Here is a 144,179-nt window from a genome sequence, read left to right as displayed (position 1 = left end):
GAAGTTGGCCCACCAGCGGTCGCCACATGAGTTCTACTCAATAAGCCCCTTCTTTGGCATTTGTGGGAGAAAACACTATCCAATGATGAAAATGTTTCACCAATGATAGCCCAAGATTTTTATCGAATAATCCAACTTCTCCCGGCCGCGAGGGGTAACCGAGCGGTTTGGGGCCCCTTGTCACGGCCCGCGCGGCTGACCCCGTCGGAGGTTCGAGTCCTCCCTCGGGCATGACTGTGTGTGTTGTCCTTAGCGTAAGTTAGTTTATGCAGTTTGGTCTCATAAGACCTTACCACAAATTTACAATTTTCCAACTTCTCCAGCACAAGAGCGGGAAAACTCCCCTTTATAAGAGAAAGCGACACTGATCTCTGATAATGCTCAGTCTACGCTGGACACCACAAAATCTAGCAGACCAGTTGAAACGTCGATTGTCTGAAGAAATATGACGCAACGTAACAACAACTTCAGTGACAAGGGCCACCAAAACCTGCAGAATTATATAAAAGGACACAGTGTTAACATACCACCCTGCCCACCATTTACTGTTTCCCAGATGTTAGAGACGTTACTCCTCAAATAAGTAGCTACTCAATTGGTGGCAGGAGGCAGAGTACATCCCGTACCATTCCTTCAAGGAAGGAGCTCTGGCAGTACAGGTAACTGAACCCGGGTTCACCAGTCAATCACGTTGATCATTTTGATACAGAGATGGAAGGGTTCCCTCTGGAAACGTATTCCTAAATTTCTCTGAATATTTTTTGTACTTCGTACTTTCATCTATCAGTTGAAGTATTTCTTCTGTTACCCACGATTCTTTCGCAGTTACCTGCTCTTTGTCTGTCTTTCCAGTTTCCCCTTGGACTGAACTGCATACTGAGCTATTTCTTACTGCAGTAACTATAGCGCTGGAGAACGTCAGTCGTATCTCTTCCTTCCTTGATACTGGCGTATCCCATTTCTATGTGCGTTGATTATTCCTGAGTAGCGTGCTAAACTTCAGTCTACTCCTGTGATCAGAGTCTGTATCTGTTCTTGGGTACGCCTTGCAATCTCATGTCCAGTTTCGGAATCTCTGCCTGACCTTGACGAAACATTTCTCGAATCTTCCGACCTTTTCTACGTATACTCCATCATCTTGTGATTCCTGAACAGGGTAGCCGCTATTACTAGCTGAAATTTATTGCAGAACTCAAATAGTCTTTCTCCTCTCTCATTCCTAGTACCAATCCCAAGTGACTTACGTCACAGCATAAACTGATACCGTATCAATTACTTTAGTTGAAATCATATTATGAGAAAAAATATCGTATTGTGAAATCATGAGCGAACTCGGGTAGTGATGTAGCAGCATATAAAAAAAGTTGATACTGAGCTAGTTGTACAACCTACTTTACGGATGTATTGCGGTTCTGGCGTTATCATAAAGCAAGTGTCTCTAGTGAGAGCGTATCTGGAGTGGAGATACATGCACATTCGCACATCCTAAGTACAGAAAATGTAGTGTGAGGTTTACTTCCTTCGATGGCTGGCCATTATCTGTTAATCCACGTCCCGACAATCTAAGTAAGGCTGGATTCTTCTTCATTGGTTGTGGAGGTCAATCAGTTTTCTTCCACTGTAGGGGGTCGATTAAGATTTTGGGTAGGAACGCATGATTCATGGGTCGAACATGCTATATGGTTTTCGAAGTGTCTATGCATAATTGCTGTAAAGGGCAAAGATTTTGCTGACTTATTTTTTATTTATTCGTATGGCTAGGGCCCCCCTTCGGGCAGACCGTTCGTCGGGTGCCGGTATTTCAGTGAGACCTGCAGTCGATGAGGATGATAGGACGATGATGATGACAATACAACACTCAGTCCCTGGGCGGAGAAAATTCCCCGACACGGGCCTGTAATTGAACCCGGGCCCAGAGGATTGACAATCCGTCACGCTGACCATTCGGCTACCGGGGGCGGACAATGGAAGCTATTTGTTGGAACAAAGATTCAAAATTTACTAAGGCATGCGGTTAATATTAAACCTCATGCGGTTACTATTTTCCTTCTGAAAGCAGCTTCAGTAGGTCTGCCTTTGTGAGAGTTTCCAGTACTACTCAAAATGTTCATCCCGTGTAGGCATAACCTCGTTTGTGTTCAATGTGGATTTACGCTTTCCTCGTATATTTTATGCCAGAGACCTGTCTCAGCTACAGTAAGACCATATTTGTAGGAATTACCATTATTTTATTATACGCATTGTGAAGAAATCTGCATTAGTTCGCACGAAAACATAATAATAAACGCATTAATGTTAGGTGACACGCTGTAAATTGCAGTCGGTCAACTACAAAATTCTCATGGGTTTATATGTATACCTGTAGACTCTTTCTCCACGAATGTTTTCTGTATATGAAATCAAATTTTAAAAAATTAATGTGAGCCTTGGCTCCGCATTACTACTGCAGAGTGTGTGCCTACCCCCTACCCCTACTATACGCACACTACATTAAACGTTTGATACGAAGATGAGTGATTCTTTTTCTTTTTTTTCATCACACTAAAAGCTCCTGCGCATCTCATACGTACATCGGTGACCAATGCGTAGCTAAAGAGTTGGTATATCACCTTGCATTTTGGCTTGTGTTAGTATCTATTGGTCACTAGTCCAACTAATGTCGTGTATTATCACGTATTTGTCTTCTAGCATTAAAACCCAGTAGTCTGTTTTTTCCTTCTTCAAAATGGCTATGTATTATATCGTGTTATAAGTAGCATGCGTGGATCGATTGCGACAGCAGCAGCAGCAACAACAACGACTGCAAGCAGGGACCTTTTTTCTGTCCATCTTACCCTGCAAGGTTATAGAGGTATTCAAACCAACTCTCATCTATTGCTGGGTGTCGAGTAAATATAATAAAAATAATCAGAGACAGTTGGGTGACTATTTACCGACAGGTATTGCAACACGCTGGCCAGATCCTCTCTTTCCCTCTAGGTTCGTGTGATTGATGTATATGAAATCATTGTGGATAAGAGCCTCACATGCAAAGGGTGGTCCACAATGTTTTCTCGATTTGAAATCTGAGTAACGCGCGTTAAAAACAAGATACGACAGTGGTGCCGTTTGTTACCAGTGCGGAGTGTCAAAGTTTCTTGTCATACACACGTCAGTAATGATGTCGTACTGGTCGAAGAAACATCGTGCGTTTGTGTTGGAGTACTATTTTCGCTAGGAGAATATGTCGTGCGCGTCCAACTTGTCTTTCGTCGGCATTTCAAGACTCGAACACGGTATTCAGTTCGTGCTCATGGAACAGTATTGGATTGGGTAATTGGTTTACAACAGTAAAAAATCTCATTCACAATGAAACTTCCAGAATTTTCTAAGCAGTTGCGAAAGATTTGTTCAAAAACTGGGTGAAACGGCTTGAGTACTGTGTAGACGCGAGTGATCGTCATTTGTCCGATGTAGAATTTCTTATGTTAACTTGAATAAATGTGGCACCTAGTGTAAAATGTCAATTTTCCTTCGCTATTAGTTTTTGTGTTACTGAAATGTGAAAATAGTCAAAACATCGTGAAACACCCTGTACATCTCTCCGTTCTCAGTTACTTTTTGCGTCGTGGGAGAGGAAGCGTCGGTGGCTATCTATCGAAGGATATACAATTCCAAACAAACGCAGCCCGTTGTCACGGGATGCCGCTTCAGGTAACACGCCTTCAAGCCATTCTGGTGTGTTGCAGTTATTTGCTAAACAAGATTCCTACTATGGGATTCTTCAGTTTCTCCCGGCGTATTTCTTACTCAAACAGTCCACCCGGTGTACTGCACGTCCATAGTGTCCAACGGGCACATCATTTCGGCGATCAGACATGTCACCATCGTAAAAAGTGCGCTGACGATGGCGACTTGTCTGATCGCCGAAATGTTGTGCCCGTTGGACACTATGGACCGGCAGTACACCGGTAGACTGTTCGAGCAAGATTCCTGCTGATTGTTGAGCAATCCGAACAAACCGTCATGCACTCTCGCATTATCATGTCTTTCCAGTCTTGATGTAAACGGCTGCCAATACGGTCTTCTGATGGATGCTAGCATGAAACACACTCGCTGAAGTCTTCCTATTAGACCCAAGTGCCTCGTCAATTGATCAAAAGAGATCTGGACTTGGGTACAAACAGGGAACGAATCATGGAATTATCTTCAGTGTTGTATATATTGCACTGCTTAAAGATAAGAAAAGCAATTATTGTCAGTAAAAGGGGGCTTACTGATGGCAGTACGAATATCGGGAAGAAGGCAATGCTTAGCACCCTGTCTTGCCAACAGCGCGTGCTCTAGGATTCAGTCTACGCATCGTTGCTACTTCTACATCTACATCTACATGGATGCAAATCACACATAACAGCCTGGCAGAGGGTTCATCAAACCACCTTCACGATAATTCTCTATTGTTCCACTCTCGAACAGTAAAAGGGAAAAACGAGCACCTATATTTTTCCGCGCGAGTTCTGATTTCCTTTATTTTATTACGACGATCATTTCTCCCTATATAGGTCAGCACCTACCAAGTATTTTCTCATTCGGAGGAGAAAGTTGGTGATTGATATTTCTCAGAAGATTCCGCCTCAACGGAAAACGCCTTTAACTCTGTCCACCCCAAACCCTGTACAATGTCGGAGATACACTCTTCCCTATTTCTCGATAATACAAAACGGGTTGCTCTTCTAAGAAATTTCTCGATGTACTTCGTTAATCCTACCTGGTAAGCATCCCAGATTGCCCAACAGTACTCCAAAAGAGGTTGGATAAGCGTAGTGTAGGTAGTCTCTTTAGTAAATCTGTTGCATCTTCTAAGTGTTCTGCCAATAAAACGCAGTCTATGGTTAGCCTTACCCACGCCATTTTCTGTGCGATCTATCCTTGCTCTTAATTGTAATTCCTACATAGTGAGTTGAACTTACGGCCTTTAGATTTCACTGATTATCTTGTACTCAAAGATTCCTTTTAGCAGTCATGTGGATGACATCACACTTTTCATTATTTAGGGTCAATTGCAGATTTTTTCAGCCTACAGATATCTTTTCTAAATCGTTTGCTAAATATTTTAATCTCCGCCAGTAGAATTCCTGTAGAATTTTTTTCAGCGTGATGTAGAACAGTGTGTCGCTTTCGTTTCTTTTCCTTTATTTCTTTTTCTTTTTTTAGATAAAAGAGATTACGACTGCATTCCCATCGCAGTGGTAGTGTGACAGTTTATTTCCATTTATTCTGCTCTGGCTGCCTGCGATGCTGCTGACGTAAGCTAGTAATTTACTGACTGAATGACCACATGTCGGCGGCGCGTGTTTGTCCTAATCGAGGCCATCGCCGACGTGGTGCAAAATACGCTTCGCTGGTGTCAATATCTCAACTGAAAAAACTGCTCATCACGTTCCACCACCTTAACCTGGATCCTGGGAACCCCTAACTCGCGAGAGGCGCGTCGAGCGGATTTGGAAGGACGGCTCACTCTTTATTAATACTCGATTCAGCATATTACCTGCCTGTTTAAACTTCATGTGGCATACCATACTGTTCTGGCATTGTCTCGTGATAGTACAGAACACACACTACAGCATTTTACAACAATAACGGTCTAATAGCACAGGACACATAATAAACAGCACTCGTTGTGTGAAAGCATTATACACTCCTGGAAATTGAAATAAGAACACCGTGAATTCATTGTCCCAGGAAGGGGAAACTTTATTGACACATTCCTGGGGTCAGATACATCACATGATCACACTGACAGAACCACAGGCACATAGACACAGGCAACAGAGCATGCACAATGTCGACACTAGTACAGTGTATATCCACCTTTCGCAGCAATGCAGGCTGCTATTCTCCCATGGAGACGATCGTAGAGATGCTGGATGTAGTCCTGTGGAACGGCTTGCCATGCCATTTCCACCTGGCGCCTCAGTTGGACCAGCGTTCGTGCTGGACGTGCAGACTGCGTGAGACGACGCTTCATCCAGTCCCAAACATGCTCAATGGGGGACAGATCCGGAGATCTTGCTGGCCAGGGCAGTTGACTTACACCTTCTAGAGCACGTTGGGTGGCACAGGATACATACGGACGTGCATTGTCCTGTTGGAACAGCAAGTTACCTTGCCGGTCTAGGAATGGTAGAACGATGGGTTCGATGACGGTTTGGATGTACCGTGCACTGTTCAGTGTCCCCTCGACGATCACCAGAGGTGTACGGCCAGTGTAAGAGATCGCTCCCCACACCATGATGCCGGGTGTTGGCCCTGTGTGCCCCGGTCGTATGCAGTCCTGATTGTGGCGCTCACCTGCACGGCGCCAAACACCCATACGACCATCAATGGCACCAAGGCAGAAGCTACTCTCATCGCTGAAGACGACACGTCTCCATTCGTCCCTCCAGTCACGCCTGTCGCTACACCACTGGAGACGGGCTGCACGATGTTGGGGCGTGAGCGGAAGACGGCCTAACGGTGTGCAGGACCGTAGCCCAGCTTCATGGAGACGGTTGCGAATGGTCCTCGCCGATACCCCAGGAGCAACAGTGTCCCTAATTTGCTGGGAAGTGGCGGTGCGGTCCCCTACGGCACTGCATAGGATCCTATGGTCTTGGCGTGCATCCGTGCGTCGCTGCGGTCCGGTCCCAGGTCGACGGGCACGTGCACCTTCCGCCGACCACTGGCGACAACATCGATGTACTGTGGAGACCTCACGCCCCACGTGTTGAGCAATTCGGCGGTACGTCCACCCGGCCTCCCGCATGCCCACTATACGCCCTCGCTCCAAGTCCGTCAACTGCACATACGGTTCACGTCCACGCTGTCGCGGCATGCTGCCAGTGTTAAAGACTGCGATGGAGCTCCGTATGCCACGGCAAACTGGCTGACACTGACGGCGGCTTTGCACAAATGCTGCGCAGCTAGCGCCATTCGACGGCCAACACCGCGGTTCCTGGTGTGTCCGCTGTGCCGTGCGTGTGATCATTGCTTGTACAGCCCTCTCGCAGTGTCCGGAGCAAGTATGGTGTGTCTGACACACCGGTGTCAATGTGTTCTTTTTTCCATTTCCAGGAGTGTATTTTCTGTCGTCACCACATCACTTAGAAGGCCTAACAATCTAAATACTTTATATAATTTGAAAAAACTGCTGGAGATAGACGTTGACCGTGGATATTGTATCACAGACACAGTCCCTTTGACTGTTCAGAGGTGTCACTAAATGCACCCAAAGATGTAAACAAGCATGCCTGAGCAACGCCTATTGGACGGAGGGGGTCCGACAGCCGATCATTTCCTGTCATTCCACCAGGAAGTACACGGCTCGTGTTGTCTCTAATACAACCATGCCTACACGGTCAAGAGCGCTGTCAGATAGCGGTCACATTGTTATTTTGGGCCAGGAAGGGAAGTGTCCAGGCGTCTCGGAGTGAACCAAAACGATGTTGTTCGGACATGGAGGAGATACAGAGAGACAGGAACTGTCGATGACATGCCTCGTTCAGGCCGCCCAAGGGCTACTACTGCAGTGGATGACCGCTGCTTACGGATTATGGCTCCGAGGAACTCTGACACCAACGCCACCATGTTGAATAATGCTTTTCGTGCAGCCACAGGACGTCGTGTTCAGACAAACTGTACGCAATAGGCTGCATGATGAGCAACTTCACTCCCCACGTCCATGGCGAGGTCCATCTTTGCAATCACGACACCATGCAGCGCGGTACAGATTGGCCCAACAACATGTCGAATGAACCGCGCAGGATTGGGATCACGTTCTCTTCACCGATGAGTGTCGCATATGCCTTCAACCAGAGAATTGGCAGAGACGTGCTTGGAGGCAACCCGGTCAGGCCAACGCCTTAGACGCACTGTCCAGCGAGTGCAGCAAGGTGGAGGTTCCGTGTTGTTTTGGGGTGACATTATGTGGGGCCGACGTACGCCGCTGGTGGTCATGGAAGGCGCCGTAAATGCTGTACGATACGCGAATGCTATCCTCCGACCGATAGTGCAACCATATTGTCAGCATATTGGCGAGACACTCGTCTTCATGGATGACAATTCGCGCCTCTATCCTACACGTCTTGTGAATGACTTCCTTCAGGATAACGACAGCTAGAGTAGCCAGCATCTTCTCCAGACATGAACCCTATCGAACATGCCTGGAATAGATTGAAACCACAATTTCCAACTAAAATACGAATTATTAACGGTTATCCATAAATCAACTACCCAGTCGCGTGAGAACTATCAAAAGCTAACCATATCATTGCATATAATGTGTGTTACAATCTGTTACAACTTAAACAAGGGCGCCCGCAAAAATCACTGGCTCGGAGATGGTGTCGGATTCAATGGTTGTATTCGAAAATCCGCGGCATAGTTTCGTTTAAGTTATGTTGTCCTAACCGAGTGGAATCACCTATGTAGTGGTCTCAATGCAGATTGGTACTTCATTCCATGGAAACAATTTCTCCCCCTCATTGATATTAGGTGGCCATACTATCACAGTCGGGGACGTCTCACAGACAGTTAAACTGTTTAACAAAAGACAGCACACCCACGTAAAGGAACACATGTTTAAGATGGTAACGTATTCCGGTCCTGTAACATGCTCTAATTGACAAAGCTCTACGATTCATGCTGTACATCGATGAAAGAAGAACTAAATGTAGGCTTGCCTTTTTATTTAAATACCTTCATATTTCCGGCTGCATCTAGGAGTTTATAAACAAAATAAGTGTAGCTGTAAAAGCCCCCAACCATCCTCCTGCATCCTGACGTAATTGCATAGTCGTCGTCGTCATGGCTGAGTGCATGAAGAAACCCCATCACTACAGCCTTGTAGTAACCGGCTGGTCGTGCAAAGATAGTGGAAACGGAGAGAAGATGTAGAATGGTTCACTACTCCCCAGTAATACACACATCAAAGGAAGTTTTGCACCACCTCGGTTCCGAGAGTTCCGGCACCTGTACAGAAATTTGGAATGGAAATCTACATAAACATCATTTCCGCCCTTTTTATTTCTCATGAAAACCACACATTGCATGTTGTACCACCATACAGTGAGACCTTCAGAGGCGGTGTTGATTGCTGTACACACCGATACCTCTAACACGCAGCAGCCCGCCCTCTTGCATTGAGGCATGCCTGTATTCGTCGTGGCATACTACCCACAAGTTCAGCAAGGCACTGTTGGTCCAGATTGTCCCACTCCTCATTCACGATTCGGCGTAGATCCCTCAGAGTGGTTGATGGCCTCTCTGTGTCGCCTGGCCACCAAGAGCTGTTGCAGGACGAATTGATTCACGGATCCAGTTACATGGCTCCGTCCGTGTACAGCGATTTTACGACTATGACGAGTGGGGACTGAAGATGGCATCAATATAGTGCCGAAACTGGTAGCACATAGAAGTTCATAAAATAAAACAAATTTCTTCAATACATGCGGCTGTTGGTAAAATATTGCATCAAGAAATTCATGCCAGCCGTCGTCCCACGATCCGTAATGGATCAACGAAGATTTTGGCTGCGCGCTTATCTGACCAGTCGTCAACAGGACGTATTCAGAGCTCGTCTTTCTGTAATGGTCGGTTTCGCAACGCTATCGATTTTCAGTAACTTTTGAGATGAATCCCTGCAGACTATCTAATTGTAAGCCTTTTACAGCGTTGACTAATAACTGCATTGTAATGTCATCGCGGGACTTATTTAAGGGAACAGGTGTACTACCTTTTGGTTCAAAAATCGATTTTTATTGCATTTTTGGATCCATAAAAGTGTTTATAATCCACCCTTGAAACGGTTTTTCCGAATACGGAACGGAAATGTTTGTTCTTATTCGCAGTTGAACAAAAAAATGCACCTGCCTGAAATCGGCCTTTTTCACGAGCCAGTGTTTTTTTCTTTCGGAGGACGAATTATTGTACCGGTGCTTGGGCGGAAACACACAAAATTCAAAAGAAAGTATGATCGCGTGTGTTTGGAAGTTAGCCCCCAAGCATTTGCATTCTGGTGCGAAGACTGTGGAGACTGCGACTTTCCTGGCAGTGAGCAGCTTCAGCTAAGGGTATTCAGCAATTCTGAAGACCATGACAACGATGGACGTCACCCTGGGACTCTATTCGACGTTCGCCAAGCATTCGCACGACCACAGGACTCAAGCGGCCGAAAACCGCTTGTCACCGGCCGTACGAGCGGCTCTGGAGCAGCGCAGGATGGCCCAGATCGAACAGGACGCCCTCTATGAGGGAGAGGAAGGACTAGTTTATGGACCCGGAATAGCAGATTGAATGTACGTTGCATAATATTGCACTTATACGTAGTCAAAACTTCAAACGCGTTTATCTCGAAATGACGCTTTTTTTTTATCGCGAGGTATGGTAACTTCAAATCTACTGAACCGATTGCCATGATTATTTGTTTCCGATGAAGCTAACTAAATTGTCTAAAAGCTGTACCACTTTTATTCCGACCCATCAACTATAAAAATTTTTATTTCCCCGATGAAGTCGAAAAATCAATGAAAAACCCCTATTTTTCTTCAAATGGCCGCCATTTTGTTTCCTATGGTCCAAATAACTCTAAACACATAAAGAAACTCATATACTTCGCTAACGTTGACTCAGTTTCGATTTCAGACGAGCCGGCTTACCTGTGACATACCGCGCTTTGAGGTTTAAAAATAATTCTGAGCACTATGGTCAAAAATGGTTCAAATGGCCCTGAGCACTAAGGGACTCAACTTCTGAGGTCATTAGTCCCCTAGAACTTACAGCTAGTTAAACCTAACTAACCTAAGGACATGACACACATCCATGCCCGCGGCAGGATTCGAACCTGCGACCGTAGCAGTCGCGTGGTTCCAGACTGAAGCGCCTAGAAGCTCTCGGCAAATTTGACATTGATATCTGTAACGCATTCCGAGAAAAAAATTCTCAAAGAACATGCTTTTTTTCGGGCCAAAAATAGTAAACCTCCCCTTAAGAAAATCAGCTAACTGCGCTTGCACTTATAATCCCAGTCGGCTGGTTGCATCTGCTAAAGACTCCAATGCACTGCAAGAACTGCTGATAGGGACAATATCGAGAGATTCACAGAAAACGTGGAGGGGAAGTCCCACACACCTATTCACTAAGATAATCCAGGAAAGGATTAACTTAACTAACGCAGTCTCGGGCGGGAAGACTCGGTATGTTACGTCACCTACACCATTTCTTACGTTCTCGTGACTAAACTAAGCAAGTTTTGCCGAGGTTTGGTTCCCCGAAGAGGTCTCACATATGGCATCTCTTGTGTCGGTAAGAACTACTTTAAAAACGATAATTAATTGAGACCCTCAGCTGACGACAGGTGTTGTTGATATACCTCGATGGGGGAGGCTGAAAATGTGTGCCCCGACCGGGACTCGAACCCGAGATCTCCTGCTTACATGAAAGACGTTCTATCCATCTGAGTCACCGAGGACACAGATGAACAGCACGACTGCAGGGACTTACCCCTTGCACGCTTCCCGTGAGACCCACATTCACAACTGTCCATAATCTACACTACTGACCTTTAAAATTGCTACACCACGAAGATGACGTGCTACAGACGCGAAATTTAACCGACAGGAAGAAGATGCTGTGATATGCAAATGATTAGCTTTTCAAAGCAATCACTCAATGTGGGCGCCGGTGGCGACACCTACAATGTGCTGACATGACGAAAGTTTCCAACCGATTTCTCACACAGAAACAGTAGTTGACCGGCGTTGCCTGGCGAAACGTTGTTGTGATGCCTCGTGTAAGAAGGAGAAATGCGTACCATCACGCTTCCGACTTCGATAAAGGTCGGATTGTAGCCTATCGTTATTGCGGTTTATCGTATCGCTACATTGCTGCTCCCGTTGGTCGAGATCCAACGACTCTTAGCAGAATATGGAACCAGTGGGTTCAGGAGGGTAATACGGAAGGCCGTGCTGGATCCCAACGGCTTCGTATCACTAGCAGTCGAGATGACAGCCATCTTATCCGCATGGCTGTAACGGATCGTGCAGCCACGCCTCGATCCCTGAGTCAACAGATGGGTACGTTTGCAAGACAACAAACATCTGCACGAACAGTTCGACGACTTTTGCAGCAGCATGGACTATCAGCTCGGAAACCACGGCTGGGGTGGGGTTACTCTTGACGCTGCATCACAGACAAGAGCGCCTGCGATGTGTACTCAATGACGAACCTGGGTGCACGAATGGTAAAACGTCATTTTTTCGGATGAACCCAAGTTCTGTTTACAGCATCATGATGGTCGCATTCGTGTTTGGCGACATCGCGGTGAACGCACATTGGAAGCGTGTATTTGTCATGGCCATACTGGCGTATCACCCGGCGTGATGGTACGGGCTGCCATTGATACACATCTCGGTCACCTCTTGTTCACATTGACGGCATTTTTAACAGTGGGCGTTACATTTCAGATGTGTTACGACCCGTGGCTCTACCCTTCATTCGATCCCTGCGAAACCCTACATTTCATCAGGATAATGCACGACCGCATGTTGCAGGTCCTGTATGGGCCTTTCTGGCTACAGAAAATGCTCGACTGCTGCCCTGGCCAGCACCTTCTCCAGATCTCTCACCAACTGAAAACGTCTGGTCAATGGTGGGCGAGCAACTGGCTCGTCACAATACGCCAGTCACTTCTCTTGATGAACTGTGGTACCGTGCTGAAGCTGCATGGGCAGCTGTAGATGTACACGCCATCCAAGCTCTGTTTGACTCAACGAGCAGGCGTATCGAGGCCGTTGTTACGGCCAGAGGAGGTTGTTCTGGGTACTGATTTCTCAGGATCTATGCACTCAAATAGCGTGAAAATGTAATCACATGTCAATTCTAATATAATATATTTGTCCAATGGAGACCCGTTTATAATCTGCATTTGTTCTCGGTGTAGCAATTTTAATGGCCAGTAGTGTACATACTAATGTACCTAATCGACTCTTCACTCGCGCACACTAAGGTGACGATTCTCGTAAGAGTTCGGGCAACCTGTGAGCATTCGCACAGACGAAGGTCAATGATTGGGTAGTCTTTAACTATATATATGAAGATAGTAACTGTTCTCGAAAGAACAGCTTCTCTAGAATAAATGATAATTAATTGAAACCCTGAGCTGCCGACAGGTGTTGTTAATATACCTCGATGGGGAAAGCTGAAAATGTGTGCCCCGACTATCTTCATATTTAAAGAATTACTTTGTTGAAAAATCTGTGATAAAGAATAGGAAATGTAATTAGAAATCAAGTGCCTCGGGAAGAGAAGCAGGAAGCGAGCAGCACATCTGTGGTTTGCGTTTAGCATCGTCGTCGACTTGGGAATGTGCGTGTCGTGGAGTGCAAGAAGTGTGCCGTGAAACGTAATAAGCTCCTGTCACGGAAAGTTTACATAGCGTCCAAGGATTACTAACATTTCGCAAGTGAAGCAGAACAATTATCAAGAAGAGATTGCTAGGGAGAGGAAAGACGACAACGGCAGCAGACGTGACGAGGATAGTCACATGTCCAGAGAAAGCATCGCCGACTGCTCGGAGCGTGTGTGAAGCAGTCCATCACACTAGCAACGAAGGGGTGAGCTGGGAGCGCACACACAGGGTTGCGGAGATCGAGGCAGGGGCACACTCCAAGAACAGATGCGTCGACTGGTGAACACAGAAAATTACACAAAGTAAGTTGACATCCACCTTAGGTAATAGTCTATAGCTAATGAGCCACTGTCGTGTAGGTTCCTTCGAGTTCAATTAAAATGATGACAGGCAAGATGAAAAGATGAAATGTTGTGTGGCGAGTGTCCCACGGCTGGTAGACCTGATGGCCTGATGCAAGTCTTTTGAGGTGACGCCACTTCGACGACTTGCGTGTCGATGAGGATGAAATGATGATGAAGACGATACAAACCCCGAGTCCCTGAGCGGAGAAAATCTCCAACCCAGCCGGATTCCCCGGACCGCCGGCATGACAAGCCGGCGAGCTGACCATTCTTTTTGTTTTTTTTTTGTTTTTTTTTTTTTTAAAGGGGATAGTGGAGCGGTGGGGACAAAGTGGGGAGAGTTCTAAACCCCTAGGCCTGGCAACAGTGTCGCCCTCACCACAACCGAGCCTGTGGAGCACAGGTAAGTGGGAGGAATCAACAGAAGTGGAAGACTTTGTTGTTTATTTATTTGCATTTTGTTTCTGTAATATTCACTATTATTATGAAATTATGTGGAACATGTAACAGCGACAGAGCAGAAAAAAATATAAATTCTGGGTAAAGAAAAGAAAAAGGAAAAGAAAAAAGAAATAAAATCCGCGCAATCTACGGCGCGCTCTCCCATCCGCGGAGGTCGGAGGTAGTATCGATCATAGGCGGCTTAAAACTCAGGCAGCTGGGCTACGGTGGCGGACAAGACGAGTAGTTAAAATGGAGGAGCAAAAAACGGATCAAGTAAATGTGGGCGCAGCAAATTATGCAACTGGTGCTAGTACTCAGTCAGTTACTAATAAGGATGTAAAGATAACAAAATGGCCAGGTGCGTTAGGACTCGCTTACTGAGGATTCCTACAAACTCAATTTTGTTTACGTAGACCGTTCATCCATTTCCGGGACCGATGACCTCGACGATTTTTGCCTCTTATCGACATTGATACTTGCAAAATATCGGTCCAAGGGGGTCCAAGACTTTCGAAAATGTTCCAATTTCAACTCTGAAGTCGGATGAAAAACGGCAAAACAATTATTTTCGCTTGACATAATTACAAATGAACACTTTTATGATTCTTTTCCGTTATTTGTACCGTAAAACCTTTCTCCTTGCCAAATTTTATGATACTACGTCAAGGGGCGTAGGTTTTAATGAGTGAGTCTGCCAGTGTCAAAGTATGTGACATAAACGACCACATCTTTCCACTGCGTTGACTTGTAAGCTAACGTTTATTATTCCGCCAAGGGACCGTAGGCTTTAGTATATAACATAAATTTCAACTTCATAAATCTGTTCCTGAGAAAAAGGAGTCCTGAGAGATGGTCGTACAGACAACCAGTCTCATACCAAATGGCACAAATTTTTTTCGTGTGCTATACTTGCATATTAACTATTTTTGGATATTTTTCCCTCGAGAGTACAGTGAAACCTCGCTTCTTCCAAAATTTCGTAATAGTAGGTCAACGCGAAATCTCATATATAAAAGAATCAAGTCATTTTATTGAGAAACTTCAAGGACTAATTCTGGCTCCTCAAGATATTCTTGCAAGTTTTGACATAGTGTCCTTACCCACTTTAGACATTGCCTTACTTCGAGGTAGTTCCAGTGGGACGATGAATTTTATGGGTAACTTGATGGTGTAACAATGGGTAACCCCTTAGGTTTCTATAAGGAGAAATTCAAACAATCGCCTCTGGACAAAGCAAATAAGAAACCATTTCGGTTGTATCGGTTTGTAGATGACACATTTATGGTTTGGTCCCATGGTAGAAAGGCTTTGGACGAATTCTTTGATCATCTAAATAAAATTAATCCAAAAATCCAGTTTACCATGGTAATGGAAAATGATAACAGAATATCTTTCTTGGATGTTTTAGTTATGAGACGGTCCGATGGAAGTTTGGAACGTAAAGTTTTTCGGAAAGTAACAAATAAGGACAGATATTTGCATAAAAACTCCAATCACCATCCGCAACATTACATCTGAAGCAGGCCATCGAGAAAAATGGCTACTCAGGGAATGAGGTAAAGAGAATTTGGCTCCAAGGAACAGAAGATCGAAAGACAAGGATGAACTACAAAGATCGAAAAACACAGTTTATCTCCCTTTTATTAAAAAAGTAACGGATCAGATCGGTAGGATTTTACAGAAACATGACATCAGACGCGTCGTTAGACCAACAACGAAAGTAAGTCAAGTACTACGATCTGTGAAGGAGAAACGACCTCTTCTGTCGATCTGTGGTGTATACTAAATTCCGTGTACATGTGGTAAAGTTTTATTGGAACTACCAAGAGGAGCTTAAAAACACGGCTAAAAGAGCACAAAAGTCTTCGTCGACTAAGAAAAACAGAGAAATCAGGTGTAGCAGAACATGCTCTTCAGTCAGTGAAGTTTTCTGAAAGAGAAATTTTATTTACAACGTTAAATTATTATCCACGACTACGTAGAGAAGCCATTGAAATCTATAAGCGTCAGGATAATTTTAATAGGAGGGAGGAGGGAATGGAAGTTAGCGACATATGGACAGTAGCTCTGCAGAATCGCTAGACAATTTTGTCTTTGCTCATCACGTGTAACTTCGACCAGGCCTCCTTTTCTACAGTATGTATGTCGCTCTCGGACCTCCGATTGGTCAGTCCGCAAGACTCTGCAGAGGACCGCCTCTGAAGATGTCCAGCGCAGTCCTGGACGAAACGTCAGGAACAGAAGAGTTTCTTGGACCACCACCTCACATTCCGAAAGGTTTACCAGCAGCAACGAGATATAACCAGTAGGTTTTGAAGAGTGAGTTTGCCACTATGAAAAATAGTGACATAAACGGCCGTATCGTTGTTGACTGAGCTGACTTAGATTCGTGTTTACCGATTGGGGTACGTAACCCTAAACACGAAATTAAGAAAAGTAAAAATGCCGACTTAAGTATGCAGAAAAAGATACTAGCTATGGTGGTTGAATTAGAAGAAATTAACAAGAAAATAGACGAATCTAGGGAAATCTTGCAAAAGTGAACAACAAAATATACGCGACCAATAACAAAATATTAGAAAATAATAATAAAACAGGAAAATCTTCTTGGGATACTAACGAAAAGTTTGAGTAGCCAATGAAAGCCATATGAGAAGGTCACAAAGAGACTATGAAAGTGATAAAACCAGTCCAACACTTGTGATGAAATACATTGTTGTTCGAAATGCAGCTCTTAGCACTGTTCAATAGGAACTCTTTCTCATACCATTGTTCAAAGACAAATTTCACAAAAATATGCAAGGACTCGCAAATTAACCTCAGGGGTCTAATAGATTGTCCCAAACCCTATTGTCGCTAGACACAGTACTTTTTTCGGTGCTTGCTGTGGATTAGGCGTTGACTGGGCTGTAGCCTGACATAGTATTGCCTTCGTCTCCATGTGTTGGTCTGTTTCAAGGAGGGCTACTGACAGTGGCGTGGAGAACTTCTCTTGGCATCTTTTGCTACTTCTGTCTCATTGGTGTGGTCAGCGATGGTGTGACAGCAAGGAGCTTCTTTGTGGTGTCGATAGAAAAAAAAAATGCTTCAAATGGCTCTGAGCACTATGCGACTTAACATCTGAGGTCATCAGTCGCCTAGAACTTAGAACTAATCACACCTAACTAACCTAAGGACATCACACACATCCATGCCCGAGGCAGGATTCGAACCTGCCTCCGCAGCGGTCGAGCGGTTCCAGACTGTAGCGCCTAGAACCGCACGGCCACTCCGGCCGCCGGTGTCGATAGCAAACATCGGCACTTCACCCATCGACTGCACCAAAATATCTAGCCATTTTTATAATCCCCAAAGATGAAAACGCATCTGCATATGGTTTTTTACCATTCTATTCAAACATTTCATGATAGTTGCTTTCTGGTAGAAGAATGGCGGGTAGTGGTGTATACCATACCGCTGTATCACCATATTGAAATACCTGTTTAAAACACCATGATCGACTGGAAGATTTTCTAGGAAATGGCACATCTACATCGGCAGCAGTTGTTCAAACATACACTATGTGAACAAAACTATCCGGACACCTGGCTGAAAACAACTTACAAGTTCGTGGCGCCCTCCGTCGGTAATGCTGGAATTGAATACGGTGTTGGCCCGCCCTTTGCCTAAATGACAGCTTCCACTCTTGCACCATACATTCAACCAGGTGCTGGAACGTTTCTTGGGGAATGGCAGCCAATTCTTCACGGAGTGCTCCACAGAGGAGAGGTATCGATGTCGGTCAGTGAGACTTGGCACGAAGTCGGTGTTCCAAAACATCCCAAAGTTGTTCTGTAGGATTCAGGCCAGGACTCTGTGCAGGCCAGCCATTACAGGAATGTTATTGTCGTGTAACCACTCAGTCACAGGCAATTGCATTCCCGAATTGTTCTTCAACATTGGGAAGCAAGAATGTGCTTAAAACATCAATGTAGGCCTGTGCTGTGATAGTGCCACGCAAAACAAGGGGTGCAAGAACGACCACACCATAACACCACCGCCTCCGAATTTTGCTGTAAGCAATACACGTGACGTTCACCAGGCATTCGCCATACCCACACGCTGCCATCGGATCGACACATTGTGTACCGTGATTCGTCACTCCACACAACGTTCTCCACTGCTCAGTCGTCCAATGTTTACCCACCTTACACCAAGCGAGGCGTCGTTTGGCATTTACTGGCGTGGCGTGTGGCTTACGAGCAGTCGCTAAACCATGAAATCCAAGTTTTCTCACCTCCCACCTAACTGTCACAGTACTTGCAGTGGATCCTAATGCAGTTTCGAATTCCTGTGTGATGGTATGGATATATGTCTGCCTATTATACATTACGACCCTCTTCAACTGTCGAAACTGTCGACGGTCTCTATCAGTCGACAGACGAGGTCGGCGTGTAAGCTTTTGTGCATTATGTGTCCCTTCACCTTTCCACTTCACCATCACATCAGAAACAATGCACCTATGGATGTTTTAGGAGTGTGGAAATCGCGCCTATAGACTTATTACACAAGTGACATCCAACCACCTCAACACGTTCGAAGTCTGTGAGTTCCGCGGAGAGCCCCATTCTGCTCTTTCACGATGTCTAATGACTAGTGAGGTCGCTGATATGGAGTACATAGTAGTAGGTGCCAGCACAATGCACCTAATATGAAAAACGTATGTTTTTTTTGGGGGGGGATTGCGGATACTTTTGATCATGGTAATGTTCAAGCACATCTGGTTTAACATTTTTATAATGATTAAAGTATATTTTCTCGTTAATATTGCCTATACCTACAATATATGTTTGCCATAAGTCGTTCAAGCCTTGTATAACAACACATCAATGCAGGAATGCCAGTTTGTAGAGATCTCGACTGCTGTATCCATAATTACACTCCTGGAAATTGAAGTAAGAACACTGAATTCATTGTCCCAGGAAGGGGAAACTTTATTGACACATTCCTGGGGTCACATACATCACATGATCACACTGACAGAACCACAGGCACACAGACACAGGCAACAGAGCATGCACAATGTCGGCACTAGTACAGTGTATATCCACCTTTCACAGCAATGCAGGCTGCTATTCTCCCATGGAGACGATCGTAGAGATGCTGGATGTAGTCCTGTGGAACAGCTTGCCATGCCATTTCCACCTGGCGCCTCAGTTGGACCAGCCTTCGTGCTGGACGTGCAGACCGCGTGAGACGACGCTTCATCCAGTCCCAAACATGCTCAATGGGGGACAGATCCGGAGATCTTGCTGGCCAGGGTAGTTGACTTACACCTTCTAGAGCACGTTGGGTGGCACGGGATACATGCGGACGTGCATTGTCCTGTTGGAACAGCAAGTTCCCTTGCCGGTCTAGGAATGGTAGAACGATGGGTTCGATGACGGTTTGGATGTACCGTGCACTATTCAGTGTCCCCTCGACGATCACCAGAGGTGTACGGCCAGTGTACGAGATCGCTCCCCACACCATAATGCCGGGTGTTGGCCATGTGTGCCTCGGTCGTATCCAGTGCTGATGGTGGCGCTCACCTGCACGGCGCCAAACACGCATACGACCATCATTGGCACCAAGGCAGAAGCGACTCTCATCGCTGAAGACGACACGTCTCCATTCGTCCCTCCATTCACGCCTGTCGCGACACCACTGGAGGCGGGCTGCACAATGTTGGGGCGTGAGCGGAAGACGGCCTAACGGCGTGCGGGACCGTAGCCCAGCTTCATGGAGACGGTTGCGAATGGTCCTCGCCTATACCCCAGGAGCAACAGTGTCCCTAATTTGCTGGGAAGTGGCGGTGCGGTCCCCTACGGCACTGAGTAGGATCCTACGGTCTTGGCGTGCATCCGTGCGTCACTGCGGTCCGGTCCCAGGTCGACGGGCACGTGCACCTTCCGCCGACCACTGGCGACAACATCGATGAACTGTGGAGACCTCACGCCCCACGTGTTGAGCAATTTGGCGTTACGTCCACCCGGCCTCCCGCATGCCCACTATACGCCCTCGCTCAAAGTCCGTCAACTGCACATACGGTTCACGTCCACGCTGTCGCGGCATGCTACCAGTGTTAAATACTGCGATGGAGCTCCTTATGCCACGGCAAACTGGCTGACACTGACGGCGGTGGTGCACAAATGCTGCGCAGCTAGCGCCATTCGACGGCCAACACCGCGGTTCCTGGTGTGTCCGCTGTGCCGTGCGTGTGATCATTGCTTGTCCAGCCCTCTCGCAGTGTCCGGAGCAAGTATGGTGGGTCTGACACACCGGTGTCAATGTGTTCTTTTTTACATTTCCAGGAGTGTATTTGATGAGGCATCTTTCTCTAATCTCAGAAATCACCGATACATTTTCATTTGTATCATCTGCGTTTCCTGCAATGGCCAATACGGTGAACACTCTTAATTGTTCTGCTAATTCATTGGTGTCATCATAACAGATTTAAACTGCAGAGACTGATTGTTCTTTATTTTAGGCTGAATGTCCATATCTGTCTTTATTTTAGGCTGAATGTCCATATCTGTATTAGTGCTAAGTCTATCATCTAATGATGATTTAGTTATGTTTTGTATTTGACACTGCTTGCTATTTTTGGTCCTCCATTGGGTTTCTTATGAAGAGCAGTCAGATATAATATTTCACCACAACCACAGATGTGTAAATCTTTCTGTAAATAGTGCTCATATTTTGAGGCTTTTAAGGCTATTTGATGCAGTAAAGTCCTCTCAAATTCTCTACACCAACCTATAACGTGTGCTCAGTTAAAGTTTTAGGTTGTGCATTCAGCGTGTACAATTTACTACTGCTAATTCCCTACATTTAACATCACTGTGACAATTAATTAAATTGGCAATATCAATAGAATTCTTCTGGGCTTTTGACCGCATTGTCAATATATAAAATTACCCAACAGTTTGGTCACTATTGGAAGTGGCCTTCCTCAGGGCTACCCTGAGACAATGGCAATGTGCTCAACAGCCCAGAAGAATTTTATTAGTAGTGTTTATGGCCTACGCTTACATTTACATTGGCAGTTGCGTCTTCTTATTTTCACCTTTGAGAGTCATTCAAGAGATTCAGTTGTGGTTTAAAAGTCTTTCTGAGGGATTGATCTCATACAAAATGCCATAAACTAAGCAATCATAATTTCTGTTGAATGGCTTTACATACCTTGATGTCTTTACATTTTATCGACATTCTACTGCCTATTAAACTGACTTCGAGACTGCATGCAGCTTATAATGATACACTCACTGATTAAAAGTGAAAATGAGTTTTTTTTAACTGTTGCATCTGAGGTTCATGTCGATTGATTCTTTCATTTAATTGACTCATATGACTAGAGATTTTTCCAATTTTGTTTTAAATATATAGATTAACCTCAAAATGTTTCTCATATCCTTAACATTTGCAGGAGTTTTTTCCATATCTTTTCACATTTGTTCAGTTAGCACGGCCCTTGCAACTTATATATTGAATACGTTTCCCGTTCTCAAGTCTTGTGGTTGGCAGCTATCCAGACTTCTCATAATGCGTATGAATCTGCTGACTAGTCATCAGAAACTTTCTCTCGACTACTCTAGTCAAGCTTTCCTTGATGGTTTCGGATTTCATTGTAAAATTTTCAAGGTTTTCAACACTTTTTCAATTTCCCCACTATGATGTTTAAGATCGCTGTTTATTGTTAGATATTTTGCATCCAGATATGGACAAATCTTTATTTATGCATCCCTGTCCTCTCAAGCTGCATGCCTGACATATGTGCAAGTATGTCCATAGTGTAATGAATACTGATGTACTTACCTCATTCTTTACTGCATATACATATTAAGTTAAAAGAAACTCCTGGAAGTTTCATCTGTATCGTCTATTATTCAATTTTCTTGATTAGTCAATAACCTGAAACCCTGCTGCGTGTGATTCCAGCAACATCACTGCTTCCGTTGAATTTAGAGTATGTTGCTCTGTCGACGCTACGTAATATCTCTTAAAATAGCCGGTATATAGGCTGAAATAATGCTTTTGAAAATATGCGTACATGTTCGAAGTGGATTCCATCTATATGTGTTAACAACGTTGGTAACATTTGTCTTGCTGCAGTTGTATAGGCCAATAATTATTGTTTGTATACCTCATTATTGGGAAGGAGTGTTCCATTCTCCTTCTGCTTCTTTTTCTTCTTCTGGTCTTAAGTAATACTGCAGAGCTAGTAGGCTACTATGAAGTCGTTAAGACGAGGATGTTTCTCCCACACGGCGACGGTGACGATTGTACACTAACATTAGCAAGTAAGGGGTTCCATAGATAAACAAAAACACAAGTAATACTGTCGTTTATTTATAAATTCTTACAGATTGTTGGTATATGTACTTGTTTGCTCTGTGCCTACAACTGGAATGGCTGGTTGATACATACTTATATTTGCATGTAGTGATGCACGGCGGCGATTTCTTCTGATGAATGTAGTACTTGGCTACTAACTCCACCATATTTGTCTATATTTTCTCATAGAATCTGTATACGTACGGCTTCTAGGTTATATGTTAGCCTGTTGGATCATGTCACTGACATATATTTAGTTGAAACTTCCTGGCAGATTAAAACTGTGTGCCGGACTGAGACTCGAACTCGGGACCTTTGCCTTTCGCGGGCAAGTGCTCTACCAACTGAGCTACCCAAGCACGACTCACGCCCCGTCCTCACAGCTTTACTTCCGCCAGTACCTCGTCTCCTACCTTCCAAACTTTACAGAAGCTCTCCTGCGAACCTTGCAGAACTAGCACACCGTTTTAATCTGGCAGGAAGTTTCATATCAGCGCCCTCTCTGCCACAGAGTGAAAATCTCGTTCTGGAAACATCCCCCAGGCTGTGGCTAAGCCATTTCTTCGCAATATCCTTTCTTTCAGGAGTGCTAGTTCTGCAAGGTTCGAGGAGAGCTTCTGTAAAGTTTGGAAGGCAGGAGACGAGGTACTGGCGGAAGTAAAGCTGTGAGGACGGGGTGTGAGTCGTGCTTGGGTATCTCAGTTGGTAGAGCACTTGCCCGCGAAATGCAAGGGTCCCGAGTTCGAGTCTCGGTCCGGCACACAGTTTTAATATGCCAGGAAGTTTCCTATCAGCGCACACTCCACTGCAGAGTGAAAATCTCATTCATATATTTAGTTTTTAAATGTATGCTCCTGTGCAAGAGTGAACTTTCTCTTGTTAAAATGTTTAACTGTTCATCGGAAGTCCCATGACTTGTAATGAATTGTAAATGGTTGCGAAAACACACTTGACCTCTTGGCCACAAACAATCCAGAGCTGATAGAGAGCATCATGACTGATACAGGGATTAGTGATCACAAGGTCATTGTAGCTAGGCTCAATACCATTTCTTCCAAACCCATCAGAAACAAACGCAAAATAATTTTATTTAAAAAAGCGGATAAAGTGCCACTAGAAGCCTTCCTAAAAGACAATTTCCATTCCTTCCGAACTGACTATGCGAATGTAGACGAGATGTGGCTCAAATTCAAAGATATAGTAGCAGCAGCAATTGAGAGATTCATACCTCATAAATTGGTAAGAGATGGAACGGATCCCCCGTGGTACACAAAAAAGGTCCGAACGCTGTTGCAGAGGCAACGGAAAAAGCATGCGAAGTTCAGAAGAACGCGAAATCCCGAAGATGGGCTAAAATTTACAGACGCGCGAAATTTGGCACGTACTTCGATGCGAGATGCCTTTAATAGGTTCCACAACGAAACATTGTCTCGAAATTTGGTAGAAAATCCGAAGAAATTCTGGTCGTATGTAAAGTACACAAGCGGCAAGACGCAGTCAATACCTTCGCTGCGCAGTGCCGATGGTACTGTTATCGACGACTGTGCCGCTAAAGCGGAGTTATTGAACGCAGTTTTCCGAAATTCCTTCACCAAGGAAGACGAATGGAATATTCCAGAATTTGAAACACGAACATCTGCTAACATGAGTTTCTTAGAAGTAGATACCTTAGGGGTTGCGAAGCAACTCAAATCGCTTAATACGGGCAAGTCTTCAGGTCCAGATTGTATACCGATTAGGTTCCTTTCAGAATACGCTGATACTATAGCTCCCTACTTAGCACTCATATACAACCGCTCGCTCACCGATAGATCTGTACCTACAGATTGGAAAATTGCGCAGCTCGCACCAGTGTTTAAGAAGGGTAGTAGGAGTAATCCATTTAACTACAGACCTATATCATTGACGTCGGTTTGCAGTAGGGTTTTGGAGCATATACTGTATTCAAACATTATGAACCACCTCGAAGGGAACGATCTATTGACACGTAATCAGCATGGCTTCAGAAAACATCGCTCTTGTGCAACGCAGCTAGCTCTTTATTCGCACGAAGTAATGGCCGCTATCGACAGGGGATCTCAAGTTGATTCCGTATTTCTAGATTTCCGGAAAGCTTTTGACACCGTTCCTCACAAGCGACTTCTAATCAAGCCGCGGAGCTATGGGGTATCGTCTCAGTTGTGCGACTGGATTCGTGATTTCCTGTCAGGAAGGTCGCAGTTCGTAGTAATAGACGGCAAATCATCGAGTAAAACTGAAGTGATATCAGGCGTTCCCCAGGGAAGCGTCCTAGGACCTCTACTGTTCGTGATCTATATAAATGACCTGGGTGACAATCTGAGCAGTTCTCTTAGACTGTTCGCAGATGATGCTGTAATTTACCGTCTAGTAAGGTCATCCGAAGACCAGTATCAGCTGCAAAGCGATTTAGAAAAGATTGCTGTATGGTGTGTCAGGTGGCAGTTGACGCTAAATAACGAAAAGTGTGAGATGATCCACATGAGTTCCAAAAAGAAATCCTTTGGAATTCGATTACTCGATAAATAGCACAATTCTCAAGGCTGTCAATTCAACTAAGTACCTGGGTGTTAAAATTACGAACAACTTCAGTTGGAAGGACCACATAGATAATATTGTCGGGAAGGCGAGCCAAAGGTAGCGTTTCATTGGCAGGACACTTAGCAGATGCAACAAGTCCACTAAAGAGACAGCTTACACTACACTCGTTCGTCCTCTGTTAGAATATTGCTGCGCGGTGTGGGATCCTTACCAGGTGGGATTGACGGAGGACATCGAAAGGGTGCAAAAAAGGGCAGCTCGTTTTGTATTATCGCGTTATAGGGGAGAGAGTGTGGCAGATATGGTAAGCGAGTTGGGATGGAAGTCATTACAGCATAGACGTTTTTCGTCGCGCCGAGACCTTCTTACGAAATTTCAGTCACCAACTTTCTCTTCCGAATGGGAAAATATTTTGTTGAGCCCAACCTACATAAGTAGGAATGATCATCAAAATAAAATAAGTGAAAGCAGAGCTCGAACAGAAAGGTTTAGGTGTTCGTTTTTCCCGCTCGCTGTTCGGGAGTGGAATAGTAGAGAGATAGTATGATTGTGGTTCGATGAACCCTCTGCCAAGCACTTAAATGTGAATTGCAGAGTAGTCATGTAGATGTAGATGTAGATGAGGAGATCATATGATCGTCTGATATCACTGAGCACTGCCACATAACAAGGCGGGAACTTTCGTCGAAGGATCACACAGACAAATTCATTCATTCAGGGATAATATGACATATCACTATATGCAAGATATTGAACTTGGAATCCAATATCATTTCTACACTGATGCATTTATCGTCGCTACTACTTAAACTATGTATTGAATTAAAGAGCATTATCATCACTCGGAATGGGTTTGCTCCACTTGCACGAAAAAGAAAGAGAATATGTTACAAACACATCTTGATGGCTACACTCTTCTACTATAATCATCGTTGTCACTAATACCTACATGATGGCTGTATTGTTGCTGATACTGGTAATAAATATCACTGCCCACAGTGCATGCAACATTAGAACAAAAAAAGCTATGTAGTTATGTGGTATATCATCTCTTCTTTCAGGTGCAAAAGAAAAACTATGCAGGGCTCTGCCGCCAGTTCGTTGCTGTTATTTGTTCCATCACATATATTGTTGACAATGAATAAGGTTGTAATACTTGAACCTAAATCTGATAAATGCAGGGCGTTAGTGCTAGTTGTTAGCTTAAGTGACGCAATGAGTGTGTACTGCATACTGGGTCGGCCCAGCAGTGGATTCCAAGGAATAGACGGCTACTGAGAGAGAGATGATGATGATGATGATGATGATGTTTGGTTTGTGGGGCGCACAACTGCGCGGTTATCAGCACCCGTACAATTCCCAACCTTTGCTCATTCCAAAGTGACAACGTTCAGGAATTATGACGAAATGATGAGGACAACACAAACACCCGGTCATCTCGAGGCAGGTGAAAATCCCTGACCCCGCCGGGAATCGAACCCAGGACCCCGTGCTCGGGAAGCGAGAACGCGACCACGAGACCACGAGCTGCGGACTGCTGAGAGAGAGAGAGAGCAAAATAATGAGGAGCACATGTAATATGTTCTAAACTCTGCTTTACTTAACTTCAGCACAGAAAGTCCAACTGTACTTGAACAGTTCCTTGACACAAGTAAGTTCGTCGTAGATAATAACACAGAGAGGTGAGGCTAACCAGTACTTTGTGAATGCACATAATGAAATCCGCTGTCGGACTGAGCTAGCATCACTGTGGCATCTTCTTATGTCGGCTCAGTGGTGCGCACCTTGCATGTGCAGTACAGAGTGTCTCTTTGAACTGTCCACAACTGGTAGGGCAGTCACATGACTTACTGCCATCCTCTGGACGTTGACTGCCTGGAATGGTGTCAATAGTGCACGACGCAGCACCCCATCCCCCCCCCCCCCACCCCCACCGCAAGAAAACGAAAAAAGAAACCCTTACAATCGTCGTGAACTGGTAATGTCAGAAACGACAGCATGAGAGGTATGGGCACAGGTGCCACTGAGGAGGCAGGAGCCCAAACTTCGGCTGATGACAAGTTCCTGCCTGTAACCCCTACATTTGTCTTGTGAATGGCTGAAAACGTTGATAGAAGAACCAGCTTAGAACGCACACTCATGACCAGGGATGGAACATCTTCCACTGGCGACGTTGAAATGGCAGCTAGATGGTCCAAGATGGCCCACTGGAAGGCGATAGGGAGAAGGGCATCTTCGCCTTGCAACTGAGGCTGCTACCGCTGTGATGACGGTACGGCTCTGAATCGACGACCACTGACTCCCCCTCCATCGCCTGTGGAGTGGGACCCGAGGTAGGCGTAGACAATGCTAGTGTAACCCAGTCAGGCATAAAAAGAACGGCCCAAAACTTTGGTGGAAACTTCTCGTTCCCAGCGCCTACGTCTGCTAAAAACTCAGAAAAAGACCAAATCCTTTACGTCAAACTTAGGGCTATGGGGAGAATGGGCCGACTGTTGCAGGCCATTAAAATTGCTACACCACGAAAATGACGTGCTGCAGACGCGAAATTTAACCGACAGTAAGAAGATGCTGTGATATGCAAATGATAAGCTTTTCACAGCATTCACACAAGGTTGGTGCCGGTGGCGACACCTACAACGTGCTGACATGAGGAAAGTTTCCAAGCGATTTATCATACACAAACAGCAATTGACCGGCATTGCATGGTGAAACGTTGTTGTGATGCCTCGTGTAACGAGTAGAAATGCGTACCATCACGTTTCCGACTTTGATAAAGGTCGGATTGTAGCCTATCGCGATTGCGGTTTATCGTATCGCGACATTGGTGCTCGCGTTGGTCGAGATCCAATGACTGTTAGCAGAATATGGAATCGGTGGGTTCAGGAGTGTAATACGGAAAACCGTGCTGGATCCCAACGGCTTTGTTTCACTAGCAGTCGAGATGACAGGCATCTTATCCGCATGGCTGTAACGGATCGTGCAGCCACGTCTCAATCTCTGAGTCAACAGGATGAGACGTTTCCAAGACAACAATCAGCTACACAAACAGTTCGACGACGTTTGGAGCAGCATGGACTCTCAGCTCGGAGACCATGGCTGCGGTTACACTTGACGTTGCACCACGCACAGGACAACGACGAACCTGGGTATACGAATAGCAAAACGTCACTTTTATCGGATGAATCCAGGTTCGGTTTACAGCATCATGATGATCGCATCCATGTATGGCGACATCGCGGTGAACGCACATTGGAAGCGTGTATTTGTCATCGCCATACTGGCGTATCACCCGGCGTGAAGGTTTGGAGTGCCATTGGTTACACGTCTCGGTCACCTCTTGTTCGCATTGACGGCACTTTGAACAGTGGATATTAAAAAAAAAAAGAAAAAAAGTTGGTAGAGCACTTCTCGTGATAGGCAAAGGTTCCGAGTTCGAGTCTCGGCCGGGCACACAGTTTTAATCTGCCAGGAAGTTTCATATCAGCGCACACTCCGCTACACAGTGAAAATCTCATTCTAGATCAAAAGAGTCCACGTGAAAAATGTTTTTACTGTAACGTCAACACAAAACTATGAATGACACTGTCTTAGCAATGGTCAGAAAAGTGCCAGCCAGACAGTAAATACCTGGAACGGGTATCTCACGTCCACTGTAACCAGAGAGAGTAGCTAGTGACTTAGGTAGTTTGGGCTTGCCTAACAGTTTGTAAGTGCTTCTGTTCAACAAAGTCACTGGCACTCCAGTGTTTGCAGAGTGACAAACAACTTACTTGCGTGATGCTCAATGGAAGAAGTGTGTGACTTCTTCGCTGTTGCACTTAACTTGCACATTATAACAATAGAATCACTACTTATCTGGGAAAAAACTGTAAGTAGGCTGTTAAGGTTTTTATGTTGGTAACGCCACGTAGCGCTCTATGTGAAAATCACTGACTGTGCTGTATGAAGTCTGTGGATGGTTGACATTGTTGGAATAGTCGCTATTGTGGTGGGGGGCAGTTGGCTGTTAACAGCGCGTAGCGTTGCGCAGTTGAAGGTAGCCGCCAGCAGTGATGGATGTGGGGAGTGAGATGACGGAGTTTTGAGAGCGGATAATCTGGACGTGTGTCCATCAGAAACAGTACATTTGTAAGACTGGATGTCATGAACTGATATATATATTTAATGATTTTTGAACACTATTAATGTAAATACATTGTTTGTTCTCCATCAAAATGTTTTATTTGCTAACTGTGCCTTTCAGTAGTTAGTTCCTTCAGTAGATAGAATCTTTTATATAGCTGGCAGTATTGGCGCATGCTGTATTGCAGTAGTTTGAGTAACGAAGATTTTTGTGAGGTAAGTGATTCATGAAAGGTATAGGTTATTGTTAGTCAGGGCCATTCTTTTGTTGGGATTATTGAAAGTCAGATTGCGTTGCGCTAAAAATATTGAGTGTCAGTTTAGTGATGATCAGAATAAGTAAAGAGAGAAATGTCTGAGTACGTTCAGTTTCTTCTCAGCTGTTTGAAAATCAAATAACGTAATTGGTTTACCAGAACAGTAATTCACTAATTTTTCTAAGGGGAGGTTTCAAAGCTACATTGACATTCATCAACTAAGACCCGGAAGAACATGCAAAGTGCGTGCTACACTTCAGTTTCTGCAGACAGCTTGGACGTTACCTTGCCTGCCACAATGGTAGCACTTAACGTGACGACATGAGCACGCCTGCCACTTTGGAGGCACGAAACGCCGACGACTTGATTAAACATCACGTCGGCTGTCTAACACATTGTTTCTATTTATGTCACTGCCCAGACTGAAAATCTGCGTGCGGCAGTGCTCGAACTGCAGGCACAACCTGTTTACCGCTACTCTGCTTGGCATACAAAAATGAAATGAGCTTATTGCATCGTTGGCCGGGAGGCCCCATCCGGGGAAGTTCGGCCGCCAGGTGCAAATCTTATTGCTGCTTGCGCGCCGGTGATGCTGAAGTGATGATGAGGACAACACAGCACGCAGTCCCCGAGGGGAGAAAAACTCCGATCCGGTCGGGAATCGAATCCGGGCCCTCTTGCATGGGAGGCGAGCACGTTACCACCCAGCTAAGCAGGTGGACCATAAACAGGCATAAATAGGAGCTGAATCAAAGTCAATCACTGAACTGCCATACGAATCTTGACGCTCCACCAATTCCAAAACCGGTTGCAAACTACACTACTGGCCATTAAAATTGCTACACCAAGAAGAAATGCAGATTATAAACGGGTATTAATTGGAGAAATATATTATACTAGCACTGAATGTGATTCCATTTTCAAGCAATTTCGGTGCATAGATCATGAGAAATCAGTACCCAGAACAACGACCTCTGGCCGTAATAACGGTCTTTATACGCCTCGGCATTGAGTCAAACAGACCTTGGATGGCGTGTACAGGTACAGCTGCCCATGCAGCTTCAACACGATACCACAGTTCGTCAAAAGTAGTGACTGGCGTATTGTGGCGAGCCACTTGCTCAGTCACCGTTGGCCAGACGTTTTCAGTTAAGGATCTGGAGAATGTGCTGGCCAGGGCAGCAGTCGAACATTTTCTGTATTCAGAAAGGCTCGTCCAGAACCTGCAAAGTGTGGTCGTGCATTATCCTGCTGAAATGTAGGGTTTCGCAGGGATAGAATGAAGGGTAGAACCACGGGTCGTAACACATTCGAAATGTAACGTCCACTGTTCAAAGTGCCGTCAATGCGAACAAGAGGTGACCGAGACGTGTAATCAATGGCACCCCAAACGTTCACGCCGGGTGATAAACCAGTATGGCGATGACGAATACACGCTTCCAATGTGCGTTCGCCGCGATGTCGCCAAACATGGATGCGATAATCATGATGCTGTAAACAGAACCTGGATTCATCCGAAAAAATGACGTTTTGCCATTCGTGCACCCAGGTTCGTTGTCGAGTACACCATCGCAGGCGCTCCTGTCTGTGATGCAGCGTCAAGGGTAACCGCAGCCATTGTCTCCGAGCTGATAGTCCATGCTGCTGCAAACGTCGTCGAACTGTTCGTGCAGATGGTTGTTGTCTTCCAAACGTCCTCATCTGTTGCCTCACGGATCGAGACGTGGCTGCACGTTACAGCCATGCGGATAAGATGCCTGTCATCTCTACTGCTAGTGATTCGAGGCCATTGGGATCCAGCACGGCGTTGCGTATTACCCTCCTGAACCCATCGATTGCATATCCTGTTAACAGTCATTGGATCTCGACCAACGCGAGCAGCAATGTCGCAATACGATAAACCGCAATCGCGATCGGCTACAATCTGACCTTTATCAAAGTCGGAAACGGTACGCATTTCTCCTCCTTACACGAGGCATCACAACAACGTTTCACCAGGCAATGCCGGTCAACTGCTGTTTGTGTATGAGAAATCGCTTGGAAACTTTCCGCATGCCAGCACGTTGTAGGTGTCGCCACCGGCGCCAACCTTGTGTGAATGCTCTGAAAAGTTAATCATTTGCATCTTCTTCCTGTCGGTTAAATTTCGCGTCTGTAGCACGTCATCTTCGTGGTGTAGCAATTTCAATGGCAAGTAGTGTAGAAAGAGGACACTTAAAAATCTGTTCGGTTACGCGAGGATCTGGCACATTTCAAGTAATGGCCTGCCTGATCATGGCGTCACTATAATAACTCCCACACACACACACTTAAATTTGAAAAATGTTGAGTAAGGTCTTGTATGTCTGCTATCCACTACTTAAAGAGTCTGATAAGGGTGCCTATACAAATGAAAGAATTTGTACTGTGCAGCTTCTGCATTAATCTGTTCATCAAAGTATTTGTCTAGCGCAGCAATTAATTATTCATAAAGAACACTTTCAGGGTGAGTGGTGGGGAAAAGATACCAGGCGAGACTGTACGCTGACAGAGTGACCGTTGTAAGGGAATGAGGTTGCCTGTCCTTACCTTCAATATGACGCACCGTGAATTGTAGCTCGGACTGTGCTCAGTACTCGAATCATTCCTCACGTATGGAGTCGAATGCACAGAATAGTGTGGCGGGTACAGGCGCTGCTGGCTGTGGGAGTTGTGGGCGGCAGTGGGGTGCCGTGTCAGGTTGCAGCCGTGTGTTCGTGTTCATGGGCTGCTGCGTCTGCTTCGCCTGAAACTGAAGAATTTGTGTTACTGGCAGCTCTCGCGGAGGACTAGCTGTGATCAGTACAGGCACTGAGAATTACAAAACAAGAAGAACACTATATGATCAAAAGTATCCGGACCCCCCCCCCCCCCCCCCCCCCGTCCCCCAGCCGGCCGCTGTGGCTGGGCGGTACTAGGCGCTACAGTCTGGAACCGCGCGACCGCTATCGTCGCAGGTTCGAATCCTGCTTCGGGCATGAATGTGTGTGATGTCTTTAGGTTAGTTAGGTTTAAGTAGTAGGGGACTGATGATCTCAGATGTTAAGTTCAATAGTACTCAGAGCCATTTGAACATCCCCCCCCTCCCCAACCAAAAAAAAAAAAAAAAAATACAAAACCAAAATACGTTTTTCATACTGGGTGCACTGTGCTGCCACCTACTGCTAGTTACTCCATATCAGCGACCTCAGTAGTCATTAGACATCGTGAGAGAGCAGAATGGGGCGCTCCGAGGAACTCACGGACTTCGGACATGGTCATGTGATTGGGTGTTACTTGTGTCATACGTCTGTACGCGAGGTTTCTACACTCCTAAACATCCATAGGTCCACTGTTTCCGATGTGATAGTGAAGTGGAAATGTGAAGGGACACGTGCAGCACAAAAGCCTACAGGCCGACCTCGTCTGTTGACTAACAGAGACCGTCGACAGTTGAAGAGGGTCAATAGGCAGACATCTATCCAGACAGGATCCACTGCAATTACTATGACAGTTAGACGGGAGGTGAGAAAACTTGGATTTCATGGTCGAGCGACTGCTCGAAAGCCACACATCACGCCAGTAAATGCCAAACGACGTCTCTCTTGATGTAAGAAGCGTAAACACTGGACGATTGAACAGTGAAAAGACGTTGTGTGGAGTGACGAATCACGGTGCACTATGTGGCGATCCGATGGTAGGGTGTGGGTATGGCGAACACCCAGTGTACGTCACCTGCCAGCATGTGTAATGTCAACAGTAAAATTCGGAGGCGATGGTGTTGTGGTGTGGTCGTTTTCTTCATGGAGGCGCTTTCACCCCTTGTTGTTTTACGTTGCACTATCACAGCACAGGCCTACATTGATGTTTTAAGCACGTTCTTGCTTCCCAATGTTGAAGAGCAATTCGGGGATGGCAATCGCATCTTTCAACAAGATCGAGCACCTGTTCATAATACACGGCCTGTGGTGGAGTGGTTACAAGGCAGTAACACCCCTGTAATGGACTGGCCTGCACAGAGTTCTGACTTGAATCCTATAGAGTACCTCTAGGATGTTCTGGAACGTCGACCTCGTGCCAGGCTTCATAGCCGACTACGATACCTCTCTTCAGTGCAGCCCTCCGTGGAGAATGGGCTGCTATTCCCCAAGAAACTTTCCAGCATTTGATTGAACGTATGTCTGCGAAAGTGGAAGCTTTCATCAAGGCTGAAGGTGGCCCAATACCATACTGAATTCTAGCATTACCGATGGAGAGCGTCACGGACTTGTAAGTCATTTTCAGCTAGGTGTCCGGATACTTTTGATCATTTAGTGTAGTACACGCAAGCATGAATGTTAACCTCAACATACACAAATAAAAGCAACCAATTGCACGCCATGTTCTGAAAGACAAAAGTACAGTAAGCCAAGTTGGCTAGAAACAAAAGTTCTGCAAAGAAAACTATAAAATTATTACAGTTTTTCTTGTCATTAAACATATATTTTTTAGTTTAATCATCTAGCAGGATTTCTTCCATCCCTCATTCTGTTTGTCATAGTGCTGCACGCCCCCCACCCCACCCCGCCCCCTCCCTTGACCGCTACGACGTTGCAACGTCGCAATAACGAAAGCAACCAGGCAACTGGCGAGTAAGTTACTTATTCCTCGACCTTCAGACGATAAACAGCGGTGCGGGACTGTTGACACACACGCCGTGACCGCCAGTCTTCGATCTCAGTAAAGGTAAGATTAAAGGTTATTTCGCTATCGCACTTAATTTTATACCTACTCAGAAAACGCATGACAAAGGCTGTCTGCTCGTCTCTGATATAGCATCCAGAAAGATGGTATAAGGCATGAGATTTGTATCTTTGTCGGTCCTCGTGAACTACGTTTTTAACGAAACAGCGTGTGGCAAATAGGGTTATGATTCGTTACACAAGTGCTAAATTGGTTTCCTTTAGTTTTCTTGACGACGCATAGTGGGCCAACTCGCTTCAAAACCTGGGCATAAGCAAAAATGGATACAAAATCCTAAAAATCTGTGTCTTTTTGGATTATTTGGATCCTTGAGAAGTAATTCGATGTCGGATTTACAAAATTCAACATGGCGGATCCAATTTGGTGGATCAAAGATTATAAATTAAGCGGATTCATGTAAAACTTCGGGTATAATGTATTGTGAGGTCACCAGTAACGAATGGTAAGTCGAAATTGCCATATTGGAGTGTTTTATTAAATACTTTTCAATTTATCGATCGAAATCATAGTCAGACTTGACGCTAGTGTCGTTGCCAGTTTCAGAGGGATCCATGTCGGGTTGCCCGCTGAGAAAAAGTTCGAAAAGCACATCTTTTACATCACGTGGCATCTGTTTGTCGACTTTAATAGTCATCCCCTGGACTCTCGAAATGAAAAGATAGGAGGGGGCAAGAAGCCGATGCAAAACGGCATGCATATTTATCTGCGGGAATATTTGCGTGCAAAATCTTTTCGGTAACGCTGGCTATTCTTACTCCGAGCTTGCTGCTCATTGTCGGTAGCGGGCCATAGCAGACCAACTGGCAACGGAGCATCTTCGATTATGGAACAACCGTGAATCAAAACTGTGTGAGCTGATGTCGGGATAGGGCATTATTGCAGAATGTGCTGAGTATGGTTTTCATGAAATATAGCTTTCCTTCAGAATTATTGATAAGTCTTAGTTGAAAAGTTCTCTGTAAAAAAACTGGAAAACTTATGCAGTAATTCGCGAAAAGAAAAAAGCAGTATCGCTCGGGGAAATATCAATCTTACAAAAATTATTTACCAGTCTTTGAAATAAAAATCCACAAAAAACGATGTTGAGATTTATTTGGGCAGATAATAGATTCTGAGATGAAACTTCCTGGCAGATTAAAACTGTGTGCCGGACCGAGACTCGAACTCTGGACCTTTTCCTTTCGCGGGCAGGTTTCGCTGGACAGTTTCTGTAAAGTTTGGAAGGCAGGAGACGAGGCACTGGCAGAAGTAAAGCTGCGAAGACGGGGCGTGAGTCGTGCTTGGGTAGCTCAGATAGTAGAGCACTTGCCCGCGAAAGGCAAAGGTCCCGAGTTCGAGTTTCGTTCCTGCACACAGTTTTAACCTGCCAGGAAGTTTCATATCAGCGCACACTCCGCTGCAGAGTGAAAATCTCATTCTAGTTTCTGAGATAATTGCAATAATGAGGGAGGCAGTCGGCGAAGCAGCAAATGCTTCTGCTCGCTGGCTGTCGTCGTCTAATTCGAGGATGATCGCATGGTAACGGATGGTTTACTGTAGCCATTGTTCGTGGAGGTTCTGGAGTACCAAATGTACCTGGACTCGAAAGTTTCGTTGACAGAGACATTATTGCATTTCGCACCTACCATATGGCCGAACTTGCTAATAAAGACTTTGGTAAATCTGCTTATATGACGCCTTCTGCTTTGTCTTTGTATACTCGTAACAGGAGGAAAATATCTGTAAATGAGTCTGTATTCATATGGGTAAAAGGTAAAGGAGTATGTGAATATGTAAAGTTTGTTGGTGACTGTACTGTATATTTTCATAAATAAATTGGTTATTTGCAAACTGATCTGTAGCGTAGCTGAGAACCGGACAAGGGTACATCTAGAACCGGGGGCTCAAGGATGCAACAGCATGTTTCGCCTACAAAGGCGGCCAACGCAACCCGCCGAACAGCTTACGCAATCTTGGCAGCGCGTCAGCGGTGTACTTAGCACCCTTTCTACCGCCACAGACGTGCGTGTAACACCTGTTGTAGGTTACACTACATAAGTAACATACTCTCGATGTTTCTGACGGACAACTAACGTAGGTTAACCAGGGTACAGTCTAGAAGGCTGAAGTGTCTTAAGTTACTTAAAATTCACAAGTTTTTATTTATTACTAAATACAGTTCACTGGCGGTATCTTCCAAACAGTTACATGCCGTCTTAATTAGTGCTCGAGCTCGCAAAGCGATACTGAACACGCTATAAATTTTAATAAAAGTTGTTGAATGCTGAACAACATCGATTGATATTTAGCAAATCGACCAGTTCGCTAAAACACGCATTAAACCTAATGTCCCGACTATTCTGCCTCTCTCTCTCTCTCTCTCACTTTTTCTTTTTTTTTTTAGTCAGCAGTCTTCTCACTGGTTTTATGTGCCACGCCACGAGTTCCTCTCCTGTGCCAACCTCTTAATCTCAGATTAGCACTTGTAACCTTTGTAACCTACGTCCTGAAGTTATCTGCTGGATGTGTTCCAATCTCTGTCTTCCTCTAAATTTTTTGCCCTCTACAGATCCCTCTAGTACCACGGCAGTCATTCCCTCATGTCATAACAGATGTCCTATCAACATGTCCCTTCTCGTTGTCAGTGAGCCGGCCGCGGTGGTCTCGCGGTTCTAGGCGCACAGTCCGGAACCGGGCGACTGCTACGGTCGCAGGTTCGAATCCTGCCTCGGGCATGGATGTGTGTGATATCCTTAGGTTAGTTAGGTTTAAGTAGTTCTGAGTTCTAGGGGACTACTGACTACAGCCGTTGAGTCCCATAGCGCTCAGAGCCATTTTGAACCTTGTCAGTGTTTTCCACATATTCCTTTCCTCCCCGATTATGCACAGAATCTCCTCATTCCTCACCTTACCAGTCACCCTAATTTTCAACATTCGTCTGTATCACCACATCTCAAATGCTTCGATTCTCTTCTGTTCCAGTTTTTCCACAGTCAGTGTTTCACTACCGTACAATGCTGTGCTCCAAACGTTCATTCTCAGAAATTTCTTCCTCAAAGTAAGGCCAATGTTTGATACTATAGACTTCTATTGGCCAGGAATGCGGTTTTTTTTGCCAGTGCTAGTCGGTTTTTGCTGTCCTCTTTGCTCCGTCCATCATTGTTTATTTCGCTACCTGGGTAGCAGAATTCCTTAACATCATGTACTTGGTTACTATCAATCCCGATGTTAAGTTTCTCGCTGTTCTCGTTTCAGCTACTTCTCATTACTTTCGACTTACTTCGATTTAGCCTCTATCCATATTCTGTACCCATTAGATTGTTGATTCCATTCAGCATATCATGTAATTCTCCTTCACTTTCACTCAGGATAGTAATGTCATAAGCGAATCGTATCATTTTTGTCCTTCCACCTTGAATTTTAATTCCACTCCAGAACTTTTGTTTCCATCATTACTTTTTCAATTTACGGACTGAATAGCAGGGGCGGAAGATTAAATCCCAGTCTTACACTCAGTTTAGTTCCAGCACTTCGTTCTTTGTAGTCCACTCTTATTATTCCCTCTTGGCTCTTGTACATGCTGTATACTACCCTTCTCTCCCTATAGCTTACTCTTATTTTTTTCAGAATTTCGAACATCTTGCATCATTTTACATTGTCGAACGCTATTTCCACTCAACAAATCCTATGAACGTGTCTTGTTATTTCTTTAAGCTTTCTTCCATTATCAACTGAAACGTAAGAAATGCCTCTCTGGTGTCTTTATCTTTGATAAAGCGAAACGGATCAACATCTGACACATTCTCAATTTTCTTTTCCATTCTTCTGTATATTATTCTTGTCAGGAACTTGGATGCATGAACTGTTAAGCTGATTGCCCGATAATTCTCACATTTTTAAGCTCTTGCAGTCTTCGGAATTGTGTGGATGATATTTTCCAGAAAGTGAGATGGTATGTCGCCATACCCATATGTTCTACTCATCAATGTGCACATTGTTTAGTTGCCACTTCCACCAATGATTTTGGAAATTCTGATGGAATGTTGTCTATGCATTCTGCCTTATTTGGCCTTAAGTCCTTCAAAGGTCTTTTAAATTCAGTTTCTAATATTGCATCCCCCATCTCTTCTAAATCGACTCCCGTTTATTTATTTGCTTATTTTGATCGCATCAGACGTATCTTCTCCCTAATTGAGGCCTTCAATGTACTCATTCCATTTATCCGCTCTCTCCTCTGCATTTAACAGTGGAATTCCGTTACACTCTTAATCTGACCACTCTTCCTTTTAACTTCACCGAAGCTTATTTTGACTTTCCTATACGCTGAATCAGTTCTACCGACAATCATTTCTTTTTCGATTTCTTCATATTTTTCATACAGCCATTCCGTCTTTGGTTCATTCCTCATCGATTTGCATTTCTGTATCCCTGAATTTCCCTGATTATTGATGTACTTCCTTCTTCCATCGATCTACTGAAGTATTTTTTCTGTTACCTATGGTTTCTTCGCAGTTACATTCTTTGCACCTATGTTTTTCTTTCCAACTTCTGTGATTGTCCTTTTTAGAGATGCCCATTCCTCATCAACTGTACTGTCACTGAGCTATTCCTTATTGTTGTACTTATAGCCTTAGAGAACTTCAAGCGTATGTCACAATTCCTTATTACTTCCGTACCCCCCTTCTCTGTGTACTGATTCTTCCTGACTAATCTCTGAAGGTTCAGCCTACTCTTCTTTACGACTATATTGTGATCTATGTCTGCTCCTGGCCACGCCTTACTATCCAAGATCTGATTTCTCTGTCTGACCATGATGTAATCTAACCGAAATCTTCTCTTGTGATTCTTGAACAGAGTAGTCGCTAGTATTGGCTCAAATTTATTACAGAATTAGTCCTTCTCCTTTCTCATTCCTCGTCCCAAGCCCGTATTCTCCCGCAACCTTTTCTTCTTGTCCAACCTCTATAACTGTGTTCCAGTCCCCCATAACCGTTGACCTCGCTGTTTGGTTCCCTATCCCAAATCAACCAACCAGTCTCCCATGGCTATTTTTTTTTCTCGCTTTACGTACTGTATTACCTTTTAGTATCCTAATATATTTCCACTATATCTTCATCTTCAGCTTGCGACGACGGCAAGTGTCCCTGAACTGTAGTTATTGGTGTTGGTTTGCTGTCGATTAGATTCTGATGAGAACAATCCTATCACTGAACTCTTCGCAGTAATACACTCTCTGCCCTACCTTCCTATTCGTAACGAATCCTACTCCAGTTATACCATTTTATGCAGCTGTTGATACTACCGTATAACGCAGTGTCGTTCATTGAGATTAATTCCAATAGCCTAGCACTGAATTACAGCTAGAATTAAAAAGATAACGGATCGTGTGGCCACAGATCCAGTTCCCCCATTGAATTTTGGTGGTGGGGTAAAAAGTCCCCTCTGGGAATAAAAGTGTGTGGATGTCGATCTGAGAGGGTGTTTGGCGCTTAAGAAACGCCAAAATACGCCGCGCAAGTGTCCAGATATCAGACGCTGGACCACAGCGGAACCAGTGGTCGTCTGAGTCTTCCACTACACAGCAGGTGCAGCGGGGCGAGTCGGCTAGATGGATGCGATGCAGCCGATATGGGTTAAGTGTTTGCCATTCACTGTGATATACCACGCTGACTGGACGTCGGATTCGAGAAAGAGGGCGTGGACCGTTTCAAATGCGTGCCGCCGGGCATAAGGGGGATAATTTCAATGGGGTTGGGTGGACGGCACCTGGTAAACAGTTTCACTCTGAAAAAGACGTCTGTAGGGCCGGACACGGCGGAGGTTCGAGTCCACCCTCGGGCATGGGAGTGTGTGTTTGTTCTTAGGATAATTCAGGTTAAGTAGTGTGTAAGCTTAGGGACTGATGACCTTAGCGGTTAAGTCTCATAAGATTTCACACACATTCGAACATTTTGAAAAAGCCGTGTATGTGCTAATGGCTGGTTGATATGATAAAATGGGGATGGGACGCTCGAGACCAAAACTGGGGCAAACAAAGATACCGGCGCAAAGTCTTGGAATAGGAGTCCAGTGAGGCTCTGTGGGCAACGATGCCAGAGTTTGAGTAGGGAGCTTATGTACGGCGCTGTGAGTCTGGTCGGCACATGTGTTGGTCCCACCCCACCACGGTCACGAGGGAGTGCAAGCGACTCATACTGATTACATTAGATTAGATTTACTTTCCTTCCAATTGATCCGTAGTGAGGTGGGGTGGTCCTCCAGGTTGTAGAACATGTCAGAAAAACAATACTACATGACAAATATTTACAACTGAAGCAAATAAGCTAATGTACCTTCCACAGATCCCAAGTGGAATGATCGTCATTTTTTTAATGAACGTTATATGGAAGAATCATTTTCTGAACACTAGTGCACTGAATTTAAAACAAATTAGTTTTTATTTATTAATGAGGCAGTAAACCACATGTAATAGAACTACTAAATTACTTATTTACAATTAACGCATTACTTCACTGAAATGGTGCAGAAGTTAGATTGTACTCTTTCTCTCTCTCTCTCTCTCTCTCTCTCTCTCTCTCTCTCTCTCTCTCTCTCTCTCTCACACACACACACACACACACACTTATTTACAGTGAACACTTTACTGCACTGAATTGGTGCAAAAGGTATATATATATATATATATATATATATATATATATATATATCAATTGGTTCTACTGACAAATACATCAATGGAGTAGAAGGAGTTGGCCACCAATAAATCTTTTAGGCTTCTCTTAAACTGAATTTCATTGGTTGTTAAGCTTTTTATGGCTGCTGGCAAGTTATTGAAAATGTGTGTTCCTCAATAACCCACACCATTTTGTACAAGAGTAAGTGACTTTAAATCCTTGTGAAGATTATTCTTATTTCTAGTATTGATTCCATGAATTGAGCTGTTGGTTTGAAAAAGTGATATATTTTTAATGACAAATTTCATTAGCTATTAAATGTATTGGGAAGCAGTAGTTAGTATCCATAGTTCCCTAAACAGGCTTCTGCAGGATGTTCTTCAGTTCACACCACATATAACGCTTGCTGTACGTTTTTGTGCCTGGAAAACTTTAGCTTGGTTTGATGAATTATTCCAAAAAATAATCCCATATGACATTATGGGATGAAACTAAGCATAGTATGCCAGCTTTTTCATTTTTATATCCCCTATCTCTGACATAATTCACATTGCAAATAGAGATTTGTTAAGACGCTTCAGCAGTTCTGTGGTGTGCTCTTTCCAGTTGAATTTATTATCAAGCTGTAATCCCAAGAATTTAACACTGTCCACTTCTTCTATCTGCTTGTCATCATATGTTAGGCATACACTTGTGGGACACTCCTTACAAGTTCTAAATTCCATTTAGTGTGTTTTTTCAAAGTTTAGTGACAAAGAATTGGCTAGGAACCAGTGATTAATGTCCACAAATATTTTATCAGCCGATCTTTCGAAGACTACACTTGATTTGCTATTTATTGCAATTTTGTATCATCGGCAAACAAAACGATTTTGGTACCTGGTAATGTTACTAATGAAAGGTCATTGATATACACAAGAAAAAGCAAGTACCCTAAAATGGAACATTGTGGGACCCCACATGTAATTAGTTCCCAGTTGAATGATGCTTGATAGCTTAATACATGTCTCTTTCCTAATAACATCACTTGTTTCCTGCCAGAGATATAAGATTTGAGCCATTTTGCAGCATTTCTTGTTACACCATAATATTCTAATTTACATAAAAGGATATTGGGATTTATACAGTCAAATGCCTTTGACAGATCACAAAATATACCAGTTGCCTGCAATTTTTGTCTAATGAATTAAGCACATTTTCACTGTAAGTGTAGATAGCCTTCTCAATGTCAGAATCCTTTAGAAATCCGAATTGCACCTTTGAAAGTATGTTATTTGACATAAGGTGGATATACAGCCGATTGTACATTACGTTTTCTAAAGTTTTTTAGAATGCCGGCAAAAGTGAAATTGGACAGAAGTTTGATGCTATTTCTTTATCCCCCTTCTTAAACAGAGGATTAACTTCAGCATATTCCACTGATAAATGACTGGTTACACAGATAGCTTAATATGTTCCATAACTCAGAATCGCATTCCTTCATTAACTTTGTTGATGTTTCATCATACCCACTAGATGTTTTTGATTTTAAAGATTTTATGATGGACATTATTTCTGCTGGGGTAGTAAGGGTCAAATTCATATTATGGAAGTTACTTGAAATGTCTGGTCTGGGGTATTCCATAGCAGCATCTACAGAACCTGACAACCCCATCTTTTCAGTAACAGTTATAAAATGTTTGTCAGAAAGGTCTGCAACACTATGCACATCTGTCACCAATGTATCATTTACTCTTAATGCTATTTGTCCCTCTTCATGTCTGGTTCTACCAGTCTCCTCCTTCACTCTATCCCGTATTGTCTTTATTTTGTTATCTTATATGACTATCTGTTCCTTGTAATATATTTGCTTTGATGTTCGTATTACAGTCTTTGATATTTTGCAGTATTTCGTGTAATGTGCTATAGCATCAACATCATAACTGTTTGTGATTGACAGATACAGTTTTCTTTTTGTTTTACAAGATACCCCTATTTCTTGAGTAATCCATGGCTTCTTTGTAGACTTTGCTCTAACCTTGGTTAGTTTTGGGTGAAAACAGTGTTCAAATAAGGTAAGCACTTTATTAGCAAAAGTGTTATACTTTTAATTCATCCATGAGCACTGCAAACATCAGTCGAGTTAATGCCTCTGCAGAGTGTCCTAAAATAGTCAATGTTTGCCTTATTGATTACCCTCTTGAGCTCTGATTTAACAGATTGTATATCCTGTTCAGTATTAACCTTTAACAGAAGGAACTGCATGCAATGGTCTAGGAGGACATTGACTATTGGTTTGGTAATATAATTTTGTTCATTGGACTTTTCTATAAAGATATTGTCAGTGGATGTTTGTGAACAACTGGCTGCCCTTGCGGGGAACTTTAAAGTGGGAATTAAGTTGAATGATAGTGTTACTAACTCAGATAAGTTCTTATTGGGACAGTCTTTAAGGAAATCTACTCTGAAAGCACCAGCAACCGCTATTTCTTTATTTTTGGTTGTTAAATTGGCCCGTACAGCTTCAAGGTGGTTTATGAACAGATTAAAGTTACCTGCAAGTGCTCAATATACACTCAATATTATGAAGGATTTTTTGTGAAATTCTACTTTTGTTGCACATGCTTCCATATGCTGTTCTAAGCAAAATTTATGAATCTCTATGTTCTTAAATTTATGACAGTTCCTGATGAATGTAGTAACTCCTCCTTTCTCCATTTCTCCTCTACAAAACTGAGATGCTAATCTAAACCCTGTAACACTTAAAGTTTCCATACGAGTCGTTACATGATATTCAGATAGGCAGATTATGACAGCTGGGTTTGAAGACTCTAATTCATCTATTTAGATAATTAATTCATTGATTTTATTTCTCAGTCCTTGAATATTTTGCTGCAATAAAGATAGCTGACATTTCACATTGACTGAGTTAAAATTGTTGAAATTTCGTAACCAATAGCTGTTTATGGTGATGTAATAAGCGTGAATTATGTTTTTTGGTTTCTTTCTCAAACTGAAGGTTTGTCTCAGCCCTAAACTCTCTTAAAATTTTGTTTCTTTCTGCCCTCCCTACCCTACAAAGGGTCTTTTTTGAACCCTATAACCACTGGTATTGTATCACTCATGACAGTGCCTCCCCCCTTTAACTTTCCTGCTATTTTTCCAGCCAGTTTACCCTTCCCTTTCCTGTTGGGGCGAAGGCCATGCCTAGTATAATCCCACCTATTGAGAGAATCAACAGTAACCACACCAGTGTGTGACCCTGCACCCGACATAAGCAGCTGTTCCAACCCCAAATTAACTCTCTTGACAGAAGAGTTCAAATGAGGTCGGTCATGACGCCCAAGAACAGATACAAACTCAACACTAGTATGCTTCGATGCTGATGCAATCTTCGCCAGGTCATACTCTATACTGTACCCAGGATGTCTGTCAATACTTTTACCTGCCCCACCCACTATAACCACGGTGTCTTCCTTAGTGAAATCTTTGCAAAGTGATCCTAAATCCTCTGTCACCTGCTCTAGGCCAGCACTAGGTTTAAAAAGTTGATGACCTGGTATTCTGATCCTAGATCATCCTACAAAAGTTGGCCAACTGCTCTTCTATGGGATTACCTTACAACAACACTTTCTTTCTCTTTATTGATTTCCCTACTTTCTTGCTTTTCAATTTGCTGCTGAAACTTTGTTGTGCCCTGTCTACACTTGCAACTGCTTGAGGCTCACCAGCTTCTAACTGAAGCAACAGGCCAAATTTATTTTCCACATTCTCCACGAAGCTGTCAGACAAAGTTCTAGGCCTGTTCCTCCTGTTGCCTGTTGCCACTTCCCACCTCTCTTTACACTTCTCCCTCCTTAGCCTGTCAAGATCTCCCCTGGGCTTGTCTAACTCAGCCTGAAGGGCGGCAATTTTCCCCTCCTGTTCTAGTATCTTCCTATCTCTACTACATATCCAACAAAACCACTGATGAGTCTTATTTACTTCCTCTATTCCCACGCCATTACAGTCACCCATATGGAAAAAAAACTGCAGCATCCATCACACCAAAGTCCCGTCCTAACAATTCTATGGCAATGAAGCACTTTACACTCATGATAAATGTAAGAAACTGCAACTCCATCAACAGACGTCGGACCAGGAGAGTTGGGACCGGTAATACCTGAGTCACAGGTGATATATGGGAGGTATGGTAGATGTTCACGTATTGGGTGCGTTGGATAATGTCAACGGCTCGTAGCTGGTGATCTGCAAGGCTAGATCTGATGGTCTGTAGCAAACGCCTACCGTTAATAGCTGTTGATAGACGGAGATTGGCTGTGAATTGAATGCCAAGACATCGAACCATGGCGGTCACGCTAAGTGGGCGATGCTTCTCTCTGGTAGGCCCTCACCAATGAACAAGACCTTGAATTTTGACACGTTGAGGCAGCTGCCCCATGCTTCGCAGTAAGTCGCCACCCACATCAGGGCTAGTTGAACTTCATCCCCACTGCACAGATGAAGAACAAGGTCGTCTGCATAAGCTATGCAACAGAAACGGTGTCCACGCAACGTCACGCCTTCTAAACGTTGGCGCAGTCCCTGGAGCAGGGGTTCCAAAACGAAAGCATATAAAATTGTGGAAAGGGAGCAGTTTACCGTATCGTGCTATGATCAGGGGCAGCGTGAGGCGGCCATTTTACATGAGTCTGGAGGTCGCACCGCACAAAATGTGCAAATTTACCGTAATAAAACTGCTGGGAAACTCAAATGTTGAGAACTGCCTGGAAACAGTAGTCTACACGATAGAAGGCGTAGCTTAAGTCCACATACAAAACCAGGGAGACATTGGTGATGAGGATATGCTATCATGTCTCGATAATGGCAAAGAGCCATATGGATATTGTTCTCGCCTCCTAGGGAAGTCTGGTGACTGAAGATAACGTAACGTGCAATCTTCTAGAGTCGCGATACCAGGAGCTGTGTAAATATTTTCATATCGGTGATCTGCAAGGTGATTGGTTGATAATCATCGATGCTAGGTAGCCTGTGCAGTTCGTCAACAGGTATAATTATGTCCTCTAGAAAGGTGTTTGGAAGCTAACAAAGAGTTAAAACTTTTGTAAAATTCGATGGGGATATCATCAGAGTATTGGAGCAAGGCGGATATGTCTCCATTTTCCATTGTTGCCAGATGTATCCAATATGGCGGCGATGACGTTATCCAAGATGGCGGTGGGTATACTTGGCAACAGCACATGACATCATTCAAGATGGCGGCTGTGATGTCATCCAAGAGGCGGATTTTGGCGGGAAGTTTGAAATTTGGCGAGAAAGTGCCACGCCCCCTCCCCTGCCCTCCCCTCTGCCAGAAAACTGGCCTGAAGTTCAAATTCCAACAGGATAATGCTTCACACCTCTACTAACCTAAGAAAAATGGTGGGAAGATAGGTCACTTGGGCTACCTCCACTAACATAATTCATCTGACTGCCACATCATATAGTAATTTTGATATTAAAAAAATGCATTAATCACATCCGTAATTCCTATAATAGGAAAAATCTAAACAAATTTACTCGTAAAGCATTATTATACTGTCAAACTTGTCAACGACCTAAATATACCGTCAGGGAAGGGAGAGTTCCAATTTATCCCATTGTTCCAAAGGCAGTAAATGAAATTACAGCGATAGATGTGTTTGGACCATTACCACGTGGAGTGTTACATATGTAATTGTGATTCTAGGTGTATGGTCCAAGTTCGTAAAATTATACCCTGTCAAGAAGGCAAACAGTAGGACTATAATTAGATTATTTGTGAACAACTATTTTAAGATGGTTGGTAAACCGAGAAGGTTAATATCTGATAATGGAGTACAATTTGTATCCAAAACCTTTACTACATTCCTAAAAGATAACAACATTTACCCATCAATTAATCGCATATTTTCGGCCGCAAGCAAATCCTAGTGAGAGAATAATGAAGGAGTTAAGATGTTTAGCCAGAACTTATTGTTCACAAAAACGTACTTTGTGGCTGATGTTTTTAAAAGATTTTGAGATAGTAATTAATAATTTACCTCATAGTAGTACAGGATTTGCTCCTAGTGAATTGGTAGAAGGTACGATAGTAGGAGAGAAAGTATTGAACAAAATACAATGGCCTCCTAATAAAGTGTATCAGGAAAATATTAAGGTATTAGTGAAAGATAATCTAAGAGATAATGCTTTTAAGAGACTGAAGAGGCTTCCTCTGGCTGCAAAAGTGATAAAAAGATAAAGAAATTTTTTTATTTATATGATGGCCAAATAAAATTATAGACATACCCCATATAACGACAGTTGTATTACAAAAAGGGATATCAGGAAATGGCGTAAGCTATGTTCGAATTGATGATGAAGGAGGTGAAGAATACTTCAACCCTCAATTATTTGGCGATTAGAGTAATGCTAGAACAGATGGTTAATGATGTGATATTATTTGTGAAAAGGAGTAATCTTAAAAATAATAGTGTTTATATAGTGAAGTACAAGTGTTATGAGGAAAAAAGATAAAATGCGAAAATATCAAGAAGAAGGTAGAAAGCCTAGAACTTATCAGAAAGAGAAGAATTTTCTGTGGGTTAATGAAACTTAGTTAATTAATGCCACAAGGCATGCTCTGGATAATATGTGTCAAGATATTTTTCTTTGCTTTTGTAACTAGTTAAGTTTATTGTGGGGATAGAATTTATATGATTTGGTAAAAGTAATGTTACTGGTGGGGTTTATAGGAGTTTTCTACAGGGTGGTTAGCTTAGGTTGTTTTACCCATACACAAACATTTGGAAGTGGCAAACTGCTGATTTAATTAATTGTAAAGAAGTATTAATTAAGAGGAGGATATTATTCTTTTTTTGGTAAAAGAAAAATTTGTGTCTTTTATACAGTTTGTCATTTCTAATATTAAGATCATGTTGAATAAAATATGTAAGTAAGGATTAATAAAAGGTTGTAACAATCAATATTATTGATGATGTAACCATTTACTTTGATAGGGGCTCTGTGCTGCCTCTGAGTAAAATTCGCTCATATTTTATTAGCAGAAGATGTACGTAGCCTCAAAATATGTAAAGTGGTTGGATAATAAATATGTAAATTTTATTTGTTAAAAGGAATTCTGTTATATGTTATAGAGCACACGATAAAGTGGTGGCTTGGCTGCCGACAGCGGTACAATAGCGACCTGGCGTCTAAAGAAAAAAGAATACAGAAGGCCAAAGAATGACGTAAAAGAATAAGTATTTTAGTAGTATGTCCGAAGAAGATCTGAAGTAGACACAGAGTTCGTCGTTTGTTCATGGTTAGGACACCAATTCGTCGTTTGAAGCTTAATGAATATTATATCTTGCAGTAGGAGAATTTATGATCTAACTTACGTATTTACATCGATACATAAAGAAAGGAAAATTAGCAAGATAATATTGGATTATATTCTGATTGGAAAGTTTGAAATTTGTCATCACTTACCTAAGACTCATGTTTTCTTTTAATTCTGAAGAAGATAAGTCTGTTTTCACTTAAGGTGAGTGAACAACTATATAAAGTTCGTTGTAAAGAAGGGAATAAATCTCGGTCGGGGATTGTTCTTATGTTGATTGAAATGGGAAGTTTTGAAGCTAGATGCTTCCAAATGGTCTATAAAGGAAGGACAGAGCTGTCCGAGAAACCTGAACAGAGGTTCAGAGTAGTATCTGAAGTTAATTTCAGAATAAATTTTGTTTGGGTTGAAAAGGGACACAGGTGATTTTGGTTGAATTTTCATTGTCTTCGGTGTAGTACTTCTATATTGTAAAATACGCGAACCTATCAATTGATGAGAAAGTGACGACAAACGTAAGTGAAGCCTCTGTCATATATTGATGTATTTTGATGATAGGTGTCGGTATATGTCTGGTATATTTGTTGGTGCTTGTGACCCCTGTGGAGAGTGTAAACGATTGTGTGATTAAATCCTGGTCATTGTACCTACAGAATTTATACTATTGTAATAGTTGTTCTTCCCATTTCATATTGAAATAAGGAATAACTGTGAGCACTTAGGGTGTTGACATTACTATTGGATAGTATGTAAAGTGAACAATTATCAAACATAATAAAAAAAGTTTTATTCTACATTGCTGGAAAAAGATATTTTAAAAAGGGCTAGTAACCGCGAATGTCCAATGCCTGAAAAGGTTGAGTCTTGTACGTTATTTTATACAGGGACAAAAGTGGCGGTGGAGCTTAGTGATCTGTTTTTCTTTATTTTTGATTTATTATTCATTGCCTAAAATAGGGATTTAAAAAAATATTTTCCAGCAAAAGATTATATAACAACTGAAATTGTTGAAACATAGAAACTGAAATATTGTGTAACGTTCCTCAAGCACAATAAATTAACGTTCATCGTTAAATAAAAATCAAAGTTCCACTGGTGTCCGAACTTATTGTGTAGTTAGTTAATACTACTTATATTCTTCTGTCAATGTCTCTGAGCATTTTAAATGCAGAAATACTAATACAAATACTTCTGAAGAGAAATATTTAGTAACGTTCTTTTCTAAAGTGAAAAGAAAAGCATAAAATGGAATTTTGACAGTTACGATATAAAGTTTAAGCTGACAGAGAGGTTAACTGCCTCTGGTAGAAAAGATCTATTTTATTACATCGAAACAATACGCAAACAGTAGTCATTTGTCTATCAGATCAACTGATTGCAAATAGACGTTTTTGTGTCGTTAATTTTCTTTAACGTTGATTTAACAATCTGATGGAAATAACGATTTCTTTTATTATCTAAAGAAAAATTACTTTTTATATTAATTCTCTTCAAATACAGGGCACAGACATAGGATTGTTTTATCGTAAGCAAACATGACTTACAGATTGCAACACTCGGGTACATAATATTTTATGCACCTATGCACTGAGAGTTCCACTAGTATCTATATTGGCATGTATTTGAGCGGAAGTTATATGTAGGGCAGTAATTTGTGAATTTGTGATTTGCCGACTTTGAATTACAACGTTGTAAGCTTTTATTTGGGTGTTGAATTGAGGCTGAGCTGGACATCTTGTGAAAGGAAAAAAAACTATTTATCCAATGTGTAGGTGTCAGATTAATTTTGTTGCATATAACGTATGCATACAGGTTGCCTACTCTTTTCAACACTAACGGCTTAAATAAAACTGTGGTGCTACATTACTGAAGGAAGTTGTTGTTAGCAAAGTATAGGCCCAACGAACATACAACAGTTTAGAGAATCCATCTCTAACGATTATCTGTATGTACTCAGATGTTTTCTTATAAATTGTGGATTGATTTACGATATTGATCTTGAGAGATCACAACTGTCCATCAATATATTTTAACACCGCTAATCGTTTCTACTAATTTCACAACTAAGAAGGTAGATTGTAATATGTTGTGATTGCCTATTGACACTATTCTTTGAAAATCTGTTTGATACGCTAGTCAGGTAGTGTCGTCAATTTATGCTATTATACCCTGTCAGTATCTTCTCTTGATATCTTCATCGTAGTCTTCATATACGTCAGTCAGGCAACCACAGCTCAGAAGTGGTGTACTGTTTTCCTCAGAATTGATGTTGTACTATAAAGTGATTATCTATTGTCATCCTCTTTGGGATTTTCTGTTGCACACTGGATAGTTATAACGTTTCTTCAGGGGTAGCAGTCCAGAAGTGTGCCAAGATATTTTCCTTCTTTTTTGTAACTAGTTAAGTGTATTGTGAGGATAGAATTTATATGATTTGGTAAAAGTAATGTTACTGGTGGGTTTTATAGGAGTTTTATACAGGGTGGTTAGCTTAGGTTGTTTTACCCATACACAAACATTTGGAAGTGGCATACTGCTGATTTAATGGATTGTAAAGATGAATTAATTAAAAGAAAGATATGATTCTTTTCGTAAAAGAAAAATTTGTATGTTTTATACAGTTTGTCATTTCTATTATTAAGATCATGTTGAATAATGTACATAAGTAACGATTAATAAAGGGTTGTAACAATCAATATTATTGATTTATGTGACCATTTACTTTAGCAGTTTGAGAGTAGGGGGAGGCTCTGCTGATAAAATATGAGCGAATTTTTACTCAGGGGCAGCACACTGGTTGGGTTCCATGGAGCTTTGTCCAGGTGCCAATGAGTCGCAGGCTATCGATGACCATCAAGATAGCCACACAAGGTGAATACTGTGGGAGTCGATCAGCAGGCCCTTATGTCGAGCAGCAAATCGTCTTGTGAGCCTGTGAACTACGGTGTGACCTTCTCAGCAAGGAATGTATGTCGGTCATGACTGCGGCCAGAGCCAAGGGTGTGTAGATGTTAATGATACGCACACCAAATAGGGTGAGGTCCATACCATGTGGAGTGGGGAGGTGTGTGACATCCTCTGCAGGGAGCCATCGTTTAGGAGAATGGTGACACGACTACCAGTGTCGGAGACGTGAGAAATGTAAGCAGTGTACCCAGTGGGCATTTGGAAGTCAGCAACAAACATGTCCTGTAGGGGTGCAATATCAACATCCGCAGAGTAGCTCGGATGGTGGCAAGATTCATTGTGTCGACACGTAATTGCAATGTACAGTCCCTTGCAGCTGATGCAGATTGGAACTATCCTGCATGTGTGGACCAGATGAGTCTGACACAGTATTCATGATTAGTGACAGGGCGCCGGCTCAGGCGCCTCCATGGGACGCTCTCGCTCAGACAAGCTGGTGGTCTCATCCGCTCCTTGAACATCATTTGCCCAGAATGCTGACGTCGAAGACAGTCGTTTACTGTCGGAGTGGAGGAAGTAGGCGCTGCGACAATAGCTGCTGGTGTTGTGTCGTCCTCTTGTACTGTCAACATTGAGTTCGAGTTCTGGATTGAAAGAGGATTCGTCACACGAGGGTCGTGCGATGTGAGTGGACGCAATATGGAAGGTCATCTCGAGAGGCCATCTGAAGGAGAGTGTCATCAGAGGGTGTTAGTCGGCGTTTCTTGCGCTTGCTTGATGACCGCTGTTTCTTGTTAATGTGTTTTTCCAAATCAGAATGTGGTCGCCCATCACCCAACGGTCTGAATAAAGACATCTGTCGCCACGACATCTAGTTAGACGTTACTGGTTCGGGTAGGGTCGACCGCCACGCTCTCGAGAGTGAATGTTCCCAGTGCAAGCACTGGAGGTGACGCTATGCTGGTCTCATCGTCGTGTTGTGGCGCGGTTGGGTGGCGCTGACGAGGCTTCAGATGTATCTTGAAGTCTGTATCAAACGTCGGCGTAAACATTCTGACAGGACACGTCCTTCTGGCCACATCCAGAGCATGTTCGTGGCTGGCCATCATACATGACGATGGCCTGCAAACCGCCAATCATCAGGTACGATGGAACGTGTTTCGTCAGCTCAGTTTTGGTCGGATGGATGCCATTTAACAATGGGTAGGTCGTAAATGTTTGCCACTTCTCCGCCAGATGACCCAAGACGTTTCCATATGGCAGGAAAGCGGCAATGACCGCTTCTTGAGGCACCTCGAATGGGAACTCAAACACCCACAAAGTTCGGAGACCGAATTCCGCATGGGCGGCATGGTGCCGCATGTCCATCAGATTGTTTTAATCTGACGGCGTGTGTTGCACAACTTCAACGCATAACACCTCAGTCGACATCTTGATGTATACAACTCTTCCCGCGATGGAAAAATGTATTCCTATCACGTACAGGGGGCTTCAAACGCAGATCCTCTCGTATGAACTGTCCAACTTCAAAATCTCTTGGTCGTGGATATCCGGTCTGAAACGTTACTTTGATCGTCGCACGGAGACAAGAGTGCGCCATGAGGTACGGTAGAATTGGACTCTATAGACACCAGTACTGGTACGCGGAGATAAACAACACCGAGAGCTGAGCGATGGCTAGACCATGGGACAGTTCCGCACGCTATCACGGCTGAGAGCCGACTGAACTCCTAGAGGACAGGTGTGGATCGTTTACACATATTTAAAGCCGAGCAGAACTATTTCAGAATCAGTCACCTAAATATGGTGAAAATAATTGAGCATCCAGCCTGACCGTATCAGAAACAAAGCATCATTGGTATCCCAAAATACAATTGGGAATGCTCAAAATAAACGGAGTCCCACAGTAGCGCTTCAACTGTCAGGTTTAGTGGCATGGAAACAGTCCCACAGCTACGATTTTGCAGCAAAGTCCCATTTGTTTCGATAAGAAATCACCAAAAGACACAATGCATGATAAACACAAGTCCCTACTGCGTTTTCGTAGATCTTTATGCTATTCACGAGTATGCTGCCGGATACTATCCCCACCCCTTTTTTCCCCTCATCTGTCCAGGTTACCCCCCCCCCCCCCCCTCCGGGCCCATTTCTTTTCGGTTTCTTCATACTTTTTCTGCAAGTATTTCACCTTGACTTTTCTGCGCTTCTTATTTATTTCGCTCCTAGGTTTCTTATATTATTGTTTACTCTTTTTCCTTAAATACACACCTGGAGAAAATTACTACACTAGAAAGACGATGTCAGTTTTGATCTGTGAGATAGTTGATGTGCTGGTAAAGATTTAAAAATTGTCCACCAAGAGCCAGCTTAGTGGTATAGCTACCAGAGCGCCGTCTGTGTTTACTCCTTGACAGGGAATCCTCATAGCCAGAAGACTCGGTGGAGTGAAAACGTATAAAGCAAGCAGGCAACCATGCAACAGATGTGCATTCATGCTTCCTACAGCCAACTGAGAAAGTTCGAAAGAGGTCAAATTGTCACCTTCCGAGTGACAGGATGGTCCTTTAGGAGAACTGTCACACCTTGGACGTGCTGCGTCAGTTGTGTAATGATGTTATTACAGTGGTCTTATGAACATTTTTACACTTTAGGCTGTGGTGTGTTATTTTCGTCTCTAATCTCTGGTGTATTCATTTGGTAGCTCCCACAGACTGGTTTCACTCAAAACAATGAATGAGTATTCCAACCGACTAAATCTACTGTTTTCATAGGGTTGCTCCCACAGAATAGTTTCACTCAAAGGAATGAATGGATATTCAACTCATACATGTAACTACAACTGAATGAATCGATTCCAGAATGAAATTTTCGCTCTTCAGCGTAGTGTGCGCTGATATGAAACTTCCTGGCAGATTAAAAACTGTGTGTCGGACCGAGACTCGAAATAGGGACCTTTGCCTTTCTCGAGCAAGTGCCAAAGGCCTTGACAAAGAGGGAGGAAGAGAAGACAGAGGTTCGGGGCACGATCTTGTCCTAGAGGTGTGAAACTGCTCTGAAACGCGGAACAATCAGCAATGATCAACGGCATGAGGATGATGCAGAAGGCAATGGAAACCACTGCCAGCCGCTGTGACCAAGCGGTTCTAGGCGCTTCAGTTCGGAACCGTGGTGGTGCTACTGTTGCAGGTTCGAATACTGCCTCGGGCATGGATGTGTGTGATGTCCTTAGGTTGGTTAGGTTTAAGTAGTTCTAAGTTCTAGGGGACTGATGACCTCAGATGTTAAGTCCCATAGTGCTCAGAGCCATGTTTGAATTACAACTGAATGAACCTAATTTTCCTGCCAATTTTTGAGTATTTCTAGTTTCAGTCAGAGGCTGTCTGCATGAATTGTGTACATTAAAATTTGCTTTCTGGTTGCCTCTTTTATCAAGGTGAATGTCATCTTCAGCCCGTCTCTGAACATCTTTTGTTTCTGGCCTCCCTTACAAGTTGTGTGCTGGAGGCCCTATTAAGCAGTCAGCCTGGCAATAAATACGCAGCTGATCTACCTAATGAAAGGTGATGTTATTTGCTATTGGGCTGCACTAACAAGAAATACAATTCATCTTCGTGTTGATACAGTGCTTCACAGTAGTCTATCCTGTGTAGGCCTCTTCATGTGTAGGTAACTACTGCATCCTACATTCATTTTAATTCGCTTAGCGTTGGTAAGGCTTGATCTCTCTCTGCAATTTAGCCTCCGTTACCAAACTGACGATTCCTTGACGCATCATAATATCTCCTGTCAACTAACCCCTCTTTTAGACAAGTTGTGCCATAATTTCTTATTCCTCCTCTGTTTAATTGAGTACCTCTTCTTTAGTTATACGATATTCGTATCTAATGTTCAGCATTCTTTTTTATCACCAAGTTTTGAAAGCGTCCATTATCTTCTTGACAGAGCTGTTCAACGTCCACTTTTCACTTACATACAAGGCTACACTCCACACAAACAGCTTTATAAAATATTAAGCAACCATTAAAATTTATATTCGATGTGAAAAAACAAATTTTCAGAAACTCTTTTCTTGGTATTGACAGTCTCCTCTTACTTGTGCCTTATCAATTATTGCTTCTTTTTTCAAGTCATTGAAGTCTTAGAACTGCAGTTTGGTTTCTGTGCAAGTTGTAGATAATCTTGTGTCCCTGTGTTCTATCGGTGATAGCTCCAGAGCATCAAACACTGTCTTTCAGTTAAGATTGTCATAATCTTTATCTAAATATGCAGATACTGGTTTGCATTTGTTCAATCTGTCTATTTATGGAAGTTGTAGGATTAGTGCTGTCTTGCGTGATCAGACATTTCACAGGAATCTAACATTCTGTTCATGTTAGTTTGTATAGCTCCTCTCCCTCTCTACATATTCCTACCACCTTCTGCACTACTGACCATTAAAATTGTTACACCAAGAAGAAATGCAGATGATAAACGGGTATTCATTGGACAAATATTTTATACTAGAACTGACATGTGATTACATTTTCACGCAGTTTGGGTGCATAGATCCTCAGAAATCAGTAGCCAGAACAATCACCTCTGGCGTGTACAGATACAGCTGCTCACGCAGCTTCAACACGATACCACAGTTCATCAAGAGCTGTGACTGGCGTATTGTGACGAGATAGTTACTCGGCCACCATTGACCAGACGTATTCAGTTGGTGAGAGATCTGGAGAATGTGTTGGCCAGGGCAGCAGTCGAACTTTTCCTGTATCCAGAAAGGCTCGTTCAGGATCTGATCGAATCAAGGGTAGAGCCTAGGATCGTAACACATCTGAAACTAACGTCCAATGTTCAAAGTGCCGTCAATGCGAACAAGAGGTGACCGAGACGTGTAACCAATGGCACCCCATACCATCACGCCGGGTGATACGCCAGTATGGCGATGACGAATACACGCTCACAATGTACGTTCACTGCGATGTCGCCAAACACGGATGCGACCATCATAATTCTGTAATCAGAAGCTGGATTCATCGGAAAAAATTACGTTTTGTCATTCGTGCATCCAGGTTCGTCGTTGAGTACACCATCGCAGGCGCTCCTGTCTTTGATGCAGCGTCAATGGTAACCGTAGCCATGGTCTTCGAGCTGATGGTCCATGCTGCTGCAAACGTCGTCGAACTGTTCGTGCAGATGGTTGTTGTCTTGGATACGTCCCCATCTGTTGACTCAGGGATCGAGACGTGGCTGCACGATCCGTTACAGCCATGCGGATAAGATGCCTATCATCTCGACTGCTAGCGATACGAGGCCATTGGGATCCAGCACGGCGTTCCGTATTACCATCCTGAACCCACCAATTCCATATTTCGCTAACAGTCATTGGATCTCAACCAACGCGAGCAGAAATGTCGCGATACGATAAACCGCAATCGTCATAGGCTCCCATCCGACCTGTATCAAAGTCGGAAACGTGATGGTACGCATTTCCCCTCCTTACACGAGGCATAACAACAACGTTTCACCAGGCAACGCTGGCCAACTACTGTTTGTGTATGAGAAATCGGCTGGAAACTTTCCTCATGTCAGCACGTTGTAGGTGTCGCCACCGGCGCCATCCTCGGGTGAATGCTCTGGAAAGATAATCATTTGCATATCACAGTATCTTCTTCCTGTGGGTTAATTTAGCGTTTGTAGAATGTCTTCTTCGTGGTGTAGCAATTTTAATGACCAGCAGTGTAGCTTTTTCTTATTTGCTTAGTTCCAGCCTGCCAAATTAGCTCTTGACCGTCGCTTCTCCTTTGAGCAAAGTTTTCTTTATTCTTTCTTATTTAATGTCGGCACATATGTTTAACAAGTGCACAATCGCTATTGCGACTTCGGACTCCATGTCAACGTCAGGTTTAGACATCTCTATTACACATGGCCTACTTTATATTTTCTCTGTTGTTAATTAAATTCAATATATATGATGTTTTATCCAAGGATTTCTACTGTATCTTTTTCCCATTTACATCCTCTGCTACATTCACCACTTCTTCTCTCAAAGATAGCTATTCGTACTGTCGTGGACCCCTTCCTCTGTTTCAGTCAGTCGTTGCTTTATGATACTGTTAAGATTATCAAAAAACTCTAAGTCTTAACTTATTCAGGTTCCATATCCTTAATTTGCTACCGTTTACTGTGTCTTTAGTTGTAAATTGCTGTTTGTAACAAATAAATTATCGTCGGTCTGAGTAAGCACCGGGAACGTCTTACAATTTAAAATGTGATTTCGAAAAGTCTGTTAAAAATATGTATTATTCTTTCATGATTCTGAAGCAAAGTGTTGGCGATGATTACATTATGCTCTGTGCAAAATTCTATGAGGTGCCTTCCTTTTCACCCCTCCCCCCAAGCCTCTGTTTTCTTACTGTGTTCTCTTTCTATACCTGCTACCGCATTCCAGTCTCTGATTACATTTTAAATTTTTGTCTCGCTTAACTACCTGAATAATCTCTTTTATCGTACATTATTTCAACCTGTGGTGTAGGTATGCATGTAAATTTGTATCACCGTCGTGTCAGTGTTAGAGTTCGTCTATCTTGGCACTGATAATGTTAATGGTAGTTTAGAGATGGAGCTGAGTGTTGTGATACTACTTCATTGGTAGTTTCAATAGCTTACACTCACAGCGAGGTTAAAATACATGTCTTAACATAGGAAATATTGAGGGTGAACTGTCAGATACTTTCAGTTATAAATAAATGACTGTCAGATAACAGGTAATGTACCATCATTATAGTAAAGCGCGTTGTGTACTGGAATACTAAAAGCTTTTATGAAAGTAACAAAAAGTTTTTGTTCTGGGGCGATCAGTTTTCTACATGAGGTAGTGAACAATCATGAACGGTAGTCTTGAAATACAGGGTGATTAAAAAACAATACCACAACTTTAAAAATGTGTATTTAATGAAAGAAACATAATATAACCTTCTGTTATACATCATTACAAAGAGTATTTAAAAAGGTTTTTTTTCACTCAAAAACAAGTTCAGAGATGTTCAATATGGCCCCTCCAGACACTCGAGCAATATCAACCCGATACTCCAACTCGTTCCACACTCTCTGTAGCATATCAGGCATAACAGTTTGGATAGCTGCTGTTATTTCTCGTTTCAAATCATCGATGGTGGCTGGGAGAGGTGGCCGAAACACCATATCCTTAACATACCCCCATAAGAAAAAATCGCAGAGGGTAAGATCAGGGCTTTTTGGAGGCCAGTGATGAAGTGCTCTGTCACGGGCTGCCTGGCGGCCGATCCATCGCCTCGGGTATTTGACGTTCAGGTAGTTACGGACAGATAAGTGCCAATGTGGTGGCGCTCCATCCTGCTGAAATATGAATTGTTGAGCTGAGGGAATAGCCAATTCTCTAACATCTCCAGATACTGTAGTCCAGATACAGTAGCACCTTCGAAGAAAAAGGGACCAAAAACTTTATTGGCTGAAATGGCACAGAAAACGTTCACCTTAGGCGAGTCACGTTCATACTGAGTTGTTTCCCGCGGATTCTCAGTGCCCCATATACAGAGATAGTGACGGTTGACTTTCCCGTTAATGTGGAAAGTTGCTTCTTCACTAAACACAATCTTTGAAACGAAAGATTCATCTGTTTCCATTTGAGCAAGGATAAAATCACAGAAATCGATTATTTTAATCTTATCAGCTGCAGACAGTGCTTGAACCAATTTCATACGATAACGTTTCATAACTAACCTTTTTCGTAGGACTCTCCATACAGTTGATTGTGGAATTTGCAGCTCTCTGCTAGCTCTGAGAGTCGATTTTCCTGGGCTGCGAACAAATGATTGCTGGATGCGTGCTACATTTTCATCACTCGTTCTCGGCCGTCCAGAGCTTTTCCCTTTGCACAAACACCCATTCTCTGTAAACTGTTTATATCAACGTTTAATACACCACCTATCAGGAGGTTTAACACCATACTTCGTTCGAAATGCACTCTGAACAACTGTCGTCGATTCACTTCTGCCGTATTCAATAACACAAAAAGCTTTCTGTTGAGCGGTCGCCATCTTAGCATCAACTGACGCTGATGCCTAGTCAACAGCGCCTCAAGCGTACAAATGTACAACTAAATGAAACTTTATAGCTCCCTTAATTCGCCGACAGATAGTGCTTAGCTCTGCCTTTTGTCGTTGCAGAGTTTTAAATTCCTAAAGTTGTGGTATTCTTTTTGAATCACCCTGTACACTATTGGCATTTAAAATTGCTACACCACGAAGATGACGTGCTACAGACTTGAAATTTAACCTGCAGGAAGAAGATGCTGTGATATGCAAATGATTAGCTTTTCAGAGCATTCACACAAGGTTGGCGCAGGTGGCGACACCTACAACGTGCTGACATGAGGAAAGTTTCCCATACACAAACAGCAGTTGACCGACGTTGCCTGGTGAAACGTTGTTGTGATGCGTAACATCATGTTTCCGACTTTGATAAAGGTCGGATGGTAGCCTATCGCGATTGTGGTTTATCGTATCGCGACATTGCTGCTCGCATTGGTCGAGATCCAATGACTGTTAGCAGAAAATGGATCGGTGGGTTCAGGAGGGTAATTTGGAACGCCGTACTGGATCCCAACGGCCTCGTATCACTAGCAGTCGAGATGACAGGCATCTTATCCACATGGCTGTAACGGATCGTGCAGCCACGTCTCGATCCCTGAGTCAACAGATGGAGACGTATCCAAGACAACAACCATCTGCACGAACAGTTCGACGACGTTTGCAGCAGCATGGACTATCAGCTCGGAGACCATTTCTGCGGTTGCCCTTCACGGACAGGAGCGCCTGCGATGGTGTACTCAACGACGACCCTGGGTGCACCAATGGCAAAACGTAATTTTTTCGTATGAATCCAGGTTGTGTTTACATCATCATGATGGTCGCATCCGTGTTTGGCGACATCGTGGTGAACGCACATTGGAAGCCTGTATTCGTCATCGCCATACTGGGATATCAATCGGTATGATGGTATGGGGTGCCCTTGTTACAAGTATCGGTCACCTCTTGTTCGCATTAACGGCACTTTGAACAGTGGACGTTACATTTCAGATGTGTTACGACCTGTGGCTCTCCCATCATTCGATTCCTGCGAAACCCTACATTTCAGCAGGATAATGCACGACCGCATGTTGCAGGTCCTGTACGGGCCTTTCTGGATACAGAAAATGTTGGACTGCACATTCTCTAGATCTCTCACCAACTGAAAACGTCTCGTCAATGGAGACCGAGCAACTGGCTCGTCACAATAAGCCAGTCACTACTCTTGGTGAATTGTGGTATCGTGTTGAAGCTGCATGGGCAGCTGGTACCTGTACACGCGATCCTAGCTGTGTTTGACTCAATGCCCAGGCGTATCAAGGCCGTTATTACAGCCAGAGGTGGTTGTTCCAGGTATTGATTTCTCAGGATCTATGCACCCAAATTGCGTGAAAATGTAATCAGATGTCAGTTCTAGTATAATATATTTGTCCAATGAATACCCGTTTATGAATCGCATTTCTTCACGGTGGAGCCATTTTTGATGGCCACTAGTGTATGTTTGTGGCGAAATAAGAAAAATCAATAATGAAATATGTGAAAGAGTAGATCGTAAAGAAGATAAAAAAACTGGTATGTATTCACCCAGCTTCGTCTATCTTCCATATAGATTCGCAGTATAGTTAACCATACGCACCTGGCGTTTCAGTGGGTCCCGCCCAATACGTCGGTGGCTCTCCTTCATTTGCTACCGCTAGTGTCTTCCGTTTCCGGATGGGAAAGCCGATTCCTTGAGCTGACGCGTCACAACGGAAAACTCTTCGGCGCGTCGCGCAGTAGTGGGGCCGTTCTCAAAACGGCCGGCGGCATCAGCTCAGCCCACTTGCACTCGGAGCAACTTCGTCACGTGACACTACAGAGGCGGCTCCTAGTCACGGCCCCAACACCACAGTTCCTACTTAACACAACGAGATTCTGCCTCGTTGACAATGATGAGCTAGGCGTTATTTCTTGTTGCATCACCTGTAATGAGTCCTTATATGTTTGGAGAACTACAAGTTAAAAAAAAAAAAGATCTTCTGTTCGTTGTGTTAACTTGTTCGCCAATCATTTCTGCTCCTGTCCAGCTTTCCTACGACGGGAGCCCACCTCTCCTTACCACTGTGTGAGAAGTCGTACACTACACAATGTATGTCGCTTCCTTGAAACAAGATAAAAAAATATTCAAATCTGTACAGACGAATGGAAAAACTGGTAGAATCCGACCTCGGGGAAGATCAGTTGGGATTCTGTAGAATGTTGAAACACGTGAAGCAGTACTGAGCGTATATAATAATTCCAATCCCAAAGAAAGCAGCTGTTGACAGATGTGAAAATTACCGAACTATCAGTTCAATAAGTCACGGCTGCAAAATACTAACACGAATTCTTTACAGACGAATGGAAAACTGGTAGAACCTGACCTTGGGGAAGATCAGTTTGGATTCTGTAGAAATGTTGGAACACGTGAGGCTATATTGACCTTACCACTTATCTTAGAAGATAGATTAAGGAAAGGCAAACTTACGTTTCTAGCATTTACAGACTTAGAGAAAGCTTCTGACAATGTTGACAGGAACACTCTCTTTCAAATTCTGAAGGTGGCAGGGGTAAAATACAGGGAACGAAAGTCTATTTAGAATTTGTACGGAAACTGCCAGTAAGAGCCGAGGGGCACTATAGGGAAGAACTGGTTGAGAAGGGAGTGAGACAGAGTTGTAGCCTACCTCCAATGTTATTCAAAAATGTTCAAATGTGTATGAAATCTTATGGGACTTAACTGCTAAGGTCATCAATCCCTAAGCTTACACACTACTTAACCTAAAGTATCCTAAGGACAAACACACACGCCCATGCCCGAGGGAGGACTCGAACCTTCGCTGGAACAAGCCGCACAGTTCTTGACTGCAGCGTCAAGACCGCTCGGCTAATCCCGCGCGGCCGATATTATTCAAACTATACATTGAGCGAGTAGTAAAGGAAAGAAAAGAAAAATTTGGAGAAGGAATTAAAATCCACAGATAACAAATAAAAACGTTTAGATCTGCCGACGACATTGTAATTCTGTCAGTTGAACGGGATGGACAGTGTCTTGAAAGGAGGCTGTAAGATGAACATCAACAAAAGCAAAACGAGGATAATAGAATACAGGCGAATGAATCAGGTGATATTGAGGGAATTAGATTTGGAAATGAGACACTTAAAGTAGTTGATGAGTTTTGCTATTTAGGATCGAAATAAATGATGATGATCGAAGTAGAGAGAAAACAAAATGTATACTTGCAATGGGAAGGAAAGCGTTTCTGAAGAAGAGAAATTTGTTAACATCGAGCATAGATTTAATTGTCAGGAAGTCTTTTCTGAAAATATTTGTATAGAGTGTAGCCATGTGTGGGAGTGGAACGTGGACGATAAATAGTTTAGACAAGAAGAGATTAGAAGCTTTCGAAATATGGTACTACAGAAGAATACTGAAGATCAGATGGGTAGATCGCGTAATTAATGAGAATGTACAGAAAGAATTGGGCAGAAGAGGTATTTGTGGCACAACTCGACTAGAAAAATGTGTGTGGGAAATCCTATGGGACTTAACTGCTAAGGTCATCAGTCCCTCAGCTTACCCACTACTTAACCTAAATCGTCCTAAGGACAAACACACACACCCATGCCGAGAGAGGACTCGAACCTCCGCCGGGACCAACTTGACCATAAGAAAGTATCGGTTGGTAGGACACTTTCTGACGCATCAAGGGATCAACAATTTAGTATTGCAGGGAAACACGGAAGGCAAAAATCGTAGAGTGAGATCAAGGCATGAATACACTAAACAGATTCAGAAGGATGTAGGTTGCCGTAGAAGGGAGAACCGATAGAGGTACTCAGGGTACCCTCCGCCACACACCGTCAGGTGACTTGCGGAGTATGGATGTAGATGTAGTTACGCGTAGATGAAGAAGCTTGCACAGGATAGAGTAGCATGGAGAGCTGCATCAAGCCACTCTCTGGACTGAAGATCACAACAACTTCTTAAAGACGATGGAGGTCTGCGAAAACCAGATGTATATCGCATTCCATCTGAAAGTGCCTTACGTTCGCCAGACTTATTAGAAAAGTCAAGGAGAAATGGAAGGAACCTCGGCGACACACTTGACTAAAGCAAACAAGCAAATCAACCGTCCCCCAGCACTGCACCGAATGTAGTCAGGAAATGAAATACGATGAGACCATTATCGTAATGCTAACGCCAAGTTTCATGAGCAGCGTAATTAAGAAAACTATCGAAAAAAAGATGTCAGAACACCTAACGATCAGGGATCATGATTTAAAATTAAATAAAACACCTGTGGTTTGGCGCATCCTTCTGAGTTGGAAAACGCTGACGGGAATTTGCGTTTCACGGACTGTCAGTGCGTGCCCTGTAAAACAATAGAGCATCAAAGGGCGGAGTGGGTGTTGGGGATTGAATTCGGCTACACGAGGTGTGTGAGAAAACTAGTGAGTTATCTTTTATTTACCAAAGTTTTTATTTTTCTCCAGACAACAATACTTTCTCTATGACAGTAAACCGGTGGACTCGTCGCAGTTCTGATAGCATGAGTGAAACGCTGTAATTGGTAGCGCCTTTAACATGTCTGTTAATTCCTTTGAATGTTCTTCCGAGTTCAGAAAATGACGTTCTTTGAAGACACTTTTCAAATTTGGAAAATGAAGAAAGTCAGCAGGCTGGAGTGGCCGAGAGGTTCTAGGCGCTACAGTCTGCAACTGCGCACCGCTACGGTCGCAGGTTCGAATCCTGCCTCGGGCATGGATGTTTGTGATGTCCTTAGGTTAGTTAGGTTTAAGTAGTTCCAAGTTCTAGGGGACTGATGACCTCAGATGTTAAGTCCCATAGTGCTCAGAGCCATTTGAACCATTTTTGAAGAAAGTCACAAGGACCCAGATCAGGTTAACAGGGGAACTGCGGAACAACAGGAATGTCTTTTGAGGTCAAATATTCCGTGATGGAAGTGGTCGTGTGAGGAGGCGTTATCACGTTCCAGAACGCACTTGTTTGCAAACTCAATTCACACTTTTCCTGAGTCTTTGAGCACTTGTTTGTAAAACGCTTGCTTGACAGTCTTTCGTGGAGGAACAATCTCACAAGAGCACGTGCATCTTCTGCGTTTTGCTCGATTTTTGAAGGTGAAGGAAATTGTTTTGGAAATTTGTGGTAAGGTCTTATTGGACCAAACTGCTGAGGTCATCGGTCCCTAAGCCTGTACACTACATAATCTAACCTAACCTAACTTACGCTATGGATAACACACACACTCCCGTGCCCGAGGGAGGACTCGAACCTCCGACAGGAGCACCCGCACGGATTGTGACAAGGAGCCTTAGACCGCACGACTACCCCACGCGGTGAAGGTGAAGGTCTCCCTTGGCTAGCTTTATCTTCAAAGTGATCTTGGCCTCCCAAAAATGATTTTTGGCAGTGAAAAACTTGTACCCTTGATAAAGAATGACCCCCAATGGCCTATTTCACCTTTTCAAAGATGAAACTCATGGATTCCCAAAGTTTAACACTAAACTTGATGGCATAATGTTGCTCTTTATTCCGCTGTACTGTTTTCGTAACTCACAACAAAAACACAGATACACTCATATTATTCTAAAAAATCACGTGATGGCTGTACGAAGCTGAAACTGGGGAGTGAGCGTCTGGAAGGCATGAACTCATTGGCCAACACAAGTCCCGTGGTTTGGAACTTTAAGAGTGGCAACTATTTATTTACAATTATAACAAAATAGATACGTGTTTCAAAGTTTTACTGACCTTCAGAGCAGTCACCAGCATTGTTTATAATCCGTTGCCAGCGAGCCGGCCGCGGTGGTCTCGCGGTTCTAGGCGCGCTGTCCGGAACAGTGCGACTGCTACGGTCGCAGGTTCGAATCCTGCCTCGGGCATGGATGTGTGTGATGTCCTTAGGTTATTTAGGTTTAAGTAGTTCTAAGTTCTAGGGGACTAATGACCGACCACAGCAGTTGAGTCCCATAGTGATCAGAGCCATTTTTTCGTTGCCAGCGATGTGAAACTCGCAGGATACTCTTAGCAGGCCAGTTACGTTGACAGATCGAGCGGCGCGCCCTATTGACTGACGAATCTGTGGTAAGTCTGAAGCGAATGCTGTGAAGTGTTTCCTTCAGTTTAGAAATCCAGTTCATCTTACGAGGGCTTAAGACGGGGGAGCGCAGTAGGTGGTATAGCACTTAGCAGCCCCATCAGTCAAACAAATCAGTAACAGCTTGCACTGTACGTGCTTGAGCATTGTCCTGCAAAATGATTTTCAGATCCTGCAAAAAGTGTCATCTCACCTGTGTCTCTATACTGTTCACTTTTGGAACGCAAGCTACGACCAGCTTAGAGACAGAAGTGATGACACTTTCTGCAGAACCTGACCATAATTTTGCAGGACAATGCTCAAGCAGTGCAAGCTGTTACTGATTTGTATGACTGATGGGGCTGCTAAGTGCTATACCACCTACCGCATTCCCCTGACTTAAGTCCTCATGAGGTCAACTCTATCTCTAAACTGAAGGAAACACTTCACGGCATTCGCTTCAGAATTGCTACAAATTCGTGGCTCAATAGACCGCGCCGCTCGATCTGTCAACACAACTGGCACTGCTAAGAGTATCCTACGACTTACACACCGCTGGAAACGGGTTATACGCAATGGTGGTGACTACTCTGAAGGTCAGTAAAACTTTGAAACACGTATCTATTTTGTACGAGCTGTAAATAAATAGTTGCTACTATTAAAGTTCCAACCCTCGTAGAACAAAACAAAAATGGTTCAAATGGCTCTGAGCACTATGCGACTTAAATTCTGAGATCATCAGTCGCCTAGAACTTAGAACTAATTAAACCTAACTAACTAAGAACATCACACACATCCATACCCTAGGCAGGATTCGAACCTGCGAGCGTAGCGGTCGCTCGGATCCAGACTGTAGCGCCTAGAAACGCACGGCCACTCCGGCCGGCAGGACAACACATTGTTGTCAGTCTCATCACTTTTCTCACATACCACATTAACAATGGTGTGAGACCAACATTCGCTCACTGTTTGGTTGGAGTCGAGGCAGCACGTGCACACCATAGCGAACCCCATAGCACCTGAAGACACGGCTGAGTGCAGAAAATGGATACAACAACTTGGCTGGACACCCGTATGCTCACCTTGAGACAACTGTTGTGCCACCCCAGTCGGCTACACAAGTCGTTTTGTCGATTAACACATTCCCTTTAGCGTTATTCTTGCTTTGTTCAGTGCAGCAGATGGTGCCGACGACCGTGTCAGCACGTTTTTCCTGTTTCAGCAGGAAGAGGCGGAGGTATGTTGTCAGCACTGGCGGCGGTGTGCCAGTGGGTTGGCGTCGCAGTGCTGGCGTCGCTGCTGGCCTGGATCGCCAGTGTCGCCCTGGACAAGCTGAGGCCGCTGCGACTGCTGGACCGCGTCCCGTCTCGCGCCGTTCTCATCACAGGTCAGCCCTCACTGGCTAACCAGCCCACACAACAGAGTTCTCCATTTACATGGTGATTTTATATACGTTTGATGTTACTCGTGAGACCTCTGCAACGTGGGTATAACGTCTTTCAATTGAGATAATAGCTGACAGTTAGTTATCATTCCATGCACGAAGGGACTGGTCTGCATGCTGGTAAAGTAACGTAGTTATGTCACTGTAAGGTGTATTTTAGAGCTGCACCATTCTGTAACCTGACATAGTTCGACTTTCAGAGAGTAGAGAGTATAAAGGATGGCAAAGAAACCTTAGGTAACAAAAGAAATACATACATCAACAAAGAAGGGTCTATGGGGTATCGTCTCAGTTGTGCGACTGGAATCGTGATTTCCTGTCAGGAAGGTCGCAGTTCGTAGTAATAGACGGCAAATCATCGAGTAAAATTGAAGTGATATTAGGTGTTCCCCAGGGAAGCGTCCTGAGACCTCTGCTGCTCCTGATCTATATAAATGACCTGGGTGACAATCTGAGCAGTTCTCGTAGGTTGTTCGCAGATGATGCTGTAATTTACCGTCTAGTAAGGTCATCCGAAGACCAGTATCAGTTGCAAAGCGATTTAGAAAAGATTGCTGTATGGTGTGGCAGGTGGCAGTTGACGCTAAATAACGAAAAGTGTGAGGTGATCCACATGAGTTCCAAAAGAAATCTGTTGGTATTCGATTACTCAATAAATAGTACAATTCTCAAGGCTGTCAGTTCAACTAGGTACCTGGGGGTTAAAATTACGAACAACTTCAGTTGGAAAGACCACACAGATAATATTCTGGGGAAGGCGAGCCTAAGGTTGCGTTTCATTGACAGGACACTTAGAAGATGCAACAAGTACACTAAAGAGACACCGTACACTACACTCGTTCGTCCTCTGCGCGGTGTGGGATCGTTACCAGGTGGGATTGACGGAAGACATCGAAAGGATGCAAAAAAGGGCAGCTCGTTTTGTATTATCACGTAATAGGGGAGTGATTGTCGCAGATATGATACGCGAGTTGGGATGGAAGTCATTAAAGCAAAGACGTTTTTCATCGTGGCGAGATCTATTTACGACAATTCAGTCACCTACTTTCTCTTCCGAATGCGAAAATACTTTGCTGAGCCCAACCTACATAGGTAGGAATGATCATCAAGATAAAATAGGAGAAATCAGAGCTCGAACAGAAAGGTTTAGGTGTTCGTTTTTCTCGCGCGCTGTTCGGGAGTGGAATGGTAGAGAGATAGTATGATTCTGGTTCGATGAACCCTCTGCCAAGCACTTAAATGTGAATTGCACAGTAATCATGTAGATGTAGATGTAGAAGGAAGTACAAATAAATTACCAGAAAAAAAATTAGTATACCCTTTTAGAGGTTTTCAATTCACTCAAGATTTATTTATGCAACAGTGCGTATGGAGTACATGAAATGATTACATTTACACATCTATAGAACAAGTGGTTCTGAGGTACCAGGTATCGACCTATGCTGTATGTGGTGTAGCCCCATCGGGCGGCAGTGCACTGGCATCAAGCCGATCGTACAGATGGCGAACACTGTCCTGGGATACGGCATTCCATGCCTACTCGACCCTGTTCACGTAGTACTGTAAGAGTTGTTGGCTGTCGAGTTGTACAACTACCTTATCGCCCCATCATATCCCACACATGCTCGACTAGAGATAAGTCCAGAGATTATGCTGGCCAGGGAAGTTGCTGCACGTCTTACAGAGTACATATAGTTTCACGGGCAATGTGTGGATGAGTAGTATCCTGTTAGAAGAATATATCGCCTCTCTAATGCATGAGCGGCAAAAGAACAGGTCTAACAGCATTCTATACTTATCAAGCATTGGTTCTTCCAGAAACACCAAATGTGAACGGGAGATATAGCTTATCACACCTCAGACCATAAGAGTTGGACTAATGCGCTCTATGAGACAATGCACCATATATACGTCGTATCTGCAAACGACCATCAGCTGCATGCAGGTAGAATCTGCTTTCATCTCTGAAAATCACGTCGCAGCATTCCATCTTCCAAGGGATGCTCTGACGGCACCAGTCGAATCGTGCACGTCAATGCTGAGGCGCGACTGGAAAACAGGGTAGGTGTATTGGTGCCCATAGTCACACTGCTAAAAACAGGTGCACAGCAGTTCGTGTTGACATATCTCGGCTCACAAGCCTTCACCTATGTTGTGGTATCTGTACGATCTGCCACTGCTGCCTTGCAACACGACGATTCTGGAGGCCTCCGTGCTGCGTGGACATTGAGGACCTCTTATACTGGCGTGAGACTGTTCATAAGACCACTGACCTCTTCTCCTGGTGTGACAATGTTCATAAGACCACTGACCTCTTCTACTGGGTGAGAATGTTCATAAGCCCACTGACCTACTGTTGTGAGAATAAGACCACTGACCTACTGGTGTGAGATTATTCATAAGACTATTGACCTCTTCTACTGGTGTGAGAATGTTCATAAGACCACTGACCTCTTCTACTGGTGTGAGAATGTTCATAAGACCACTGACCTACTGTTGTGAGAATAAGACCACCAACCTCTTCTACTGGTGTGAGAATGTTCATAAGACCACTGACCTCTTCTACTGGTATGAAATGTTCATAAGACCACTGACCTCTTCTGATGGCTCGAGAATGTTCTTAAGACCACTGATCTCTTCTACTACTTTGAGAATGTTCATAAGACCTCACACCTCTTTTACTGGTGTGAGAACATTCATAAGACCACTGATATTAACATCATTACACAACTGATGCAGCTCGTCCAAGGTGTGACAGTTCTCCGAAAGGACCATCCCGCCCCTCGGAAGATCACAATTTGACCTCTTTCGAACATTCTCAGTTGGCTGTAGGAAGTATGAATGAATCTCTGTTGCATGGTTGCTTGCTTGCTTTATACGTTTTCACTCCGCTGAGTCTTCTGCCTGTGGGAATTCCCTGTTAAAGAGTAGACACAGACGGCGCTCTGATAATTATGCCGTTACACTGTCTGTTGGCGGACAACGTTGAAACCGTTGCCAGTACATCAACTATCCCACAGACCAAAACTGACATCGTCTTTCTGGTGTATTAATTTTTTCCAGCTGTGTATTTCAGGAAAAAGAGAAATCAATAATATAAGACACCTAGGAATGAAATGAATAGGAAGCGCAGAAAATTCAAGGTGAAATACTTGCAGGAAAAGTACAACTATTGGCCATTAAAATTGCTACATCAAGAAGAAAGGCAGATGACAAACAGGTATTCATTGGACAAATGTATTATACTAGAACTGATATGTGATTACATTTTCACGCAATTTGGGTGCATAGATCCTTTGAAATCAGTACCCAGAACAACCACCTCTGGCCGTAATAACGGCCTTGATACGCCTGGGAATTGAGCCAAACAGAGCTTGGATGGCGTGTACAGGTACAGCTGCCCATGCAGCTTCAACACGATACCACAGTTCATCAAGAGTAGTGACTGGCGAATTGTGGCGAGCCAGTTGCTCAGTCACCGTTGGCCAGTCGTTTTCATTTGAAGATCTGCAGAATGTGCTGTCCAGGGCAGCAGTCGAACAATTTCTATATTCAGAAAGGCCCATATGGGACCTGCAACATGCGGTCGTCTATTATCCTGCTGAAATGTAGGATTTCGTAGGGATCGAATGAAGGGTAGAGCCACGGGTCGTAACACATCTGAAATGTACCGTTCACTGTTCAAAGTGCCGTCAATGGGAACAAGAGGTGACCGAGACGTGTAACCAATGGCACCCCACACCATCACGCTGGGTGATATGCCAGTATGGCGATAACGAATACACGCTTCCAATGTGCGTTCACCGCGATGTCGCCAAACACGGATGCGACTATCATAATTCTGTAATCAGAACCTGGATTCATCCGAAAAAATTACGTTTTGCCATTCGTGCACCCAGGTTCGTCTTTGAGTGAACCATCGCAGGCGCTCCTGTCTTTGATGCAGTGTCAAGGGTGACTGCAGCCATGGTCTCCTAGCTGATAGTCAATGCTGCTCCAAACGTCGTCAAACTGTTTGTGCAGCTGATTGTTGTCTTGGAAACGTCTCATTCTGTTGACTCAGAGATTGAGACGTGGCTGCACGATCCATTACAGCCATACGGATAAGATGCCTGTCATCTCGACTGCTAGTGATACGAGGCCGTTGGGATCCAGCACGGCGTCTCGTACTACCCTCCTGAACCCACCGATTCCATATTCTGCTAACAGTCATTGTATCTCGACCAACGCGAGCAGAAATGTGGCGATACGATAAACCGCAATCGCGATAGGCATCAGTCGGAAACGTGATGGTACGCATTTCTTCTCCTCACACGAGGCATCACAACAACGTTTCACCAGGCAACGTTGGTCAACTGCTGTTTGTGTATGGGAAACTTCCATAATGTCAGCACGTTGTAGGTATCGCCACCTTCGCCAACCTTGTGTGAATGCTCTGAAAATCTAATCATTTGCATATCACAGCATCTTCTTCCTGCCGATTAAATTTCGCGTCTCTAGCACGTCATCATCGTGGTGTAACAATTTTAATGGCCAGTAGTGTATGAAGAAATCGAAAAGAAATGGTCATCGAAAAGATTTATTCAGATTGTAAAATAAGTCAATACAACTGTCAGTGAAATTAAAAGTAAGGACGTCAAAAGTAAGAGTGCAATGTAAATTCCGCTGTTAAACACAGAGGATAGAGGTAGGAGGTGGAAGGAATACACTGAAGACGAGGAGGAAGAAGTGTCAGATCAAAAGTAAGGAAGTCCAGATGAAGAGCAGAGTGGGAATTCCGCCGATACACGCAGACAAGGAGCAGATGGATAAAAAGTGTACACTGAAGACCTCTATGATGAGGAGAAGCTGTTTTAAAATGGCAAAGTAATGGGAGGCGATGTGGAAGACAGAGCTGATACAATGTTAGTCTGATTTTAATGGATGTTTTGTAGACTTGCGATCATATAACGTGCAATTTTTAAGCAATTTCTGATATCTGTGGAGTAAGTGGCAATCAAACGTCTACTCAAATTGGTTTGTAGAACATATGACATTGGGGAGGTACTATCAGACATTCGAAAATATAGCATTCGCACAGTTCTGAACAAAGCAAGGGCTCGTATTTGCGAGAACTGTCGCATAAACATGTTAAGTTAAAAATAGTACACTAAGGAATGGAAGGTAAAATTGATGTTATGTTGTATGACAAAAGCAGGTAGCATAGAAGATTTTGGCGCAAAATAGGTCACTGATGAGGTCACCGATTACATAATCAGTGAGTCATCAGATTTCCCGCCCCATCCCTGTTACACACTTATGACAAAGGCTCTGGAGTTAGGTCTGTTTTTTTTAAGTATAAGTTTGTGGGAAATTAAAAAATCCAAGATGGTGGAAGTAGGTCTTTTGTGTTAATTACATAATTCCCTGGAATACTAGTGCAGTCCAACAGTAACTTCACAAACCAAGATTACGATCCAAAATGGCTGGTCTGGAATTCTAGCACAGCTCTATGATATCAGAACCTGAGATGACTTGGGATATTGGTACAACATTACTACGATGTCAGAATCCAAGATGGCTGACCAGGGATTACTGGCGCAGGTCTGTGACGTCAGAAACCAATTAGTTAGGACAAATGGAAATAACTTGCCTGGTAGAAAGTGCCTGGTGCTGTATAGATCAGTATGGTTATTTATGGCAGTCATGTCACTAGTTATAAGTGTGGAATACCATACTGTCTGTACTAAGATAAAGAGTTCCCCTGTGATGTCACCATGTAAATGTTGTTTAAGTTTGATAAGTTTGATCAGCACTTACGTCACACAGCATCGTATACCCGCTTTTCTCTAAACTTAAGGAATTGGCTTTTGATGCCCTAGCTCAGTAAAGTCATTCTGGAACGACTGAGTATTTAACATCACATCAGGAGCAATGGTCCTCTGGCCAAGCCACTGCTGCCCTCACACTGCTTCTAGCATCCACAGTAGCTGAGCATGTCCATAAGCCTGCACACCACTCTGCATCAGACCTGGCCGTGAGTCACAGCCTCTGTAGCATCTTCTGGCTTGAGGGTGAATAAGTGGATTGCACAGACACTGCTCCCAGTCCTGTAGCGTTACTTAAGACAGTCACCGCTGTCACTGTCGAGGACTGTCACACAATCGTGTGCAAGACTGCTTTGCCATCAGTGAGCTAGCATACAACACCACTCTGACCACCAACTGGCGGCATATGCGGAATGGCACTGACATCACAGTAATGTCTGCTCACGCCACACTGGGCTTGCTCCTCAGTGGGTCAAGGCATGACCATATGAAACCATCCTGCTATGCTCTAGAAATGTGTGAAAAATCTGTCTGGGTGTTTTCCAGTTATTTACAGCTGGAATGAAATAAGAGTAACAGTTATTCATGGCTTTTCCACAACACGGAAAACTACTCCAACATATTATTCATCCACATGTATTGGTCAGGCTGTGTGCTACACACACACACACACACACACACACACACACACACACACACACATGGCTCTGACCACTATGGGACTTAATATCTTAGGTCATCAGTCCCCTAGAACTTAGAACTACTGAAACCTAACTAACCTAAGGACATCACACACATCCATGCCCGAGGCAGGATTCCAACCTGCGACCATGGCTGTCGCGTGGTTCCAGACTGAAGCGCCTAGAACCGCTCGGCCACACCGGCCGGCCCGTAAACAGGCAGAAGACGGCTCTGCGGTCGGCTACACCTATATTAGACAACAAGTGTCTGGTGCAGTTACTGGTGCTACAGTGACTGGTTATCAAGATTTAAGTAAGTTAGAACGCCGGTTTACAGTCGGCGCACAAACGATGGGACACAACACGTTCGTCGTAGCGATGAAATGGGGATTTTCCCGTACAACCATTTCACGAGTGTGCCGGGACAATCAGGAATCTGGTAAAACATCAAATTTCTGACAATGCTGTGGCTAGAAAAACATCCCACACGAATGGGATCAACAACGACTGAAAAGAATCCATCAACGTGACAGAAGTGCAATCCCTCGTCCCCGGCCTATATGGCCGAGCGGTTCTAGGCACTTCAGTCTGGAACCACGCGACCGCTACGGTCGCAGGTTCGAATCCTGCCTTGGGCATGGATGTTGGTGATGTCCTTAGGTTAGTTAGGTTTAAGTAGTTCTAAGTTCTAGGGGACTGATGACCTTAGATGTTGTCCCATAGTGCTCAGAGCCATTTGAAACATTTTGAATCCCTCCGCAAATTGCGGCAGATTTCATTGCTGGACCATCAACAAGTGTTAGCGTGCGAACCATTCAACGAAACATTATTGATATGGGCTTCTGGAGCCAAATCCCACTCATGTACCTTTGATGTCTGCACGACACTAAGTTTTACGCCTCCCCTGGGGACGTCGACACCGACATTGGACTCTTGATGACTGCAAACAGGTTGCCTGGACAGACGAGTCTCGTTTCAAATTGTATCGATCGGAGGGACGTGTACGGGTATGGAGACAACAACATGAATCCATGGGCCCTGTATGTAAGCACGGGCTGTTCCAGCAGGTGGAGGCTCTGTAATGGTGTAGGGCGTGTGCAATTGGAGTGATATGGGATACGTCTAGATACGACTCTGAGACGTGACACATACGTAAGCATCCTGTCTAATGACCTGGATCTATTCATATCCATTGTGCATGCCGCCGGACTTGGGCAATTCCAGCAGGATAATGCGACACCACACACGTTCAGAATTGCTACAGAGTGACTTCAGGAACAATCTTCTGAATTTAAACACTTTCGCTGGCTACCAAACTCTCTAGAGATGAACATTATTGAGCACATCTGGGATGACTTGCAACGTGCTGTTAAGAAGAGGTCTCCACCACCTCGTACTGTTACGGATTTGCGGACAGCCCTGGAGGATTCATGGAGTCGGTTCCCTCCAGCACTACTTCAGACATTAGTTGAGTCCATGACATGTCGTGTTGCGCCATTTCTATGTGCTCGCGGGGCCCTACACAATATTACACAGGTGTACCAGTTTCTGTGAGTGTGTGTATGTGAAAACTAAATAGCATGCCTTCCCCTCCGTATTATCCTCTCGACAGGAATTGCTGGTCTACTTACAGTGTTGTTGCTAAGAGATCTACGAAATTTTCATTCGTTGGGACCATAAAGAAGTGCTTCACTTCATGGATGGATTTTGGTGACATCAGAGTAAGAAATTTCGTGAAAGAAGTGTGTCGAGGTGTCCCGCATGGGAGTCTCATGTATGTCATTATTCGTGCTGTTTCTGGATATATTATTGCAGTCCATAGCTGCTCGAGTGGGTGACTGGTCGTTATTGGGAGAAAGGTTTATCTTCTGTGCATGTGTCGATGACGTTATAGCACTTCTTCGCACGCCTGACGGCATACCGGCGCTCAAGAACATCTTGGATGCATTTTGTCGACTTACGAGACCACATATTAATGACCGGAAATGCTCATTACTCATCGTGCGGGGATTTGACCCAGTTGAGATTCCATGGGCTGTGGCGGTCGGTTACATGCAACAATAATGTAAGTAACAGCAATACTTAATGTGTTAAAATAATGTTGTGTAGTAAAATTTGCTTCGTGTATGTATCTATGTAAATGATTAATAATTACATGTTTTACACCATACAACATACAAATATATCTCAATAGTTGAAACAATTTTTGCAGTATTATGGTATACTGATAATTATATTTTATTCTTGATCATTACGAACGAAACATGGGTGCTAGCCACTTTGTTCCATGTTTGGATGTTCCATTGGATCTGTAATTTCCAATACAAATCAATGGAACTTGAGACATATGCAACATTATAGCTCTGTGCCTCACATACTGAACAGTAACTTGCTTCTATGATTTTAAAAGCTTTTTTGTTAATTTCTAAATACTTATGACTTTTGTCAATAAATAGTGTTTGTGGAACTGTAATATGGTACTAGAAGAACGAGTAAGAAATAGTTGTATGAAAGCATTGTAATAAAGATTCTGGCATTGTCAGGGAAATTAAAACTATAGAGAGCCGAAAAATAGCTTTTAATGCAACAATACCATAGCTGGAGTGGGTGCGCATAGTCATAACAGTGGAGGCAAAGTGGAGGGTTCCGAATCGTCTATGGTGGATATGTACTTGAAATGTTGGCCCATTGTGGTGTGTGTACTGCAAGTCCTTCCGTACACACACCATCAGATTATTTGACTTGTCGCTCTAATGAAGTAGGCGAGTGTCAGCAATATGTCTCGTGGTTTTATTGTGGCGTGTTTATCTTCTGCCGTTAGGTCAGACGATATAAATGCCACTTGCACGCTTAGAGTAGCAGACTGATGATAACCAACTTTAAACAGAACTTGATTAATTGTCACACACATTTATTAAAATAATAAAAAGCATAGACATTACGTAACTTGATTCTGGATGCTGTTTAGGATTGACAATCTGAAGTTCCTTTGGTCTTGGTACGTTAATCTTATTCTCACATATTTCTGATATGTGACAAAGCGTCTATTCATTTATCTTCATGGCTATGTACAGGAATATGGTAATCTTATTAGGCGCAGACTGAAACTTGACTATAGACTAATTCAGACTGGTGCAGACTGATGCAGACTAATGCAGACTGACTAATTGGAGGTCTGTACTCTCGCTATAATACCTTGCGCGTTCAGGTGAGAGTTTGATCTGCGAGGAGAAAAGGTTCTACGTTAGCAGCAATCTCATTGGCTGCATTACATAGTAATACGCGGATCGGCGGATGCAGAATTTGGTCCATCTCTAAGGCAGCGCCATCTCGTAGTGTGGAGACGGACGAGTGCTGCTCCTGCGCTGTTGTGCTTAGCGGGGCGCGCTCTAGTGGGAAAGTTGTGTAAGCACTGACTATGTGGAACTATGTACACAACACCCAGTAATGCCAAATTAAGATGGTTATGGAGTTGATATTGTAATATTTTGCAAGGCAAAATGTGTAAGCAAGCACGTGTGTGGGCACAGTACATGGTTATAAATGCCTGTGTGTCATTGACAGTTCGAAGGCAGAGTACCTAATCCACATTCTCATCAGTCGTTGTCACAGGTTCCACGGCGAAGGCGTACAGCAGTGCCGAGAGGGGGCACCCCTGTCACACTGAGCGCCTGATCAGGATCGGTTGTATGAACATACCATTATACAGCACTCAGGATGCCATTCCACGAAGGAGACAAATGTTCACCTCAACAATAGTTTCTGGTTAGCCCCTGGCTGAAGTCTAAGTTCGCCAAAGCCAAGAACAAATGCTGAATTCGAACGAGGGCAATAAGATTCCTGTAGAGACAGAGTGCTGTCCCAATGCTCTGCTAGCGACACCTTATCATAGGAGACGACATTAACAGGCCGTCATCTTAGTTCACACTGCCGAAAGACATGCACATATCTTGAGATAACTATTTAGGAGACTTAAGGGGCGATAGTTACTGATGTGGGGACACATTTTTGGAGTTTGTGTACAGGAACAATGAGGCCCTCTAGGAAGGCATAGTGCAGGGACACCAATTCTCCACAGTTAACAATCCACCTGGGTGGTATGAAATGTTGGAAAGCACGATAAAATTCAAAGGGGATGCCGTCAGGGCCAGTTGACTTGTTAGTAACGCCCACTGGGATAACATCAAGGCCTTATGTTACTGATGCCTCCAATTGCAGTGATGCGTCCTCTGGTGCTTTGCCGAACATGAGCCGAGAGATTTCTTCAATGACAGCTGATGAACGATGGTGGTTAGCGAACACCGAGCACAATGCGCGTGGAGACATATTCAGTACCACATGTTGTCTGCCTTCGTCATCAGTGATGATTCGAATCAGGCAGCGACATGATTCCTAAGTCACCTCCGTGAGTTTTTGACAGTCGAGAGACGCCAGAAGGGCCACATTCAGCTTCCTCACACGCTTTCCATGCGACAATCTCTAGTGGTCAAGGATGACAATGCCGACATACGCTGCGTGGTCGGAAAAAGCGGCGTGCCAAATCTCAGCCACTTGGTTACCTTATACCAGCGAGTGTAAAATATAGAAGCGATTAAAGTGTATAGAAGAATGAGCAATGTTGTGCTTGAAACTAGGGTGGTCATCATGAACGTTTTTCCATGTGTCCACAAGTTGGAGTTGGAAGATAGTCGTCGAAAGTTCTGTGCAACGATCTTTGTGGTGGAGGGTGGAATTAAAATCACCAGCCAGCACCGAGCGAGGTGGCTCAGTGGTTAGACACTGGACTCGCATTCGGGAGGAGGACGGTTCAAACCCGCGTCCGGCCATCCTGATTTAGGTTTTCCGTGATTTCCCTAAATCGCTCCAGGCAAATGCCGTGATGGTTCCTTTGAAAGGGCACGGCCGATTTCCTTCCCCGTCCTTCCCTAATCCAATGAGACCGATGACGTGGCTACCTGGTCTCATTTCCCAAACAACCCAACCCAACGAACCAGCCAGCAACAATGCATCTTGCCGCCCCACGAAAAGAGGTAAGACCGCTTCCACAGAGAAGTCAGACTCCCACTTCTGATGGAGCAGGGACGTTAATAATATGGACATCGAAGATACTGCACGTCGACGAGAGGTAACCGTTCACAGATGAGGATCGCTACACCGCTAGTGGTATCTGAAGCGTTGAAGACGAAAGGGATATTCCCAAATGAATTAAGAAAACCGTCGAATGCACTTCTCGTAAGAGGAACGACTAAGTCCGCTGCATGAAGTATATCATGGAGCATCACCAATATATATGGGCCACAGATAGCATTGGCACTGCTCGTAGGTAGGCAGTATGTTGCCGTCGATATATGGGGTCCGCCAGTGTCATTAGGCCGGTGCAGACCACACAAGACGGTTGAAGACACGACATTCACCATCACGAGGTGGCCGAGAGCACAACCAGTGGAACGCGCCCACCGATAGTATTCACAGGGCGTTCCAATTCCTCTATTTCATTCGTCCAAGAGTAGGAGTCCAGGAGCATAATCATCAGGAGTGTCGGCGACGTCCAAAGAAGGCTTTCAACAGAGGTTGCAGATTGCGGAGGTGATCGGGTCACAGCCTGTGGAAGACAAACTGTCGAGGCAGGAGGCACTCTCAGCAGCAGGTGTTCTGAGCTGATGTGTCGTCCGATGTCGGTTTGTCATCCTGTGCATTCTTCCTGAGGAGACAATCTAGAGATGGCGTACAACCGTCATTCTTGAGCTTCGTCAATGATTTGTGCTTCTGAGCGTGTTGTTCCATATTGGAGTGGGGTCGGCCGTCATCTGACGCCACACCAATTGGAAGGAGAGCAGAGGTTGGTACGACTCCCGAATCGACATCCAACGCTACTGTAAAGTCGCTTCTCGGGTTGACTGGCGTCCAAGGCGTTGTTTCCGTCGGAGGTGATGGAGAGGGGCTGGCCGGAGTGGCCGAGCGGTTCTTGGCGCTACAGTCTGGAACCATGTAACAGTCGCAGGTTCGAATCCTGCCTCGGGCATGGGTGTGTGTGATGTCCTTAGGTTAGTTAGGTTTAAGTACTTCTATGTTCTAGGGGACTGATGACCTCAGATGTTAAGTCCCATAGTGCTCAGAGCCATTTGAACAATTTGAACCATCAGGGTCCAGCAACGATGGAAGATTGGACAGAACCTGTCACCTTTGCAACGCTGGCACGTGTGACAGGGAACAATGTAGGTGTTACAGGTGGTGCGAGATCTTCTACCAGCGTCTGAACGTCTACAGGAGCAATTCGATCGTCCGTGGCCCACCTGGCCACAGCCCACACAAGATCGCGGCTGGCCACCGAGCGTCACCATTGTCCACATGCCGCCAATTGTGAAATAAACAGACATGTGCTTCATGAATTCCAGTTTGATTTTACGCTCGCCGTTTAAGATGTGGTAGGTCTCTAAGGTCTGCCATTTCTTCGCGATGTTACCTACGAAATTTCCGTTAAGGTCGAAAAGCAGATACGACCAGATCTTCCGGTACCTCAGAAGAAATTCGAAACCATACAGGGTGCAGATTAACAGAAACCATTCCGACACAGCCATCAGTGTGTTTGAATTGCAGCTCATGGGACAAATGTAGCGAAATTCTTTGGTCCTCAGTCTGATGTACAAGATGCTGCTCGAGATAAATTCCTACTACATCTTGAGGTGCGACATGAAGTTCGTCACATATCAACTTTTCCACTGTGCTCGAAGTCGGGCATGTTCCACCAGAAAGGTGATCTCTGTGGTCGCACGGCGGTAAGATAACGGCCTTTCAGGCCCGAATTTGAAGGAATACAGCGACGTAGCCCCGCATGCTAGTGTGTAAACAAAAACACGCCAGTGGAACGCTGCTCAGAGCACCCAGCATTTCCGACACGTGTCACGGCTAGAAGCCGCCTCGTGACACGCTCGGCTCCTTACTTCTTTTGTATGAGCAATCGTACACGTACGCGCTACACTACTGGCCATTAAAATTGCTACACCAAGAAGAAAGGCAGATGACAAACGGGTATTCATTGGACAAATATTTTATCCTAGAACTGACATGTGATTACATTTTCATGCAATTTGGGTGCATAGATCCTGAGAAATCAGTTGCCAGAACTATCACCTCTGACCGTAATAACGGCCTTGATACGCCTGGCCATTGAGTCAAACAGAGCTTGAATGGCATGTACACGTACAGCTGCCCATGAAGCTTCAACACAATACCACAGTTCATCAAGAGTAGTGACTGGCGTGTTGTGACGAGCCAGTTGCTCGGCCACCATTGATATTTTCAATTGGTGAGAGATCTGGAGAGTGTGCTGGCCAGGGCAGCAGTCGAACATTTTCTGAATCCGTGGTCTCCGAGCTGATAGTCCATGCTGCTGCAAACGTCGTCGAACAGTTCGTGCAGATGGTTGTTGTCTTCCAAACGTCCCCATCTGTTGACTCAGGGATGGAGACGTGGCTGCACGATCCGTTACAGTTATGCGGATAAGATGCCTGTCATCTCGACTGTTAGTGACACGAGGCCGTTGGGATCCAGCATGGCGTTCCGCATTACCCTCCTGAATCCACCAATTACATATTCTGCTTTCCAGTCTACTGACTGGTTTGATGCGGCCCGCCAGAGTAGCACTTGCAACCTACGTCCTCAATTATTTGCTTGACATATTCCAATCTCTGTCTTCCTCTACAGTTTTTGCCCTCTACAGCTGCCTCTAGGACCATGGAAGTCATTCCCTCATGTCTTAGCAGATGTCCTATCATCCTGTCCCTTCTCCTTCTCAGTGTTTTCCACATATTCCTTTCCTCTCCGATTCTGCGTAGAACCTCCTCATTCCTTACCTTATCAGTCCACCTAATTTTCAACATTCGTCTATAGCACCACATCTCAAATGCTTCGATTCTCTTCTGTTCCGGTTTTCCCACAGTCCATGTTTCACTACCATACAATGCTGTACTCCAGACGTACATCCTCAGAAATTTCTTCCTCAAATTAAGGCCGGTATTTGATATTAGTAGACTTCTCTTGGCGAGAAATGCCTTTTTTGCCATAGCGAGTCCGCTTTTGATGTCCTCCTTGCTCCTTCCGTCATTGGTTATTTTACTGCCTAGGTAGCAGAATTCCTTAACTTCATTGACTTCGTGACCATCAATCCTGATGTTAAGTTTCTTGCTGTTCTCATTTCTACTACTTCTCATTACCTTCGTCTTTCTCCGATTTACTCTCAAACCATACTGTGTACTCATTAGACTGTTCATTCCGTTCAGCAGATCATTTAATTCTTCTTCAGTTTCACTCAGGATAGCAATGTCATCAGCGAATCGTATCATTGATATCCTTTCGCCTTGTATTTTAATTCCACTCCTGAACCTTTCTTTTATTTTCATCATTGCTTCCTCGATGTACAGATTGAAGAGTAGGGGCGAAAGGCTACAGCCTTGTCTTTCTCCCTTCTTAATACGAGAACTTCGTTCTTGATCGTCCACTCTTATTATTCCCTCTTGGTTGTTGTACATATTTTATATGACTTTTTCCAGGTCGACAAATCCTATGAACGTGTCTTGATATTTCTTTAGCCTTGCTTCCATTATTAGCCGAAACGTCAGAATTGCCTCTCTCGTGCCTTTACTTTTCCTAAAGCCAAACCGGTCGTCACCTAGCGCATTCTCAATTTTCTTTGCCATTCTTCTGTATATTATTCTTGTAAGCAGCTTCAATGCATGAGCTGTTAAGCTGATTGTACGATAATTCTCGCACTTGTCAGCTCTTGCCGTCTTCGCAATTGTGTGGATGATGCTTTTCCGAAAGTCAGATGGTATGTCACCAGACTCATATATTCTACACACCAACGTGAATAGTCGTTTTGTTGTCACTTCCCCTAATGATTTTAGAAATTCTGATGGAATGTTATCTATCCTTTCTGCCTTATTTGACCGTAAGTCGTCCAAAGCTCTTTTAAATTCCGATTCTAATACTGGATCTCCTATCTCTTCTAAATCGACTCCTGTTTCTTCTTCTATCACATCAGACAAATCTTCACCCTCATAGAGGCTTTCAATGTATTCTTTCCACCTATCTGCTCTCTCCTCTGCATTTAACGGTGGAATTCCCGTTGCACTCTTAATGTTACCACCGTTGCTTTTAATGTCACCAAAGGTTGTTTTGACTTTTCTGTATGCTGAGTCTGTCCTTCCGACAATCATATCTTTTTCGATGTCTTCACATTTTTCCTGCAGCCATTTCGCCTTAGCTTCCCTGCACTTCCTATTTATTTCGTTCCTCAGCGACTTGTATTTCTGTATTCCTGATTTTCCCGGAACATATTTGTACTTCCTCCTTTCATCAATCAACTGAAGCATTTCTTCTGTTACCCATGGTTTCTTCGCAGCTGCCTTCTTAGTACCTATGTTTTCCTTCCCAGCTTCTGTGATGGCCCTTTTTAGAGACGTCCATTTCTCTTCAACTGTGTTGCCTACTGCGCTATTCCTTATTGCTGTATCTATAGCGCTAGAGAACTTGAAACGTATTTCATCATTCCTCAGAACTTCCGTATCCCACTTCTTAGCGTATTGATTCTTCCTGACTAATGTCTTGAACTTCAGCCTACTCTTCATCACTACTATATTGTGATCTGAGTCTATATCAGCTCCTGGGTACGCCTTACAATCCAGTATCTGATTTCGGAATGTCTGTCTGACCATGATGTAATCTAATTGAAATCTTTTCAGATTTTCTAGTTTCCCTACCACGTTCAAGCTTCTGACATTTCACGCCCCGACTCGTAGAACATTATCCTTTCGCTGATTATTCAATCTTTTTCTCATGGTAACCTCCCCCTTGGCTGTCTCCTCCCGGAGATCCGAATGGGGGACTATTCCGGAATATTTTGCCAATGGAGAGATCATCATGACACTTCTTCAACTACAGGCCACATGTCATGTGGATACACGTTACGTGTCTTTAATGCAGTGGTTTCCATTGCCTTCTGCATCCTCATGTCGTTGATCATTGCTGATTCTTCCGCCTTTAGGGGCAATTTCCCACCCCTAGGACAAGAGAGTGCCCTGAACCTCTATCCGCTCCTCCGCCCTCTTTGACAAGGCCGTTGGCAGAATGTGGCTGACTTCTTATGCCGGAAGTCTTCGGTCACCAATGCTGATTATTTATCAAATTTAGGCAGTGGCGGGGATCGATCCCGGGAACGAAGACGTTTTGATTATGAATCAAAGACGCTACTCCTAGACCACCGGTATGACCCTGCTAAGAGTCATTGAAACTCGACCAACGCGAGCAGCAATTTCGCGATACGATAAACTGCAATCGCGATAGGCTACAATCCGACCTTTATCAAAGTCGGAAACGTGATGGTACGCAGTTCTTCTCCTTACACGAGGCATCACAACAACGTTTCACCAGGCAACGTTGGTCAACTACTATTTGTCTATGAGAGATCGGTTAGAAACATTCCTCATGTGAGCATGTTGTAGGTGTCGCCTCCGGTGCCAACATTGTGTGAATGCTTTGAAAAGCTTTTCATTTTCATATCACAGTATATTCTTCTTGTAGGTTGAATTTCGCCTCTGTAGCGCGTCATGTTCGTGGTGTAGCAATTTTAATGGCCAGTAGTGTATGTAAATCGGAGTAAAATTTTCAGACTCTCGATAACGGTTGAGAGTTGCGTCTTCCTATTTACATATTTGAAATAGTAGTCATGCCCTACTCATCCTGTCAATAAGAATTATATTGGTGAGAGGAAGTTCGGACGGTCTCCTTGTTACATAAATGAAACAAGACTATTGCACAATTGAATCGTTCAATTTTTATTTCACTTACTTGTAATGGCCACAATTTTTTCAGGCCTGTAATGTGTGTCTTTTCTTTGAAAGAGCCAGTAACAGACTCCAATAGAAGTCTATTGAATGTCATTTTCTTGTCTCAGCACGTCAACTGAGATTATTTTTCTGTGGCTGACCTTCAGGGCTGAATATCTCGAAACATGTAAATTGTTGTCGGTTCGCTCTGGCAGAGGTCCGTCCGTATTGCCATGAATTTATTATATAGAGGCAAACGGTGGTAAATCCCATCTTCAAAGTCGCTCTAATCTGGCTGGAAGAGTTGGAGTACAATATTCACTCGTGGAAGAGTCACTGTGTATCTCTGAATAAGATGTGCTGATAACCTGTTTTCAGGGAAAGCGGCTGGCAAGCGGCCTTAATGGGCGCTTACGGTGACCTTGGTGTATTACGTTAGAAACACGCTGGTCAATGACGTAGGCGCAGCTGTTCGCGTAAGAGAGTGCGCAGTTAGGCTACGTGCCAGCCATATACTCCTTTACTTACTTATTAATTCATTTTTAGACAGTCTGGTCATATGTAATACACTACACCAGTGGTTCCCAAGCTGCAAATAATTACATCCCGAGGGCTAAATAATGCACTACTCCGTCTTCAGGTCACTAGTGGCCTACCGGGGCCGGCGTGTCATTCTCGGTGGAGGATGCGAATAGGAGGGGCGGGGGGTCGTCACACCGCATTCCCAGTCGTAAGATGGTATTACTAAACCGAAGCCGCTCCCATTCGGTCGAGTAGCTCCTCAATTGGCATCACGAGGCTGAGTGCACCCAGAAAAATGGCAACAGCGCATGGCAAACTGGATGGTCACCCATGCAAGCGCTGGCCACGCCCAACAGCACTTAACTTGGGTGATCTCACGGGAACCAGTGTATCCACTCTGGCAAGGCCGTAGCCTAAATACTAAACTATTGGGCATTAAAATTGCTACACCACGAAGATGACATGCTACAGACGCGACATTTAACCGACAGGAAGAAGACGCTGTGATATGTAAATAATTAGCTTTGCAGAGCATTCACACAAGGTTGGCGCCGGTGGCGACACCTACAACGTGCTGACATGCTGGAAGTTTCCAACCGATTTCTCATACACAAACAGCAGGTGACTGGCGTTGCCTGGTGAAACGTTGTTGTGATGCCTCGTGTAAGGAGGAGAAATGCGTACCATCACGTTTCCGACTTCGATAAAGGTCGGATTGTAGCCTATCGCGATTGCGCTTTATCGTGTCGCCATATTGCTGCTCGCGTTGGTCGAGATACAATGACTGTTTGCAGAATATGGAATCGTGCAGCCACGTCTCGATGCCTGAGTCAACAGGCGGGGACGTTTGCAAGACAATAACCATCTGCACGAACAGTTTGACGACGTTTGCAGCAGCATGGGCTATCAGCTCGGAGACCATGGCTGCGGTTACCCTTGATGCTGCATCACAGACAGGAGCGCGTGAGGTGGTGTACTCAACGACGAATCTCGGTGCACGAATGGCAAAGCGTCATTTTTTCGGATTATGGCCGTTTCTGTGTTTGGCGACATCGCGGTCAAATCACATTAGAGACGTATATTTGTCATCTCCATACTGGCGTATCACCCGGCGTGATGGTATGGGGTGCCATTGCTTACATGTCTCGGTCAACTCTTGTTCGCATTGACGGCACTTCGAACAGTGGACGTTACATTTCAGATGTGTTACAACCCTACTTTTTGTAGCATAATGTACGATCGCATGTTGCAGGTCCTGTACGGGCCTTTCTGGATACAGAAAGTGTTCGACTGCTGCCCTGGGCAGTACATTCACCAGATCTCTCACCAACTGAAAACGTTTGGTCAATGGTGGCCGAGCAACTGGCTCGTCACACTACGCCAGTCACTACTCTTGGTGAACTGTAGTATCGTGTTGAAACTACATGGGCAGCTGTTTGATTCAATGCCTAGGCGTATTAAGGCCGTTATTAAGGCCGGAGGTGTTTGTTTTGGGTACAGATTTCTCAGGATCTACGCATCCAAATTGCGTGAAAATCTAACCACATGTCAGGTCCAGTATAATATATTTGTCCAATGAATACCCGCTTATCATCTGCATTTCTTCTTGCTGTAGCAATTTTAATGGCCAGTGGTGTATTATCGCAGTTTTATATGATCTTAGTACTGATTACACAAGCTGTCAATAATTACAGTTCTTTCTAAATCCTAGCATTAGCGCGCGACAAAACGTAGTGGTTACAGCTCGTGAAATGATTGTACGAACATCTTCGTCGTCACATTGTACACTTACTACACAAATACTTTACACGACGCATGTATAACAGTAAAACGTCTCATGAAAATGCCTCCTCCCAGTCATTATTCACTTCGTAATAATAAGCTAACTAATTGGCAACACAACAGTAACAGTGAGAGGGATACCACACTGTTCTAGGCGCGCAGTCCGGAACCGTGCGACTGCTACGGTCGCAGGTTCGAAACCTGCCTCGGGCATGGATGTGTGTGATGGCCTTACGTTAGTTAGGTTTAAGTAGTTCTAAGTTCTAGGGGACTAATGACCACAGCAGTTGAGTCCCATAGTGCTCAGAGCCATTTGAACCATTTGATACCACACTGCTGCAGGTCCTAAACATTATTATTATTATTCTCGGTTACGTTCCTTTAGAAGAGCGTACGAACTTGAGCCAATCACAGACCTACTTCTTGTTCTTCTTTTCTGTTCTTCCTTTCTTCTGTCCATTCTTTTACGTTGTTTTTTTCGTTCAGGCTTTTTCTATAGTTTTGCATTACGAGATATTGTTCTTTCGTTGTTGTGATTCCATGTCAGTTTGTATGCCTGTTGCAGTTTGGAAATTCATACTGTGTTGGAGCTTGTGTTCAGTCCTGTGGATTGGATCGTTTCTCCTAAGTACTTGAAGTCAATTACCTTTGACGTTTTTCCATATTTCGTTTTAAGTGGAAGTTTTCCAGTTGATCTGGTGTTCATATACAGAGTTATTTCATAGGGAATTTTGAGTCCGATTTCACAGGAGATTTAATGTAGTCTACCTAGTGCTGTTTGGCTTCATCTCTGTTGCTTGTAAATATAGCCAGGTCATCAGCAAAGACCAGGAATTCCACGGTGATTCTTTTCCTTCCACTTTTCCAATTTAGATGTTTTTGACATGCTGTTACCATTCTTTAATAAGTTTTTTCAGTTCAGTGTTGAACAAGAGTAGTGATAAGTTGTCGCCTTGTCGGACTCCTGTGTGAATTTCGAATAAGATTGAGATTTTTCTCATGAATTTCACTTTTGATGTGCTTTCTGATACATTTTCTGGATGGTGGCTGATCTTTCTATAGACTCCTAATTCTTCTCCCCTAATAAACATCGTTTGTCTGTCAACAGGAACGTAGGCTTTTTTTGAAATCCAGAAATGTTACTGCAGTGTTCGGGCATCGTCTGACGTGTAGAGTGGATTTAAGGTTCCAAATCTATTGATTACAGTACCTTCATTTCCTGTAAATGTCGTGTAACTAGAGCCTCCCGTCAGGTAGACCGTTCGTCGGATGCAAGTCTTTCGATATGACGCCACTTTGGCGACTTGCGCTTCGATGGGTATGAAATGATGATTATGGTAACATAACACCCAGTCACTGAGCGAAGAAAATGTCCGACCCAGCCGGGAATCGAACCCGGGCCCTAAGGATTGACATTCTGTCGCGCTGACCATTTTTTTTATTGAACACAACAGTATATATATATATACATATATACATACATACATACATATATATATATATATATATATATATATATATATATATATATATATATATATATATAAAATGTAACAGTTCTTCAAGGTACAATGTAAACATAGACAGGATTTTTAGTTTAACAAAAATTTAGAAAAACATTATTTACAAACAAAATATAACTCATTCTTCTTATTTTTTTGTCGATGCATGAAAAAGTGGATAAGGGTGTTGCATCATTTGACATGAGGGGGTTCAAAGAAGAAGCTGCAAAGATAACCGGCAAAAGTTTGTCGGTAAGATGGTTTTTGGGTGAGGGTGCTATGCGTGATCACAACTTCGTTCCAGAAGTTGAGGACTGTATGTGGACCACTCTGAAAGAGATATTCAAAAGCCTGTCCTCGAAACCAGATTAGTGTATGGTGCTTAGCAAGAGGGTAGTGAAATGTCTGGGGCAACAAGAAATCTGGAGTTACCGTCGTAGGCCGGGCACGGAGGTAAAAGCCCACGATTGAATGAGGAGCCAAACATTTCGTTTTAGGGATCACGTAAGACGGTGCTCGTCGATGTCTTCGAGCTGACAGTCAGGGCAGAGTGGGGAGGTGGCCAGTCCTATGCGATAAAGTCGACTATTAGTCGGGAATTTGCCATAGACTAAAACATACTAGAGTGCAGACACAGACGAGATGCATGCACACACCCCCAAACCACTCGCCAGTTAATGTCAGGGTGCTGTAGCACCATGGGGTCGCAAGGGTTGGAGAGGGTAAAAAAACGATAATAGTATTTTGTACGGGAGGTCGGGTGACTAGAAGATCGGCCAGAACGTAGCTGAGTTCTATGAAACAATTGGCGACATGGTACAATAATGGAGAAATAGGTTCCACATTGATCGGTTGATCGAGAGAAGCTGGTAGGAGGATAACTAAGAGACTGCTTGTTAAGGTCGCGACCATTTTGGGGGCATGACATAGGGCACACGTTGGAGTCGGTTTAAGTTACGGTGCACTTGACCTCGAATATGGTGCCGAATCGACTGCAAAAGCCGCCGGCAAGCAAGAGCCACTGTGCGGTGTGTGGAGCTCGTAAATTCGATACCCCAGCAACGAAGGATGGTACTGACTGTGAGTGGAGTCGGCACCACAACTGGGAGGCCACGCCCAATGTGCATCATAGCCGATTTGCGGACATTTATAATGCTACCCCAAAGACGTCCATACTGGTGGATCCATTCGATGGCGTCATTGAGTTCCGCGGAGGAGCAGGTGAGGAGGTCTTCCGCATAAGCCCTGCAGTGAAAGGTGCAGCCATGTAAAGTGAGACCCTGGAGTCTAGAAGTAAGACCAGTGATGAGGGGCTCAAGTGCAATGGCATATAGTAAAGTAGACATAGGACATCCTTGATGCACAGAGCGGCGTATAGGAATCGGTCCTACAAACCTCCTATTGACTTGTACCATCGAAACTGCGGAACGTAGTAATCGGCGAATAGCATCGACAAAGAATAATGGGATCCCCATGCGTGTCGTTGCCTTGAGGAGGAATGGGTGTCGAACGCGATCAAAAAAAGCACTCCGTCTTCAGGCCACGAGTGGCCTACCGGGACCATACGACCGCTGTGTCATCCTCCGAGGGGGATGCGGATAGGAGGGGCATGGGGTCAGCACACCACTCTCCCGGTCGTTATGATAGTATTTCTACACCGAAGCCGCTACTATTCGGTCGAGTAGCTCCTCAATTGGCATCATGAGGCTGAGTGCACCCCGAAAAATGGCAACAACGCATGGCAGCTGGATTGTCACGCATCCAAGTGCCGGCCGCGCCCAACAGCGCTTAACTTCGGTGATATCACGGGAACCGGTGTATCCACAGCGGCAAGGCCGTTGCCGAACGCGATCAAAGGCACAAAGGCGACCACCTGCCGCCAGCGTGATGAGGTCAGGGCATTCTCCTAGGGCTCTTTGTAGGGTGGCCGCACATTCACGTGCAGTCTGCTCCGGTGAGAGGACCGTAGGTACGACGGTACGTATGCGCGCTGCTAAGAGGCGTGCATAGATTTTACAGTCTGCATTCAGTAATGTAAGGCGGAGATATGCAGAGACATTAGACCCTCCCTTCGTCTTAGTCACAGGTAAAAGAATGCCAGTGACGAATTCAGGTGAAATTGGGAAGGACGGAGTGAAAAGTTTCTGCATCATTGCCGTCCCGCGCATGGTGAACGCCCGGTAAAACTGCACGGGGAAACTATCCGGTCCTGGTGATTAGTTCTTGGCCCGTTATTTGATCGCATCTACCACCTCTTCTGCGGTGATTGCACACATCATTGGCGTTGACTCCGCTACGGTAAGGGTCCGATCAGGGGGAGGATGGAGATCATCAGGAACTGGCGTTGCCATCGGTTCGTCGTCATAAAATTGGCGATAATGTTCAGCAAAGGCAGACACCACTGCCGCTGTGTTGGGTGATGAACACAGTCGGAGATCGTGATGTTGGGGACGAAAAGTCGACGTCGACGATGATGGTCGGATGCGGCATGGATTATGGACGGCGTTTTGTCGTGGGGGAGGTCCTGTCGTGGGGAACGCATCACGACACCATACAATCTTGCACGTTGAAGAGAGAAGAGACGAGCTTTAGTACGCCGTCGTTCCCTATGAGTTTCAGGTGATGAAGGGAGCGCATCGAGCTCACGGAGGACGGCATAGTGAAAATTTGTGGTATCTCGACGCCATGCTGGTGATTCCTTGCCATATTGCATAAAGACGTTCCTGATCGCAAGTTTGGCACATTTGAGCCACCAATGGAACGTGGATGTGTATTGCGAGAGGCGTCTTTACAAGAATCCCATGTAGTGGCAATACATTGTCGGAAGTGTCGATCATTAGGAGGGAGGCATTAAGCTTCCAATAACCTTCGCTGCGCCATACTGAGGTGGCAAAGCCAGGAAGCAAATGACGGCGCAACCTTTCGAAAATGCAAGGGGTCATCGTTCTGCTTGGGAGACTTCGCTGTCAAGGCGAGCAGAGACATAAAACCTGTCCAGTCTGCTCGCAGAATGTGGTGTATAATGGGTAAAACAGAAGGTATTATCATGAATTTTCTCCCAAACGACCACTAGAGAAAATCTTCGATTAAAGTGAGCAGCGCCGGGCATGGCGAATAACCAGGCATTTGGTCCTGCGGATGGAGGACGCAGTTGAAATCGCCTCCCAAGATAAGGCGATCATAGTGCCCAGAAAACATGGGCGCCACGTCGTGTCCGAAAAAAGTGGACCGCTGCCGACGGTTCGTGGAGCCAGACGGAGCGTAGATATCAATGACGCGCGTGTCGAAGATGTTAACCGCCATGCCCCTACCAGAAGGAAGGACTGTTGTGTCCGTGAGTGGGATTCCTTCGCGTATGTAGAAAGCCACTCCACGTACAGATTTATCACATGTGGACGTATGTGAGTGGTAGCTGTAGACCGGTGACAGTGTGGAAACGTGAACTTCCTGAAGAAGGGAGACGTCGACGTCAAAGGCCCGAAGCATGTCACGTAGGAGCTGCAGCTGGGCGCAGTGCCGATCATGTTGATGTTCAGATTGGCGAACCTGTACATTTGTTTCAGTGGTGGTGGATGCCCATCTAGCATCACCAAGGGGAGTATGAGGAGGGCACCGACAGGAAGTCCGATCCCATCTGCTGCAGTGACTCGCTTTTGATGTTAACCGGCTGCCTCATCCGGGGGAGGCAACTCTTCTGGAGGAAGGGGCGTACTTTCCTCATCGTCGTCGGTCCACGCTCCTGTGCCGTGGGTTGTCCAATGTCCATGGGAACTGCATCGTGGTGAGAGAGATCTGGAGCTGTCGGCGGGGAGACAGGCGTCTCAAACTGCGCACCGATCGTTTGATTGTGTCTGGTGACCTCCATGGTGGTCCCGTCCTGCGAAACGTCTTGTTCATCGTGAAAGCTGTCCGCCGACCTCTGCGTGGATATGTCGGCTGGTTGGGTGTCGTCTTCGTCGTCTTGGGTTGCGGCGCTTTGAGAGCCCCTGGGTGAACGGCGGCGGCGTTTACGCCTGTGCGGCGAGCGCTCTTTGCGCACGTGTTCCTCAGTGTCGGACGATGGCAAGGATGAACGTCGACCTGGTTCTAAGGCGTCGGTGTGTACGATGAAATTGTCAAACAGGTGTTGTGAAGAAGTACTGGGCTCTTCAGCGTCAGGTGCGGGAGCCTGTTGAGCGGCAAGGGTGTCAGGTGGGACGTCCGCACCGTCCATAGGTGACTGGGACAGTTGGACGTGCCGACCGGAGGGACCGGGCGACGGACTGGACGAAACTGTAGGCGTGGCAAGAGCCGCTGCGTAAGTGACCGGTAGGGCGATCATCGTGGGTGTGACGGACGCTTCCGACAACGGGAGCTGCGCGACACGTCGTTGAATGCATTCAGAACGTAAATCTCAGGGTCGAAGTAACTTTTGTCTGCAAACCGGGTTTCTTGCAGTGCCATAATTCTAATGCTGGATCTGTCCAGCGTTTTCTGTACGTGTTTCAGTTTCATTGGTTTCCATGTTTACGTTCAGTGTACCTATGAAAAATTTTTGTTTTGTCCGAAGAGGTTTGTGAGCAGCGGTATATTTTCTAATTCTGAGGTGCTGCGCAGGGTGCGACTCTGGCTTCGGGCACGAACTGGCGCGCCGTCTCGACGCGCTGGGGGTGCCAGTGTTCGCGGGCTGCCTGTTCCCTGAGGGTTCCGGTGCGTGCAGACTCGCCGCAGACTGCTCCTCCAGGTTGCGCGTGCTGCCGCTAGATGTCACCTCAGACCAGCAGGTGGCCGACGCCGTCGCCTCCGTCCAAGCAGCACTTTCGGCCGCGTCAGGCACAGGTATCTCAGAACAATAGGACGAGTATTGCAAATATAAAACACTTTTCAAATACCGTCAGTAAGATACCTCTTCTACGACAATGTTCTTTATTAAATGTTATTATTTTCAGAAGATTAGTGCTTCATGTTCAGAGATTTTGTAGTTTAAAAACTACCGCCATTTGGCAAAGGATAATAAGCTACCTGTCCCTAATTTAGCTTACTGCCGTGTCTCAAATAAATTTTGCTTGCAGACTGAGTGTTTTCCTATCGTCCCCCTCAAGGAGACCTTACGCAACAACGCGCGGCGGTTCTATGAGAAAGTGGCTGCTCTACGGGACCGCTGTCCATGGGCTACGCCGTGTTGGAGTTAACACATCCACGTCGCTGGCTTCGCCATCCAATTCCGGTGACCATACTCGAGGAATCGGCTTCCGAACAGGACTACCGCTGGGCCTGGCACGCCCACCACGGCTGAATCCTTTGCCAGGACTAGCCCTCCATTCCACGTCCACGACTTTTCAATCTTACCTGCCCATGTCGGACTACGTTTTTATGTCGGACAAAAGAGTACTGTCACCGTTGCAGGGTGGTTTAGGACTCCAAGTCTCACCGCCACACCTCCAAAGTGTAAGTAATGCAGTGACTCAATGTCACTGCCCTATGGCTTATATTTACTGGCTCACCAACACAGTTAGACAGCGGAAGGCTGGTGATTCTGTAGTGTACCGTATCACAAAATTTAAAAAAAAAAGTGTTGTTCTGACGCAAACGCCCACCCCTGACATCTACTTTAAGATTGTGGATGATTTCTTTCACCAGAGGACCTTCCTCGTTGCTCATTGGGGAAAGCGCCCCAGTGTACGTCCCATGGATCTGTGCTGTCCCCTCTTCTTTTTAATGTCTATATTTTCAGATAGTTTTACCATTGCTGTTTGCAATAGATATGACCAACTGTCAGAGTCTAGTGGAGAGGAATCTCTAGTAGCTGTAGATGTAGAAAGTATGCAGCAAACCTCAGCAGTGGCTAGGACAGTCACAAAGTATAAGTGAAAGAAGAAGGTTCTGCTGTTAGGTAGTTCACATGGTAGAGGTGTAGGCCAGCAGTTGCAGGAAGTGCTGGGGAGTGAGTACAGGTCACCACCATTGTGAAGCCTAATGCAGGATTGGCTCAGGTGACTGTTAACATAGGCGGGCTATGTAGGGATTTTACTAAAGAGGATCAGGTAGTGATTGTGGGTGGGGCTGGTAATAGTATTGATAGGGATGGGGAGTATGACATAGATGGTGACCTGTGAAAGATAGCCACTCAGACTGCAACACGAATGTGCATTTCATGGAACTGTTTCAGCGTCACGATCGACCTCATCTTAATACAGACGTCAGGCGTAATAACATGAGACTTGGGGGTGCGCTGATGACAGAAGGCATGAGTCACATTGCAGTGGTGTCGGTGGAGTCTATCAGCAGGACAGGTTTCACTAGACGTGGCCTGCACCTCAACAGGCATGGAAAGGGGAGGTTGGCAAAACTTATAGGTGACAGCATAGGTGGGGGTGGTTGGATCACTCATGGGAAAATTCCTGTAGTAGTGGGTGTTAGAGCTGGACCTTTTTTAGATTGAAGTCAGCTGATAGGTATTCCTGCTTAAGGGAAGTCTCTCTAACAAAGGAACCACTTTCGACAAAGCTTAGGTATCCTATTAATGAGGGAATTAGTATATTTCATCAAAATATACAAGGTATCGGAGATAAAATTAGTGAACTGCTTATAGATGTTGACTCTGAAATTATTGGTCTATCTGAACAGTTCTTAAAGAAGGAGATAATTCAGAGGCTTCCTTTACCAGGAGACAGGTTGGCTGGCAGCTTTTCTAGAAGCTCTTTGCGGTGTGGGGGAGTAGCCATGTATGTGAAAAACGGTATCCCATTTGAGTCAATTGATATTTCAAAGTACTGCACTGAAAAGGTGTTTGAATGTTGTGCAGGTGTGGTTAAATTTAGTGGAGCTAAACTTCCAACTGTTGTTATTTATAGATCCCCAGACTCAGATTTCACAACATTTTTCCTAAAGCTAGAGGAGGTTCTTGGTTCAATTTATAGGAAATACAAAAAGTTAATTATATGTGGTGACTTCAGTATTAATTGTATAAGTGATTGTGCAAGGAAAAGGATGCTGGTAGACCTCCTTAATACATATAATCTTATGCAAACCGTATTCTTTCCAACGAGAGTTCAAGGGAACAGTAGAACAAGCATAGACAACATTTTTGTTCATTTCTCATTACTAGAAGGACATTCTGTTGGCATAAAGGTGTATGGCCTTTCAGATCATGATACACAAATTTTAACTCTAAAAGATTTTTGTGCTGCAACACATATTAAATATAGTTACAACTTCTTTGGAAAGGTGATCTAGTTGCTGTAAAGACCTTTGTAAACCTTATCAATAAACAAGAGTGGCAAGATGTTTATAGTGCTGATACAGTAGGCGATAAATATGTTTTCCTCAACACTTTTCTCGTGCTCTTTGAAAGTTGCTTTCCGTTAGAACGTTCAAAACAGGGTACTAGCACAAACAGGCAGCCTGGGTGGCTGACTAGAGGGATAAGAATATCCTGTAGAACAAAGTGGCAGTTATATCAAAACGTTAGAAACAGTCAAAATCTAAATGCAGCAGCCCATTACATACAGTAATGTAAGGTGCTTAAAAAAGTTATTACGAAGGCAAAAAGTATGTGGTATGCAGATAGAATAACTAAGTCTCCGGATAAAATTAAAACCATATGGTCACTCGCAAAGGAAGTGGCTGGTCTGCAGAGACAGGTCGAGGATATAGAATCAGTGCGTAGTGGGAATGTCCGTGTTACTGATAAGTCGCATATATGTACAGTATTTAATAATCACTTTCTGAATATAGCAGGTGAACTAAATAGAAATATAGTCCCAACATGGAGACTGTTACCTGAAATGCTCCTCCATGATACTGACAAGAGGGAGATTGAGTTAATAATTAAATCACTAAAGACCAAGAACTCTCATGGATATGACTGGGTATATAGCATAATACTGAAGTACTGTTCTACGTATGTTAGCCCAGTACTTGGCATATCTGTGACTTTTCCTTTTGGAGAGGTCGGTTTCCTGACCGATGAAAGTACTCGATAGTGAAGCCACTTTTTAGAAAGGGAGACAGGGATAATGTTGACAATTATAGACCGATTTCTATGCCATCGGTGTTTGATAAAGTTATCGAGAGAGTTGTATATACAAGGTTACTGGAGCATTTAAACTCACATAATTTGCTGTCAAATGTACAGTTTGGTTTTAGAAATGTTTTAACAACTGAAAATGCTATATTTTCTTTTCTCTGTGAGGTTTTCGACGGATTAAGTAAAAGGTTGCGAACGCTAGGTGTTTTCTTTGATTTAACGAAGGCTTTTGACTGTGTTGACCACAAAATATTTCTGCAGAAGTTGGACCATTATGGAGTAAGGGGAGTAGCTTACAATTGGTTCGCCTCTTACTTTAAGAACAGAAAGCTGAAGGTAGTTCTCCGCAATATTGAGAGTGGTAGTGATGTTCAGTCCCAATGGGGCACTGTTAAGTGGGGCGTTCCCCATGGGTCTGTGCTGGGACCACTGCTCTTTCTTATTTATGTAAATGAAATGCCTTCTAGTATTACAGGTGATTCAAAAATATTTCTATTTGCTGATGACACCAGATTGGTAGTGAAGGATCTTGTGTATAATATTGAAACAGTATCAAATAATGTAGTTAATGAAATAAGTTCATGGCTTGTGGAAAATAAGTTGATGCTAATTCACAGTAAGACTCAGTTTTTACATTTCTAACTCACAATTCAACAAGAACCGATATTTTGATCAGACAGAATGGGCATATTATAAGCGAGACGGAACAGTTCAAGTTCCTAGACGTTCGGATAGATAGTAAGCTGTTGTGGAAAGCCCATGTTCAGGATCTTGTTCAGAAACTAAATGCTGCTTTATTTACCATTATAACAGTATCTGAAATAAGTGACAGTTCAACACGAAAAGTAGTCTACTTCGCATATTTTCATACGCTTAGGTCATATGGTATTATCTTTTGGGATAATTACTCTGATTCAAAAAGGGTATTTTTGGCTCAAAAACGGGCTGTTCGTGCTATGTGTGGTGTAAGTTCGAGAACCTCTTGTCGACCCCTATCTAATAGTCTGGGAATTCTGACATTGCCCTCACAGTATATATTTTCTTTAATGTCGTTTGTCGCAGCTCGTGGTCGTGCGGTAGCGTTCTCGCTTCCCACGCCCGGGTTCCCGGGTTCGATTCGCGGCGGGGGTCAGGGATTTTCTCTGCCTCGTGATGGCTGGGTGTTGTGTGACGTCCTTCGGTTAGTTAGGTTTAAGTAGTTCTAAGTTCTAGGGAACTGATGACCATAGATGTTAAGTCTCATAGTGCTGAGAGCCAATGTCGTTTGTTGTTAGCAACATTAGCTTATTCCTAAGAGTTAGTAGCTTTCATTCAGTTAATACTAGGCAGAAATCAAATCTGCATCTGGAATGCACTTCCTTGACTCTTGTGCAAAAAGGAGTTCAGTATTTTGCTGTATCCATTTTCAATAAGCTACCACAAGAAACTCAAAAATCTTAGCAGTAGCCCAAACTCTTTTAAGTCTAAACTGAAGAGTTTCCTCATGGCTCACTCCTACTCTGTCGAGGAGCTCCTGGAAGAGCTGAAAAATTAAGCAAATTCCAGTGTTACATTGTTGATTTTCTTTATTTAAACTTACGAATTGTCGCCTGAATATGTTTCTTATATTTCAATTTATCTGTTTCTACTATCGTGTTATAATTTCATGTAGTGATTCGTTCCATGACCATGGAGACTTCTTCTTAATTTGGTCCCACGGAACAACAAATAAATAAATAAATAAAAATGACATGCCCGTCATCTGTCACTGCCATCTGGCGAAATACGCCTATGACACGGCGCTTTATACGACCGGCCGCAATCCTGATCAACTCATTGCTCGCCTCCAAAGGCATGTGGACACAACAGTCACCTGGTCTCGCTCCAATAAAACGGACCTCAGTGCGCCAAAACCATGGCTGTGTATTTCACTAAACGGCGTCCTATACTCCGAAACAATATCTGAATCAGGTCGTCCAGGTCCCATGGGTCCAAGCTACCAAGTGTCTCGGGGTCTTTTTTTACGTCACCCAAAAGGGCTAAAGTTGACAAAGGCCTTGTACCCGCTTTTCTCCAGCCGAGAGCTGAATTTAGCTACCAAGCTCCGGCTGTATCACTCCGTTGTCCTACCTTCACAACGTACGGTTCCTCTGCGTGGGCTGATGCTCCAGTGCTACAGAATAAAGTTCTCAGGTGGAGTCTTCACGCCCCTCTACTCACCAGGACTGTCACTCTGGATGAGGAGACAAATACAGCCCTTCTCAAGGCGACCATTCGCCGTAAGGGTCGCCAACTGTACAGAAAAGTGGACGTCCTCCGTGAGACAATAGCTGTGCTCCAAACCATCGGCACCACAGTACAACGGCGCTGGCACCGACACCCCGTTCCGCTCACCATCCTGGCGGACTCGGATTCGGGCTATGACTGACGGTAGGCACAGTAAGACCACGTTTTTCTGTCCCTTTCGTACAGTCACTAGCAGTGCCCTTTCAGGTCCAGCTACTTTTCTCCTTGGCCATAGATTTGGCACATTACTGCACCCCTCCTCCGTACTTGCACCGTCGGAGGGTGGCACTGAAATTAAAGTTCCACCGCCACACCTTCAAAGTGCTATGCTCGGATGTTATTCAGCCGTTGCGTTGAGTCTCCTCTTACTTGTCCATCGAGACAGACGAACTGAATCTGAAGCGGTGACGCTGTGTAACAGTAAACTGCCACAAAAAAGAGTGTTGTGATGCACTTACGTTCGTTTTATCGTAACCGACAAGAAAATCGTCTCTAGTACGCCATTCTATCGTCCTTCCCTTACTTGAGATGGCTGAATGGGCGCGCTCCGAAAGTCAGTTAAAAAACGAAAAGTAAAAAAAAAAGTAAATTTTGTGGGAGGTAGCTTATCCTTTGTCACGTGTTTGTAGTTTTTCTCGATAAAAAGCTGGAATATTCAGTATTAATCCTCTGAAACTAGTAGCATTTATAGATAATTTACGGAACATTCAAGCAGCAGAATTCAGATGCTGAAATGGGTAAAGCTGAGAAACATATAACTGAATAAAAGCTCGTTGATCCACTATAGCTGTATTTATTGTAGTCCCTGTAGACTCACACTAGCAGTTTCACACAGTTCTTAATCACGTCTTCTGGTGCATCCTTGTATAAAAATTACCAGTACTTTTATAACATCGAATAAGTAATTACATAGTCGCAATAAATTGTATTTGGATTGACTAATTTCAAAAACATATGAAATTGGACATGCATTAACCAGTGTACATTGTGAGCTTCTGTCAGAAGCAAGTTTTTCATCCTCATTTTGAATGAATGTTGGTATGTTGCGGACTTACTCATATTGCTATTACATGTAGTTATTCTCGTTTACGGCTGACAAGGCGTAACAGTCGACGTCGATCCGCAATATCCTTCGCAGTTGTGCAGCAAATTGAAACTCGCGTGACCATCTTTGATGTGTGTGTCATACCAGCAGGAACCCCTACAAAGTGATAAAATTGACTTACGTTGATGTAAAAAACATACAGGTTAGTCACCTGAAAATGAATCGAATTAACCTTAAAACCAGAACCATTAAATATCAAATGTGTAGACGCCCTATGCAGACAAAATCAATATTGTTGTAACATGTAAATATTTCATCCCGATAACGTGAATGGCCCTATAACAAAACTTCTGTTACAAGATGGTAACTACCTCAAGCTCATAAATGAAGGATAACTGCAGAATGTGGTGCCACACTACGTGGCACTACACAAAACTGGCACTAATAGCATAGGCACGTAGGGAACACACACGACACAGATCTGAAAGTCTATGGTAATGGTGATAAGTTGAGAAACACATGTGCTACGAAACGTCACTGTTTCCTGCGCACATACACCGAAATCAATATGGAACATGATCACCATGCACACATACACAGGCCGCACAACTGGCTGGCATACTCTGGATCAGGTGGTCGAGCAGCTGCTGGGGTACAGCCTCCCATTCTTGCACCAGTGCCTGTTGAACCTCCTGAAGTGTCGTAGGGGTATGAATACGTGCAGCGATACGTCGACCGAGAGCATCCCAGACGTGCTCGATGGGGTTTAGGTCTGGAGAACAGGCAGGCTCCATTCACTTGATATCTTCAGTTTCAAGGTACTCCTCCACGATGGCAGCTCGGTGTGGGACACACTGCACCCCTGAAAAGGCAAAATGACGTCCCGATACACCTGGCCTGTTATAGTTCCTCTGTCAAAGACACGCAGGGGTATACGTGCACCAATCATAATCCCATCCAACACCATCAAACCACGACCTCCATATAGGTCCCGTTCAATGACCTTAAGGGGTTGGTATCTGGTTCATGGTTCACGCCAGATGAAACCCTGGCGAGAATCACTGTTCAGACTATACCTGGGCTCGTCCGTGAACATAACCTAGGACCACTGTTCCAATGACCATGTACTGTGTTCTTGATTCCAGGCTTTACGGCCGGCCAGAGTGGCCTTGCGGTTCTAGGCGCTACAGTCTGGAGCCGAGCGACCGCTACGGTCGCAGGTTCGAATCCTGCTTCGGGAATTGATGTGTGTGATGTCCTTAGGTTAGTTAGGTTTAATTAGTTCTAAGTTTTAGGCGACTGATGACCTCAGAAGTGAAGTCGCATAGAGCCATTTGAACCAATCAGGCTTTACGGGTTCTCCTGTTACCAGGGGTCAGTGGAATACACCTTGCAGGTCTCTGGGAGAATAAACCATATCTGTCCAGTCGTCTGTAGCCTGTGTGTCTGGACACAACTGTCCACTGGTTGTGGTAAGGTCCCGAGGAAGGCTACCTCCAGTACTCCGTGGCCGTCTGCGGGCACTGATGGTGAGATATCGGTCTTCCTGTAGTGTTGTACACTGTGGACGTCCGGTACTGGAGCGCCTGGACGCGTTTCCTGTCTGCTGGAGTCGTTGCCATAATCTTGAGATCACACTTTGTGACACACGGAGGGCACCATTAGCACGTTTGAAAACGTCTGCACAATTACTCGCTGCACCGTACTGTGACATGCACCAACACACCTCTGCGTATGTGCACTGCTGCCAGCGCCACCGTACGACGACCGCAGGTCAGATGCACCGCATGGTCATACCCCGAGGTGATTTAAACCCGCAAACCGCCCACCAGAGTGTCGTTTCAACATGTATCAGCATTATCCTTAATTTATGAGCATGAGTGTATAATGGATAATGTGCTACCAGAAACTTTCAGCAGCGTTAATGCCACAACCAGGATAAACATACTGAACTGAACTTACTAACTGGCGGTGCTGTGATGAGAATCGATTAATAATTTTTGAGAATATTTCTCGCGGGGAATTGCGATCTGGAAAAAAGTACTTTAAAAATGAACACGCACAGTCTTGAGCGCAAAAAAACATTTATTTTTTAACGAAAGGAAATTCAAATAAATGTCAATTACACGGCATATTTAACTATAAAATTCGATTCGCCAGGGTTGCATCTCTCTTTTATTTGGCGGGAAAAGCTGATCATTCTCTGCTGTTTCGGAAGATTCAGGTCTTACATTACTGGCTATTAAAATTGCTACACCACAAAGATGACGTGCTACAGACGATGCGATATACAAGTGATTAGCTTTTCAGAACATTCACACAAGGTTGGCGCCGGTGGTAGCACCTACAACGTGCTGACATGAGGAAAGTTTCCAACCGATTTCTCATACACAAACATCAGTTGACCGGCGTTGCCTGGCGATGCGTTGTTGTGATGCCTCGTGTAAGGAGGATAAATGCGTTCCGTCACGTTTCCGACTTTGATAAAGGTCGGATTGTAGCCTACCGCGATTGCGGTTTATCGTGTAGCGACATTGCTGCTCGCGTTGGTCGAGATCCCAACGGCCTCGTATCACTAGCAGTCGAGATGACAGGCATCTAATCCGCATGGCTGTATCGGATCGTGCAGCCACGTCTCGATCCCTGAGTCAACAGATGGGGACGTTTGCAAGTCAACAACCATCTGCACGAACAGTTCGACGACGTTTGCAGCAGAATGGACTATCAGCTCGGAGACCATGGCTGCGGTTACCCTTGACGCTGCATCACAGATAGGAGCGCCTGCGATGGTGTACTCAATGACGAACCTGGGTGCACGAATGGCGAAACGTCATTTTTTCGGATGAATCCAGGTTTTGTTTACAGCATCATGATGGTCGCATCCGTGTTTGGCGACATCGCGGTGAACGCACATTGGACACGTGTATTCGTCATCGCCATACTGGCGTATCACCCGGCGTGATGGTATGGGGTGCCATTGGTTACACATCTCGGTCACTTGTTCGCATTGACGGCACTTTGAACAGTGGACGTTACATTTCAGATGTGTTATGACCCGTGGCTATACCCTTCATCCGATCCCTGCGAAACCCTACATTTCAGCAGGATAATGCACGACCGCATGTTGCAGGTCCTGTACAGGCCTTTCTAAATACAGAAAATGTTCGATTGCTGCGCTTGCCAGCACATTTTCCAGATCTCTCACCAACTGAAAAAGTCTGGTCAATGGTGACCGAGCCACTGGCTCGTCACAATACGCCAGTCACTACTCTTGATGAACTGTGGTATCGTGTTGAAGCTGCATGGGCAGGTGTACCTGTAGACTCTCTGTTTGACTCAATGCCCAGGCGTATCATGCCGTTATTACGACCAGAGGTGGTTGTTCTGGATACTGATTTCTTAGGATCTATACACCCAACTTGAGTGAAAATGTAATCACATGTGAGTTCTAGTATAATACATTTGTCCATTGAATACCCGTTGGCCGCATCTCGTGGTCGTGCGGTAGCGTTCTCGCTTCCCACGCCCGGGTTCCCGGGTTCGATTCCCGGTGGGGTCAGGGATTTTCTGTGCCTCGTGATATCTGGGTGTTTTGTGATGTCCTTAGGTTGGTTAGGTTTAAGTAGTTCTAAGTTCTATGGGACTGATGACCATAGATGTTAAGTCCCATAGTGCTCAGAGCCAACTGAATCATTTGAATACCCGTTTATCATCTGCATTTTTTCTTGGTGTAGCATTTTTAATGGCCAGTACTGTACATCGAAAAGAAGTAACCAAATAAATTCCTTTTTTCCGATTGCACAAGGAATGCTGTAAAAAACCCTAGGTCAACGTAAATCATCATACAGGGTGATTCAAAAAGAATACCACAACTTTAGGAATTTAAAACACTGCAACGATATAGGCAGAGCTAAGCACTATCTGTCGGCGAATTAAGGGAGCTATAAAGTTTCATTTAGTTGTTCATTTGTTCGCTTGAGGCGCTGTTGACTTGGCGTCAGCGTCAGTTGATGCTAAGATGGCGACCGCTCAACAGAAGGCTTTTTGTGTTATTGAATACGGCAGAAGTGAATCGACGACAGTTGTTCAGAGTGCATTTCGAACGAAGTATGGTGTTAAACCTCCTGATAGGTGGTGTATTAAACGTTGGTATAAACAGTTTACAGAGAATGGGTGTTTGTGCAAAGGGAAACGTTCTGGACGGCCGAGAACGAGTGATGAAAATGTAGCACGCATCCAGCAAGCATTTGTTTCGCAGCCCAGGAAAATCGACTCGCAGAGCTAGCAGAGAGCTGCAAATTCCACAATCAACTGTATGGAGAGTCCTACGAAAAAGGTTAGTTATGAAACCTTATCGTCTGAAATTGGTTCAAGCACTGTCTGCAGCTGATAAGATTAAAAGAATCGATTTCTGTGATTTTTATCCTTGCTCAAATGGAAACAGATGAATCTTTCGTTTCAAAGATTGTGTTTAGTGATGAAGCAACTTTCCACACTGAAGGGAAAGTCAACCGTCACAATGTCTGTATATGGGGCATTGAGAATCCGCGGGAAAGAACTCAGTATGAACGTGACTCGCCTAAGGTGAACGTTTTCTGTGCCATTTCAGCCAATAAAGTTTTTGGTCCCTTTTTCTTCGAAGGTGCTACTGTAACTGGACTACAGTATCTGGAGATGTTAGAGAATTGGCTGTTCCCTCAGCTCGAACAAGAAGCACAACAATTCATATTTCAGCAGGATCGAGCGCCACCACATTGGCACTAATCTGTCCGTAACTACCTGAACGTCAAGTACCCGAGGCGATGGATCGGCCGCCAGGCAGCCCGTGACAGAGCACTTGATCACTGGCCTCCAAGAAGCCCTGATCTTACCCCCTGCGATGTTTTCTTATGGGGGTATGTTAAGGATATGGTGTTTCGGCCACCTCTCCCAGCCACCACTGATGATTTGAAACGAGAAATAACAGCAGCTATCCAAACTGTTACGCCTGATATGCTACAGAGAGTGTGGAACGAGTTGGAGTATCGGGTTGATATTGCTCGAGTGTCTGGAGGGGACCATATTGAACATCTCTGAACTTGTTTTTGAGTGAAAAAAAACCTTTTTAAATATTCTTTGTTATGATGTATAACAGAAGGTTATATTATGTTTCTTTCATTAAAAACACATTTTTAAAATTGTGGTATTCTTTTTGAATCACCCTGTACATAATTATATTGATAAGTAATTTATAAGCACGTCTTCGCACCAACCGCAGGACAGACACGCCGGACTCTACATAATATCTTCGTGTGCGCATGTGATAGCCGCTTTACTGCGCTGCACCAAGCCCAGTATCCAAGAGTCCGCACAACAACCGCTGGAGCCCCACAACCAGTGTGGGTCGCCACATCGCTTTCCGTCTCGCCCTATCAGCACATGCCAAGTCGTTACTTCCTGTCTCGTGCCACAGCTTGGGAGAATTCCCACCAACTTGTCCAAACCAGCAGATCCTTATGCCTCAGAATACTGTGCTCCTTTCTTTTTTTGGGGGGAGGGGCGGAGGACCGTCCAATAGCTAGGCCATGCCCACATCCACAGTGCCGTTTGTTCACGGCGGCATCCTTTGCCACCTCAAGTGGCTACTTCTGGTTTCAGCACCTGCACAATCTGCTTCGAAACACACATCTTGCATACCAGGTCGGTGGAAGCAGCTGCTGTATGTGCTGGTCCTGCAGTGAAGATAGCAACTGAGCTAGTTCGTAATACCACCAGCAGAGGACGATGGGAGAAGGAACCTCCCCACCCCTCATCCCTCCATCCAAGCCCGTCCTCCCATCACATATCGCCCCTCTGGTTACTTATCGCTGAACAAATCATTGGGTGACGGAACTCTTTGATACTGATACTCGAGAAATTCCTGGCGAAGCACCTGCTCTCTACTTCTGCCCCCCTCCCCCCCTTTCTCTCTCTCAATTGGCTGCTTCCTGTCCAGTAAGCATCTGTCATGTGCCAAAATAACCTCTCTGTTGTCCTGAACAAAGTATTGGATACCTGATAAACCACAAGCTGTTGATGTCTTCGAAACATTCTCTCATTCTGTTCGATTGTTTGGCTAATTGCATAAATCAGTACCCTCTGCATGGGACAGTGTTTCCTTGCATTTTATTGGTGGATACTGGAATGGGAAATTCAGAGATTCAATCATGCAACTGCCTGTTTCCAAACCCTACTTCAGGATTTCCTCCCTACCCCCAATTGGTGGTTACAGACGCAGTCAGGTCGATAGGTAGGAAGTTCATTACATAGGAAGTATCTGAGAAATTAAAATTTCAGCTCAGTTGCGCCACGTCCTTCATCAGTTGGCAGGACGGGCCGGACAGATGTTTGTTTGCAATACAGCCACTGTAAACAATAAATTTTTCAGTCGGGAATCTGACGACGCGATTGGGTTTTTAAAGCACCAGAGAGCTCCTGCTGCATTCAGAAGGAGGAGGAAGAATCTACTATGTAATAGGGTATAGACGACAACAAATACCACCGCAAGGCAGACTCCACAGTGATGTACTGTCAACCACTAAACACAACTAACTTAAACCATGATCCAATCTGCAGTAGTAGTTGTCATGGCTAGATGTCAAAGTGTAATGTCGTGCGGTCGGCAGGAAAGAACTAACAACCAAGTCTGAACAGACTTTATTATAATTAAAACAAAAATGCCTTCTTGGCATGCATTAATCTTCAAACTCTAGAACAAGGAAACCCCACAATTCTTGTGGTGGCGAAACCAGATGAGAGTACAAGGCAATGAAAGAGAATAATGACCAAAATCTACTCTACCAACTACAAAGATACAACGTACTACAGAATGCTATGGCGAGTGACTACTATGCTACAGCCAGCGTAAGTACTGGCCAGAACTGTCCGTGGTAAGTACACACTGCCGGTCTGATTCCTCCTAGCGTGCTTATAACGCCGATTCAGCGGAGTGCTACATGTAGTCTCATGAGTTCCAATTGGTGGAACACTATCACAGATCTTTTCGCTAAGTAGTTCAGTGTTTAGTCGGAAAACCTGTTATTGTTTACATCCACTGGCGATGTTTCAATCTGAGCTATTGAAGAGAGGTCGGCAGCCAATCTTGATTGTCTATTGTGCAGGCCCTCTAACTGATAAGGGGCCTCTACGACACAGAGATTGCTGGAACTCTCGCATTTACAGTGCAGCCTTTTCCGGAGGTCCACATGGAGTGCCCAGGCCAGATGTAACACACTGGCAGTTATCACTCTGGACACATGTCTCAGTGATTGTGTTCAGTCTACAGCTGAGCTTGACCCACCAGAGAGGACTGTCAGTTGTGGAGGCCAGCCAGGATGACTGGTGTGATTGGAATTTGGATGTTATCAATCAGTCCAGCAATCAGTCTTCTCAAAATTCCACATAAAAATTCGAGAATACTCACAACACATGCAAACACGGAGGCTGCCCAATACATACTGAGTAGTAGCTCATTGTCCACCCAACCAGAGGGCGACATGGATGAGTCAGCTGCATTCCCATTCCCCACCTAACTGCTTCAGAGACTCAGTGAAGGGCCCACCTTAAGCCGAAAATGTCAATGCATTCCGCTCACCAGCTAGTCTGCCATTCATCTGCTCCCCATCCAGAATCGCCCTGGGAAACCAGCCAATTATTCATCAGTGCAAAACTCTTTAGATGTTTTAAACCCTAACAAACACTGTATACAGTGTACACCTCTGTACTCAGTACCAATCGTAACCATTGGATGTCCACTAAGAAATACCTTGCATGACAGTTACTACATGGTTTTTAACAAAATTCTGCTGTATATCTGCTGAGGTAATTGGGACACATGCAAATTGCCTGCTGTCTTTGATGCTTTCCTGGAAGAGAGAACCATCTGCCTCTGACTTTACATGGATCTGCATTAAAGGATGATAGAAAGTAGATGTAGTGATTGGTTGAGAGGATTTGTAATAAGGTACGATTTAACGGTAGATTGGAGATGTATTCTAGAGGGATAGTGATCTTGCTGCAGGTAATGTATCACACATTTAACCAGTTTTTCCGTTGTTCTTTCGGGGTGCATCAGTTGTGTGATACAACTTGCGCTGACTCATATGCAGTCGAGTGTTCTGTGCGTGACTTAGAGCGCCATCTGCCTGAAATTATTAACAGCAAACTTTTCCATACCTCACTCAGCAGAGGACTCCCAATGCATGCGTGATGAATCATGACCATCGATGGGAAAGCCGTTCCAGCACACTCCTATAGATGAACATAGATGTATGCCAAGTACTCTATTTCTTTGCCACATCTTGGACATAAATCGAGCCTTCATTTTCATAAGTGAAGTGATTCTAAATTAATGACAGGGGTTTGTGAGGTACCGCAGTCCATGTTTATACATTTGCTTCATAAACGTTGTGTTTTGTGGAAGAGTTCTGTTCATGGAGTTAGTGCAGCATGGTGTATAATTTCACATATCAAACACTGTTGGCATGCATTTGTGTTTATGTTCTATCAGTTCCCTGTTCGCATCACCTTCTTGGTATGTAATCCAGACACTACAACAATTCTACAGAGTTGATAGCACAAGTGATTTACTTAAAAAGTTTCACACTCATTTCATCTTGAGCTGCATCATACATAACGCAAATGTTTATTTTTCTTCTTCTTAATCGTCTGTTATTCCACCACAACAGTCTCAAATTATCAGGCTCGTATCTACTACACACTAAACTCCTCAGCACGCTAGCATCTAGACAGATCGTGTGTAATTGGGCAGGTGACATATGATGTTCTCCCAGCACGGTTGTAACATTACATATTGAAACCTGTCGCCTGCCTAATTAGGCATTCTTGTGTCAAGCAAAATGGTAAAGCAGAAGGCAGTGCTAAGGCTAACCTAACCTCCCTTGACATACATACTAAACTCTTTCCTTACAGCTGTTCCTACTACTACACAGTAACCTAACCTTACAGATAAATGTGCTAGTTACAAACAAATGGCCGCAGAGATATGCCTCTCAACAACACGTACCTTTATAAAACCAATTACCGACAAACATGAAACTAGTAGCAACACTGAACAGGGAAAAGCTTGAAATCATTCTGTATTTAAGTCAGTGGGTCTGCTAATGCTCATGATCTACAACTTCATTGCTTAGTACAGGGTCTCTATGACTGTGCATTAACCAACCGGCATTTAACACAGTAAACAGTTCTTCCTTAAACTCGGTGTGACGCAACTAAACAGAATGCAAAGGTAACTACACTGGCTATGAAGGAGCCTTTTGCATTGCTTCATTAACTAACTAGCCTAGTGCATGAGGACCCTTGAACTTTCATGGTTCGAAGAACCACACTCATTAACAAAACTACACCAGTGTGTATGAGAAATGGTAAGTATTCTTATCATTAATTATTAAGAAAATCACAACAAACTATAACTCTTTAAATAACAAATGTGCTTTCATAAGCAGTCTTTTGACCTACTCATAATTGGCTTTTCAGATGACAACACAACATTAAATTCAAGTTCAACCACTTTCTCAAAATAAGTTAGGACATTCGGAATTAAATTCATTAGTATAGCTTTCTTGTCCCGGTTTGTGATTTGGGACAATCATGGGTGTAAGGTAGACTTTTTGGCAACACCACAATTATTTTTATAAAATCAACCAGATTTCACAAATACCTGGGCCATTTACAGAATGTCAAATATAAACAATTTTGTGGAAGGTTGGAGGTATTGGTGGTGTAATTTGTAGTGGCTATTAATCTGGCGGCGATGCAGTCATAGCAATACTGTTGACCTCGCCCTGTTAGATTTATTCTTGGTGCCGGAATCATATTTATAGGGCCAAAACCATGCCATGATAATGGTATCACCAAATGCAGCATCCGGGACCCATAAAAACTGCCCTTAAGCTCTTCTGGCCTCAAAACTCCAGGAGTATGAGCCACAATGATCCGCTACTGCTAGTGGGGTGTTTACCACAGCACTGCTCAGGCCAGACTTCTTACCTGTCACAAGGGACGAGTTGCCAATTGCGCGCCAACCACACCTTTTCCACTCTACTTTACTACTTCCAGGCTACTTCCGTAGCTGCGGCGCTTCTCCACATCTTCTACATTCCACCATATGTTCCCTAACTATAGACCAAGTCATTTAAAGTACATTATGTAACAATCATTTCAGTAGTTATTTAAATACACAAGCATAATTTAAACAACATCGTTCAAAATTTCGGATAACCGCAACATGTACACATAGTCAAAGAACTGCCATGAGAGATACAACATTATACATAAGCAACACTACAAATTGAGATAAAAATATCGATACAGATACAAAATAGGACAAAAATAGGTGTTACAAGTTGATAAAATTTTCTTACGAAGTCATTGAACGCTTATCTCATTGCTCTCCTTTCTCTCATTTCCTCTTCGTTCAGCTTTTGTACGTCAGCTATTTTTAACATCTCTTGAATCTGTGGTGAAGCTCTCTTTGTTTACGTAACAGTTTTCTCACACGGTTATTAAAACAATGCGGGTCTTTATCACTCCTTAAGATGTTGCTCGGAACAGACTTGTCTAACGCATGTTGAATGATGGTTTGGCATTTTTTTCCTTTTGTGTTCGTCATTTTCGTTCTCAGTAGCGAATACTTAACATTGACTACTCATACTCTATAATTTGTATGCTGTCAGTCTTACTAAGCAAAAATATTTTCCTACCTTTCCTAACACTTTTTGTACACCCGTAGACATAGTTGATACCACAGCCATAAGTTCACTGATACCTTCGTCTTCATTAACTGATTCGATAAGTTCAGGTCTGACATGTACTAATACCTTGGAAATCGTTAAATAAAGTTTTTAGCGATGAAGACGTTCCAAAGGATTCTCTACGTGCAGAGTCTGAATTGTCGCATCACAAAAATGGGTGACAGTGGGTGGCTTCGTTAAATTTACGAATTTCAGGTCTGCTTGATGCTATGACGTATAGAGGGTCGATTCCATGAGTTGGTTCTCTAATTATCTGCTCGAAGTAATTATCGGAGAAGACATTCAGAATGGTGATGGGATAATACGTCCAAACTGATAATTATATCATTTGCGTGTCCTGAGATTTAAATGTGCGTTGACAGAAAAAAAAGTTGTTGTGTGACACAAATGAAGGCGCTAAGTGTGAGTAGGGGAGAGAGGAGAGTGTCACCCCAAAGTTGCGGGTTGCCGCCCTTTCAGGGGCAGTGTGCAGATTGGCACTCTTAAGGGCAGTGACGTCAGCTGACGACGCGAGTACGTGATGTCACGTGACGTCAGCTCGTGACGCGATTGACGTCATTCAAGATGGCGGACGTGACGTCAGCTGATGACGTGTGTACCGTTATTCAAGATGGCGATTTTTTTCGGAAAGTTTGAATTTTGGCGGGAAAACGAATTATGTGCTTCTGCAGGCGACCTGGCAGCCCCCCACCGTCCCCCCTTTCCGACTTTTTGCAACATGGCGCATGGAAAACCTCCAGTAAATCTGAATTTTTTAGAGAATTTAGTTCTAAGTCCTTACTCTCACAGCTGAGATTGCTGTCGCCAGAGTGTGCTAGTGGCGCCAATGGCGGGAAACAAGAGCTTGAGTTGTGAGTGCTTGTTGAGCTGCTGGCGAGGAAGGATCATGTTTTCGATCATCGAGATGAATGTGAAGGATAGGGCAGCTATCAATAGCTGCATGTCAGGTACCATTTGGAGGACTGTAGCCACAGTTCACTACATGAGGTATGGAAGAGTATGATAATGGTAGATATCGAAATAGATGACAGAGCAATAGAAAAACAATTAAAATCGCTCGAAAGAGGAAAGGCCGCTGGGCATGATGGGAGACCAGTTCGATTTTACACAGAGTACGCGAAGGAACTTGCCCTCCCCCCCCCCCCCCTTCTTGCAGCGGTGTACTGTAGGTCTCTAAAAGAGCGTAGCGTTGCGAAGGATTGGAAAAAGGCACATGTCCTCCCAATTTTCAAGAAGGGACGTCGAACAGATGAGCAGAACTATAGACCTATGTCTCTAACGTCGATCAGTTGTAGAATTTTGGAACACGTATTATGTTCGAGTATAAAGACTTTTCTGGAGAACCAGCATGGGTTTCGAAAAGACGATCGTGTGAAACCCAGCTCGCGCTATTCGTCCACGAGACTCAAAGGGCCAAAGACATGGGTTCTCAGGTAGATGCTGTGTTTCTTGACTTCCGCAAGGCGTTCGATACAGTTTTCCACAGTCGTTTAATGAACAAACTAAGAGAATATGGACTCAGACCAGTTGTGCGATTGGATTGAAGAGTTCCTAGATAACAGAACGCAGTATGTCATTCTCAATGAAGAAAAGTCTTCCGAAGTAACAGTGATTTCAGGTGTGCCGCAGGGGAGTGCCGTAGGACCGTTGCTATTCACAATATACCTTGTGGATAACATTGGAACTTCACTGAGGCTTTTTGTGGATGATGCTGTAGTATATAAAGAGGTTGTAACAATGGAAAATTGTACTGAAATGGAGGAGGATCTTCAACGAATTGACGCGTGGTGCAGGGAATGGCAATTGAATCTCAATGTAGACAAAATGTGCTGCGAATACATAGAAAGAAAGATCCCTTATCATTTAATTACAATATAGTAGGTCAGCAACTGGAAGCAGTTAATTCCATAAATTATCTGGGAGTAGGCATTAGGAGTGATTTAAAAAGGAATGATCAAAAAAAGTTGATGTCGGTAAAGCAGATGCCAGACTGAGATTCATTGGAAGAGTCCTAAGGAAATGCAATCCGAAAACAAAGGAAGCAGGTTACAGTACACTTGTTCGCCCACTACTTGAATATTGCTCACCAGTGTGGGATCCGTGCCAGATAGGGTTGTTAGAAGAGATAGAAAAAATCCAACGGAGAGCAGCGCGCTTCCTTACAGGATCATGTAGTAATCGCGAAGGCGTTACGGAGATGATAGACAAACTCCATTGGAAGACTCTACAGGAGAGACGCTCAGTAGCTCGGTAAGGGCTTTTGTTGAAGTTTCGAGAACATACCATCAGCGAGGAGTCAAGCAGCATATTGCTCCCTCCTACGTATATCTAGCGAAGAGACCATGAGGATAAAATCAGAGATTAGAGCCCACACAGAGGCATACCGTTAATCTTTCTTTCCACGAACAATACAAGACTAAATAGAAGGGAGAACCGATAGAGGTACTCAAGGTACCCTCCGCCACACACCGTCAGGTGACTTGCGGAGTATGGATGTAGATGTAGATGTAGAAGGGTGTAGAAGAAAGAAGCAGAAGAATTCAGTTCAGCAGATTGCGACAGTGCAGAGGGATGGAGCCAAGATGCATGTCGTGACCGATTCACGCTCTTGCACATGCGCAACTGTCGGGATATCCAACATGAAACATTCACTCTCCCAAATGGACAGTTGAGGTCAATTGACTTCAGTGGAAGCATATTCGAATACACAATATATACCATTGAAGAGCAGCTGTCCGTTCCCATCCTTGAGGCTGATCAGGATGTATTCTATCGAGGAGCTATTGGTGTCTGACTGGGAGGAGTTTAGCAGCCATGTTGCTTGTAAGCATACAGCGAACAACTGTCCTCATAGCCTCCTACATGTAGAATGGAAGTGAGCATTAATTCTTGAACATATGAAGAGGAAGAATACAGTCCTGAAAATAAATGTTTTGCATCGAGATGCATTAAAGATGCACTACACAACTCACGCAAACATCTGTCTCTGTTGGAACTGTCTGTCATTTCTAAAAGCTCCCACCCCACAAGGGACAACTGCCTCTGATCCAGCATGCTGAGAAACTGCGCTAGAGGATCCTGCATTGTACTGGTTTCCATCGTATGCACCTTCCATTGAGCAATGCAGAAGAGACATTCCAGCTTCAGTGCAAGATCAGATGGGTAACCGCGCTGGTGTTGGTGTTGTGGATGAGATGATACAAACCTCCAGTGCACCACCACATTCACTATTGGCCTCGTGGTATGTGTTAACGGTTAGCGATTCAAAACGTCTTCATGTAGGAATTGAAGTTTCACAAGTTTTCTAACAGCGTCAGTGCTCTAAAATGTGCCGAGAAAATATTAAAGTGCGGTTTTCGACTACGAGTGGAATGAATTCTGTCACGCAAAAACATACATCAAGAAGCATATGACTACAGAATATGTTCCGTCCCACTGCTACCAGGACATCTACTGTGGCGGTCTAACAGGTAAATCGTGAATAAACAAATGTATTCATAATCTCAAATTTGTATTTGAGTTATTTCTCTAGACAAAATGATCCTACATAGAAATTTCACGCATGTTTACACACGTAAATGCATGTTTACAAACGTTTACGCTCGCATTTTGTGACAAAATGATCCTACATAAAATGCTCTTGCACGCCAGTACCTAAAACAGAAGGTATCATGCAGGCTGGGTGAAACAACCTCGTCACAAGCACTTTGTTTCAGGTGACTGGTCTTGAGATGATGAAGATCCTGCTTGGAAAAAAATTTCGCAATGTCACTTCAAACTTACGTAAATATCCTAATTACGTGATTAATCACAAATATCGGTCCTAATTACACAACTATATACATATCACTGCACAAGGAAAGCCTAAAATCGCAAAAGGTGACTATAACATACATCTGGTTTTATCCTGCTGGGAAAAAATTATACCACTCCAAACTTACGCAGATATCGATCCTAATTACAGAATTAGTCCCAAAGATCGGTCCTAATTACCCAACTATTTGCATAGCGCTTCACAAGGACGACAATACTCTACAAAAACTGACAACTGGTGTTATCCTACTGGAGAAAAAAATCTCGCAATACAACTCGAAACCAGCGACAGAAAGACTCAAACTCTACCTTACACCTGTAAGCTAGGGGAGAAAAGTCTAGGGTGTAAGGTACAATCTTTATTCTTTTTGGTTGGAAATACGTTCAACTGACTAGATGCTGGTGTTGGACAGAGAGGAGTTTAATAAAAAGTGTATTACCTGTAAGCATATAGCATTTACTCCTGTTTGACTTCAAAGTTCACTACACACGCCTACTGAAAATCACCATACAACCCAGCTAACCGAAACCAGAAACACTCTATCACAGGTGATGGAAAAAATGTCTCACAGTTATAATTACAATTCGAAATTTTCGCAAAAAAAACAGCACTCATATTGAACCTGTCATAAAGCATCACAAGTACTGGGGGAAATTGTCGTCCTTGTAAAATCACAAACTACCGAAAATCAACCTACAGGATGGAGATACTCAGCCAAAAGTCTCGCGGTCGTGCCGACCGCCGCCTGCAATACAGTAACCGGTATAGATATATCAGGATGGCTTTCTCCAAATGCATCTTCATCGTCTAAAGTATAGTGATACAGCCATCCCCTAATGGCAAGGATAAGTCACTGTGATAGAACAGACAGGTCTCCTAACGCCTCTCGTTCTGAGATGGAAAGCACTTTTGTTCATCACCACGTAGAACGCTCCAGCACGGACCTGATGAGAGCTGCAGTATCATGGAGAACTCACCCGTCATTGTGCGAGGGATTATTTAATATCATCCTCGGCTCCTATAAAAAATGGCTCTAAGCACTATGGGACTTAACAACTGAGGTCATCAGTCCCCTAGACTTAGAACTATTTAAACCTAACTAACCTAAGGACATCAAACACATCCATGCCTGAGGCACAATTCGAACCTGCAAGTGTAGCGGCAACGCGGTTCCGGACTGAAGCGCCCAGAACCGCTCGGCCAGAGTGTCCGGCTCCTATGATAAAGCAACTATTATCAAAAGGGGGCAAAACATTCTCCTCGATAATAAATGTTCTCTTTCCCCGAAAATAGACAAATCCAATTTCATTTAGCTTTATGAGCAAAATCGGTATAGTTTATGTTCGATTGAAAAACTTGTCACGTCTGCGAAGACATTTACGTGGAAACTCGAAAAAGAAAATAGAAGTAACCGATATTTCCACTCACGAATACCGATGTTGGTGATGTATCAGATTCCAAATCACTCCTATAATTTACAAAGTCAAATAAAGATTTTCTCATATCTATAGAACCGGCAAATGTATCTTCCACCTGCTAGATGCACACGCCACAATCGGTCTTCTCTCAACTAAATGAAGAACTCAAATGCAAAGGAGCAGTCAATGGAATGATTTACATGGAAGGGAATAATGGCCCGCCGCAAACACGCGTCCATATTGAATCTTGTCAAATTTCCACATGATCACCAAAGCTTTCCAAAACTATTAGTTTGCTATTCAGCCATCTGGAGGACTACACAGTTAAGTCAACTACATTCCTGCATTGCATCAGCTCTCTCCATCCAGACGGTCTCTGCTGTTAGCAGGAAACGTGAATCATTCCCACCACAGGCCATGCATAATCATCCTACGAAATCGGTCACATATATACACTCCTGGAAATTGAAATAAGAACACCGTGAATTCATTGTCCCAGGAAGGGGAAACTTTATTGACACATTCCTGGAGTCAGATACATCACATTATCACACTGACACATGTGTATATCCACATTTCGCAGCAATGCAGGCTGCTATTCTATCATGGAGACGATCGTAGAGATGCTGGATGTAGTCCTGTGGAACGGCTTGCCATGCCATTTCCACCTGGCGCCTCAGTTGGACCAGCGTTCGTGCTGGACGTGCAGACCGCGTGAGATGACGCTTCATCCAGTCCCAAACATGCTCAATGGGGGACAGATCCGGAGATCTTGCTGGCCAGGGTAGTTGACTTACACCTTCTAGAGCACGTTGGGTGGCACGGGATACATGCGGACGTGCATTGTCCTGTTGGAACAGCCAGTTCCGTTGCCGGTCTAGGAATGGTAGAACGATGGGTTCGATGACGGTTTGTATGTACCGTGCACTATTCAGTGTCCCCTCGACGATCACCAGAGGTGTACGGCCAGTGTAGGAGATAGCTCCCCACACCATGATGCCGGGTGTTGGCCCTGTGTGCCTCGGTCGTATGCAGTCCTGATTGTGGCGCTCACCTGCACGGCGCCAAACACGCATACGACCATCATTGGCACCAAGGCAGAAGCGACTCTCATCGCTGAAGACGACACGTCTCCATTCGTCCCTCCATTGACGCCTGTCGCGACACCACTGGAGGCGGGCTGCACGATGTTGGGGCGTGAGCGGAAGACGGCCTAACGGTGTGCGGGACCGTAGCCCAGCTTCATGAAGACGGTTGCGAATGGTCCTCGCCGATACCCCAGGAGCAACAGTGTCCCTAATTTGCTGGGAAGTGGCGGTGCGGTCCCCTACGGCACTGCGTAATATCCTATGGTCTTGGGTGCATCCGTGCGTCGCTGCGGTCCGGTCCCAGGTCGACGGGCACGTGCACCTTCCGCCGACCACTGGCGACAACATCGATGTACTGTGGAGACCTCACGCCCCACGTGTTGAGCAATTCGGCGGTACGTCCACCCGGCCTCCCGCATGCCCACTATACGCCCTCGCTCAAAGTCCGTCAACTGCACATACGGTTCATGTCCACGCTGTCGCGGCATACTACCAGTGTTAAAGACTGCGATGGAGCTCCGTATGCCACGGGAAACTGGCTGACACTGACGGCGGCGGTGCACAAATGCTGCTCAGCTACGCCATTCGACGGCCAACACCGCGGTTCCTGGTGTGTCCGCTGTGCCGTGCGTGTGATCATTGCTTGTACAGCCCCCTCGCAGTGTCCGGAGCAAGTATGGTGGGTCTGACACACCAGTGTCAATGTGTTTTTTTCCATTTCCAGGAGTGTATTTGATCGCTATACTTACAATTAAATTTTAGGATTGTGATTTACGTTGAATGACATTCGACAATGAGCGAAGTATCGGAAATCACAGTATTCCACATCAAATTCATACCTACCTTACGAGTGGACACTGCCATTTCCTATGCACATGTCTGAACACAAACACGTACTTTATAAGCCTAATGCACAAGGCAAACCTATCACACATCCCCTAGTACTAAGTATAATACTTCGTCAATGACTGATTGCCGGCGATACGAAATAATACTGGCCGAAAATCGATGACGGGTGGACATGTCTCATAAGGTTTTTAGTGAGTGGTACCACTGTGTCATAGAAAGAGGCATAATGCCTTACAACAGCGAGATGTTATAAAACACAACCATATTACCATCACAAGCGGTCTTGGTGCATACAAGCATCCATGTTAAAAGCTACACCCGCTTTACAAATCGAGGCACAACATTATCTCTGAATGACATGGTTTTTTGTCCAGACAAATATCGTAACACTGAATATAGAAGGTTATCGCTGGAGTATGTAGTATCAGACCAACAGTGCGTTTACACGTCGCCAATGGCGCAAACCTCGTAATAAAAGTACCCAATTTAGAAAGTGATTTGGGTAAGGAAAATGGTATGAAACCGGTATTTGCAACTCCATCACCCCGCTAGATATTTCTCCAGTATTTGTTAAAGCATTCTGTCTCTATACCATGTTGGAAGTTCAGTGATATATCGACTAAGCTATAGGCGATGGTTGATTGAGATGGATCGCAAACAGTGGATGGCGTGCTGATTGAAGTAAGAAATGTACACTAGCTTTTCAGATCTCTAGTGCTATGCTATCCGCTAGAAATGCTGTCTGGGATTTGGAATCAAGTCTCCCCATTCAAGCACATACCTGCGTTGAATCTTATGGAGAAGTCCTTTATTGATTACAGGCACTAGTGAATCATATTTCTGGCGCTCTCGTATCTCGAAACGAGTCAACTTTCTTGAACCTATCTGCTATAGTAAAATTCCATCCTCGTTTTAGGTAGTCCATATGCATCTTGCAGCTTCTGCCATTTCTGCAGCTTTCTGCATGTGGTCGTTCCAGCTCAAGTCGGAACTGAGGAGGAGTCGGAGGAAGCTGTGTCTTCCACCTTCTGCATTCCAAGTAGAAACAAACTAATATGCGTTACTGCGACAGGACTGTGTTTTGACCATTCGATGGAAATGGGAACTGCGAGAAGGACAAGGATTTTTGCTACTGCACTGTGTAACGTCCCCAAACTACATACAAGTACTACAGATCCACGTCCATTCACATCTATCTTCCCAACATGCTATCTTCGTCATTCTGTACCATCCAGCAGGGAAAAATTACGAACTATAAAAGCTCCACTAACTTCATCCGATAGAGAACTCGATAAGACTTTTACTGCATTTCTCTCATCCCATATATCAATAACAAATACCGCATGCATGCAGGCATCGAGCACATGTGACGATCCTATTAAATATAAAGGTATTGATCAACGGCACAGACCAGTTTAAAATTTCATCACCTGAACTGTAGGAGGATGATCGTATCCTGCGGACTGTACTGTAAGTCGCAAGACACGCTCCCTCTGACCCTGTGTCGCTGTTTGAAACATCTTTCTCTTTTCTGCTCTAACACGCTTTGTACACTGCCAAACATTTTGTTTTCCCACCACGACTTAGAAGTTTGTGTCAGGTTCTAAACTCACATTAACACGCTCTGATCCACAGCCTTTCACAGAAAACTAGACGTCGCACGGTGTAAATCATGTTGTTACTGATGCTACCATAACACAACACACACATTGGATGATTTTAAATAAAAGCCAGTTACAACATTAAGAAATTGGGATAGTTTTGCAGCGTTGTGGAGAGTTTCCAAACTACAATCCCAAGGTGATTCACGACCTCTACATTTAAACTCATCTGTGTGACGGAATAGCTGACGGGTCTGCGTTCCATTTCGACTGATTCCTTATATTGTAGTCATGTATGCGATCACTGTTTCGGTGTTAGCCATCCCCAGATGTCGCCCCTCCACAAAGCTCTTTATACAACTCAAACAAGCGTTGTCAGTCAACCATTATGTGGTACCCAACGGCGTGCCAGTGGATGGATGGGATGGAAAAGAACCCGCCGATGTACTGAAATGATCACAGTTGATAGTGTGAACAATTCTAGCAATTTTACAGCAATTTCAACATCAACCTATGTTGTGACAGCATGTTTCGCAATTTCAGTATCATAGCTAAAGCACACCTTCTCCATTTTGCGAGTATCAGTCCGAATGTAGATAGATGAAGTGGTTGGCAGGAGAGCCAACCGTGTTTTTCTAAAGGAGGCCGAAATGCACGCATCTCAGCTCACGCAGGCTGGCGTGAGGTCTGGAACATGACAAGGGAGTTAGAATCGAGAAAAACGAACGTAGCTGGTGGAATACTTAACTTTAATCCATTCATGGAGAACGTCGCTCTTTATGGTACATGATTCACAATATCAATAGTACGGATACTGGCGCCTTGCTAGGTCGTAGCAAATAACGTAGCCGAAGGCTATGCTAACTATCGTCTCGGCAAATGAGAGCGTAATTTGTCAGTGAACCATCGCTAGCAAAGTCGGCTGTACAACTGGGCGAGTGCTAGGAAGTCTCTCTAGACCTGCCGTGTGGCGGCGCTAGGTCTGCAATCACTGATAGTGGCGACACACGGGTCCGACGTATACTAACGAACCGCGGCCGATTTAAAGGCTACCACCTAGCAAGTGTGGTGTCTGGCGGTGACACAACAGATGACTGTGCAGTACGTCCATTCATTGTTAATTCTCGAACGCATACACCATCGAAGTACATCAGACAGCACTCTACATTTTTCTAGCACCTCAAGCATAGTGCTTAATTTACGATCTATCTCTATACTGATGGGAGTCACAGAGCATTCTAGCAGTCTTAGGGTAAAATTAGAGACTGAAAGAGTCTCGCCTTGCAGCACTGTTACCGATTTAATCTGCAACCGATCAAATGGTTCAAATGGGTCTGAGCACTATGGGACTTATCTTCTGAGGTCATCAGTCCCCTAGAACTTAGAACTACACTAAACCTAACTAAGAACATCACACACATCCATGCCCGAGGCAGGATTCGAACCTGCAACGGTATCGTTCGCGCGGTTCCAGACTGTAGCGCCTAGAACCGCCCGGCCACTCCGGCCGGCAGCAACCGATCAGAAGTAGACCGTTACATTCCATGTGTCGTGAATGAATGGAGCTTGCCGAGTCTTTTTAGGTTCGACCAAGAATCGAACACTGACCACCTGTTTGATAACCTACTGCCCTGATCGATCGACCCCCAGTCTCGCTTTTTTCTAGATACATGTAATGACGGATAGCCAAGCTAATTATGAAAACTTAAAACTTTTATCGCTCGAACATTATTGACTTTGGAGCCCGTATTATATTAAGAAAAAGTTTGTTTCTAGGCGATATTTCGACATACACTCCTGGCAATGGAAAAAAGAACATTTTGACACCGGTGTGTCAGACTCACCATACTTGCTCCGGACACTGCGAGAGGGCTGTACAAGCAATGATCACACGCACGGCACAGCGGACACACCAGGAACCGCGGTGTTGGCCGTCGAATGGCGCTAGCTGCGCAGCATTTGTGCACCGCCGCCGTCAGTGTCAGCCAGTTTGCCGTGGCATACGGAGCTCCATCGCAGTCTTTAACACTGGTAGCATGCCGCGACAGCGTGGACGTGTACCGTATGTGCAGTTGACGGACTTTGAGCGAGGGCGTATAGTGGGCATGCGGGAGGCCGGGTGGACGTACCGCCGAATTGCTCAACACGTGGGGCGTGAGGTCTCCACAGCACATCGATGTTGTCGCCAGTGGTCGGCGGAAGGTGCACGTGCCCGTCGACCTGGGACCGGACCGCAGCGACGCATGGATTCATGCCAAGACCGTAGGATCCTACGCAGTGCCTTAGGGGACCGCACCGCCACTTCCCAGCAAATTAGGGACACTGTTGCTCCTGGGGTATCGGCGAGGACCATTCGCAACCGTTTCCATGAAGCTGGGCTACGGTCCCGCTCACCGTTAGGCCGTCTTCCGCTCACGACCCAACATCGTGCAGCCCGCCTTCAGTGGTGTCGCGACAGGCGTGAATGGAGGGACGAATGGAGACGTGTCGTCTTCAGCGATGAGAGTCGCTTCTGCCTTGGTGCCAATGATGGTCGTATGCGTGTTTTGCGCCGTGCAGGTGAGCGCCACAATCAGGACTGCATACGACCGAGGCACACAGGGCCAACACCCGGCATCATGGTGTGGGGAGCGATCTCCTACACTGGCCGTACACCTCTGGTGATCGTCGAGGGGACACTGAATAGTGCACGGTACATACAAACCGTCATCGAACCCATCGTTCTACCATTCCTAGACCGGCAACGGAACTGGCTGTTCCAACAGGACAATGCACGTCCGCATGTATCCCGTGCCACCCAACGTGCTCTAGAAGGTGTAAGTCAACTACCCTGGCCAGCAAGATCTCCGGATCTGTCCCCCATTGAGCATGTTTGGGACTGGATGAAGCGTCGTCTCACGCGGTCTGCACGTCCAGCACGAACGCTGGTCCAACTGAGGCGCCAGGTGGAAATGGCATGGCAAGCCGTTCCACAGGACTACATCCAGCATCTCTACGATCGTCTCCATGGGAGAATAGCAGCCTGCATTGCTGCGAAAGGTGGATATACACTGTACTAGTGCCGACATTGTGCATGCTCTGTTGCCTGTGTCTATGTGCCTGTGGTTCTGTCAGTGTGATCATGTGATGTATCTGACCCCAGGAATGTGTCAATAAAGTTTCCCCTTCCTGGGACAATGAATTCACGGTGTTCTTATTTCAATTTCCAGGAGTGTATATCACTGAAAATACAATTTTCCGTCATCAACTAGGAGCTCGAGTTTTTTCCTAACCCTAGGGAGTGTCTAGCAAAATTCCGAAAGATGGTGTCTTTACTTTCAATGAAAAACGTCTTTTCATAATTTGATCAAAATAAGTGACCCACGTGTCAGACTCTTTCCTTGAGTGTCCCGTAGACCATCGTAGGTTCCCATTCGGAAGTGGTGGCTAACACACTGTGATGCTTTTGACTAGCAGTGAGCAATATTTATACGGGCTTGGCCCGTCGTTGCTTTGCTACAGAATCGGTTTCTATCACGTAAGCCACAACAGACGCGAAGCAGTCAAGTCATCCGTGCTACAGCGGCTCTGCCTTTCTGCTGCGTCAGTGCACTTCTGCCTCTGACCTCTATAGTTGGCTATAACATGTGGTATCTGTGTCGGAGCCTTGTGTATAGTACTTGCCATATCAGCGAGTAGAACACGATGTAACTACATCTGGTCGGCTCATGTGTTAGCCAGGGCAGCATCGTGATATTACTCAGTCAGGTGAAGAAATAATTGTAGCGCTGTGGCACATTGTGATTCGCACATTTGATCTGGGTCTCTGTTAATCAGTGCACGAATGTTGAATCCACTATTATACTCCCACTTCGTCAAATAATTTCAAAGCCCAACACTTTCTGCGTAAAATCACTCTTTATAGCATGAAATCATCCAAAGTCCAGTAACGGCCGGAAATTTTCAGTCCAATCTCAGCTAAAATATTTCTAAGTTTCACATCCTAGCAACAAATCTTCAACAGTGTTGCAGTTACGTTACTGATATCCGAACACTTCTCGCTTACACATATCTTGCTGTTGCTGGTTAGCAAGAGACTACCCGCTTCACTCATTAGCAGAGGCTGAGCAGTGGCTAGCACACTGGACTCCCGTTCCGGGGGAGACTGTTCGAAACAGCGTCCAGCCATGTAGATTTAGCTTTGCCATGATTTCCCCGAATCGCTTCAGGCAAATGTGGGGATGGTCTCTTTGAAAGAGCACGGCCGATTTCCTTCCTCATACTTGACACAACCAGAGCTTATGCTCCATCTCTAATGACCTCTATGTCAACGGGACGTTAAACCCAATCATGCTTTCCTCCTTTACTCAATAGCACAGGATTTCCACCAGCTCTGTCTATCAAAGGACTCATTCTAGGGTGCAAACTCCGCTTTTCCCTTTTTTTTGTGTTTTAACTTCGATGCCCGTTTTTCCAAGCCATGGTAATCTGATTTTGAATTCTCATTTTAAGGTTATTCACGCAAGAGCTACACATTTCATTTGGTCTGTCTTCACAGAAAGCATACTGCTTTGTGTTTATAAATTTTATTTATGTATCAATTATCCCACAGTCTTTAAAATACACTACTGGCCATTAACGTTGCTACACCACAAAGATGGCGTGCTACACACGCGAAACACAGGAAGAAGATGCAGTGATGTGCAACTTATTAGCTTTTCATAGCATTCACACAAGGTAGTGGCACATACAACGTGCTGACACGACGAAAGTTTCCAAACGATTTCTCGTACACGAACAGCTGTTGACCGGCGTTGCCTGGTGAAACGTTGTTGTGATGCCTCGTGTAAGCAGGAGAAATGCGTAACATCACGTTTCCGACTTTGATAAAGGTCGGATTGTAGCCTATCGCGATTGCGGTTTATCGTATCGCGACATTGCTCCTTGAGTTGGTCGAGATCCAATGGCTGTTAGCAGAATATGGATTCGGTGGGTTCAGGAGGGTAATACGGAACAAAGTGCTGGATCCCAACGGCCTCGTATCACTAACAGTCGAGATGACAGGATTCTTATCCGCATGGCTGTAACGGATCGTGCAGCCACGTCTCGATCCCTTAGTCAACAGATGGGGACGTTTGCAAGACAACAACCATCTGCACGAACAGTTCGACGACGTTTACAGCAGCATGGACTATCAGCTCGGAGACCATGGCTGCGGTTACCCTTGACGCTGCATCACAGACAGTTGATCCTGCGATGGTGTACTCAACAACGAACCTGGGTGCACGAATGGCAAAACGTCATTTTTTCGGATGAATCCAATTTCTGTTTACAGCATCATAATGGTCGCATCCGTGTTTGGCGACATCGCGGTGAACGCACACTGTAAGCGTGTATTCGTCATCGCCATACTGGCGTATCACCCAGCGTAATGGTATGGGGTGCCATTGGTTACACGTCTCAGTCACCTCTTCTTCGCATCGACGGCACTTAGAACAGTGGACGTTACACTTCACGTGTGTTACGACCCGTGGTTCTACCCTTCATTCGATCCCTGTGAAACCCTACATTTCAGCAGGATAATGGACGACCGCACGTTGCAGGTCCTGTACGGGCCTTTTTGGATACAGAAAATGTTCGACTGCCACCCTGGCCAGCACATTCTCCAGACCTCTCACCAACTGAAAACGTCTGGTCAATGGTGGCCGAGCAAGTGGCTCGTCACAACACGCCAGTCACTTCTCTTGATGAACTGTGGTATCGTGTTCAAGCTGCATGGGTAGCTGTACCTGGACACGCCATCCAAGTGCTATGGGAGTCAATGCCCAGGCGTATCAAGGCCGTTATTATGGCCAGAGATGGTTGTTCTGGATACTGAATTCTCAGGATGTATGCATCTAAATTGCGTGAAAATGTAATCATATGTCCTCGTATTACATATTTGTCCAGTGTATACCCGTTTATCATCTGCATTTCTTCTTGGTGTAGCAATTGTAATGGCCAGTAGTGTACTAATAGCACTCTTATCAGCAAATAAAATCACGCAAAGATGACTTTCTTAAAATTAGAACAAAGCTATTACATTTTCACCCACTAAGAAAGGGTTGATACCAGCTTTTATGTGGTTGTTGTTATTGAGAACAGGTTCTGTTTTAAGAGTTGACTAGTGCGATCGCATTTCTTGATACGGCTCAAAGTCCACTTTCGAGTCTGACTAAGGTGTACCAGAGGCTGTGGATCAACTTCCTCAAGCTGCAGCGGGCTTCTTACTTGTATCTGCCATACACGACATTTTTCTACAATTATGTGCAAAATACAGAAAAATTCTAATAATATATGAATTTATATTGACTGTTTTGACGTAAGGTTAGGGTTGTACTGCCATAGAGTTCACGGTCTTACCTGCAACGATGGAGCGAATGTTGCGAGGAAGTTCCTTGTTCTGATGTCGCTTGATGATCGAAAAGTTTGGTAGGAAGAGAATGAGTTTAGGCAAGGGAGAAATATGATGGAAATGATTAATCTGTGTGTCCAAATCAGATATTACGTACCCGCAATGTATGTTGAGTAACGTGTATGACCAGGGCTATTGCTGATAAAAACTAAACTTACCAGAAAGTTCTTTCGCAGTACAACAAATGTTATGATTTCCCTGTGTTTCTTAACAGAGCGCTACCACTTGTATGTGAACGATATTTTCGTTCTTATTCCAGAGCTATGGGCAGTGGTAAACAACGCAGGGACCAGCGACGTGGGCGAAGTGGACGTCACGCCGCTGGAGAAATTCCAGCAGGTGCTGGACGTAAACACGATTGGCGCCATAAGGGTCTCCAAGGCGTTCCTGCCGCTCCTCAAGAAGTCTAAGGGCCGCCTCATTAACATTACCAGCCCTTTAGGTAAGTAGGGTAATTGAATATGTATTGGGGCACTTTGACTCAGCACCAGTAAAAACAGAAAGACGTTAACAAATATAGGTACAGAAAGGTACTGCTGAGAAAGGAGGTTGTTCACTGCAGAAAGTTTAATTAGGATGAGATGGTATCTTTTGCCAAGTGATGTTTTCAGTTTCTGTGAGCGTTTCCAGAAAGACCAGTTTTACATGGTATAATGTGAAGTTGAGGCTTCATACAAGAGCACGTAATTGGCGGCTGTAGTGAATAAACACAGCAGCCGATGAAATACATAAATTGAACGAGACACTTTTTTTTTATAGCAAGTGATTACAACAGCACAAGAAGAACAAGCAAGGAAGTCTGACATTCACTTCAGACACGGTTGTTGAGAGGGCCGTTAGCGGTATTTAGAACCTAGTGTCTCGTCGATGATGAGGTCATGTGTGACGGAATACAGTCACGGATTGTGAAAGAATTGAGAACGAAACCGGCAGTGTTCTTTCCAAAGGAACTGGTTGGTAGATACTCACAGACCGCACAGGATAAGGTTACGATAGTGGATGGGGCCGTAGACAGTTACTGTTTAGTTTAGTTAAGTTTTAGTTATGTCATGTTCCGTAGATCATTTCTCCGATTATATATATATATATATATATATATATATATATATATATATATATATATATATATATATATATATTCGAATCCTGCCTCGGGCATGGATGTGTGTGATGTCCTTGGGTTAGTTTATGAAGTTCTAAGTTCTAGGGGACTGATGACCACAGCAGTTAAGTCCCATAGTGCTCAGAGCCATTTGAACCATTTAATATTAATATTAATGAAATTGGAATGATTTTGAGCTAGATTTAAAACTTGATCTGCTACCTTCCAGACACTTTATGTTGTTGGGCAAATGATCAAAGATTTTTGTTGCTGAATAATGTACTCTTTTTTGAGCAACTGACAACGTCAATAACGGATAGGAAAGGTCAGTTTTCCCCGCTAGTGTTGTACGTATGAACATCACTGTTCTTCGCGAATTGAGATGGATTATTTATAACGAATTTCATTAGGGAATATATGTACTCTGATGGTGCAGTTTAAATACCTAACTCCTTGAACAGGTGCCTACATGACGTCCTTGGGCGAACACCACTAATTATTCTCACTGCTCTCTTTTGTGCAATCAATACTTTATGTCTAAGTGGTGAGTTACCCCAGAAAACTATTCCATAAGACATTATTGAGTGGAAGTATGCAAAGTACGTTAGGAGGCTGATCTGTTTATTACCAAGACTAGCGATTACACGAAGAGCGAAAGAAGCTGCACTTAGTTGTTCGAGAAGCTCAGTAATATTTTTAGTACAGCTCAAGTTGTCATCAATGTGAACACCTAAAAATTTGGAGAAATCTACCCTGTTAACTGAGCTCTGTTCATATGCTACATCAATGGTCAGTATGACACTATTCGGTGTACAGAACTGGATATAGTGAGTTTTTTCAAAATTAAGGGAGAGTCCATTTTCTGAGAACTACCTAATAATTCTTTGAAAGACACACTTGTTCAGTAGAGGAGATGTGTTTCACATTAGCGAAGATGAACGAATGGTCATAGCTGCTCAGGTATGCAATTTAGAGCCCACGTTTATTGAACATATTTCCTCATTTTTGTCCACACTACCACCACTGAAAGTTACCAGCCCTATACTTTTCGCAACACAAGAAATGGCACATGTATTCAACTGTCAGAGGTATCAGAACGGTTTTCCTTTATAACTTTCGGCTCGTTCGTTTCCGGTACAGGGATCCTTTCTTCAAATTAATACATTCATCGTTCTCCATCATCCTAGGAAGTCTCTAACATCATCACGGAATCTCCCCATGTATACGTACATTTATAGACGCCCGCGCCTAAAACTTTGACGCTCTGTTGTCTCGTTGGATGACGTTTTCGGACATGGGTTCCTATTCAAAATACGATGTCCTCACTCCCCTCTACAATTCCTAGAAGTCTGTAACGGGAATTTCCGACCAATCTATATGTGTTATTTCCATTAACTGTACATCATTATCAGATTGCCCATTAACAACTGGGTACACTTTAATTGTTTCTGCCTGGGCACTGTCTATGAAAATGTTTTCGATAAATGACTTACTATCCTGCTGTATACGAGTTGGGAAATTTACAATAGATTCTATCTCATTTTTCCTATCCGTATCTTTCAAGAAATCTACATAAAAAGCACCACAAACCACTAACTGCTTGTTTTTGTCTGACAGGTAGCTCAATAATGCCTCAAGATTTTTCATGAATAGCTAAAAGTTACCTTGAGGGGATCTGTAGATTGTTACAATTATTATAGAAGTATATTGATGTAGCAACTCACAAGCACGTGTTTCAAGGATCTGATCTATACAAAAACTATTTGTTTCAATATTTTTGACTTTGTGTCCAGTTTTTATATAAGTAGCAACTCCTCCTATTTCTATGTTGATTCTACATGAGTAAGAGAGACGCAAAGCATCTATACCTTCAGAATTTATTCCATTTTCTAGACTTATAAGAAACTCATCTATCTTACTTTGCAGTCCTCTAGTGTTCTGATGAAACGCACAAATTTTATTTCTTTGGATACTGCTACAGACATTATGGCACTGTTCTGTTTTAATCTCTTTCAATACTCTCTGCCTGAACCTGACTCTAACCTAAATAATGTGTCCCTCTGACTCCGGTAATCACAGGTATTTTGTCTTGTGTGCATGTCGTCCCCTTTACATTTTCTGCTAGAAGATCAGCTACTCTATCCTTCCCCCTCCTACTCAGGTGCAGGCCATGACTAGTGTAACCCCACCTCCCAATTGCATCAACAGCCACAGCACAGATATGAGATTTAGTTTCTGCAAACAGTAACACAACCCCCCCCCCGGTTGACAACCGCATTAACCCAGGGCTGGTCATGACGCTGCAAAACATCCACAAACTCCACACGAGTGTGAGCTGTTGCTGCACCTATTGCATCCAGATCACACCTAATACTGTCGTCCGAATTGCTAGCCAGGCTGTTTCCTGCTCCTCCTACTATAAGAATATGGTCCTCGCCATCAAAATCTTTGCACAAGGCCCCTAGGTTTTCTGCAACCTGGCTAAGCTTAGCACTAGGTTTCACAATGCTTGTAACCTGGTACTCGACTCCTAGCCTATCCTGTAGCAACTGGCCTACACCTCTTCCGTGACTGCTACCTAACAGCAGGACTCTTTTCTTTCTGCTTGACTTTACTCCCGACCTAGCATTTCAGTTGTTACTATGAGTCTGCTGCACCCTACTTTGCTCAAAAACTGTTTGAGGCTATTCTACTTCAGTTAACAAATCAATGTAATTACTTACTTTAAATCTGAAAAGTGATTTCTGGGGTTTTCTCCTTCTGACTACGACTTGTTACCTGTTCCCAGCTCCCATTGTCTTTTTCCCTCTTCGACCTGTCTAATTCAGAGTACACCATTTCTAGTTCAGCCTGAAGGGCAAAAATCTTTTTTCAGTTATTCAAAATGAAGTCACAATCGCATTATTTATTTTGCCGCCAAACGGTTTCAAACCGCGATGGGGTCATCTTCAGGGCAATTTACACCATTTGGCCGCTTGCTAGAGTCGTCACCCTGCCCGTGCACGGTTGGCTGCAAAATAAATAATGCAAGTGTGACTGTCATTTTGAATAATTGATTACAAGTAAATTAATCGCTGTTTATCTCCACACAACTATGTTGTCTAAAAACAAATCTTTTTTCCCACTTCCTCAATTTTCTTGCCACGGCTACATAATCTACTACCACATTGGCGAGCATCATTTGGCACTATAACAGTTTCCCTGCTACAATCTCCCCAGTGAAACACCAAACCAAAATCCTGACGTTTCACTCCCGTGCTCCCTACTCTACGACAACATCCACAAATCACACATGACGGCAGATTAAACAATAAAAATTGTACTAAAAACAAGCCATACAAATACAAACAATACAAATTACACTACAAACAATTCCCCTACACCAATTAATAATTCGCAGAAAGTAACTTAGCTTGCGGTGAGACGAGCAGAGAAATTCTGGACGTGAGGCGAATGTAGCACCCGGTTAATGTAAACAGCGCGAAGTTGAGTGCTTGCGTGGGTTATAGTGGCGGGAATCACGAAACGAGTAAAAAACTGAAGAGGGTCGATATTTTCTAACGACCAATTTGAGCAGGCGCTGTCAAACGAATTATGTATAAATACTCTAATGGAAACATAAACAGCACTTAACAACTTTTCTGCACAATATGGAAAATTAACTGTATGGAAGTATAGAAACACAGAAAACATGAACCGAATGCAAACTATACAGGCACGATACTCTTCACAATAAAGCTACACAGACACCACTCGAAAATTATTTCACAATCAAACACACAACTTTACTTTTTCTAAGAACCAGTTATTTACACATGCCATAAAAGATCACAGTTAGACAATAAGGCTGAAGGCCTAGTTAAAGAAAACTTGAGATACTTTCTGGGCTGAAGGCTCAAAACCACATCAAAAACAAGATCGGCTGAAAGTCTGGCTTAGGAATCAAAATCAATTAAAAATAGAAGGTAAATTTAAAAAAAAACATGCAGTTGAAAATCATTAGCGGCTGAAGGCCTACACTACACGTCAGAAGGACAACTATAACGAAAACGCACTAATAAACAATTTTTTTCTAACAAAGAAATTTCTTTTTAAACTTACAACCGAATGACCAAAAGCCTAGTTTGAAATGTTAACTTATTGCACGGCTGAAGGCCACAAACAAACTTGAAACAAGGGCTGAAGCCCGAACACCAAGTCAGATAAACAATTTAAAATAAACCCCTTCCTTCTTATAAAAAATTCTCCTTTAAAGAATACACAGGGCTGAACGTCTTATTAAAAGAGATTCACGTAAATCCTCGGCTGTAGGACACACATAAAGATCGAACAACTAATAGGTTAGGGCCCGGATTACAAACAATTACAAATAGAACAAATTTTAAGAGAAAAATATTTTGTTTAATAAATTCAATTTTCAAAATTTTAATTTAACACTGCCGAAGGCCTTTACGTATAATTTAAAGGAACTGAATTAATACACGGCCGAAGGCCTCCCACAATACTTCAAACAAAAATGAAAATCACAATCTAAAACAAACAGAACAAGTGGTGGTCAGAAGTGTTCCAATGGTCGGCCTGGGAAGGTAGCTGAAACGTAAGGTGAGGTGAGACGCCGGCCACGGTGGCCGTGCGGTTCTAGGCGCTACAGTCTGCAACCGAGCGACCGCAACGGTCGCAGGTTCGAATCCTGCCTCGGGCATGGATGTGTGTGATGTCCTTGGGTTAGTTAGGTTTAATTAATTCTAAGTTCTAGGCGACTGATGACCTCAGAAGTTAAGTCGCATAGTGCTCAGAGCCATTTGAGCCATTTTTGAGGTGAGACAGGCAGCCAAGAGTTGAAGTTAAGTAATTGGATGGCAACCCACACTTGGGACGGTGCAATGAGTGACCAACAAATTAACCAACTCCCTTCCGTCCGACCAACGGCACAACGATGGAAAACATCGGCTGAGGACGAGGATACGAACAGCACTACGTCTTCAGAAATTGGAGTCTAAAAACAGCCAAGGGAACAATGACCATTCTAAGGAAAATATGACCCAAACAACTTAAAAGGCTGTCAAACTACACGCTGTGCCAAACAGCATCAACACAACGAGGAAAGGCACACCGACGGAAAACTACGCTAACGATCAGGGCACGTAACTGGGGCGTTAACGGCCATAGGGCAGAAAATACCGCTGGTGCACTTCACTGGCAAGTAACAGTCAATATAATAATTAATCACAATACAGGAAGACAGCTGCAAGAATTCGCCAACTCCAACACATCATCAATTGTTGCTAGCCCGAACAGCTCATGGAGCAACAACACGCAAATGAATGATGTTACAATATTTGAGGTTTCAGAACAGGTTAATTGATCACTCAACTTCAGGGTACAAGTTCGGTGGGCAACGAACTTTGTCGCTCTCGCCACCTGTATACGTGCATATATACACACATGCTTATAAATTAAAGATAATTGCAGACTGTGATGACACACAACGTGCCACTACACGAAACTGGCACTAATAGCATAGGCACATGGGGAACACACACGGGACAGATCTGTAAGACCACGTTATTGGTGATAAGATGAGAAAACCGTCCCGAAACACATGTGCTACGAAACGCCACTGTCTCCTCCGCATGTACACTGAAATCAATATGGAACATGATCACCATGAACACGTACACAGGCCGCACAACGGGTTGGCGTACTCTGGATCAGGTGGTCGAGCAGCTGCTGGGGTACAGCCTCCCATTCTTGCACCAGTACCTGTCGGAGTTCCTGAAGTGTCGTAGGGGTTTGAAGACGTGCAGCGATACGTCGACCGAGAACATCCCAGACGTACTAGATGGGGTTTAGGTCTGGAGAACTGGCAGGCCACTCCATTCGCCTGATATCTTCTGTTTCAAGGTACTCCTACACGATGGCAGCTCGGCGGGGTCGTGCATTATCATCCATCAGGAGGAAGGTGGGACACACTGCACCCCTGAAAAGGCAAAATGACGTCCATATACACCTGACCTGTTACAGTTTATCTGTCAAGGACATGCAGCATTGTAGGTGCACCAATCATAACCCCACCCCACACCATCAAACCACGACCTCCATACAGGTCTCATTCAAGGACATTAAGGGGTTGGTATCTGGTTTCTGGTTCACGCCAGATGAAAACCCGGCGAGAATCACTGTTCAGACTAGACCCGGACTATTCTGTGAACATAACCTGGGACCACTGTTCCAATGACCATGTACTGTGTTCTTCATGCTTTTCGGGCTGTCCTGTGACCAGGGGTTAGTGGAATGCACCTTGCAGGTCTCAGCGCGAATAAACCCTGTGTGTTCAGTCGTCTGTAGATTGTGTGTCTGGACATAACTGTCCAGTGGCTGCGGTAAGGTCCCGAACAAGGCTACCTGCAGTACTCCGTGGCCGTCTGCGGGGACTGATGGTGAGCTATCGGTCTTCTTGTGGTGTTGTACACTGTGGACGTCCCGTACTGTAGCGCCTGGACACGTTTCTTGTCTGCTGGAATCGTTGCTTTAATCTTGAGATCACACTTTGTGACACACGGAACGGCCCGTTCTGCGACCAGCTTTTTCTCAGCAGCCTTCAGTCGCCCTAGTATTCTACCGCCCATAACGTCTCCAATATGTTTTCTTTGAGTCATTTTCAACACACAGTCACCATTAGCACGTCTGAAAACGTCTACGCACTTACTCGCTGCACCGTACTGTGGCTTGCAGCAACACATCTCTGAATATGTGGACTGCTGCCAGCGCTACCGTGCGACGACCGCAGGTCAAATGCACAGCATAGTCATACCCCGAGACGATTTAAAGCCGCAAACCGCTCACCAGAGCGTTGTTTCACCATGTATCAGCATTAATTTATAAGCTGTGTGTAGTTATCCCATGACTTTTGTCATCTCCATGTGTATTATGCCTACAAGTCATGGACAAGTATAGTAAATATGATTCTTTAAACTACTCAGTGTCGGTCTCCATGACGTTATCCAGAACAAGCAACGAGCATAAGCATAAATGTACATGGATATTTGCGCCTAGTCACTTGTACATTAATTATCATGTAATAAAAAGACACCATTAATTATTTAATCGCCGGCCCCGATGGCAAAGCGGTTCTACGCGCTTCAGTCTGGAACCATGCGGTTGATGCGGCTGCAGGTTCGAATCCTGCCTTGGGGATGGTTGTGTGTGACGTCCTTAGTTTAGTTAGGTTTAAGTACACTACTGGCCATTAAAATTGCTACACCACGAAGAAATGCAGATGATAAACGGGTATTCATTGGACAAATATATTATATTAGAACTGACATCTGATTACATTTTCACGCAATTTGAGTCCATAGATCTTGAGGATATCCAGAACAACCACCTCTGGCCGGAATAACGACCTTGATACGCCTGGGCATTGAGTCCAACAGCGCTTGGATGGCGTGAACAGGTACAGCTGCCCTAGCAGCTTCAACACGATACCACAGTTCATCAAGAATAGCGACTGGTATATTGTGACGAGCCAGTTGCCCGGCCACCATTGACCAGACGTTTTCAGTTGGTGAGAGACCTGGAGAATGTGCTGGCCAGGGCAGCAGTCGAACATTTTCTGTTTCCAGAAAGATCCGTACAGTACCTGCAACATGCGGTCGTGCGTTAACCTGCTGAAATGTAGGGTGTAACAGGGATCGAATGAAGGGTAAAGCCAAGTGTCGTAACACATCTGAAATGTAACGTCCACTGTTCAAAGTGCCGTCAATGCGAACAAGAGGTGACCGAGACGTGTAACCAATGGTACCCCATACAATCACGCCGGGTGATACGCCAGTACCGCAGGTATCAATGTGTATTTACAGTCTTTTTTTGTTATACTATTATATTCCTCATGCATAGTCACTTCTTCTGAGGATCTGCTCACTTCCCCTTGAATTGGACTCCAGTATAGCAGTGTATTGGCAACAGCGTCACCGCCCTATCTCACATTTCCCGATACTCAAAAGCCACCGAATAGTACCAGATTCTATTGTTGCATTTGGCAGCCCACGGTGAATTGGTCCGGGACGGGATCCCACTTCCGAAAACGACACGAAGTTGATTGTCATCATGTTCATTTATGCGCGTGTCCATTTTCAGCTGCCTGTATGAATATTGTGTAGTACTTTGTTTTATGTAATATTCCTATATGAATAATAATAAGAAGAACAGAAACTTTAACACCAAGTTTGTGACATTACAGGCAGATGGCCAACTCCTATGGCTAGTGCATACTGCCTGTCCAAAAGTGCCCTGATAATGTTTAGCAACGTCTTGAGAATGGAAATGAAGCAATGGTCCGTCGCTGTCTGTACTGTGGATCCTCCTGCTTGTGAGTAAGTGTGTTATAGAGTAAACTATGTGTACAGAGTTCAGTGTATTAATTCATTAGTGAAAAAGGAACAGTACTCCCTAATGCCACAGCCTCGTATGCAAGGAATTTTATTCAGTAATGACCAGCAGGAAAATGCACCTATCCGGTTATTAACAAGGCGAATATACTCTTGTTTAGAAGATTCAGACTGAAAAGTGGCGTACCAGCTGCTTCATTCTACCTTCCTCAGCATCTTTAAAAATTTTCACAAAAAGTTTGGCACGCGACGTATTCGCGCTCTTTTCTACAGGCAGTTCACCTCTCACTTCCACGAATTCGTCTAACTGCACCTCACATCTATTAGCTCATTGTATCTTTTACTCTTTTGTTAGCGCTGCTATGTCACTGTCAATTATGTTCTGCTGATACTGTATCTCTCTCTTTCTCTCATACTGCCGTTGTCCCCTTCGCTCTTTCTATACCAGAACCACTTTCTACTACCGTCCCGTATTTTCTAGTTTTTCGTCATCTCTCTCAGGAAAAAAGCACAAATATGTTCGCCTGCCAAAATTTTAGGGGACAGTATTTAAAGGTGCTGAGGAAGGTGGAATGAGGCAGCTGGTACTCTAATTTTGAGTCAGAGTCTTTTAAGCGGCAGCATATTACCTTTCTTGTGCACCGACAGTAGCAGTCTCCTCTTGGTTCTCTTCTTTTTGCTGCCACAGTAGCGCATGTCTCTCATGTGGAAATAACTTTGTTGTTGTTGTTGTTGTCTTCAGTCCTGAGACTGGTTTGATCCAGCTCTCCATGCTACTCTATCCTGTGCAAGCTGCTTCATCTCCCAGTACCTGCTGCAACCTACATCCTTCTGAATCTGCTTAGTGTATTCATCTCTTGGTCTTCCTCTACGATTTTTACCCTCCACGCTGCCCTCCAATGCTAAATTTGTGATCCCTTGACGCCTCAAAACATGTCCTACCAACCGATCCCTTTTTCTAGTCAAGTTTTGCCACAAAATTATCTTCTCCCCAATCCTATTCAATACCTCCTCATTAGTTACGTGATCTATCCACCTTGTCTTCAGCATTCTTCTGTAGCACCACATTTCGAAAGCTTCTATTCTCTTCTTGTCCAAACTAGTTATCGTCCATGTTTCACTTCCATATATGGCTACACTCCATACAAATACTTTCAGAAACGACTTCCTGATACATAAATCTATATTCGATGTTAACAAATTTCTCTTCTTCAGAAACGCTTTCCTTGCCATTGCCAGTCTACATTTTATATCCTCTCTACTTCTACCATCATCAGTTATTTTACTTCCTAAATAGCAAAACTCTTTTACTACTTTAAGTGTCTCATTTCCTAATCTAATTCCCTCAGCATCACCCGATTTAATTTGACTACATTCCATTATCCTCGTTTTGCTTTTGTTGATGTTCATCTTATATCCTCTTTTCAAGACACTGTCCATTCCGTTCAACTGCTCTTCCAAGTCCTTTGCCGTCTCGGACAGAATTACAATGTCATCGGCGAACCTCAAAGTTTTTACTTCTTCTCCATGAATTTTAATACCTACTCCAAATTTTTCTTTTGTTTCCTTTACTGCTTGCTCAATATACAGATTGAATAACGTCGGGGATAGGCTACAACCCTGTCTCACTCCCTTCCCAACCACTGCTTCCCTTTCATGCCCCTCGACTCTAATAACTGCCATCTGGTTTCTGTACAAATTGAAAATAGCCTTTCGCTCAATGTACATTACCCCTGCCATCTTTGAAAGAGAGTGTTCCAGTCAACATTGTCAAAAGCTTTCTCTAAGTCTACAAATGCTAGAAACGTAGGTTTGCCTTTTCTTAATCTTTCTTCTAAGATCAGTCGTAAGGTCAGTATTGCCTCACGTGTTCCAACATTTCTACGGAATCCAAACTGATCCTCCCCGAGGTCCGCACCTACCAGTTTTTCCATTCGTCTGTAAAGAATTCGCCTTAGTATTTTGCAGCTGTGACTTATTAAACTGATAGTTCGGTAATTTTCACATCTGTCAGCACCTGCTTTCTTTGGGATTGGAATTATTATATTCTTCTTGAAGTCTGAGGGTATTTCACCTGTCTCATACATCTTGCTCACCAGCTGGTAGAGTTTTGTCATGACTGGCTCTCCCATGGCTGTCAGTAGTTCTAATGGAATGATGTCTACTCCGTGGGCCTTGTTTCGACTCAGGTCTTTCAGTGCTCTGTCAAACTCTTCACGCAGTATCTTACCTCCCATTTCATCTTCATCTACATCCTCTCCCATTTCCATAATATTGTCCTCAAGTACATCGCCCTTGTATAAACCTTCTATATACTCCTTCCACCTTTCTGCCTTCCCTTCTTTGCTTAGAACTGGGTTGCCATCTGAGCTCTTGACATTCATACACGTGGTTCTCTTCTCTCCAAAGGTCTCTTTAATTTTCCTGTAGGCAGTATCTATCTTACCCCTAGTGAGATAAGCTTCTACATCCGTACATTTGTCCTCTAGCCATCCCTGCTTAGCCGTTTTGCACTTCCTGTCGATCTCATTTTTGAGACGTTTGTATTCCTTTTTGCCTGCTTCATTTACTGCATTTTTATATTTTCTCCTCTCATTAATTAAATTCAATATTTCTTCTGTGACCCAAGTATTTCTAGCAGCCCTCGTCTTTTTACCCACTTTATCCTCTGCTGCCTTCACGACTTCATCCCTCAGAGCTACCCATTCTTCTTCTACTGTGTTTCTTTCTCCCATTGCTGTCAATTGTTCCCTTATGCTCTCCTTGAAACTCTGTACAACCTCTGGTTCTTTCAGCTTATCCAGATCCCATGTCCTTAAATTCCCACCTTTTTGCAGTTTCTTCAGTTTTAACCTACAGGTCATAACCAATAGATTGCGGTCAGAGTCCACATTTGCCCCTGGAAATGTCCTACAAATTAAAACCTGATTCCTAAATCTCTGTTTTACCATTATATAATCTATCTGATACCTTTTCGTATCCCCAGGATTCTTCCATGTATACAATGTTCTTTTATGATTCTTGAACCAAGTGTTAGCTATGATTAAGTTATGCTCTGTGCAAAATTCTACCAGACGGCTTCGTCTTTCATTTCTTAGCCCCAATCCATAATCACCTACTATGTTTCCTTCTCTCCCTTTTCCTACTGACGAATTCCAGTCACCCATGACTATTAAATTTTCGTCTCCCTTCACTACCTGAATAATTTCTTTTATCTCATCATACATTTCATCAATTTCTTCATCATCTGCAGAGCTAGTTGGCATATAATAACTTTATGGATCGATAAAATGTTGGTAGTTCACTTAAGTGAAATTGAAATAACACAAAACTAATTTTACATCTCAAACCGAATTTTGCGTGCACAAGTTTTGCGTGCACTTGTATATTTTAACATGGGTCTCTTAGGCACTTTCTGATGATAATGGAAACATTTTACAGTTACATCACTTCATAAAGTTTTTTTTCACACTGTATTTTACATGAGTAGCAAATTAAGTCTTTGTAGTGATCTCGAGAAATTATTTTGTGACATCGGATACCATGAAAATTACCAACCAGGTCGCCCTACATTGGGCGCCAAAAATGTAGTGAACTGAGAAAACATTTCTCTCTTTGCTGTCGAACATGAAATGACGAGTAGATGTCTAATGAGGTTGCCACATATTTGGAGCCAACAATTACTTGATATCAATAACGAAATTAAATCAAATAACAATTGTTAGTAATAATGGGGTTCATGTATGAATGGAAAAGATTGCCTATATGATCAAAACGTGAAAGAAATGTATTTATTTTCGTGCTGTTTACACAAACCAAAACAAAATTATAAATCTCAGCGCAAATTTCACTGGGCGTGGACACGACTCAGTTATTACGTGAAAGGATAGAGAACGAGTTGTCTCACCATTATTTGTTACCATTCGTCGTGTGCTGCTGTCGTCGGCAGGCGCTGCGTCGGTTCGTCGCGTCGCCTTGGGGCCGAAGTGCGTGAGTCGGCTGCCCTCATCAGCAATCGGTTGCGTGGCCCAAACTGTGCTATCACGGTGTCGGAAGGCTTCCGTGGTGTCTCCACGACTCCCCATATCGCTTCTCGTCCATCTCTCAGCTCAACTCCTCTTCGAAATATACTACTGGCCATTAAAATTGCTACACCAAGAAGAAATGCAGATGGCAAACGGCTATTCATTGGACAAATATATTATGCCAGAACTGACATGTGATTATGTTTTCACGCAATTTGGGTGCATAGATCCTAAGAAATCAGTACCCAGAACAACCACCTCTGACCGTAATAACGGCCTTGATACAACTGGGCATTGAGTCAATCACGGGTCGTAACACGTCTGAAATGGAACGTCCACTGTTCAAAGTGACGTCAAGGCGAATAAGAGGTGACCGAGACGTGTAAACCAAAGGCACCCAATACCATCACGCCGGGTGATACGCCAGTATGGCGATGACGAATACACGCTTCCAGTGTGCGTCCACCGCGATGTGGCCAAACACGGATGCCGCCATCATTATGCTGTAAACAGAAACTGGATTCATCATAAAAAATAAAGTTTTGCCATTGGTGCACCCAGGTTCGTCGTTGAGTACACCATCGCAGGCGCTCCTGTCTGTGTTGCAGCATCAAGGGCAACCACAGCCACGGTCTCCGAGCCTGATTGTCCATCCTGCTGCAAACGTCGTCGAACTGTTCATGCCGATGGTTGTTGTCTTGAAAACGTCCGCATCTGTTGACTCAGGGATCGAGACGTGGCTGCACGATCCGTTACAGCCACGCGGATAAGGTGCTTGTCATCTCGACTGCTAGTGATACGAGTCGGTTGGGATCCAGCACGGCGTTCCGTATTACCCTCCTGAACCCAGCAATTCCATATTCTGCTAACAGTCATTGGTTCTGGACCAACGCGACCAGCAATGTCGCAATACGATAAACCGCCATCGCGATAGACTTCAATCCGACCTCTGTCAATGTCAAAAAAGTGATGGTACACATTTCTCCTCCTTACACGAGGCATCACAAGAACGTTTCACCAGGCAACGCTGGTCAACTGCTGTTTATGTCTGAGAAAGCGGTTGGAAACTTTCCTCATGTCAGAAAGTTGTAGGTGCTACCACCGGAGCCAACCTTGTGTGAATGCTTCGAAAAGCTAATCATTTGGATACCACAGCATCTTCTTCCTGTCGGTTAAATTTCGAATCTGTAGCACGTCATCTTCGTGGTGTAGCAATTTTAATGACCAGTAGTGTATTTTTTCTTTCGGTGTTGTCATTGGCGGACAAAATTTTCAATGCAGCCCCATGACAAATCGTCGTTTCAGAGCCACGCCTCTCCATGCAGGATGCAAATTTCCTGTGTGGTGTGGGCTGGTGTGTGCCTCGTGAATTGGCACCTCCTCACGATTTCACATTCTTATATCGTTTTCCTGCATTCCTAGGGTGTTGTGAGAGCAGCCACACAACTGTTCTTTATAACGGCTCTCTGTGAGTGAGGCCTGGACACACTCATGTTTCGGCTTCGTCTCAAAACCTATCAGCATCCGTGATTTATTAGGAATGTCCTTACTGTCGAGAAAAATATCTTCTTAAGAACGCTGACTTATTTCGCACACCTCCCTGCTCCAATTCCCCGCACTTTGTGGACGCTCCTCCCTGTGCCCGTGGGGTGCCGGAATTGTCGGCACACCCATTCTTTCTATGGGAGGTAAAATGACTGCCTGCTTGCCAGAAGAACCCACAAGCTTTCATGCGTTCATTCTGGGCGTTTCGTCCTAATGGCTGCAGGTGTCCATCAGTTCTTATCGTTGTCACACTGGCCCTTTGCAATGTGTCCCTCCTTGAGAGCATCTGCCTGGCACCCCGCTGTGTGCTTGAGGAATGACTGCAGTTTCCTCTCCTCCGGTGCTCACCCCAGTGTGTCCGGCTCTCTCCTTCCCCTCGGCCGCTCGTGGCGAGGTGGCGAAAGTGGCCGCGGTCGGACGTATTACAGCATCGATAAAATTTTCAACGCTGTTTGTTATCAGGATCTTAGGAATATGAGGTAAAAATTACAGCTATTTGATGCGCATAGCCGTATGGGAGTCTGCGACACGGTATTGATCCCCAAATACCATGTTTTTGGGATAAAGATTTTTAAAAAGGGGAGATGGTACTTCTAGACTAATTCCTGGAGAATATAACGTTATTATTTAGATCTGAAAAGACAAAAATATCAAGAAAATATCAAATTTCTTGGGAAAAAATGGTTCAAATGGCTCTGAGCACTATGGGACGTAACTGCTGATGTCATCAGTCCCATAGAACGTATAACTACTTAAACCTAACTAACCTAAGGACATCACACACATCCATGCCCGATGCAGGATTCGAACCTGCGACCATAGTGGTCCCGCGGTTGCACACTATAGCGCCTAGAACCGCCCAGCCACTCCGGCTGGCAGTTCTTGGAGACTGTGATCCTAGAAATATTTGGTAAAAATTTCAGATATTTACTATGCACAGCCGTCTTGGAATCCGCGACTCGGTTTTAGTACAAAGGAGTGGAGCAGAAAACCTCTTTTTTGAGTTTCTCGGAGGAACAGGCTGTGAACTGATGGTGGCGCCATAAAATCCCGTAATGCCCACCGTAGATCACATAAAATACCAAAAGAACCAACTGATTTGTAGCATTTACCCAAGCAGGAGGAAGTGTTTAGTATTCATACTTTGTTCTTTTATTGTAAGAGAGTAACAATAAAACGATTCTTCTGATGGGTATACGAAGGGCTATCCAAAACCACCCTGCCTATTAGACAGTAGTACAGAACATCCTAACACATCCGTATTACAATGTTTTCTAAAAATATCTGTGAACGCATGGAACGTTCTTTAATTTCCTAAATTGACTGTGAGTGGCACAAATAGAGCTTCGTTTCGAGAAATGTCATTTTCTGTGGACAGAAGTTGACTGTTTGGGTCCTGTTATCGGCGAGGATAGTGTGCAAACAACCTTTGCTTTGTACAAGTTGTGTGTAAAGTAGTTTTGTTCCTTTAAGCTTCGGCTGATTGTTATAGGAAGTTTGCACCAAACTTTGCAGAAGTACGAAGGTCTCTTACATTATCTGTTAAGAAAGGTTGCGACGTTTCAATGCTTGCATGCTGTGAGCAGGCCTTTATGTGTTTGGGTGAATTCTTGGGTTATCAAGGATGGTTTGTACTATCATGTGCTGCCACCCTTGGGTGTGTGTTAAGACAGTAAATAGACAGGCCAGATCAGACTAATAGCCTGTGCTTTGAGACAGCTAAATGAAGCAGAAAACAATTATCAACTACAGAGATGAAGATGTTCATCGTGATAGATTGTATATTTCTATTGCTAGCTGTATAGTAGGTGTTTCAAAATCGCAACAGATCATGTAACAATAAATAACTGATGTGCTTTAAATATAAGACTAAACGCTTAACCTGATGGGGACCTGATGCTTATAAGGCGCGAAATTATAGCCACCTTACAACCATCTCTACTGTCCATAATTTTAAAATCCTATGGGTCATCAATGCCTGAGCTATTGTCCCTACTTGCTGGTTTGGCACATCACTCATAGAGAAATAGTGAGATCAACGTTTTATTATAGTTAAGATGTATCAATTCCCCACCAGAGTCTGTGAAAAAGGTCTGAGGATGTTTTTCACATATTGTTCTATGCCTTGGCGGCCCATTTTCCATTAGTAATTTTCTAGAGTGCGTCACTCTGTGGTAAAACAACCCCTATGAACAGTTAAAGTAGAGTCACGGGCTCCCTCAACACTCTGTCACATAAAATTGCCATCCTGACTAAATGTCACTTCACCATCAGCGCAAACTTCTGACAGTCTCAGCCAGCAATCTGAGCCTTAAACGACTTATCTCCAGAAATATCAACAACTTCCACCCTGGGTACATTGTGACCAAGTTCATCAGCATTGCCTTCTGTATTCCCTAGATGGTATACTACACTCCTGGAAATTGAAATAAGAACACCGTGAATTCATTTTCCCAGGAAGGGGAAACTTTATTGACACATTTCTGGGGTCAGATACAGCACATGATCACACTGACAGAACCACAGGCACATAGACACAGGCAACAGAGCATGCACAATGTCGGCACTAGTACAGTGAATATCCACCTTTCGCAGCAATGCAGGCTGCTATTCTCCCATGGAGACGATCGTAGAGATGCTGGATGTAGTCCTGTGGAACGGCTTGCCATGCCATTTCCACCTGGCGCCTCAGTTGGACCAGCGTTCGTGCTGGATGTGCAGACCGCGTGAGGCGACGCTTCATCCAGTCCCAAACATGCTCAATGGGGGACAGATCCGGAGATCTTGCTGGCCAGGGTAGTTGACTTACACCTTCTAGAGCACGTTGGGTGGCACGGGATACATGCGGACGTGCATTGTCCTGTTGGAACAGCAAGTTCCCTTGCCGGTCTAGGAATGGTAGAACGATGGGTTCGATGACGGTTTGGATGTACCGTGCACTATTCAGTGTCCCCTCGACGATCACCAGAGGTGTACGGCCAGTGTAGGAGATCGCTCGCCACACCATGATGCTGGGTGTTGGCCCTGTGTGCCTCGGTCGTATGCAGTCCTGATTGTGGCGCTCACCTGCACGGCGCCAAACACGCATACGACCATCATTGGCACCAAGGCAGAAGCGACTCTCATCGCTGAAGACGACACGTCTCCATTCGTCCCTCCATTCACGCCTGTCGCGACACCACTGGAGGCGGGCTGCACGATGTTGGGGCGTGAGCGGAAGACGGCCTAACGGTGTGCGGGACCGTAGCCCAGCTTCATGGAGACGGTTGCGAATGGTACTCGCCGATACCCCAGGAGCAACAGTGTCCCTAATTTGCTGGGAAGTGGCGGTGCGGTCCCGTACGGCACTGCATAGGATCCTACGGTCTTGGCGTGCATCCGTGCGTCCCTGCAGTCCGGTCCCAGGCCGACGGGCACGTGCACCTTCCGCCGACCACTGGCGACAACATCGATGTACTGTGGAGACCTCACGCCCCACGTGTTGAGCAATTCGGCGGTACGTCCATCCGGCCTCCCGCATGCCCACTATACGCCCTCGCTCAAAGTCCGTCAACTGCACATGCGGTTCACGTCCACGCTGTCGCGGCATGCTACCAGTATTAAAGACTGCGATGGAGCTCCGTATGCCACGGCAAACTGGCTGACACTGACGGCGGCGGTGCACAAATGCTGCGCAGCTAGCGCCATTCGACGGCCAACACCGCGGTTCCTGGTGTGTCCGCTGTGGCGTGCACGTGATCATTGCTTGTACAGCCCTCTCGCAGTGTCCGGAGCAAGTATGGTGGGTCTGACACACCGGTGTCAATGTGTTCTTTTTTCTATTTCCAGGAGTGTATTTACGCTGATGTGCACTACCTTGTTCTCGTCAACCTCTTGCAGAAACAAAAAAATATGGTGTATAATGCA

General features: G+C 44.3%; 1 protein-coding gene across 1 annotated transcript; it reads left to right on the top strand.

The window, feature by feature from the left end:
- The first annotated feature begins 66,576 nt into the window (after positions 1–66,576).
- Positions 66,577–126,014, top strand: LOC126335246 (estradiol 17-beta-dehydrogenase 2-like). The gene is made up of 4 exons (XM_049998329.1): positions 66,577–66,724; positions 92,494–92,715; positions 125,471–125,653; positions 125,971–126,014. The coding sequence occupies exons 1-4, from the start codon at positions 66,577–66,579 to the stop codon at positions 126,012–126,014; spliced, it is 597 nt and encodes a 198-aa protein (XP_049854286.1).
- Positions 126,015–144,179: the final 18,165 nt, after the last annotated feature.

This window comes from Schistocerca gregaria, chromosome 1 (assembly GCF_023897955.1).
Source record: "Schistocerca gregaria isolate iqSchGreg1 chromosome 1, iqSchGreg1.2, whole genome shotgun sequence".
Classification (NCBI taxonomy): domain Eukaryota; kingdom Metazoa; phylum Arthropoda; class Insecta; order Orthoptera; family Acrididae; genus Schistocerca; species Schistocerca gregaria.
Note: the sequence above shows the minus strand (reverse complement) of the source record. Positions and strands in the feature narration are given on the sequence as shown.

What these genes read in the sequence shown, in the direction of transcription:
- LOC126335246 (XM_049998329.1), top strand. Translation starts at nt 66,577, where the DNA reads ATGTTGTCAGCACTGGCGGCGGTGTGCCAGTGGGTTGGCGTCGCAGTG. An exon ending in TTCGGCCGCGTCAGGCACAG is followed by an intron (nt 92,716 to 125,470) that starts GTATCTCAGAAC and finishes TTCTTATTCCAG; the next exon opens with AGCTATGGGCAGTGGTAAAC. An exon ending in TAACATTACCAGCCCTTTAG is followed by an intron (nt 125,654 to 125,970) that starts GTAAGTAGGGTA and finishes TTTTTTTTATAG; the next exon opens with CAAGTGATTACAACAGCACA.